Here is a 140919-nt window from a genome sequence, read left to right on the forward strand (position 1 = left end):
GACTGCAGCATTTGCATTAGTATACTATTAGAATTAAACTTCAAATAGGTAAAGTTATGCACCTTTATAAAAATCGCCTTCTTCCTGAAAGTTTCAATGATATGTTTTAACTTAACTGTGACGTACATAAACATAATACTAGAATTAAGCATTCTGTAGGACTAACTAACAATGACTGTGGGACAAATTAAGTAAGGAAATTCTCACTCCGTTTTCAAGGCCCCAAATTATTTAATTCTCTCAGCAGTGAAATTCCAAATGCCTCTGGTATTGCTGTATTCTATATTTTACTTCTTTTAGAGTGCTTGAGTGCGCTTTACTTGACTACTTTTTATCCGAAATTTTGATCATTTTGAGTTGTGAGCCGATGACAGCATTTTTAGGTTTTTTTCTGAGTTTTTGATAGGTAGTCCTTTATATATGCCTTCCTGCCTTTCTTGAGCTTCCTTGCCTTAAACCTGTATAATTTTTACCTGTCAAAATTTACGGAATATCCGTGAGTCAAAACCGATTCCTTGATTTTTCAGCATGTTAGAAGCCGCTTTTAAAAGATATATTTTGCGCTTTACGATTCTTTTTCTAAAATAAACTGATTAATTAGACCACTAAAATTTATTCGAATGAAATGACAAAATAATCTGAGAAGTTATAAATCGATGGTATCAGTCGTTGGAGGGTATTAAATCTGGCATTTTTTATCAAAAAATTGCACACAACCGTCATGTAATAGAGTTAAAACAATAAAATCAAGGTAAACATAAAACTGCTAAATTTTTCCCGAAGGTTGGCCGACTGAGGGAAAACGAAGATGTCTTGAGAAGTATTTCAGTCATCTCAGAACTCGTGGGGGACCTGCCAATCCATTTGAATGCTAGATCGATCTCTCCAAGCTTACTGGGTACGTAAAGATCATACAAAATCTCTTTTTGTTGACCGAGGAATCAATTTCTGGTCAGAAGATACTTTGGTTGTCTTACCTGTAATCAAGTTCTCCGCTTTCGATCGATATCAACGACAAAGAACGCCTGAAAAAAATGTATAGACTGTTGGGATGATAAGTCGCATTAGCTTGTGCCCACAAATGAGTCGAAATGTCAAAAAGCTCGTTTGGCGGATGAACGAATGTTGACTCTCCTTATCTAGATCAAGGTTGCATCTGTGTGAACTGAAAGCAGAGGTTTAAGTACATTCAGTGACAACTGCACCTTTCCCACACTCTTTGGCTATTCTGACTAAAACTCTAAAGACTTGTCCGACTCATTCACATATTTTTCTCTTCCGATCCATTGTCGCGGAAACTTCAAACATACATATTCACAAGAGTATAAGTAGTCTGTTCAATTGGCCTTTATCAGTAGCGCGCATTAATTAACGGGACGTAAATGGTTAAAATGAACAGACTGTCAGGAAGTTAATAGTTTCAACTGATGTCGTAAATCCGTTTACATCTAAAACAAAATGAGAACTTTACTAACGAGGTTGGTAATTATAGATAATTCATCACATTTCTCTTAATATCACTTTATCTTTAAATTTTACATATTTATATTATATTTTATATGTTGAATTCCCTTAATTTTATAAAGAGAATGACATTTGCATTTTCAAAACACGTTCAGAAAGATAACGAAGTAACTGGAAAAATCTTACGTCATCCGGATGTTAAAATCTGAAATTCACACATTCCTGCCTACCAGTTCATTATTTATAAATTACATTATGTCTGCCACAATGTCTGGTTATTGGCAGAAATTAAAATTGCTTATATGTGAGACCTTGGTGTAAAAGTCTAAAGAAATTTATTTCTCCATTTGAGCATTGAGGTTGAACACTTGCCTACTTCTTACGATGCTAAATAGGGAAGATATTTGTTTACAAAGATTGTTTTTGTTATTTAAATGTTCAAACTTTAAACAAAAGAAATATTTGTTTCACCAACCAATAGTTCTCTGGTTGGCATATTAATAACAATAGGTGACGTCACTGATATCTTTGAACTGCTATATATTTTGAGTTTTCTATAGACAAATAACGTTATCCTTGTAATACATGTAGCGTTACCAGGGTAATTATAATTCTGACTGATTACGACAAGACTAGTTAATTGGGGAGAAATAACAATGAAAAATATGATAGTAAGTCCGCTAAAACCGCTAAAGAAAAATTTAACTGTTGAAAAAGTTATCAAAATTGTTTATGATAAAATATTTCGTTTGTAAATGTGAGGTGTATCGATCGCTGGTAAGGTTTTCAAATATTAACCCGATATCGGAAGATTTTTGCTGGCTGAAATCTGTCAATTAATTGATGCGATCTTTAAAGATCAATTAAACAGACAACTTAGAGGTATGATTGGAACATAAGTGAATAAGTCGGACAACTTTCAAGTTTCAGTCGGAATAGCCAAAAGAGTGTGGGAAAAGTGCAGTTGTATCTCAGTTTGTTTCTAAAATAAGTAGCGTCAAGTCTCGTGTATCTCTAAACCAGCTTTTCGACAGTTTGAATCCTTTCTGGGCACTCGCTTAATCAATACGACATCCAGGCTTTCTACACGTTCTCTCCAGACACTCTTTATCGTTGATATCGAAGTGAGAACTACAACTTGATAGCAGGTAAAACCATCCAGCAATATATGTTTTATGAGCATAGATTTACTCCTTGTTAAATGAAGGTTTTAGTTAAAGGATCTTTAGCGTATCCAGTAAGCTCTCGGCCTTCAAGCGAATTAAAAGGCAGATCACTAGCTCTAAGATGACACACTTTTCAAGCGCCCTCGTTTTCCAATTGTCGGGCACGCTCCGGGTCAAAATTCAGTAATTTATGTTTAACTTGATCTAATTGCTATTACTGCATTAAGATCACGGTTGCATACACGGTTGTCAGCTTTCGTATCATTCAACGACAAAAACCGTCGTTTACAATTTCTCTCAATATTTATTTTACAAGTGAATATATGAAAGATAATACCTTTGAACTTCGGAGAAAAATAATGTCTTCAGTATTTATTTTGTTTTAGTATATACCACATAAGAGAATAGTGCTTTTCGCGCGCTCTGATTGGTTAACTCGGAGGTGATTAGCAAGTACTATTCACCTCCGAGCAGCCGGCGCGAGGGATTTTAAAATTTCTGACCGCTTGTCACATATAAAATAACGTTTTGGTCCGCTAATTATTCAGCTTGTGTGGTATATACTAAAACAATTATTCACCTCAGTGTCGGTGAGAGTGATGGATATTTGCCTCCACTTCGGTGAATAATTGTTAATTATTCCAGGGTATTTTAAATAGACTACTCAATGAATTTCTTTCATATATTTTGCTGATATGATTGGGCGAAAAAGAAAGATCTCCATATATCTTTGATAGATATATGTGACTTAATTAGCGGGAAAAATAAAGACACCAAGATTTAAACTCACGATGTCCGCAGATTATGACATATGGCGAGGAAACGGTTTTAGCTTTATTGATGCATGTTTTGTGGTACAGTAAACACCGACATATAACAACAAGTGGATTAAACATCAGGCTGAAAGTTGGTCAATAAAGCAGCATAGATACAAGAACCAATTCAGCCTGATAAATAACATGTTCTTATATAAAAGAAGAGGATGCTAGAACAACAAAGCACTTATATTAAACCTGCAGTACTATGAATTAATTAACTAACATATTTGAAAGTTATTTTTTAGTGTAAGTATATGAAACTTTGTATGTTAATGAAACCTTTAGTAATGTAAGGTATAGTATTTCTGAAAAAAAATTTAAACACTATAAGGACATTTTCAGGCTGATTTTTCACTAAGTACCCGGTATCGCTGGAAATATTTCCGTCCCGTTAATAATCAAAAGAACCCAGTCGCTGCAAACAAAATCAGTCTACAGCCTGCGTCTCATAACAGGTTTGGCAACACTTCCTGATGACTTAAAAGATTTCTGCAGTTACATTGTGATCTTTCAGACCGTGTTTTTCTATGCGGGTGTTTTATGTATTGACTTACTTATTCCTGAAGATGCACAGCAAACAGTGCGTCACGTCACTAACTACATCATTGTTCCTCTTGCCATGCTGGTAGCCTTTCTCTCGCTCTTGACCAATGGCCTTGTTCTCACTGCTGTGATCCGAACAAGATCTCTTCAGAATCCTCCACTGTTACTGCTGTGTAGTCTGTCAATAACTGACTTGCTGTGGGCTTTGTTTTCCATTGTCAGACACACCGTAAGATATACTAGTGAAGGTCTTTGCCCCGAAAAAAGCGAGGAGGGGTCTTGGTTTGCTTCCTTGCGTGTGACAGCAACCGTTGGTAACCTGGCCATTATTAGTAGAGATCGATATTCAGCGGTGAGCAAACCTTTGCTGTACCGCAGCAATGTGAAAAAATCACGGGTTATAAAACAAGCTTCTGTCGTTTGGCTTTACAGTTTCCTGTCATCTGGATTCGTTTACGCAAACGCGCATTCCCTTATTTCTGGTGTAGTGCCACTACTTGCGGCAAGTTTCATGTATGTTTCTTCCACAATTATTATTATTTCTTCTTATATTGGCATTTTTATGTCAAGCATACGCCGCAAGCGAACCATGCATCCGCACGTGCTAGGAGGTCGAATGCTCGCAATAATAAAAAGAGAGAAGAAATTGGCAAACACAGTTAGTTTGGTCCTGATTGTGCTCCTGTTAACTTTCTTACCAGCGATTTGTTTTCCGCCAATTCTGTTGGTTTCAGGGTTTGCAAAATCGTTTGCAAATCTCGCTGCTTGGAGACGATTTTATGGTGTCCTCATCTCGCTAAATGGATTGTTAAATCCGCTTTTAACCTATGGACGGAATGAAGACGTTCGTAAAGCAGTAGCTGGTCTTATCGGGTGTTCCCAGCAGGCTAGAAAGGTGGTTCCTCACCCTGCCGTAGCTAGGGAAACAGGCCAAGCTAGAACTCTTCCTGGAACGGCGTGTTCAGCGCTCCACTGACAATTAAATATACTGCAGTAATAGTCGCATACAGTATTTGCGTATCTTAATACGCCGACGTGAGAGACGAGAGGAAACCCCTACTCGCAACCGCTCGATCGATTGATCAGCCGCCGTCCACAATCGGGAACGAATAGTTAAACAAGGAAAAAAAAAACGGTTTTTGACATGTTTTTTAAAACCGGATAATACTGTAACTTTCGCATGACAGAAAGGATTCAAAACGCTGTTCATTGGCGAGAGTCCCGACAATGTCTGCTACCCTGTGATTGGCTACAAAATGACAGTTAGCATGGCAACACTGCTGCCTATCTTTTAGCTAAAAAATGCACAAAGAGCACTAAGCTGATAGAGTTTCAGTTTAAATTCTTACATAGACGTGTACCAACCAATAACTTCTTATTTAGAATAGGTCTACAGAGCGATGAAAAGTGCGGTTTTTGTCATACCACCTCTGAGTCAATAATTCATCTTTTTTGGTCATGCCGCCAAACATCTCACTTTTGGAATAAACTTACTGAATGGCTGAAAAACTTAAATTTACTTCCTAGAGATAATGCTTTGACAAATATTACTACTTTTGGTCTGAGGCCAGATAGCTCTCAATTTGCGCTTCTTATCAATTACTGCTTTCTCTTAGCGCGATATCACATATGGCTCGCTAAAACAAAAGATGATCATCCAAATCTTACGCATTTCATATGCACACTAAAATCACAATATGAAATAGAAACAAAAAGTGGAGACACAAAGAAATGGAAACCTCTTACAGTATACATGAGGATTTAATTATTATTTTAGATTATATTTTCTATACCTATCGGTATCTGTCTCCTACCCATTAGTCTATTTCTAATCTCCTGTCAGATGCATAACTCATTTTACCTTTAATGTACCACATGCCTTTGGTCTGTTTTTTATGTTTCTATAATACAACCTCAAGCTGTAATGATAACTATCTATTTTTCTTTTATTCTTCTTTGCCCCTTGTCGTCACTGTATTTGTTAGAAGTGTAAGTCGTTTAGATATTGTAATTTAAATGGTGTAAATAATTAGAGCAATATAATGTAACTAGAGTTAGTGTTGTAAGTAAGCATTGTTTTCCCTTTCAAATAAGCATGGTGCGAGGGTTGATATATAGGCAGGTTTTCATTTATTATTCTAATGACTTTGCGAGGCTTGCAATGAGTTTGGATTAGTTCATCGTAGAACTTCACGAGATTTCTGTAGTTTCTCTAACAAATAATCGGAAGAAAAGGTCGCAATTGAAGTAATTCGCCGAAAAATACAAAAAAAAATTGATTGGGTGCAAGCGTTTTGCATAACAAAGTACGACACATGCGACATGCTGACGTAGTTCGCGCATGCGCATGCACGATAGGAAAGCGAACAGTTGCGTTCCTTCTCGTCTCTCACCAAACAAAAAAGGGAAACTCTGTCACGCAGGGTACTCAAAAATCCCAAAGTGCCTTAAGCATCTGATGATATATACTGCGGGTCGCGCCATGGTGCCAACGATTCTAAACTATGGGATTGAAATTTCTCGAAAAGTTTAGTATAGCAACGGAGGCCGGAATATAAACAATTCTTACCCCTAGTAACTTATTGCTCAGCTGCGACTGAACAACTGTCAGATTTCATAATTAAAATTTAGCCTTTTTCATCACCCAGTAATGAATTACGCTTGTTCTCGTATTGTGTATGAATTAGGTGAAACTTGTATGCCTCCAATTCTGCACCACAGCTGAACTGTGAAACCCTTCGCGTTGCGAGACTTTCTTTGCTGCTATATTATTGCCGAAAACCTCCTTGCGTTTCGTTTACTGCTTCGCAGTGATTCATTCGCCATCAGGTTTCTTATTCGTTTTAAATTTCGTTTCATTGTCGCTCTTTCTTTTTCTTTACTTTACCGACTGAGATCATATATTGACAAGTTTCGTTAAAGTTGCCCAGTAACGGAAACCTCTTTCGGAACTATTTGTAAAATTGGCAAACTGCGCCAAATTGAATAATCAAGAGTCAATGAAATTTGGAATGATGTCCTTGAACTGTAATCTGTCTGTAAAATGAAGTTGCTTGTAACCTTGGTTTCATATACATAGCCAGTAACAATGGTTTTGGCTGTAAAGCGTCGAATGGTTATGTGTTAACACATACTGTATCAAAAAGTCTAAAATGCTCTTTCAAAATAGCCAATAAATTGCATCTGGGAAATGAATATTTAGCCATAAATTTTACAGGGCATGGTAGCTGTGTCAAATAAAGAAAGCTTAGAACGGCTCAAACAACAGCGACTAAAATATCCATCAAAGAATATTGAAAAGGTTCACAAAGAATAAACAAAGCCAACATTGCATGCAAACAAAGGGCAAAAACGTCATCCACAATATTAAAATTAAGCTGTAATGTACAGAGTAAAAATTGAACCCCCCCCCCCCCCCCCAAAAAAAAAAAGACTGTGAGCTTCGCTGCACTTCTTGAACAAGAGGAACTAATGTTCTCTGGGCATACAGTCGCGGAATGTTTTAGTGTCTTATATTATTGCTTGCATGCACGCGCTTTGAAAAAAACCTGTGACATTTTCAAGAAGGATTGCCGTCTTGCTTGAGCAGAATCTAAAATGATTGGTCTGACATGAAATTTCTTCTAGAATCTGATTGGCTCAAAATCGCTATAATTACTCGTAAAAACACCTGTCAAAAAGGCACATTTAGTCAGTCATTAATCACAACTAAGATCGAGGATTTTCACTGAGCTAACCTTCGAAATCCGGCACTCGCGACAAAACAACCCTAAAAACACTGGAATTAAATTTGAAGCTGGGATATAACCTTACAGTCTACTTATAGCAAGTCAGAATGTTATTGCTGGTGCATGCACGAACGTCAAGGCTTTTCATTGCATTGCTGATTTCTGTCATTTTCACCGTGGCAATCATCATTTCCTTTTTACAAAAGAGCGACTTGTATAATTGCGCCAGTTCACCTGGTACACCGCAAGAGTCGCTTGGCCCTGCTCCAAAAGTTCCATTCTCAACAGTTGCAGAAGGCACCCTTCCACACCGAACACATTTAACATCCCGTATGCGATGCACTCAAAAATTATTCCTTCTGATTTTGGTGGTTACAGCTCCGGACAATATTGGTAGAAGGAACGTTATTCGGAAAACTTGGGGAAGCGATCCATCAATGAACATAAGATGGAAAACAATGTTTCTTATCGGTCAAGCGAAAGACAGTACACAGGAGGAATATTTAAAAGCTGAGAACCTAATGTGCAATGACTTAATACGAGGAGCACAGAGAGACACTTATCAAAATCTAACACTGAAGACGCAAATGGGTCTGGAATGGGCGGCAAAATATTGCGACTTTCAGTTTGTAATGAAAACGGACGACGACGTTTTTGTCAATCCTTACAGACTGATGGACTATCTAGGAAACCCCGACACACCCAAAACTAAGCTGTTTCTCGGATACGTGAGGCGAAAAGTGGTACCTCTTCGGCAAGGAAGGAATGGAGTGTCCGTGGAAGAGTACAATAAAAACATATATCCTGACTTTTGTGGCGGCGTGGGCTACGTGCTATCATCAGACCTTGTCCTGAAAATGGTGCAGATTTTTGATGCCAAGAAACCTTTGAAGCTTGAAGACGTGTACATAGGTACATTAGTGGAAAGGCTGGGAGTGAAAGATGTGCGACACCATCAGGGATTTCGTCCTTGGCACTATGGACCGTGCAAATATTTCTCGAATACTATCGCCTACCACGAAGCCTCCATAGATTGCATGGAGGAACAGTTTAATTTTGCGATAAAGGAAAGACTTGAGGGTGACTTTAACAAATCCATGCCAGGAGTATGAAAAGTAAAACAAACAAACAAACAAACAAACAACTATCAATGCTGGTGAAACATGATGACACAAGATAAACTGATCAAGTTTGACTACGCGTTTTCCTTATGAGAATATTGCTTTTCTGGTCCAGGCCGAAAAATTCTTATTATTTGGCCGATTTGAAGCCGAACCCTTTCTTATGAATATTCTTAGATTATATGGCGTTTACATTACCTCTTTCGAATGTACTGGGGGAATAATACAAATGTTTGGTGTCTGATCTGGCTACATATTGCGTTGAAGTCGTTTTAGAACCAGACTGAAGGCAAGCCTGAGATGAAACATATAACTTCTTGAAGAAATGTTATTAGCATCGAACATAAGTGCTTTTTGTTGTTGTTGTTTTTTTTTCTGCTCGTTTTGCCGTTTAGGGACAGGAATAATTTTATAAGGATTAGATGTAAATACATATAATTGCATGGTTTGTACAAATATTCTACACACAAAAGTATACTCAGCCTCGGGTTTAATCTTATAATTAAATAATCTTACAATTTAGCAAATTTAAGCCTCGATGTTAAATTCTTACAGATATGTTACGTTCTTCTTAATTTCGCAGTCGTCTATAAAGAGTGGCCGCCATCTCTTCTTGACTGATGTCCGAGAGATCTTAATACTACCTAACTTATACCCATGTGACGTTATGACTTGTAATCCTGAAGCTTGATTTTGTAAGAAATTTTAAAAATCTAGCGAACGAAAGTTTAAAGACGACTACTCACATTTTAAAGTGGTGTATTGACTGTGGGAACAATTCCGACGCTTTGTTTTGCATGTAAAGATGTTGGATGCAGGGACATAGCCAGGATGTTTCAGAAGTGTCGAGTGTCACTGTGTCAAAATGAGGGTACCCTCCAGATTGTCATGTCGACCTCCTTTGATGCAAAACAAATTTTTACAAAGTGGGCTTTCATTGGCCAGGATATCGTCATGACGTTTTCGCCACGTGTTGTGGGTTGTTTACTTAGGAAAGAAAAGGCTTTAAAAAGGGGAGGGATCAAGGGCAGCCCAGGACCCATTTCCCCCCCCCCCCCCCCCCCCAGTTAGCTACTCTTTTGGGTGATGCATATACAAACTGAATCACGTGCACGTGAACGGAGGTTTTTAAAAGTTAAGAAGAGAAAGAACCTCATAGTGAGTCATAGAAAAGCTAGTAGGGAAAAATAAACTTTGGACTGTATGGATTCGAATACCGATGCCAGTGTCCACTTACTCCTGACAGTGATAGATTTCGTCACGACTTCATAAGTTAGTTCCTTAGTGAAGCGACAACGATCAAACCCCAATGTTTGAGCACACCCGCTCAATGTTCACGTCTGGTACAACTGAGGCTAATGTATGGCTTGCCTGAGCCTCCATTGCAAGCTAGTTCCAGTCCAATGCCGAGTATACGAAAATGGTGTCTTACACTGACACAAATGGTGCAAGGGACCACAAACGGAAATGCTGCTGCTATACGTAGGATCTGTAAAAGATCTGATGAGCCAAAGATAGGAGTATAACAACGAAGCACGGCTGATTACTACGTAGACAATCGATACAGAGACACTTAAGAAATGTGACATTCTGCATTTTTGAAACATGATTGTTCATTGTTCCACCATTCTAATTCCAAGGAAACGATTCGTGGGCCTCTCCGGGAGTCGAACCGGGGACCTCTCGCACCCTAAGCGAGAATCATGCCACTAGACCAACAGGCCAAACGTGGTTGAACTTCTTTTGACAAAGCTGTTAATCTTTCTCTCTCTGTTCAACTGTTATTATAACACCTGTTATGTGTTGTCTCATTGGCCAAGACAGTTACTATCCAACACCCCCGGTTTTTCGCTTTTCATGTCTTTCGAGCAAGATACACTAATGTAGCAGAAACCTTACGCAAGTTAAAATTTTATCCACACAATTCAATTCGATGAAAATCGTACAAACTCCCTCCATGGAAGTCTCCGTGGCGCAATCGATTAGCCCTTTCGGCTGTTAACCGAAAGGTTGGTGGTTCAAGCACACCGGGGACGGTTCTTTTTGTATTGATCAGCAAAAATAATCATTAAAAATATTTTTAGATAATTATTTCCTATATCAGATGTTAGTTGTTATTACAATATAACTTTTGTTCAGAATACTGGTGATCAAGGCGAAAGAGACGACAAATTTCTGCAATTATGGTTAGCGTAACTTTTAGTTGTAATGCATGTAAGTAGGTCTTCTCAAACAAACAGCCACTGCCTGGATATGAATTGAACAAACTGTTATTATCGTTATCATAATCGTTATTGCTATCGTTATCATTATCGGTCAGCGCAATAAAAAATGACAGCATTGAATTGCTACGTGCAAATCTCATGAAGAGGAGAGAAATCTAACGATGTTCACTGCGAATCAGATTGCGAACAATAGCTGCAGTGGAAATGCATATTACTCACATTAATAGATGGGCGTCTGAAAATTGAAACTTCATTATCCACTCAGGACATAAGAAGGTGACGAAAAATAACAAGGCAGTTAAAACCTCTCTTATTCCACACACACACATGACTTTCGCAAACGGTTTCCGTAGTGTAGTGGTTATCACGTCCGCTTTACACGCGGAAGGTCGCCGGTTCGAGCCCGGTCGGAAACAATTGATCTTTTTTGGATGAGACTATTTCTTGCTACCCAACCGTAGCCAGCTCTTTGAAAATTTTGAGCCATGTCAGGATCGAGCGAAAATTAACAAAACAAACAAAAATAAAACGAAAGGCATTGACGTAACTGAGCTCCCTTAATTTTTTATCGTTGAGCAACTTCATATTTAGACTGCAAAACTGTCATTTTCGGACGTTTTCGGAAGGCGCGAAGCCCCATAAGCGCGACTTTTCGCGTGTGGAGCGCTTCTCGCCTCACACGCCCTACGGGCGTGTGAGGCGAGAAAACGATGGCTTAAAGTGGGTCAAAACAGTTTCCAATACTTAGATTTGATGGGTCGTTGAAACCACTCTTAATTACTTCATGCTACAATCATGGTATCAAAAAACTGCCAAATCATTGGTGAGCACGTTGTTGTCATTTTCGTCACATAATAGGTTGCCACAGCAACAGTATGACCTGCTAAAAACACTCTTAATTGCAGCTTTTGGGGCTTACAATTCAAAAACGGCACGGTGATAATTTTTCTATTATCAACTTTTGATAAGCATCCTCTGATTAAAGGAGAATGTTAAACATCTTTCATGAGGTGCTCCAACGGAACTGTCTTACAGTTCGATCGAAAATATTCTGGGTACTTGCAGGTAAAAAAGAAAATCAACCCGTAAATAACTGTTATTTTGAGCTATCTTAGTACTGCTGGAAATTACCAAGGGTGAAAGTGGACATGTGACCAACTTAGTACTATATTTATTAACAATGTTTTTTTAAACTTTTTTTTCTTTTTTCTTTTTAAAAAAATAAATAAATAAACAATAAAACACGTTGTTACCTAATGTAGGGCGCCGTAGCTCAGTTGGTTAGAGCGCCTGTCTAGTAAACAGGAGGTCGTGGGTTCAAATCCCATCGGTGCCTTGCAGATGCCGCACTTTTTGATTCTCATTACTTTGGAAAATTGCTCATCGAAGCTTCACATGTTGTACAACTGGGATAATTTTTGGTTGTCGTCTCTTGCCATGGTTATCGTCTCTTGCTTGGCTTGCGTCATATATTATCACAAATATTCAATTGCTTTTTTTTAAACCCTATAATTTGTTTTATCTAAAATGCTTATGACTAGCTTGAGACTCGGGGAATTAGCTCAAGTGGTAGAGAGCCACTTCGGCTCGTGCAATTTCAGCTTTTTGAAAAACTCCAAAAGTGCAAATTTATTCCAAATTGAACGAGAAAAACCGTACGTATGATTACTCATTAATAATATAAACATGAAAAAATTCGCGTGGAGGAAGTGCCGAAAGATCCTTCTTGAAGCTATTTTTTCTCATTCGACAAAGCTTTTTTCAAAGTTTCCTCACAAAATTTTCTTGACCATTTTACGTGATATCATTGGCTTAGATCAGTTATTCACATGCGATAAGTCAGTGATGAAATATCCTCAAAAATTGATACTGTTACGACTCGTAAAGTATTTTGACAAAATAGTTAATATGGAGCCTGTCCGGGAGTTGAACCTGGGAAGCGAGAATCTTGCCACTATACCAACAGGCCAAACGTGGTTGAATATTGATTTAATAAAGGTCTCAACCTACTTCTCTCTTTTGAACTGGTACTATATAACACCAGTTATTTGTTGGCTTATTGGCTAAGACAGCTACTATCCAACTTCCCTGATATTCCGCTTTTCATGTCTTTCAAGCAAGATACAATAAGATAGCAGAAACCTTACGCAAGTTAAAATTTCATCCACAAAAATAAATTTGATGAAAATTTTTCAAAATCCCTTCATGGAAGTCTCCGTGGCGCAATCGGTTAGCGCTTTCGGCTGCTAACCGAAAGGTTGGTGGTTCAAGCCCATCCGGGAACGATTTTTTCTGTTTTGATAATTGTTTTCTATATAGTTAGCGTTAAGATGTCCATCCTGTTAGCGTAATTTTTAGTTGTATTGCATGTTAGTAGGTTCTCTCAAACAAACAGCCACGGCGCGGATGTGATGTGAATAAACCGTTATCGTGATGGTGATCGTTATCATTATCGGTGTTTTGACGATTGAAGCAAATTTGGCTGTAATTTTTCATAAAAGGGTACAAATTTGCCCATATTTGAATAATCCAATTAGTACTAGAATTTGTGCATTCAATATTACGTCTTTACTCTTCAAATGTTTGTCTCATTAACATAATTACCTCACCTTGTTACCGCCGCGCGCATTAATCGCCTGCTCCCGTGACTAGAAATTGAAAGACTTGATCATAAGCATACTTTTTGCGATGTATTAAAACGTTCCTTTATAAACAGCATACCTTGCCCCTAGTCAATCGTTTAGTTCTTAATTAAGGATATCTGAGACATTTGACGGCTAATATTGGCTCGCTCATTTGACGGTTGACGGTAAAAATATTGCGGTTTTGACGGTTGACGGTTAGTGTTTTAGCCATTTGATGGTTAACCCCACTGAGATCCTCTGCCTAACGCTAAAACAAGGATAGCGTTGTTTTTGAAAAACTTTAATTTTGAGCATCGTGAGAAGTAGGCAAATGTTCACCTGTTTGCTGTACTTCGTAGACTTATTTTTTCTGTCTTCCTGATCAAAAAACTAGAAACTGCCAGTTCCTGATTAGCACACCACTGAGTATGGCAGCTCTCATTCGTAACCGGTTTCCGTACTGCAGTGGTTATCACGTCCGTTTAACACGCGGAAGGTCGCCCGTTCGAGCCCGGCCGAAAACACATTTTTCTCTTTTTTCCGATGAGACTATGTCTTGCTACCCAACTCTAGCCAGCTCTTACAAAATTTTGAGTCAGCGAATACAAAACAAAAGGAAAAAACGAAAGGTGTTGACGTAACTGAACTCTATTAATCTTTTATCCTTTAGCAACTTCATATTAGGATCGATACCTTAAATAACGGTATCGAGCTATGATCTTAACAAAGCTTATGTTACTGATTGTTAGTGGGTTGGTAGCCAGAAATGTACGAGTTTTAGTCGGAGAAACCAAAAATCTATTCGCAATTAGTTGACGGTTGACTACAATTTTTGTGTTAAATGTCAATTACAACTTTCATATTCTCCAACTACAAAACCGTCGTTTTAAACTTTTCTATTCTTTTGTTGTGTTCCAAGGTATTTTAAATGGAGTAATTAATCAATTTCTTTTATACGTTTGCTGATAAGATTTGGTGAAAAATAAAGATGATGTCATCGACCATTCCATTCCAAACAATCCATAACCTTGACCCTTATTATTGTAAAGCGTGATGGGAATATCTTTGAGGGTGAAGAGTATTTTGGCAATTTGAATTGGTCAGTGGATTCACGAAAAGTGTAACAGGAAGCTAAGGAGCGAGGGAAAGATCGAGTGAAGGTCCCATCTTTGCCTACAACTGGAATTAACACTGTGTTTTTCCATGTTGAGATTTGTGTAAATGTTGTTGCACAATGTGTAAACTCATCTGAGAATAGTTGCAGGGCCCCAATAAAGAACACCTTTGATGAAGTATGCTAACTGCTAAAAAATATCATTATGATATTTTTAAAAATTACTTAAAAGGAAAAACAATTCGGGCCTCTCGCACCCAAAGCGAGAATCATGCCACTAGACCAACAGGCCAGACATGATAAACTGTTTAGACAACTTTTTTAATCTGCTACTCCCTTGACTCAGCTCGTGTTCTAATACCTGTTCTGTGTAGTCTTGTAGTTACCAGTCCAACTCCGCTGATTAATTTTCCGCGTCTCGTCAATAAAGCAAGATCAGGAGCCCATGACCCGGAGCGTCCATCTCCCACACCAACCCTAGGACTCAACCCTTTTTCGTATCTTTTTATTTTTAGAATTTGACCCCCGGAAGTTTTCGCACCCCGCCTTTCAAACGCCCAATCAAAGCCCAGGTGGTCTCCGAGGGACCCTTAAGAGGTACCAAATCTAAAACAACACATTATCTCCTGTGATATTTTTTTCGGCTCAGTGCCCTAAAAGGTACAAAAAAGCTCCCGCTGTAAATGTGGACCTTTTGAGGCTGAACACCCTAAAAGGTATTGTGCTATTTTAGTACTGCTGGAAATTACCAAGCGTGAAAGTGGACATGTGACCAACTTAGTACTACTTGACATGTAGGGCGCCGTAGCTTAGTTGGTTAGAGCGCCTGTCTTGTAAACAGGAGGTCATGGGTTCAAATCCCATCGGTGCCTCACAAATGTCGCACTTGATACTATTTTTGAAGATTGCTTCACATGTTGTACCACTGGGATTTTTTTGGTTGTGTTATCCTATGGATTTACTTTTAAGATCTACGCAAGAGTCGACTGAAAAATTTCAAGAATTGTATGGAACGTAGTTTGCCAATTAATGACCATTATAATATAGATAGGACCCTGCGCACGCTCTGATTGGTCAAAAACCCGTGTTTTATCAGGGTATAAAGCATAGAAAAAGCATGCCTGTAAAATTTATATCATAAAGCAAATGAGAAAACCTAAGCCGTGTATTACACTGTGATAAAACACTCTGGACATTTGAGACCACTCGAGAAATGTACATTTCTACATTTCCCTCGTGTTCTCAAGAGCCCATCGTGTTTTATCGCGGTGTAATACACAGCTTTGGCTTCTTTGTTTGTTAATAATAGGTTCATCGTCGTTTCCGTAGTGTAGTGGGTATCACGTCCACCTCACACGCGGAAGGTCGCTGCTTCGAGCCCGGCCGGAAACATTTCTTTCCATTCTTTATTTGACTTCTGCAGTTTTCTTTATGATTTAAAGTCTCGATTTCTTTATGGACTGTTTTATGGCAATGAAAATATACTCAAGTAATAGTAATCTTGTCAAGTAAATTAACCACAATTGAGGGATGTCAAAATAAAATAGAAGATTTCGCTGCGCCATTTCAACTATTTAGAAGTTATTTTTCTTTTGTAATCTCATGACAATAGTAATATTATGACAAAAATTCTTCCGAAACTAGTAATTTGTTAATTTAATCTGTTTTTCATGTAACAATCGGGGGATTAGCTCAAATGGTAGAGCGCCCGCTTTGCATACGGGAGGAACCGGGATCGATACCCGGATTCTCCAAAGAATGTTATTTTACTCTTCAGATCAACAGTGATTTTTCATATTATTTGGCAAGTTATTTTCTTCAAAATTTTACAAATACTTGACGAAAACTGGTAACCTGTTTTTCAAAATAGCCTCGCAGTAGCTAAGGCATCCGTACAATGGGGGATTAGCTCAAATGGTAGAGCGCCCGCTTCGCATGCGGGAAGTACCGGGATCGATGCTGTTATCATGCGCAGCTTTTTGCTTCACCAATAGGACAACCAAGTACAACTCTATCAGCATGTTTATACTACTTTTTTTTAAAAACCAGTTTAAAAACTCCGTTTTCTGTTTTGATCAGGACTGCACGCAAACAATAGGAAGCCGAATTTGTGTTTCCCTTTTTGCTTTCTTTGCGCGGGAAATGTTTCGTTGCTCATTTGAAAAAGACATTTCCAGGGCAGCAGATATTTATTAAAACATGTTCAAAGAAGGCTTTGTATATGGTAAACAAATCAAAGGGAATCATACCACTAGACCAACAGGCCGACGCTTAGGATACCAGCTTTTGTCACTTAATGATAAATATAGCCTGTAAAACCATCTTGTGGTGAGGAACTCAATATCTGAAATTTCCCTTGGTAAATGATTTAATCCAAGGACTATGATTTCCCCGACTATTGTATTAAGGCATTCTTAACGAGGTCAGTTTTGATTGACGTGCTGGTTGACAACGATCACTGCGTGGAAATTTGGTGGTAACGTTCTACACCATTTTTAAGTGCACCTTAATTCTATCCCTCCACAAGAGGTCAATGCATCTCGAGCTTCAGAAAAATAGCTCAGATGATTCTTAAGGGACATTTACTCTTGTTAATTGTTAGATTTTGCTACTTTAATTCGACAACCCTCTTTTTTAAATTGTCTAGAGTGGCAACGAAATCCAGGGTATACACTAGGTTTTGAGGCAAATCAAGAAATCGAGTCTGATTTGGAAATGTTTACATGCTATGCTTTTAAGAAAAGAAAGGGTAGGTAAGTCTCGCTCATTGTCGCTCATTCTCACTCATTTTCGCTCATTAAGTAATTTATACCTAATTGACCTCTTGCATTTGTGTCGGGTTATCCAATCATCTGGCTTACTTGCTGGAAAAGTTTTCTCGCTTTTTTTCCCATCCTCCTGTCTCTTGAAAAAGAGAGAACTTGGATTTCTAAAAGGCCAAATATTTGGTTATTCCCTAATGCTATCTCTCCGTTCTTAGCTGAAATGAAAGTTGTGTTTATGTTTTTACAATCAGTGCTTTAATGTGAACATTTCAAACTCTTCTCTGTTCAGGTGGGGAATTAGCTCAAATGGTAGAGCGCCCGCTTCGCATGCGGAAGGTACCGGGATCGATACCCGGGTTCTCCAAATTATTATTTTATGTGTTATAATCACACATGTGTTATGATTACAACTGGCTCAAGGTGCTCTTAGTTATTTCGCGTATGTTTTTTAGTTCTATTTTGATTTTGGTGTTCGGAAGAACGGCGGCCATGTAAACTCTCAAGTCTATTACCCAATCAGAAACTACGTGCAAGCGACCTGTAAGTTATGACGTCATTTAGACGCGGTCAGAAAACGGCACGTTACCTGTCATTATTTCTGCTCCAATACTGGTCCATGTCGATATTGGATTCTAACTTGGCTCCGGGCCTTGCAGAAATAAAATAAAGTGAATTAATCGCATCAAAATTGGCCTATTGATATTAAATGAAGAACGTTGAAGTTTAGACTCCAAAAGCAGACAATTTTATATATATCGTTCACCGAAATGCAGCGAGCTGGCGACAAAAAACTACGCCTTTTCAATCTGTTATTTACTTGATAAAAAGCCAAACTGCGTATTTTGTTTCGAAAATAATACACTGTTACTAGCTGAGATTACGTTAAGTTATTATCGGACGCAAAAAAGGATGGTCCGTGTGAGGGTCGAACTCACGACCTTGGCGTTATCAGCACCACGCTATGCCGACCGAGCTAACGGACCAATTGCACTTAATGGATGTTGAGTTACTTTAGAAATCAATTTTTGGAGGATTCCTTTTAATCAATCATTCAAAGTATGAAATTTGGACAATAAAAAAAAGTATTTATATTATTGTTCTAGATTTTAAATATAAACTGACTACTTTATTGTAACCCCTCAAACTTCAGCACTCCCTTGCCAGTTTTTTTTTTTTTTTTTTTTTTTTTTTTTTTTTTCCACTCACAAAAGGGCTTTTGTTAAAATTTAATCTTGGTAACAGGGAAGAAAAATCTGACTAATTTTTACTATTAATCAGTGCGGATAAAATAATATCTACAAGTATTAAAATTGTGACAAATAAATAAAAAACAATTGGAGAATCCGGGCATCGATCCCGGTACCTTCCGCATGCAAAGCGGGCGCTCTACCATTTGAGCTAATTCCCCAAAGAGTACTCAGTTGATTCAATAAACAAGTCACTAACTTAGTGAAAAATCAATGTTAGAGGCATGACCTGGTAATTAGTTTTAAGCATTTCTTTGACGAATGTACTTAGAACTTCATTTTTGAAAAACAAATATAATTAAAGAAAACATATTGCTTTTCATTGTAGTTCCTTGTTATTTAGAACATATAGCAGTACTGATATTGACGAGACATGATTAGAAAATAACTAAACGGGAAACAACTTCTAATTGCCAGATAATTATTTTAACAAAACTTTTCTCATCCTTGAGAAACCACGTTAAAAGCATGTACATACTTCTTAAAAAATAATATCACTCAGTTTGAACAGAACAGTGACTGACACCACTAGGCGGGTGTTGTAGTTCACCAGACCCAACTTATGGTAACTTACATGTATTGTAACTTACATGTACGAGGGCTTTATTTTTAACTTCATTATATTGTAAGTATTATATGTAAGTATTGTAAAAATAACGTAGATATAGTTAATTTAAAAAAATGTACGAAGGCAGTTATAATTAATAAAAGACCGCAGCGAGGTTAATGTGTCTGGTCCGTTAGCTCAGTCGGCAGAGCGTGGTGCTGATAACGCCAAGGTCGTGAGTTCGACCCTCACACGGACCAACATTTTTTTTTTTTAATTGGAACACACTATCTTAAGATTTGTCACTGATTTCCTTGCTCTCTGCTTTCAAGAATAATGAATTTTTAAATTATTTTTTCCTGCGGTTCGGTACAAAACAAAACGACTAGATCAAATTTGCCATGGTCTATTATTTTCCTAGACCTTCAAAACATGTCCAAATGTTGTTGTCTATAGCGGTCAATGCGCTTGGCTACACCAAGCTAGTTCAAAGGTATGCCACTTAAACTGAAAGAAACAAATGTATCAACTAAATATAATAGGCTAAAAAATCCCAACTGGTGGCAGACCAGTTGGCTATTCACAAGCATGACCAAGAAGTTGAACTAGGGCCTACCAAGAAGCAACTCCAACTAAGGAGTGAAATGAAGAGCGGGACTTGAACCCGCGACCTCCGCGAATTCCGGCGTTGTAACCGCTCTGCCTTCTCCGACTGGTTTGAAAAAAAAAGATGGATGCCAACAGAAACGTTTGGTTAAAGGTTATTTTTCATCCAGAGGGTTTCATAGTGGTCAGTTAGAATTGTTTACACGAACATGAAAGTAATTTTTGTTAAAGGAGGAAGGTATTCCACTGTTTCAAATGGCCGTTGTGACGTCCCAAAAACCATCGTGGGATTGTCTGTTTCGTTGTGATGCTGTCTTCATTGACAAAAGACAATTTAAAGGGGCCTGTCCGGGAGTCGAACCCGGGATCTCTCGCACCCTAAGCGAGAATCATGCCACTAGACCAACAGGCCAAACAGTTGATAAAGGTCTTAATCTACCTCTCTCTGTTGAACTGGCACTATCACACCAATTATGTATTGTCTCATTGGCTAAGACAGTTACTAGCTAACTCCCCCGGTTTTTCGCTTTTCATATCTTTGGAGCAAGGTACAATAGTGTGGCAGGGACTTTACAAAAGTTAAAATTTCATCCACATGTACACAATCTGAATTTTGATCAAAATTGTACAAACTTTCTGAAAGGAAGTCTCCGTGGCGCAATCGGTTAGCGCGTTCGGCTGTTAACCGAAAGGTTGGTGGTTCAAGCCCACCCGGGGACGGTTCTTTCTGTTTTGATAATTATTTTCTATAAAGTCAGCGTCAAGAGCCCATCCTGTTGTCGTAATTTTTAGTTGTATTGCATGTAAGTAGGTCTTCTCAAACAAACAGCCACTGCGCGGATATGATGCGAATAAACCGTTATTATCATGATCTTGATCGTTATCATTATTGGTTTTTTGACGGTTGAAGCAAATTTGGCTGCAATTTTTCATAAGAGGGTGCAAGTTTGCCCATATTTGAATAATCCGTTATCGGAGTTAGAATCGCTGGAAATATTTCAGTCTTGTTAATAATCAAGAGAACCCAGTCGCTTCAAACTGCTCAGAATTATCTATTGGCAAATCTATCGGCTGCCGATGTTACAAGTCTCCTGTTGATGGATGGAACATTTCAAACTCAAAGCATATTCAAAGCATATACAAGCAGGAGCCATAATCCCCGATTATGGCTCGTGATACAAGTTACTATAACTATTGAAAAACCAGTGTTTGAGGCATGACCTGGTAATTAGTTTTAAGCTTTTTTTCTAAACAATGTACTTAGAATTTCATTTTAGAAAAACAGATCATTTAAGAAATATGTTGCTTTTCATACTAGTTCCTTGTTATTTAGAACATAAGCTGACTTGAAGAGACATGATTAGAAAATAAATGGGCAACGACTGCTAATAAATAATTTCGGGATAACTATATTTCAACAAAAACGTCCTCATCATTTGAGAAAGCACGTTAACAATATATACATACATCTTAAAGAATAAAACCAAATCAGTTTGGACAAAGCCAATAAGCGGGTGCTCTTCCTCATTAGGTCAAACTTTTGAAAACGTTTTTTTCCAAAAGCAGTGATAGTTATGAAAAACGGCACCGAAGTTAATGAGTCTGATCCTTTAGCTCAGTCGGTAGAGCGTGGTGCTGATAACGCCAACGACCCTCACACGGACCAACTTTTCCTTTTAAGTAAACCAGCTGGAAAATGCTATTTTAAGATTTCTAACTGACTGTACTCTGATTTCTCTTTTCCTTTTTTCATTAGTTTATTCCCCCTGATTGGTTCAAAACAAGGACTCGATCAAAATTACTTTAGTTTAATATTTTCCTACAAGTCGTTTCTATGAGACTAACTTGTTACCCAACTCTAGCCAACTCTTTGAAAATTTTGAGCCATGCCAGGAGCGAAAACAAAAAACGCTGTATAACCGAGCTGCTTTAATCTTTTATCCTCCAATAACTTCATGTAAGGATCGATACCTTAAATAACGCTATCGAGCTATGATCTTAACAAAGCTTATGTTACTGATTGTTAGTGGATTGGTAGCCAGAAATTTACAAGTTTCAGACGGAGAAACCAAAAGTTTCTTCCCTATAACTTGACGGTTGAATGCAATTTTTGTGTTAAATGTCAGTTTTCAATTAACCCAACGACAAAAACCATCGTTTTAAACTTTTCTGTTCAGTTGTTTTGTTCCAGGGTATTTTAAATGGAATAATTACTAATCAATTAATTTCTTTTATACGTTTTGCTGATAAGATTTGGCAACAAAAGAAAGATGATGACATCGACCCATTCCGTTCCAAACAATCCATAACCTTAACCCCTATTATTGTAAAGCATGATGTGAACATCTTTGAGGGTGTAGAGTATTTTGGCAGGTTGCTTAAACATTTCTCCGGTATCAGGAGAGCATGAAGAGTGAGATAGTTAAACTCCCTTATGTCTCAAGGTAATTCCTCTCAAACTATTTTTAGATATAGTATCCAGTTCTCCTGCGGATAATGTTACCACGCGCGTTGCGTTGATGTTTTCTTGGAGGATGAAAATGCACGTATTGAAGCCGCTTGGGATGCTCTTGGGCTGCGACTAAAATTCGCTTAAAAGACTGGCTACCTCCAGATCCTCATGGAATTTACATTTTCAGCGGATTCACGAAAAGTCTAACAGGAAGCTAAGGAGCGAGGGAAAGATCGAGTGAATGTCCCATCGCCTGGCATATCTACAAGTTGGAAAATATTATGTTTTTCCAAGTTAGTATTCATGTAAACGTTGTTGCACCATGAGATACAGTTACAGGACCCCAATGAAGGGCCCATTCGATGAACTACGTTTCCTGCTAAAAAAAATATTATCATGATTGTTTTAATTATTACATAAAAAAAAAATACAACCTGGGCCTGTCCGGGAGTCGAACCCGGGACCTCTCGCACCCAAAGCGAGAATCATGCCACTAGACCAACAGGCCAGATGAATAATTATTTGTTTAGACAAGCGTTCTAATTTGCTACTCTCTTGATTCAGCTGGTGTTATAACACCTGTTCTGTGTTGTCTTGTAGTTACCAGTCCAACTGAACAGATTAACGGAGTTTTCCGCGTCATGTTAATCCTTGCTGATTACAACTATTGGTGGTCAAAAAATGTGGAAGCCGGTATTCCCCATCTAAAACAGCATCACGGGATCTTGAGGAAAGAGTACAAACTCAACAAGGTAGAACATTTTACAATTATTCATACAATCTGTTAAAACAGAAGCTTAATAAAAAAGTGGATGATCACAAAGACTGACCGACTTAGAATGACCTAAATTTCCCGCCAAAAGATTAAATAGTCTTTCAGCGTCCCATGACACCCCTCGAGTTCTCTATCCTGCCGTCATAATAATAGTTTCTGACTAATTCGTCCCTCAATCGTGAGAGATTATTTATTCCAAGAACGCAAATAAATATGTTGCTTTCGCGGTACAAGGTACAAGATTAAAGAAAAACATCATGCACGTCTTAATTGACAGGCGTCACATGATCATGAATATCAACAAGAGAATTGCTTAATCAAGATTTTTTCATCAACGTAAAACAGGAAAAGTTACAATTGCTAGGTCACATGTCTGTGAAAAATGAAAACAACGTTCTCTCTCCTCTGATCAGAACCCAAAAATAGCCAAACAGAAAAACAGACAAAGAAACAACAACCATTCCCCCTATACTAAAAAAAACACGTGCTTCTTTAGTTTAACAGTAAGGCAATTATGTAGCGAACACAAAAATTCTATTTCCTGGCTACCAGATATTTCTTTCTCAAATCCATGAAGTATCTCTGATTAAAGAAGAATGTTAAGCATCTTTCATGAGGTACTCTAATGGAATGGTCTTACAATAGTTCGATCAAAAATAATTCCGGTTACTTGAAGGTAAAAAAGAAAATCAACTCTAAACTAATAACTATACCATTTTGAGCTATCTTAGTACTGCTGGAACTGATTACCAAGCGTGAAAGTGGACATGTGACCAACTTAGTACTATTTGACATGTTTTGTTTTTTTGTGTTTTTTTTTAACTATTTTTTTTTTTGGTTCTTTTTTTTAAAAAATAAATAAATAAACAATAAAACACGATGATACATAATGTAGGGCGCCGTAGCTCAGTTGGTTAGAGCGCCTGTCTTGTAAACAGGAGGTCATGGGTTCAAATTCCATCGGTGCCTTACAAATGTTGCACTTATTAATTTTTTATTACTTTTGAAAGTTGCTCAACGAAGCATCACATGTTTTACCACTGGGATGTTTGTTTTGGTTGTGTTATCCGATGGATTTACTTTAAAGGTCTACGCAAGAGTCGACTGAAAGGTTTCAAGAGTTATATTGTACCTGATTGACTAAGTGAAGAATGGTCGTTTCCGTAGTGTAGTGGTTATCACATCCGCCTCACACGCGGAAGGTCGCCGGTTCGAGCCCGGCCGGAAACATGTTTTTCATTATTTTTTTTATTTTTTTTTTATTATTTGACTTCTGCAGCTTTTTTTCTGATTGCTTGTCTCGATCGATTTTTTGTGAACTGTTTGATGGTATCTCAGGGCTGTAGCCAGAAAAAAGTTATGACTGAGACAATGTCCATGGTTAAATTCTCTTCAATCTGGCTCAAGGAGTTAGGTAACAATACCCGAACCAATATACTCAATACTGGCCTTCTCAGGATATTGGAACAATGTAAATGTTGTGTTTTATAGCACTGTGATGGACCTTTGCGATGAAAACACGTCCGATTAAACAGAGCTACGTCACGGTTTGCTCATCTTGAAACATTTAGCCTGAATTTTTCGAGTTCGTTGTTTATAATCCATGTTAATCTTCTCCATCCTTGACCATCCTAATGCTCCTTGATTGTTTATTACATATTACCTCTTAAGTGTTTTTCTATTTTACTAAACTATTATTTTTCAGGGGGTTTTTTTCCATGTAAAGGTAATTTTGTGCAAGGCCAAAATACCGTGGCTGAGCTCCTTTAAGGACCGTCGTGCCCATTGTTACTGCGCATCCTTACTGCGCAAGTAATTCGTGTCGCAACATCACGCCACGTCAAGCTATTCCTAAAGTCCTTAAGGTTAAGCACATTATGCCGGCATTATTTTGAGGATAATAGTAAGGCAAAAGAATGCCGGAATAATAGTCACAAAAGCTGGCTGATTCCGGGACTTGGGCAGGTCAAGAGCAATCTGTTACTACCTGGTGGTCTAAACATAAAAGAGAGCTGTCAAATTGGGTTTCCGCATGTAAGAGGGTTTTGCCAATCTAACCCTCTTCTGTTTCAACTGAGCGATTTTTTTTGTCTACTTGAAAACTCAGTTCGTAACAGTCAAGCCAAAGCAATGGAGAATTACAATGATTCGTCACTCAAGTTTCATGCAACAGTATCTGTCCTATTGTGAGCATAATAGAGCATCGTAGTGACGCCTTTTGAGCATAACAGCGAGACGTTTTGAGCATCGAGCATTAACATAATAGTGAAAATTTGAGAATAATGTGCAAAACTCTTGAATTCCTTTGGGTAGCAGACCATTTACGTTTTGCTTCACTGAGCCACACAGTTCGGAACGCGCGCGAGGAAGAAGACAGCCCTCGCCTAATCTTTTTACTCAAACCAAGCGTTGTTCTCTTTCGCTCGTTTCAGATACAATGAATTGCTCGCAGCAGTGTTCAATGAAAGGAACCCTTGATATCTTTATACACTTGCACTTCAGGCTATATATAGTGTGTGCAAAGAAATTTTAGATAAAAGCTACAACTATCAGGGAAATTTATATCTCGTTGGAACAACATCTTCGGACCACCAGCCAATCGAGACTATCAAAAGTCCAGATAGCGTTTACTGATGGCGGAGAATTTTAAAATTACAACTTTAACTGTAGATCTGCATTATGTACTGGTAAGTAACACCCAAGCACCGCGGTCCCCATCCCTACCATCTCAAGTGAATTCATTTAGTAAATAGTATTAATAAACTTGGTCTAGCTTGTGACATTGATATTCGGCTGCAGAAAAAAAGCGGTCCTAAAAGCTTGACGTGAGGCGAGGTCCACTATTATGCCGCAAATTTTTAATCAAATAATTGAAACACAATTATATTAAAATTATATTTGTTTCAGAAATGAATTCATTAGGACTTGCTATGACCACTGGTGCAAAAACGCAGTTAAATTTTATCGTTTCATGACCAAAGCGGGCTTGTGCAAAATTATTTATTTAAAATTAATTATTTATAGTGCAGAAAACAATAACGTCGTTAGTCAAAAATAGCGCCAGGATATTGCGCGAGGCGGTTTTAGCATAGAGCAAGAGAAAACAATATAATATTCGGTAATTAAAATCATTTCTGCACATAAAAACAACCTGCGCGTTAAAAAAAAAAAAAAATTAAACCGATTAGACAAGGTGCAATGAATTTCTGCTCTGTTGTTTTTGGAATTGCTTAGTCATCAGCCGATGAAGGCTATCGAAGGCCATCGAAAATCGGAAATACTTATCAAATTATTGGTTGAAATACTAATTCGCCGACGTGATAGTGGTGTAGCGGCGATGAGAAAAAGAGACATTTCGTATACGTGTCTACTTGAAGGTTTAGGTACTCCTTTCAATCTAAGGCACAAAACTGTCATTTCTCTCCTCTAAAGAGCGCCTGCCTTAGCGATATAAAATGCCAAGCCGTTTTGGATCTACAAATTCCCTGCTGGTTTGGTTCGGTAAGTTTGTAAAAACTAAAAGCAACATCTAACCTGCACTGTGATGTGTCTGACAGGCTTAAGGTGAAAGGCACGTAAAGTTGTTGCAGTTTAGTCTTTTGAAGCTTTATTTAAAATGTGTTCATTAGATTATTTTTCATTGCCGTGGCTGAAAAGTTAGGACAAACGTTTATATTGTAAATCACAGTTTTACCTGTGCTGAGGTCGGGATTCCCCTTAATTTAGCAACTGAAAGCTGTTTTTCTACAGGTTCTTCTCTCGCTATAGATTTAACTGCTGTTAAATTAGTTTCTGTCCGTATGGCACCCACGCCATTAAGGCTCCTATATTGGTAGAGGGCGCTGATGTTGTCAAAGTAGAAAACGATCATTGACAAATTGCTCATGCAAGCCCAAAATAAACTTTGCTGCGTGCCATTTTCCACGATCGTCTTTCTTTCTGCCTTTCTCGAGACAATTGAACGTACCTCTAGTCAAAGAAGGACTGCCTCATACCGCCTTCAGAACTAACTTTCCGCAATATTCGTACGTGGATATGTCTAAATAACGTTAAAATTACCGTACAAGTAAGGAAGGCACGGTTTTAGGGAATTTGCGTCGTCAAGTGCCCTGGCGTCAAGAAACGCACCATCGCTTTATGATTCGATTACTATATTGCATGAATACAAAACAGCTCTTCCTTTTACTTGGAAAGACAAGTTTTACCGAAAATATTAATTGCGAAGAAACAGACAATAACCATCAAAATTCCACTTTCTCTCGAGCGTTTAACTTCCACACGCTTAATCTAGACCAACTGTATATGATCTGAATCATAATCTCTTGTCTAGACCTACTAGTAAATCCCAAAACAGCGGTTTCTGTAGCTTTGCTCTAGTTAATAGCTAAGTGTCTCTTTCCTAATATAGGTAAGGGGCCAAACTATATCCGCGAACACATAACCAATAATATAAACTTTCACACCAGAAAAAAAATCCCATTTCGCTGCTTTTTAGCTGGTTCTCGAGTTTGCACTCTTCTTCATGGACTGATATTCTCTTTGGCTTTCAGTACGTTTTCATTTCTCGTCCCACCCTGCCTAGATGTCTAAAATCTAAAGCATTTTACACATTACTGATCGCTTTGAAAGTAATCGAATTAAACAGTAAGATAACATTAAGATTTTAGAAGATATTTTAAAGAGTATATATCGCAGGAATTCTCTAATGTATGCGTGTGCACGCAGGTTTGATGACAACCATAGCAATAGACACAAGTAGAACTGGTGAGTGAATTCTTTTATTAGCGTAATCTTCTGCCAATTAACAGGGTCATAATAATGTAGCCTGTTCCAGGCTTTCGGTCGGTGGAGACAATCGAAAAAGCGGACGGGCGACGAGCGGGATCTAAGGGAAAAAAGCTCTCTTTTTTTCCAGACCCCGCTCGTCCTCGGCCCGCTCTTTTTGGTCGTTCCTACTGACCGAGAGCCTGGAACAGGCTATGATAAGGCGTAACCGATTTATGAGATTTGCTCAATTCAATTTGGAACTGTCAACCGGAGGGAATTGACGCATTTTTCACTGATGCTTAGGTGAGATCTGAGATGTACAAAATTTCCTGATAGCCCCTGTACTGTGATGTAGCTGAGAAATGGATGGAAACTCCGGCAATTTTACTGATAACTTAGATTTCATCATTCTTCATCTAGACCCTGGAGGGATCTAACTGATAAGGTTCATCTACGCCAGGCACTTCCCAAGTGGATTCCAGTGAACGAAGTTTTTCTCTTTTTATTTAGCTATCTGTCCAGGTGAAGGTAACATCACAGATTCACGAGGAACCTTGCAGAGTCCGGGCTACCCAAAGGCTTACCCAAAGAGCACAGTTTGTGTTTGGGTCATAACAGCTCCACGAGGCGAATACGTGAGGCTTCTGATAAAAGCAATAGACTTAGAATACTGCGTTCTGTGCCATTGTGATTATGTGGAGGTGAGAGAAGGAGCAAGCGCCGATGGTCAGCTTATTGGCAGGTTTTGCAATCAAAAGAGGACAACTGTTTATTCCGAGGGAAGACAGTTGTGGGTGAAATTTAGATCAGACATGGCGTACCAGCGAAAGGGATTCTCCGCAAGCTTCTCGAGGATAAAATTACGAAAGAGTAAGTCCATGTGAATCTTTTTTATGGTTCTGGGATGTCAAGGAAAACGTGTCAGCAAAAGGCTACTGAATATCGTTTGATGGCGGTAAGGTACGCTTAAGTCTGTATACGAGCTAAGTATTCCCTCAGGCCGGTGCTTATCCCGGTTTCTGTAGCATGACGCGACTAGGAGTATTACTACTCCCCCCTGGATGGGATGCTAGTCCATCGCAGGGTTGCCCTTAGCAGTTTGATGGCGGAATCTCCCATAATACAGAAACAGTAAGGGCTATGAGCTGCAACATCCCTATTATTTTTTCCTTTTATTGTTTTCCAGTTTTGTTGAGCAGAACCATAGAATTAGCACTTTCTCTACATTCAATTATCACTTAAGAATTTTTCGTCAATGTTCGTCACACTTTCTAACTTTGGAGAAAGGACTGAATTTTAAGATGGCGGATTTTGTGATGTCATTTGACGCCATCAGTACACATTTTGTAGAGGAAGCTCAACCTCGATCCCAAGGTCTCTCTCCTTTGTCCCCCTTCTCCCGATTAGGACATTCGCGTTCCAATAGCCCTTTTTGCTTCTCATAGCCGGCGGGGCCTTGGCAGAGAAACGAAGGGCTCCTTGTTTCTCGTACCATGGCCCCACTGGCTAAGGGAAGCGGAAAGGACAATCAGGACGAGAATGCGACCAGGGAGGCAAGGGAGACAGAGCCTGGGATCGATGTTGGAGCATTAAAATTTTAATAACCACCCCACTCCCTCGTTCCTCGGCGGGGATCTGAATTTGGAGAAAAAGTGTATGTCCAAGGGTTAAGGGAGGCTTTAAATCTTGTGTTTTTCTGTGGTCGTAGCAAGAACCAGCTCGATCGTAATAGAAAAACGCAGGACCAGGTGACAACGAGATGTTTTGTTGTTGTTATTATTGTTGCTGTTATTGGCACATTATTACCCAAGCTCGGCCTCTTTTGTCTTCTTTTCTACAGAAGAGCCAATCTTTCTTCACGCCAATGATACGTCTGGATTCATCAAAAGTTCCAATAACCCAGCCGTTTGTGGCTCCGGCAGACAGTGCACCTGGGTAATTTTCGCACATGAAGGGTACAATGTGCAGCTCGCACTGGGATTATTTGAATTTCCGTCGTGTTTTGGATCGTACATAGAAATCAGGGACGGCCCTAGATGTTCAAGCCAACTCATTGGAACGTTCTGTGGTGATGAGAGGCCTCCACCTGATCTCTGTTCTTTAGGAAACAGTTTATACATAACATTTAAATACAACTCCACAAGAGACTTACAAATGAACCGTTTTGAGCTGTTGTACAGAGAGGTCCAGTGCACTAAGCAAGCACAAAAGAACCTAATATTTACTGAGCCAGTGAACTCTGGTAAGAAACTGTAATATGGTTGAAATGCTTGTGATTAATACCCTACACTGTTTCTTTTGTTTAAACTTGATAAATTCTTTAAAAGTAAGTTTTAGCAAACACATATCGTTTTTAAACTAAAAGGTTAATTTCCTTCCTAAAGTATGATCATTAGGGGTGAAAAATGAGGTAGACTATGGCAGGCGTTATGTTGTTTTCTACGCTCTTGGTTTTATAAGAATATTTTTATAAGAATATCGAGTCCGAAATTAGCCATATTTTAAAAGCATGTTTACAACATACCCAAGGCTGAATTTTGTTAAGAAGATTTTTGTGTGTTGATGGAAAATAACTTACAATAAAATCACATGTGTTTAAATATGAACACTATTTTACCATTGAAAAGTATGGTAAATTCTTTCTTTTTCTCTAACAAAACTAGCTCACAGAAAAGATGAAAATGTTAATGAATAATTATCATTTGCTTTGCAGAACACTGGAGAAGCATGGCTGTTGGAATCGCCTGTACAAGTTTCTTTCTTTTCGTAGTTTTAGTGGGCTGTTTTCTTAAGATTGCCAGCAATCATCGCTTTGCAGGTTTAGAGCGTGCGACTTCACAGATCGAGTTGAATCCATTCGAGTCCTCCATCACCGAGGAAACTACTCTGTGCAATGACGGGGAACAATTAAGTTGACATTTAACAAAAGAAGGACAAGATACGGTAAAAAGACGAGACAGAAAAGATTATTAACTCATCTTCACTTGGCCATGTCAGGACTGTTAATGAGTCGAAGGATTGATATGACACTCCATTTGAAAGGCCGGAAGAAGGCGACAGTGAATGTATGAAACTAAATTAAGAAAGAAGTTATTTTGAAAGTGCGCGATGGAACTTTATACTGTGCTGTTGATTGCACTTTACGTTGACAGTTTGCAGCGAGAAGTGGCTTCTCTGATATGTGTATATTGTGCTCTGCTCCCCCCCCCCTACCCCGCCCTAGTCCCCAGCCCCCAAGACCCTTCCCCTAGACAAAAAAAGTTTCACGAACACTCTCGAGCCACTATCTGCATACACTAACTCACTCTTTTGTTGAAGAGCTGCATAAGATATCTAGGTTTGCACGCTAATCACATATTTATTATACCGGGAATTATGTCTTTTTTTAAGCTGGAAATTGATTGTTTCGCTGTAAAAGACAAATAAAAAAAAACTAGGTGAAAGAAAAAAAAAAACCTTATCCGTATACAAGAAGCAAAGTTAGCAACAAAGGGATGCTTTGTTTTTCCTTTAACCCACTAGCTTCGTGAAGAAAGCTAACACGGAGCTCGTGAATAACAAAGTAACGCTGACAATTGGCAACGAAGATTTGTTACAGTAATCCTTCGTACAACAATATACTTCACACACGTCGTAACCATACACTTTGCAGGCTGGCTGCTTGCATCTAGCTGCAGTCTGGCATCCTCTCTCGTATCTTGCTTCCCTTTTACTGGAGGGTTTGATATGAGTCTTGGCGCATCTGTCGAGGCCAAACTCTTCTCCACACTCAACGTATTTGATATTCTTGTCACAGTCTTCATATGAGACTCTGCTTTGGCAATAGTTGCATTTAATGGCATCTCCTAGAATCGGAAAAAAATTTTAAGAGAAAACAGTTTTATCACTGTAGCGTCTTTTAACTGAGGGCTTCAGAGTTCGCTATTGAGGCTCTATCTATTAGGTGTTTAGGAAAACGGGATATTTTATAAACGGCATAAAGGACATTTGGGGGAAAGATTAAGTAGGAAAATCAGTCGCGGGATACTGGATATCTAGGCCAAAACATTAACGGGATGTGGGATACTCGGATTCCCCTTCAACCCCCCCCCCCCCGCCGCTCCCCCCGTCCGCCGCCTAAAAAAAATTGCCATGTTAGTTGTCACTGGCGGTTTCTAAATTAGAAACACATATAATCCTTCCAGACTGTAATGTTGCGTCAGCTGTTTTATGCGTCAAGTGCAAAAGTGGGACGAGCTATCAGACGCACTAAACTCTCAGTTCGTGTTTGAAGATGTTCAATAGCAGATAGTTCTTGCTGACCAAGAGACTGTCGTAGTCCCTAATTTGTGCCGAAGAATTCTCCATCTTCTGCCAGACTTCATACTGACACGCATAGTCGCTGATCCGGGCTCATTACGCGTCACGTCGAACTTCATATGGGGAGTGGATCCAAACGGGCACAGCTCGACCGGTGGGTTAAACGTCGAACTTAACTCGAATTTAGATCGACCAACATGTTCTATTCGTGTGTAACAGACGAATAGAACATGTTGGTCGATCTAAATTCAGTCGGACGAACTCGGTTGAATCAAACGTCGAACTTACCATGAGCTTAATTCGCTCAGCTTAGTTCGTCTCATGTGAAGTTCGACGTTTAACCTGGGTTCAAGAAGAACTAAAGCAACTTCGATTTTAGTCTCTCTCTCTCCCTTGCCTCCCTTGTCCAACGACAAGGGGACAAAGGAGAGAGAGATCCTGGGATCGAAGTTAGCACCAAAGGAAATACTTCGTTCTTATGTATAACTATGACTTGGTAACCTCGTTCTTACATGCATAAAATGCTCTGGAAATAAGATGAAGATACAAAGATAAAGTGAATTGTTAAAATGTAATTTGTTATTTAGTTTTTAATGAGTTTTCCAAGACACAAGTTTGCCCGCCTTTTTCAAATAAAGATCAAAATTTCACACTTGCTTAATTAACTCATAATGAGAGGCCTATAATAATAGTCGGTGTTCTTTCTGTATCATATGACAAATCACAATCAAGGACGTTAGAGAAGATGAATTCAACTCCCAGTCTAAGTTTGGGGCTCACCTACTAGTTTTTACGAGGAAAAAAGCGCCCAGTCTGCTCCATTCACGATCAAATTTTACTGTATCAAATTGATAGCACTGAGTATATATTTCCGTTGACTTTTGGTGCTGAATGTTTACATTTTTACTTCACATGGTTTCACGGTATCACGCGTTACCAGTTGAGATAAAAGCGAACAACCGCACAGACACTCGAGACAACACGTGATGCAACTGCTGTGTCGAAACGATTTATTTACCGAGAAAAATGTAAAAGAATGATGTGATAAAGGAGATGCTTTAAACTATTATATCAAGGCTTAGTCATTATTGAAAAGATAAACGCAAGGACGAAATATAATAATATTCGCGATTGTTCTGAGCGATACCCAAGCTCCAATTTGTCGCTTTACTTTTCCTCAGTACATTTATACGACTATAATTGGAAAAATTTGTTTTTTTCAAAATCTTACCTTTGGAAGAGAAGACAAAGCCAACAGCCAAAATCAAATATAACTGTAACGGTTTCATTACAACACTAAGGGGAACAATTACAGCTTCGTGCTGGCGTTGTGCTGGCGACTCGATTGAATAATCCTGGCCCACTGTGAGTTAATGTGTAATAGTGCTAGCCGAAATGATCAGCTTTTCTCTCAAGACCACCTTCGATGTAGAGAACTTTTACAAAACTCCGGGTCACCTTGGCTAAAACGCCAAAAAAATCCTTCAATTGGAATAGGGATATTTGCATAAATTCCACAGTCGCGATGGAAATGTTTGTTTGCCTTACACAGGTGGTGTAGTCCTCAAAATTTACACAACAAATTTAAACGAGGTACAAGTTGCAAATTTTCCAACACCATTGAATGGGACTGACTGCAATGTGGCGAAGGCTGGGCAACTAAGCCTCAATAGGCTATTCCTCGGGACGGGACGGGGGGGCGTGGGATGGTCTACTCGCGGCCCAGAAAATTCGGGTAAAGGTGTGCGGCCCGCTTACCAAAAACCTTACCGACCGTACCCTATTGCAAGACCAAGATGTGCTATTTTCCCCACCCTATTTATCACCTGACCAAAAATTTAATACCTGAGCCTTTAATCAATCGACCCGTTTCAGGCCTGCCTTATCATAATTAGTTCCCTAGACCTGTGTTAATTAAAAGTAGTGCTTATATACTTTTATTAGGTATGATAACTTCTTCTAAAAAACATACCCAATTCAAGACTAGAGTGCAACACCCCTATTTGAGACCAAAATGGCCAAAATCGATACCCTATTTCTGACCACTGATGCCGGCAGAAAACCATACCCCTTAGGGCCGCACAAACCTATATAGCCCATAGAAGTAAGTACCCCCGACCCCCGACCCCACGGGGATATATTCACCTCCATATCTTCATTTTTTTCAATCATCGATGTTTGCCGATGTACAAAATTATTTTTTAAATTAAAGTAGACCTCAAAAGTAGTCTACAGAATGAAAAACATTTTAATTGCAAAACGGACGGTTTTTCTCGTATATAACAGGTCAGGCATTGAAAGAGGTTACCTCGCGTGCTTGTAGTCTAACTAACAATAGCACCCTACGAAGTCAGGAGCCCATCACTAGTAGCCTCTTCTAGGCATTCGGTGCGTACAGAACGCCTGGAAGAGGCTACATCACCAGGAGCGTGCAACTCCCATTCTAAGCCTATAGCACCATAGTCACGGCATTTTTACAGACCCGTCTATTTTTAGGCTTATTTCCCCGCGAAATGGGTCAGTTCTGGTCTACATGAGCGCGCATCGGTAAGGAAAAAAATGGCGGCCTTATTTTGATTTTATTTTTTTTATCTTCCGGTGAAATGATGACGTCAGTTGAAAATTAAGTCCATGCTTGTAATTGATCGCTGAGGTTCCTGTGGGGGTCTGAATTCGCGTTAAATTCAAACTATAAAGAATAGAGCGGTCTGTGAAAAGCCGTGACAAGAATATGGGGTGGTTGCATACTACAAGTCTGCTCCTGCGGATGGGCGCCTGCAGCCGACGAGGTGCAGATCCGGTCAACTACTCTCGCCTTGCGGACAGCCCGCTATTTCGGTCGGCTAAGAGATCGGTATGGAAGCAACTCCGGCCATAACGGTCTCCCGTTATTACAGAATAGCGGACAATTCATGTAGTTCGAAACTAATAGTTTAATTGTTTTTCTCTCGTTACAACGGACTTTTCAGATCTCTGAACTGAACTTGGACGTATTACTTGAAATAATTATTTTGCCGTCTTGGAATGTTCACCACTTCGAACACTATTTCAGCGTTGATAATTTACAGGGTTATGTGTCAAAGTAACTCTTGTACTAAAAAAAAACAAAAACAAAAAACTGAATATCATTAAACAGGATGGCAATACACGTTACATGTGACAATTCAAAAAGAAAAATTGGGTCATTTCCATCACACCCGGCTGCTTGCCGACTCACTCTTTCTCTACTACGGACATCAAACTTTTACTGTTCGGTTTCTCAACTCTGGCTGGGGCAGCGTCCGCACTCCACCGGAGAAATTTGAAAGGGCAGCTTTATTTCTACCGTTAGGCCACACTAATCCGTCACACTGATCCGGCAAGAAAGCGAAGATTTTCGAAAACGCTCTTCAAGTCGGAGGAATTTGAAAACGCCGGCTAAATTCGTTTTCGCGTCGGGACGAGAAACATTTTGAAAACGAAGCTTTTGGAAAACGATAACGTCACTGTAATCATGTACTTTTGATGCCAGAGTCTTCCTCAAACACAAATTCAAAATGACTGGTGCTTTTCCGGTGGGGGACTCCCATACAAAAAGTACCGGGGTACTCGTGGGAAATTTTGAAAAGAACCCCTAAAGAACCCCTTAAAGCCCTAAGAGATACGATAAGCCCCCTCGTTAATTTTATGTGGGATCGAGTCCTCTCGGGTCGCGTAATTTGATGCGTTTTCAGAATGAAGCCTCCGTTTTCAAATTCCTCCGGCTTTGCAATCTTGCGGATTTTTGAGCAGAACTGGGAATCCAATAGCCTGTGTGAACAAGCTCCCGGCAAGGGCGAAAAAAATTAAAAGAAGTTAGGCAAGCGCGGTGAGATGATTTGATGCCCAGATCGCTCTTGGCTTGCTTCGCTTGAGGCTGACTGGTTTATTCGTTCCCCGTAATTATTATTGATAAATTTATAAAGGAGGACTTTCTAGTTATCGGATGTTTCCGTAGTGTAGTGGTTATCACGTCCGCTTTACACGCGGAAGGTCGCCGGTTCGAGCCCGGCCGGGAACATTTTTTTTTTCTTTTTCTTTTTTTTTTTAAAAAATCTAAAATTCCTTCCTTTGAGAAATCTTCAGTTTTTTTTTCTTTTTACACAGGGTTCAATCCCTAAGCGGGAAAATCGCCAACAAGTAGGGAAAAGAGGCTTCCTGTCAGTGCAGCAGTCAGTACAAGACGAGATTCCCGCGAAATTGAAAACTATTTCTGTCACGTCTTTCACGTGTTGATTCATGTGATCACAGCACCAGATATACTTTGCTTTGATGTAAAGGATCAAAGTTCATAGAGGACTGGTATATCATGCATGGCGCTCGCGCTTCGAACCCACCGAGTCCCCGAACAACCGAGTAATATTATAAGGCAGCCCCTGGAAAAAGCAATATTTTTCTGAACTTGGAGGCTCCTTGGCATATGAAAGTCTTACAATACTTGACGCTTCCAAAATAACACATCTCTTTGCCCAAAAGGGCCTCCGAACTGTAAAACAGTGTTTTACCGGGGGTTTTAGCGCGAGTTTGTCGATGTGTGTGCAAGATGAGTTCTCGCTGAAAAATAGAAAAGCAAGACAAAACAGGATATTGTTTTGCAGTCTAGGGCACTGCTCGCGTAGCCTGCGTGCACCTCACACCTGTCCTTATTCTTTCGCTGCACTCGGAACATGAAAGGGAAGCAAAGTAACTGGGTGCAATCTGCCTGCCTCCGCGAGGAGCTTCAAAGAACAGTTCCCCCCCTCGAGCGACCTTTGAACTCATGTTTGCCGGCTAACAGACGAAAGGGACGAAAGGGGCGCTGGGATTGGAAATGGTTCAACATCACCGAAATTTTACCGATTCTTTCCGAAAATTCACGAGTGCTGCCTTCACAGCCTTTTCGTTGAATATTGGCGCACATAAACAAGGTTGATATCAGTTTGTGAATCGCTTTAGCCCGTTGGATATTCCGGCTTCTTTTCGTTCATCGACTGTGTGGAGTGTTCTGTGATGAAATGGTTTTCGTCTGAGACGAACTCTCTCTGACTGGTGGCCCTTCTAAGTTCTTTTGCTGGGTGATCGGGCCATCGACCGCCATTTTGGCAATCGATTACACTTGAATTCGTAGACGTGCCTGTGTTTACAAGTGTTTGGTTAAGATATTACGAGTTCACAAGCACATTAACTGGAGAATGGGCAGAGACCGCGATTTGCGATGAGTAATACGGCAACTTATATAAAAGAGACGACTTTGGCCGACGCGGCATGAGCGAAATAATTGGAGAGAAAGGGTGAGTGTACCATTCATAGCTTAAACATTTTGTCTTGATTACCGTGCCTGTCGCCAATGACCTCCAACCTTTGCTTTCTAAACATCGGGCAGCCGAGGATTAATTTCATTTGATGCAACAAATGACGTGACTTTCTCCAGCTATGAAACTTTTCGTTTACAAACTTCCTTGCTCCCTCAACCTTGACCTATGTCTAGGCAAGATTCCCTCATGAATTTTGTGGGGGATTATTCGATTTGTTATGTGAACATTCAATGCAGCGCAAGATACATGCAGTTTAATATTATTACTAGACAACTGGAGGTTATCTATCAACATTTACTATGCAGTTATTGGGTATTGTTTTGACAATTTTGAAATCATGTTTAGACTCATATTTTTAAAGTTAATTTTTCTCCAAAACAAGCCTTGCATTTGAACATGAGCTCAGGTCTAGAGAGGTTTTGTTTTTACCTAATCATGCATGCAACTTATTTCAGTATCCTGCACAGATGAAAGGCATTTACAAATGTAATATAGTTACAAAATAATGCTTAATTAAGTAAGCAGACAACACAATTTAACAGTAAATTTGTGGTCTAAACGCAATGTACAGAAATTTATGATTTGCATCTGTGAGCCAAGTGCAAACTATTCTGGGACCTGAGAGCGGATAGCTTGATAACAAGGTCTAGAGGACACAAACAACAGAAATGAATAAACATGTCATTCAATTTCCTTAGTTTCTGTACTCTAGACAACAATGTGATGTTTAATTTTAATGTATCAAAAACAATCTATAGTCTGAACGGCAAGTGCTCTCAAAGAGAAGGCCATGCCAGGTCAACAAGCTGATATCCTGTAGTTGCCCTTATCAAGGGTATCAATGTTCAAAGAAAAGCATTCACAGCAGTCAAGAAAAAAATGGTGGAAAAACTGCGACAGTTAAATTGAAATAACTTTAATGGGTAATTCCAGAAAAATTCCATATCCATGTGTACCACAGGCAGTATCTTTGAATTCCGAAGAAATTGGGGTGGGGGGAAGGAGTGCAAATTTATGCAGAAGGAGTGCAAATTTATGTGAATTACCATTTAATATTAAAGGTGTGTAGAAGTTAGAGAGGACTTTTGAAATAATGGCTCTGAGGGGTTTTGAATGATTACAGAATTTCAAAGTCATAGTGATGGGGGTAGAACAAGGTGGAATTCCGAGGGTGAGGGAAGGTTGAGCATTTTGGAATTTCTTAGATGGCATTGGAGGAGGTGTTAAGATCTAGATCCCGCCTGTGGTATGGATATTTTCTGGAATCACCCGCTGAGCAAATAAGTCACTGTATATACGGTAGGAGGACATGTAGCACCAAGTAGAATTTTGTTTCTTTGTTTCTCAGGTTGTAAATAAATTCATGTATAATATACATGTGCACTTGTGCCTGGATAAGAGGCTAATTAAGCTGAGTTGCACAGTTATGTGCCCATCTGGATTTCAATTAATCTCTTACATGAGGGTGGTAAAGGGTATTTTTGTTATTTGTAAATGGCCTAGTTTGTTTCTCCTGAAATATGAAATGGCTTCCTTTTTTTCTCGTGAGTCATGATTTCATTAGAAGCCATGAACCGTGATATTCCGAAATAATTCTCCGTGAAATGAAAGAGAAGTATTTTTTTTGTCGTGAACCGTGATTCTGGTCGTGTCTTCTATTAGTTTTGACAGTAATTAACAATATTGTGTGACCGTGACAGGACAATCATCCTTCTTCATGTTCTTGTTCAGATTGCTTTTTGCTGCATGTAGAACAAGAAGTGGACAGATGATAAAGACATTTAACAATTCTGTGCTTGGGCATAACTTTCAAATATCATAAGTTGGGTACGTTTGTGTCAAAAACTACATTTTTTTTTTTTCCGGGAAATGTAAAATACCGATTTTATTTCCTGTGAATTGTGAAAGGACCAATTTATTTTCTGTGAAAGGTGATCTTGATCCCCCCTTTACCACTCTCTTACATGTACATGTAGATGGTTGTAGGCTCCCTTTGAAGTCCTATGTGCCATTCTAAAGTAAATTACTGCCTATTTATTAGTGTATGATGGGCTTTATGTTTAGCACATGACACGTGATGGGTTAAGTGATGCAGGTTTTAGTGCTTGGCAAAACAATGCACATGTTCTGTAGTGTTCTATTCTTGAAAAAGACTGTTTACTCTTACTGTGCCTATTTCTATTTTCCACCTACTAATTACATCAGATGTGAATGTGATGGTAATGACATTGGTAATTGCCATCAGTAGTCTAAGGTAGTACCCTAGTGACACAAGTGAATTAATGATTGAATATTTGATTGATTAATTGATTGATTGATTGATTAGTTGATTGGTCAATCAACCAGTTAATCACACACCCATTTATCTGAATTGCATATGTTACCATTAGGTTCAGGGCAGTCGTTAAGTTTTGAGCCACCAATTGCCTTGGTCATCTGTGGGTGAATTGTATTAACAACAGGCAAGTTCACCTGTAGCATCAAGGGCTCATCAATACGGTCCCTAATGACAGCCTTGAGGCCATACATGTATGTAAGTACATAGGGCATCCCCCAAACTTACAACTGCCATTGGCTACCAGTTATCTGACATGCGCTGACATCCTTGGTTATTTTCTCATCTAGGAATGACGGCAAAGATGTCCAACTGAATTCAGGGGAAGAGAATGGACAGGCAGATAATTCAAAGAAATACAAGTGAGTTATCACATGCCAATTAACAAAATTGGTACATACATGTATTTAATGACTGAATGTTTGCCATGGCTATGCAGGAAAAGGGTTTGTTTGAGATCAAGTATGGAAGAGTCCATGCATGCATGTACACCATACACCACATGTGTACAAGAGCCAAATATTTCCTCGTATATATAGTGCAACATAACTGGAATAAATTATAAATGAGTTGAATCACTGCTATGCAGTTGTTAAAGGGACACAGTCAGCTTAATGGGACCACGCTGACCTGGACACTAGTTTCCTCTGATTGAAAAAAGTTCACCTCTACCTGAAATCAGTGCAGCTAGAAATCCGCTTCAATCTTCACAGTGTTTTGCTTGATTTTCAATCTTTTTCAATCTTTTTCTTTTTGAGTGTGCTTTTGATCAACCTATGATATTATTTTTATCATATTTGGTTAAAAACAGTATGGATTGCACCTCTGTGATATGCAAATTAGCTATGAAATAGTATCTTAATATGCACATGTGCACCAGCTGACTGTGTCCCTTTAATGTCTGCTAAACAGTCAAACAATTTATTAACTTAGTACTTACACTGAGCAATCCATTGTCGACTGATTTTGGAGTAGATGTAGCAGTATGGGGAGCCAGCTGAGAAGTCTTAATTGACTGTATTTCCACCTTAATTCCCAGTCAAATTACTGTTTGTGCAAGTTCAGGAGACTACAGGTGTAGGCCCTGCAACTTGTCCCATGAACAGATCATTTGAGGGGTTTTAAGGGCCCACTGATCTTTCTGAGCCGTTGCTAAGGAAAATTTATTCTCCTATAACCTTGTCATTTTTAGCTAGTTCGGTGTTATTTCATGTGTTTTAACTTTTTTATGATCAGTAAAACTGGTGATGATGTCATCGGGCCATGCCCATGGTCATGTGATTCATTCTGAAAAAATGTAAAGGCTCCCAAGCACATTAATTTTAATCTTATTATGCTATGCATAGATTTTGTTTTATTTCTAAAAGGTCAGATTTTGAGAAAATTTCAAAATATTGAAAAATTCGTAATTCTCTGAAAAAAGCATGATTTTACCAAAGGAATGTATAGCTATGTTTCCAACATTGAAAAGCCACATTTCTTTTAGCATTTAAAGAAACTGGAAGTGACCCTGATATATATCTATCTATGTGTGCACAGTTCAGACTACCAGCGGCACTTCGATAAGATCAAACAAAGCACACGAAAGCCACACAGAGATGTCTGTTTTTCTCTTATTTTGTTTTTGCGTGTACTTTTTTGCTTTGCATTAATTTCGTAAAACACAAAGAAAAAACATCTAAAATGTTATTGAATTTACAAGTTGTTGAATGGTTTAAATTTTCTGCGCTCAGGCTGACGAAAGTAACTGGAAATGAAATTTCACCTCCTTAGCAATATGTGTGAGCGTGCACATAAATCGGTTAATGAACCAGTCACAGGGACCTGTACCTTCAATTGAAACCAGTTTGAATTTGTCGGACAAATCACTAGGGGGAAAATTTAGTTCATGTTACGGTCAATCAACACCTGTCAAAACAAGGTTTCTGCTGACCAGTATCATGTGACCATATTGTGGGCTCAAGTTTAGAACACATTAAGGTCACTTGCTTTTTTTGAAGATGACTGCTGACCAAGTGCTGGCTTTCGATTGGATTGTGGGCTCATGTCAAGTTAACTTGTTGTAGTCAGGGCTAGGTTGTTGGGAAGCTGGTTAATACCAGTTAACCTGAGTATACAAATTCTCATATACAGATGTTTTTCACTGCTTTTGTTTCATGTACAGTAGTTTGAGATTATTCAAACTCTGAACAGAATGCCAAACAGTATCCAGAAAACCACCACACAGTAACAAAACTCAAATCAAAATTCTCGTTTGTCCTGGGTTAGTTTAATTGGGCTTTGAACAACCCAGCCCAGGAGCTCCACTTTTACGCTGGCTAAATCTATATATTATCTCATTCCAAACTATCCGCATTTTGAACATACAATGGAAGACTCAAAGAGATGGACTACTGACTATTTGATTAATAGTCATTGAGAGATACTGTATGAATGCTTTTATCTTATCTATGATTACTTTCAGTTCGTGAATGTTAACATCCTCAAGAAACTGCAATGTGTTTTTGTTTGTCTCACAGACCCTCCAGAAACCTGAGCGAGAAAAAGAGGCGCGACAAACTGAACGTTTACATCAGTGAACTCGCCGCCATGGTTCCTTTGTGTGCAAGCTCGCAGCGTAAACTGGACAAGACCACTGTGTTGAAAATGACAGTTGGTTACATGAAAGTCCATAATGGTAAGCAAAATTATAATTTTGAATAAAATTAATATATACATGACTGTTCAAACCTTGCTTGCTCATTGCATAGTTTGCACCAGGTGTACCCATGTACAGTATGCATTCATACATTCATACCTGTTTCCATTACCCCTGTCTCTCAGTGCACATAATCATATTAATAATACTTTTCTTTTATACAGATCTAACCATGTCTGTCCTTGGTAGTGAATCTGGGTTAATGTCTTCATTTCTGTCTAGTGAAGAAATCGGTGAACTTCTAGATAAGGTGCAAAATATGTTAGTGTTTACCTTTTACAAGTATGTCGACCCTGAATACTTCCCTCCTTTACCCTACTCTTTTCAGAACATATGATTGATAAACTTTACAGATACTGTGGCTATGCATGTATGTAATATAACGGATGGGGTCAACTGGTGAAAACTGTCAAAAAATGCTTATTTCACAAGTAATTAATAATGAATATATTTTTTGATCTACAATTTCTCAGGCCCTTAATGGCTTTTTACTGGTTTTATCGACCCATGGAGACTTTGTGTTTGTGTCAAAGAGCATCGAAGATCTTCTTGGCTTTAAAAAGGTAAGTGACTTTTCCATGGCTTGACATAAGTGTCAGTGGATTTTAAAGATACTTGTAGGATGTATTTTACATTAAGTGGTGTGTGATGCATTTGACTGCTGTGGAGGCTCAATCTGTATATTTTTCCTTGTGACTGTGTTGTCCTTTAGGAAGACCTGATTGGTAAGAGTATCTTTGAGGTAGTCCATCCAGATGACAAAGATGCAGTGACCAGGGAGGTTCTTCGTCAAGACAGGGAGCTTTCCAGAGGATACAACTCTTATTCTGGACAGCTGGACATAATGGGTATCTTTGTTTTCCATCAGAGACTACTTACTTTCTTCTTGAGAAGGGATCTTTTGACATCATGGTAATATTGCAGAACCAAAGCAAAATAATCATTTTTTGTTTCTTAAGGAAATGGGACTATTGTGGAGAGTGGCCCATCCCGACGTACTTTTAACTTTCGCATGTTAGTGCGAGGTAAAGATGGTGAACCTGCTGGGGATGAAGATGTTCACTGTGTTGGCTACATTGACCAGTGGATGAGAAAAGAAACTGAACACCAAAAGCAGAGTCAAACCCAAGGTCAGAGATGTAAATCACTTTACTGATTATTAAAATATTAATGGACTCTATATCCCTAATCAAATTCCAATCATAACTCCAGCCATGATGCTGAATGGGCCACCTGGCTAAATTAAGTTTTACTTACATGTAGTACTTACTCCTACTCCTGAGAAGTCCCCTCCCCCTCCCCTCCCCTCCACCATCACCACTATGCTAACCATACGTTCCCCTAAAAAAATAAGTGTCCCAAATCTTAGATGCAAAATATTTCTAGTAAATATGCACTGTCTCAGAAATAAGCCTATCACACAATGGGCTTATATTCAGTGCACTGGACACTGTGGGTAAAGAAAAAAAATTTGCACCCTCTGCAGTTGCATCGTTTTGCAGTTCATGTCTTAATTATAATACACCTCTATTTTACCCCCCTAGCCTTTTGAACAAAATGTAAGCCTAGGAATCTCTTACATGTAGTTCATTGATATGTTCTTCTTTGGTTTCTGTGTCAACATTGTATTTGTAATGATATACTGTATTATTGTAAAGAGGTGTGAAGGATGAATTACATGTATATATCTTTACATCCAAATTTTCCCCACAGAATTTCCTATTTGATAAATTCATTGAGGTCTGGATATTTTTTAAAACTGCACAGTGAAAGTCAACAAAAACAAGACATTGCACTTGGTCATTACCTTGCTCTGCTCCTTTTATTATTATTTTTGTATTTTGTCTTATCAATACAGTGTTTATTCCAGCAGGGGTGCTTGCAACAAATGAAAAGAGTACTGCACTCACCCCCATTGGAGGTGCAGTCAGTCCATTCTTCCTGGTGGGCGTGGGCCTAGTGTCTCGACCTAGCTTCACGAGAGAGGTGGAATGTGAATGTGATGAAGACGAATTTACATCACGGCACAGTCTTGATGGAAAATTTCTTTTTGTCGATCCACGGTAAGTATGAAAGGAAGAAGAACATGTTATGGGTTTGAAGCAATGTAGAGCAGTACAGGGCTGCCTTCAAGGGCCATAACCCATAACACCTGTTTTATCGCTTTATCGCTGAGTATGCTTGATTTGCCCTTGATGCTACAGGTGAAATTGCCTGTTGTTGATACAATTCACTCACAAAGTAACAAGTTTGCTATGGTGTGGAGAACAAGGCTACAAGTGAATCAAAACTTAATGACAGCCCTGCAATAAAAACAACTTCAATCTTTACTTGTTCTCTCTCTTGCCTTATAACTAATCACAGAAAATATAGATAAGAGATAACAATAATAATAAGAAGGGAAATTCTTGCAGTATTATAAGATAATATGGGTCATATTTGTTTCATCTTGTACTTATGTTGTAGATCGATCTTGATCACTGGATACCTGCCATTTGAGGTGCTCGGTACTTCAGTCTATGACTACATTCATCAGGATGACCTAACTGTTTATGCCAAGGCTCATGAGTCACGTGAGTTTATTGTCAATTGTCACATTGCTTACCTTGTTTTGATACTTTTTGTTAATTCCTGTTCACAAGTTAGCAACAAATGCCTTCTTCCTTTGTTAGGTTTCTACCAGTAGTGCATTCCTTTTCAATAACTAGTTGCCCACTTACCTATATGTTTGTAATTTACAAATTATACAGTGAACAGAGCTTCTTCCACAGTATTTGTTTGTACTGTCCCATTCTATGTAGGGTCCAACATAAACGTGTATACAAAACCACAGTATAGGATCTCTCATGATAATATTATGGTCAACATTGGGCCCTCTCATGTAAGGAGCTTCAGTATTGGACACTCTTAAGTAGCGACCCTTAGTATTCTTAGGGTCCCTACTTGAAGGGATCCAGTAAACTTAAAGCTTAAAAGCCCTCTTATTTAAGGACCCTCAGTACTGGGCTCTCTCATGTAGGGATCCTCAATAATAGGTAAGGACATTCAGTACTAGGCCCTCCCTTCAACACTGGGTGCTCTCATGCAAGGAACTTCATTCCTCAGCATTGGGCTCTCCCAACTGGGACCCTCAGTGTTGAGCCCTCATTAGATATGAGACAGAGTTTAAAAAAATTTTCTATGATTATTATGTTGTCGAAACAGTTTAAGTTTTGAAAGTTGTTGAAGGCAACCGTTGGCTCTTGATAACAGGCTTGTCTGACTCTGTTGTGGAAAGCTCACTTTATCAAGTTCTGACTGGTTGATAAGATGTTTTCCATGCAGATATTTTGTGAACTTTTTCTTGTCCAAACAAGAGAAGAAAAATAACAGTTACTGTAAATAACAATTAAAGGAGCCACGTGTATCTCACGGTTTGTGCACCTTGAAAAGTTAAGCCTGATTTTTATAATCCGTGTTAATCTTCTCCATCTTTAACCATCCTTGTTCCTTTAAGGTCGAATATTATCTCTTTGGTGCTTTTGTATCTTAGTAAACTACGATTTAAAGGTTTCCTTCAATTTAAAGGTAATTTTGTATGTGGCCAAAATAACTCAAAATGTTGTGACTGAGCTCCTTTAAGTACTCTTCCATTAGTGGATCTTATGCATGTTAGCTTGTGTCATTTAAGTGAATAATATCATTATTATTCCCCCTTTTTAGTCATGGAATACGGAGAAGGTAAAACTGGTTGTTACCGCATTCTGATCAAGGGCTATCAGTGGATCTGGGCGACAACACGGAGTTATATCTCATTCAATCACTGGAACTCCAAGCCTGAAATCTACTGCAGCACCACTAAAGTCATCAGGTTGGTTTTTGAGGAATCTTTTTCTTTGCTTTGCATCCTTGATCTAACAACCATCCTTAATTTCCCTTTAGCCCATTGCCAAGTTGCCTTTTGCCTTTTCGTCAAAACGAGTCTTCGTGCGAAACAATTCATGTGAAAATTTGTTCTGTCACCAGAAGCCATTTTCATACGAAAGTTTTTGCACGAGGGCTGGTTTTGAAACAGTGGCACAAGGTAACTCGGAAATGGCCTATTGAGCTCCCCTGTACCCTGGCTCCAAAGGTTTCCACTTTTGTTTCTCAAAAACGGGAGTTACTGAGAGTTCAAACCTTTCACTCTCATTACCCGCCATTTCTCATACACACTCGTCGATTCTCGTCAACTCTTGTCTACTACATTCACATTTGATTCTTGCAGAGTCACTCAGTGACATGAGTGCAAGATTAAATAAACAAAATTTATATACAAAAATAAATAGGGAAAGCTGCAATAAAATGGAAAAAAAATTACAAAAATTAAAGTGGTCAGAGTTGGTGGCCTTAAATGACATTTGAACCAGTGCATTTTATTTTGCGATATTGGACAAGAGCTTTCGTTCGCGCTCTGTGGGCAATCTTGTACATCATAATTCACGTTTGGCGCGTCTGATTTCTATTGGTTAAAAACCTTCTATAGGACCTTCCGGTGTCAATAAAAGCCGTACATGCGCATTATCGTAACAGACCGTTTAACCAATAATCCTTTTCTGGAAAGCCTTACGCGACAATACTTAAGGTTTCATGGCTGGCACTGGGAGTTGTTTCTCGTTGTTTGATCGAAGTTCACGCTGTTGACCACAAATGACATATTTTGTTTTTTTCCCCTCCTATCAGTCTGAAACACGTTGATCTTCGATCAACCATTGGTAAACAAATGCAACCCATAATTTCTTTGGGGATTGTGGAGTACGCTTTAAGGCTTTGGTATCGCGAAGGCCCGCGAGGGATGAACATGGATTAATACTGACTTTCGAAGTATTTAACTGACTTATTTCATGATATTATTCGTGAGGGATTATTTGTATAAAGCCCGCGAACCAGAGGGTAAAGCTGGTCATTGGTATGTTTGTCAAGCCCGAGTGTAAACAATGTAGGCTTTGTTTTATTTTGTATTGCTCTTGCGTTTCCTTTGTGTAAGGTTATGAGAAAACAAGATCGTTCGTTTTTGCCGTTTTATTGTGACTTGGCAAACTTATTTGAATAACGCAAGGTTGTTTTGATCACTTGCTTTGCTTTGCTTTGTGTGACGTTCGAAAAGAGTGGGTTGATGTTTTTTGTACAGTACACTGTTCCAGCTGCAGACAAAACCCTTCCAAGGGAAAACGGTAAGAACATTTTATGAAGCGGTAACAAGGTCCGGCGCCATAGTGAAACGTGCTCAGCGGAACCAAATTCCAGATAAGTTGTTATAAAACGGTTAAACGTACAGGTATTCCACGATTTCAAGAGTGTGAAGCGCGTTGTCGAATCCAGACTAGAGTAAATGTTGAGCAAGGATAAAATTAAGAATGCCTAACTGCAGCGGAGTTAAAATTTTATGTTGACTCGTTTTTACCCTTAATCTGAGATTTTTTAAAATGACTTTAGGAACAGAAGGCTATGTTATTTGAAAAGGGCTTCAAATTTTTGGGAAAGGAAACATTAAATACGCACGTTTGGTTGTGTTACTTTAGTAGCGATGGAGCATTGAAATGCGTCAAGATTTAGGAGAAATATTGTCGTGACTATTGGTGAAAAATATCTTACAGAGAACAATGGGTTGGAGCGTGTGAAATAATGCTTTGTTCGTTTTCATTTGCAAGACAATGTCTAGGTTTCCAGATGCGTGATGTTTTGATCGGGAATACTGAGGTGAAAGGGGTCAAGAGAATTGCACTTTCACCGCTGCGTTGTCTGCCATTTTCTTTGCTATCAAAGTTGCCTTTAGGCGCTACAGATGTTGCCTTTACGTAAGCGTTATGCTGTGTTTTTGCTTCTTAAATTTACATCGTGATGCTCAAAGGCTTATTTTGCTCATTTGCTTCATAATAATCCGACAGCTTCCGATGGAATTCAAAATCGTACACGGGGAATAGAGACGGAGATTTCAGTGGAGGTTAGAATACTGCACTGATTTTGGTGTTGATATATTTTGGGCAATGAAAAAAAAAATTTTTTTTTTTTTTCATAAAAATAAGGTCTTGCTCAGTGAAGGAGGCTGCTGTCAATTGGAATCAAGCATTCGAAACCACTGAACGCTTGTCGCAAATATGCAAAATTGTTGTTGCCACAGAAGAGAACAATGGTTACGAACAAAAGGTTTTGTAAACAGGTTTTGTCCTTGCCAAGGGAAGGACGGCGGGCCTTTTAGAGTTCTGCATGATTTGACAAAACCTATTTGTTCCAGTCCAAGTAAGATCGCTATTTTCTTTCGATTATTTTCATGAGTGAAAAGCCGTGTAGCCTTGTGCATGCACGAGGTGGACCAGTCATAGAATACGTAATAAAATCATATGAAGACTCCGGTGCGCAAGTTGATCGCCTGAAGGGCAAATGTTATTGTTGTTTGCGTCAAAAAGCTTACGTCGCTATTGTGGTCGCAACAGCTGGGCATTGGTCAACCCACAGGCGTTTCTTTTTTTGCTCCGAGTTATTTTTCTTCGGGTGCGCGAGAGCAGCCGCGAGGCGGGTGCAAAAAAAAAAATCTATTTTGTCTTTCTCCAGGGTCACACCCTTGCGTTCGGACTGTTCTCAAATCCCCTGCGGTTAATACTTTTGCTAATTGCGATCTGGACGAATTCAAGACAGAATAGAAGGTCTGGAATCTGTGGGCAGACTACTGGTGCATTGATGATGACCCTCCCGCCGGCTATGTTGATATGTACATATTGAACTTTACTGTTGAAAATTGTTATTAGTATAAAATCCAGAAACAAGGCATGTATGTGTATAAATCCTTTATGAAGAGTCATAAATCCATCAGTCTCTCTCTTCCTGCTACTTTCCCGAGGAGGGGGTACTCTACAAAATTTTTATACGGGGTGCTCCGCCCCGAGGTTCATCCCCTTACATTTTGTATACCACTTTGACAGGAAAGGCACCCCTTTTGTATGCCTTAAATTGAAAAAAAAAATGTACTCGTTTCACATGCTTTCATAACTGGCCCGTATCATGAATAAATCACCAAAACAGGAAATCTTGTCATTTTCATGTAGTGCTTAATAAATTAAATGATACAGCCATAAGGTGCTTAACTAAATGACAGATTTCCCTGCCCTTTCAGATACCTCAACTTGTGAAATCCCCACCCTTTTATAGATCTTAAGGCTTAAAAAGATACCCCCTTCGGGCTGGGCCTCCCCGTTTAGGTCATTGTAGAGAGAACCCCCCCCCCCTCCCCCGGGCTGGGGGCTACTTTAATAGCTTTACCCGGATTTTCAGTTACTTTACTTTTCATTCGGGTTTTTAACTTAAATAAAAATGGTTAATCGCAGTAGCAAGAAAAAGTCACAGAAACGCTACCAAGCCTTAACTGTACGCCGGGATAGTTTAATCGAGAAGATAACAGTGTTTGAACGTGAACGTGGAGAAGCCGTTATTTTGGGTGGTCACGCAACGCATCTCCCTGCAAGTGGGGTAAAGCGTTGCGTGACGGCCGAAATCAGTAACGGCGGCGAATGACAGTAAAATGTTGAGAAATGTGTTGGCGGCGATTTGGCGATAATTTTGTTCCCGGGGTTTGCCCCTTCCCTCGGGCGCTCATATTAGTGAGATCAGTCACCATCAGTCAACTTTCAGGCGTCAATACATTATTTCAGAAAAAATGCTGATGACCTGCAAATTCCCCGCATTGGGTTTGTAAATGTTAAGGCGCCCTTCGTTACGGTAACACTAGTTAACGTTCATTGTTAGTGTCGCTGAAGGTCTGAAGTCATTGAAGGTCAGAGAGAAGGAGCTCGAGATCTTGAGAGCAAGCGAAGAAAGTCGTCGATCGCGCTTTTCTCTTCGTAAAGCGCCTCTGGAGTGTAACAGTCAACATGAAGCCAATGCCATAGTTCTAGCAAAGTGGGCAGCGGATGAGCAACACTTCATGGCTATGCCCCTGGGGCAGTCTGACGACGGCGATAATCCCGGCGGGGACCAGAATGCAATGTCTGCAAATAACAAAGGTACGTGAACGGTTGATTAGGTTCTACTTCTGGTCTAATACCTGCAGGTGTAAAATCAAAGCTAACTAAAGCCGAATATCATTTTGATTTCTCTAGAAGCAGAATTCCGCTAGCCTGTATAGCAAGCGTTCTTGATCGAGAGCAAAAAATCGACGAAGCAGGTGAACGTTTTGCTCTCTTTCCAATTTGCACGCGGCTAGAATGCGGAAAAAGCTCTTCGTACAGAAACGCTTTCTACGCAGGTTTTAATTCTAGAGTCGGCGTGCGCCATAAATAAAAATGGTCGTATTGTAGAACCCCCATACTAACGAGAAGTTTTGATCATTGTGACCGCTAGTTTTGTTTACGTTGTTGGCAATCATTCTCTTTCCCCAAAGCCGCGGTTTTTTTTGTTCAGCAATATCGACCTCTTGCTCGTTCTGGTTTTTTGAGCATCCGTAGTGTGATTTACAATAACTACAGACATTCTCGCTTGCTCATTGGCTAATTTTCATTGTCAATAAGTGGACAGACACGTGCATTTATAATTTACGCGCTGTATCTTCTACCTTTTTGTTTTTGTGAAAAAAACAAATTGAAGTCAGCTTTTTATGCGTCTGTCCTGTTATTGACAATGAATTTCGTCATAACACTGTCAAAGTAGCTGTGGATTCACGTGGTGATAGCTGAGTGAATCCACAGCTACTCTGACCACGTTATGACGAAGTTCATTATCAATAACAGGACAGACGCTCAAAAAACTGACGTCAATGTTGTGCTTTCGTTTGTCAGCCCAGCGAGTGTTCGAGTGTTCATCGTAATCGCGCTGGCGATTCTTCATGCTTGCCTCATGGCCCATTTTGACAACACGGAATTTTTGATACGAATGGGATAAACTTTGTTTCCGTGTCCTCTTTCAGCCGCACCTGGGGTGAAGAATGACACGGATACCAATTTTATGCTAGGGTTTATCCGCGCGCACCGTAAATTCCGTGTTGTGTAAAGGGGCCATGAAAGGACTGCGGCCTTTAGGGACGAGAATTGTTTGCAATGTTTAGAGACCATTTACTTGTTGAAGACGGGTAATGCCTTTTTGGCATTCTAGTCCAACAAGTATGAGGAATAGCTAAACATGTGCCATAAGGGTCTGTAGGTGTGCATCTGCAACACACCGAGTGAGTAAAGTCATATTTGTGAATTGCGGCCTTCCTCTTGGTGTCAGAGGCAGCTGTTCTTGCGCTTTGTTAGCTCTGGTCTGTAAATATATCTTATTAGATGTTTTGGTGTGTAGTATCGCTGTATATTTTTACGAGTTGTGCCGTATATTGACGATCCCGTAGGGTGAGTCAAAATACAAACAATGAGTAAAAATATAAAGAGATACTACACACCAAAACATCTAATAAGAGATTTATTATCCAACTGCTGTAGTCAATAAAATTTATCAATGAAAGAGGGAGAGTGTGACATTTTTGCGTGCGCGCGCCGACCTGTACGGCAAACAGGGTTTCTACTGTACAAATAACAGTAGAATATCGCTGTATATTTGTACTGTTATTTGGATGGTATTCACTGCAGTTGGATAATAATATGGTGTAACTGTTTAAGAAAGCTACTTTTACCATTATTCCTCGCTTGAGAAGTGCGATTTATGGCTATCAACACAAAACTAAGCAGTTCCTTGGTTTGGTCATGCCTGGATTTTGTGTCGGGTTCGAAACATGATATGGGGAAACTTGCATATGTTGGTCTGAAATGGGACAAATGTTTCAAGAAGCGTACCGACCACCCCCACCCTAAGGTTTGGTAGTACCTCCCCCGGAGAAATAAAGTGCATCCTAGTTCAGTGATTGATGCCGTTTTCGATGTTTGGTCTGCGAGAACCTCAATGTTTCACAACAAACCGCTTGCCGGCAACTCATGTTTCGAGATTGTGCGATAATATCCTCGCCATTGTAATCTGAGGGCAAGAGGCATGATTATCCTCAGGAAACGATCGAAGTTTAGCGGCTGACCGGACGTTTTAGTCCCAGTCGCTTGTAACTTGCGACCATCATCGATGGATTAACGCTTCCAATACATCAATGAATGAAGGTGAGCTCTGATAAAGAAATACAGCTTGGTCCAGTTTGCAAGCGTGCAATGCCTACAATAGCTGTAATGGCGGACAGTTTTCGAACCTAAGTTTCGCGTTTTCTAGCTTTCAAAATTGCGGCAAGGATTAGTTCTGTAGAGCTGTCATTCTTGGACGCGTAGTCGGTCGTGTTTTGCGTTGTATCAGGGGTCAAATCCACAGTTAGATTCTGCAATGGGACATATCAAGGTGACGGTTTATTTGGGAAATGTCATTAGCTCTCGAGTGAGTTGATTGTGCATGACGTCATTTTGTTATGTTTTTGTTCGAGTATGTTCTATTTTGTGATGAGTTTTAGAAAGCTTCAGTCTAGCAGATCGTGTATAAGTTGTGGCATTTGTTACTCCATTCTGTTCAGTAGTGTTGAACAGATCAAACCCCGTCTTAAAAGCCCTCTCCGAGTGTGACAGGCTGTTGTACACGTCTTTTTTTTCAGTCCTCTTCGTGACGTGGCCTGACTAGCGATCTGATTGGTTGCCCAAAAAAATCGTCCCTTGGCAAACACGTGTAAATTCACGTGTAAGTTTGTTGTTTCACCTTCCGAGAAAAGTGCAGCGTCAAACAAGCTCACGCGCTTAACTGGTTGCGTTGAAACGTGTTATAAAAGGTTCGTGTCCTCCCTTAGTTTGTCGATCCTTTCCAGCGAGGGAAACATTTAGAAACAAGAAAAGAACGTACAGTTGGACCCGACTAATTCGAACTCGGTTATTTCGAATTACTGTTATTTCGAACTCTTAATTATTTCCCTGGGATCTGCCCTTCAGTCATTAACTATCGGTTATTTCGAGCTCCCGCTATTTCGAACTATTTTTTTGTTTCCCCTGAGGGTACGAAATAGCGAGGTTCAACTGTACTAGGTATTTTGCGTGACGAGTCTAGTGAGGTTACGTAAGAGTAGCTTTTAGGAGCTACCCGTCTTTGAAAAATATTTGGTCCACATACATGCATGAAGGCCAAACTTTTTCATGTTCGTTCTTATTCCGTAGACACGTCCTTCTTCCGTTTAGATTCGTTTCACGAAAAACAATATCGTGGCTTCACTCTGGGTGCTGTTCACCTTCAGGTTATCTGAACAGGAGCTTTTTCATCAGAAAAAAAAAGATCAAAAGCGCGCGCGCACGAATCACCATTTGTATCCCGTGTCCTCTTGTGTGGCAATTTTTGTTGTCGTTGGTATACACACGCCCAGCTGGCTGACACTGAGAAACATTAAGGATTACTCGTAATTTGTAAGCTACATGTACTGTTATTCGTTTCGTGTTGCGTGACCAACCGAACGCATTTCGACCCAAATTTGCGCTCATATCACCGTTTCAGGAGCGTGGAAGATGCATAGTTACAAAGAAAGAGGAAGAAGTCTAGACTTAATTGTCAGATTGTATCGCTAAATCGATGGTCGCTGAGGCAAAACGAATTCAAAGTGAACGATATATAGATACAGTGGAACCTCGATTTAACGAACCTCTATTTAACGAAGTCCGCAGGGACTATAATAAGTGAAGCGCTTCATAGAAATATTAAATCAATTCTGTGGTGTTTGATCGCAGGTAAAAATTACATTCAGGTATGTATCGACGGAATGGGGGCTATCCCCGGCCCGTAGCCCAGCGACATCTTGCTCTTCCCCCCTTGGGAGTACCCCTTCCCCCTAGAAAGAAAAAGCTGGAGTTGCTATCGGCAACACTTTGAGCAACTCTTAACTCTCCAAACTACATTTGATGTACTGTAAGTCATGGCTCAAAGTGTGTTCTCATTACCGACTATCTGTTGGTTTTCTTTTGGCTATCAGAAACAAATTAACTCGCATTTACTGCATTCTTAAACGGTTTTAGCTAGTTTTATTTTCTCCCCTCGTCAATCGCACTTTTCAACCGTTGCATTACATTGTAATCTAACTTGTTTGCGGGCGATTTTGTCAAGCTGTTTTCAACATGATCCTCCAATGACTTAGGAAATTACCCAAGCACTCTCCGCTTCACTGACCTACTTATTTTGCTTCGGACAATGTTGTAGTTTCTGCCCGAAATTGCCTCAAATTCACCTCGGATTTTATATGCTGTAACGCAAATGAGAAAAGCTAACCGTGAAATAGACTCTTTAAACAGACAACATCTGTTGCAATCAGAGCTTTGACTGAAACTGTAGCTTTTGTTAGCTGAGTTTGACCTCTCGAATTCCTAAGTTGTGCCAGCCCTCGCAAATCTCTACTACATTCCTTTCACGCGTGGAAGGAAACAGCTGACGATGGTTTGCATGAAAGCAAACTACAGTCTGCGAAAGAGTTTCACGAATCAGTCTCTTGATCCAACTAGTGTCACACTTTGCTAGAACTTTCCTCAGCTAGACATCCAAGGACAGCGTTTAGTTCTGATAGGATATATTGATAATTCAACAGAACATGCAAGAGTTTGTCATTTCTCGTTGGCGTTTGTCGCGGGACGGCTAGGAAATGTGCCTAGATTATAAACCACCGCGAGTACCAGTTGTTCGGGACGTTTTCTGGCATTGTTGTCGTCGCGAACGCGTAAACTTCCAATTTGAGACCATGTCCCACGTGGTGATGAACGCACGTTATCGGAAAACTCTACAACCCTTTATTGTCGCGAAATCTGGAAATCACCGTACGCCAAATCGATCCATTTTGTCGAGTATAAAAACGGAGCCGGTGAGGGATAATTTTTGTTGCGTGTTTTACTTTAAGCTTCTGTGATTGACTTTCGTGTTCTTACGATATTTGCGCACAGTAAAACCAACTGCACACTCGCGAAATACAGAAATATCTTGCTCGGGTTTAGTTTAGACGACATACGTGATCAGTTTGTTGAGTATTACATGTCTACGTTAATCCTTTCATGTTGTTCAGTTGTTCTTGAGGATTGCCGATGTGATTGAGCCACCCAAAGGACGAGAAGTCAAATTTTTATCTCCTATCCGTCTGTTTTTTGCACTCTTGGAACTTTAAGGGGCATTGTGTAGCCTACTAGACAGTGTTTAGGTCTAATTTGATTTCGTTGTCTTGAACTGTTTATCTAGCTCTTTTAGGTCTTACAGAACGAAGCCATCTCGCGATCGCACGGGCAATCCGAGCAATGGTTTTATGAATTATTTCCCCAAAAAAGAAAGTTAAGTGTGATACCTGTTTCTGGTCCCGGGAAAAATGTTCTGTAGCGCTGAGGACGTTGGCTTATACCTCAAAAATGCTCACATCCCATTGCTGTTTCCTCATCTCCAAACCGGCTCACTGCCTTTTATTCTGCACAGTCCGAAGCGATGAATTGATTGGCTCAGAAATCAATGGCTTCAAAAGTTCTTTCGATTACGCGTGCAACTTTGTTCACGAGCATAATTTGAAAACACGTGTTGCGCGTGTTAAATGGTTGTACACGTGTACACGTGTATTCAAGACGCACGGGTTGTTTTGTCTACGAGGGGTTGAGTCGAGACTCGCGTTCTGGGGGGCTCACGAGGGTGCTTCGCAAACCACCAGAGCAACGTGAACGTCACCCGCAAGCAAAACGTTCAGTTAATAAAGTAATTGTTCTGCGTTATATATAAATTTTTGTACAATTCTTGGCCGTTCTCTGAAAATTATGAAAGTCTGCGTATTTTGGAGAGACGAAGCCAGGACGTCTAATTTTTGGTGTTTTGGAAGTAAACGTTAGCTTTATTTATATAGCGTACCGTCACAACCCAAGGAACGGTGGCGAAAGAGAGAGGGATTGGAGAAGCTTCGCAGAATTGTCTGGCGAGCAGCGATGTATGTTTTTCTGACAGGATGCGGAATTTGCGAGCAGTGTGTAATCAAATCAGAGCAAAACATTTTATGAAAACAGCGGAAGTAAAATCAGATTGTTTTGACAACATGCCACTATGTGAAGCTACCTTGTGGTAGAGAAACCACAGATCATATAAACTACAGTTGACTTCCGATAACTAGAACTCTCAAGGCAAAGCCAATGACCGAAAAGTGAGAAGTGACATGGTATGCATTGGAACGAGGTAAATTACAAAGATAGACCGGGTTTATCTGAAACGATGTTTTGGCTTCATAGCTGCAAATCATAACATATCTGATGGGAATGAAATAAAAACAAAACAAAACATCGGAAGAATATAATGGCGGGTTACTGCAGTACATGGCTGCAACGAGTTCCCATTCTTCTCTGTAATCGTTTGTAAAAAGTCCCTGTGCAGCCAATCTCTGTCTGTCGTTGATTCTGGAGAGCTTTGACTCAACAGTCTGTGACAAATGTGGTTCGAGTTATCGAGGGTAAATTTATAAAGAAAACGACCTGAGTGGATTAAAGAAAAAAAAAATCACTTCGAGTTGGCGAACGGCTCGAATTATCAAGGAATCGAGTTACCGACGCTAAAATTACAAATTTGAAAGCAGCTCCAGGGGAAATCAACGCTGGTTCGAGTTCACGCAAGATTCGAGTGACCAGAGGTTATCAGGAGTTATTGTTCAATCAGTGGCATTATTATGAAAGAGTGAAGGCTGCAATATGTCAGTTTTCCAATAGTCGCTCAGAGTCTAGATATAGATATTACGGAGTTTAACAAAGCACGACGGTGACTGCAACGAGAACGTCACCAAACAAAAGGTTTATTGAGCAGAACAATGGTTCTGCACGTGCGTTTTGGATCTTTGTACATTTCTTTGCCGTCCTCTGCAAAACAACAACGTGAAATGACACAATGTCGTACGTATTTTGGAGAACGTGTACCGCAATGGCTAATTTTTCGTGAATGAAATAAAAACAAAACAAAACATCAGAAGAATATAATGGCGCGTTACTGCAGTACATAGCTGCAACGAGTTCCCATTCTACTCTCAAATAGTTTGTAAAAAGTCGCTGTACAGCCAATCTATGTCTGTCGTTGATTCTGGAGAGATTTGACTCAACAGTCTGTGACAAATGTGGTTCGAGTTATCGAGGGTAAATTTATAAAGAAAACGACCTGAGTGGTAATTCACTTCGAGTTGGCGATCGGCTCGAGTTATCAAGGAATCGAGTTACCGACGCTAAAATTACAGAAAGTGAAAGCAGCTCCAGGGGAAATCAACTCTGGTTCGAGTTCACGCAAGATTCGAGTGACCAGAGGTTATCAGGGGTTATTGTTAAATCAGTGGCATCATTATGAAAGAGTGAAGGCTGCAATATGTCAGTTTTCCAATAGTCGCTCAGAGTCTAGATATAGATATTACGGAATTTTAGCAAACCACGACGGCGACGGCAACGAGAACGTCACCAAACAAAAGGTTTATTGAGCGGAACAATGGTTCTGCACGTGCGTTTTGAATCTCTGTACATTTCTTTGCCGTCCTCTGCAAAACAACAACGTGAAATGACACAATGTCGTACGTATTTTGGAGAACGTGTACCGCAATGGCTAATTTTTCGTGTCTTCTTTGGAATTGAACGCTGTCATTACATATTAAGCCTTAGCAGGGTTTTAGACCTATAGGCGTACTGAACAGATCTACACAGTTGCGACACTCGAGGGTAAAATTTAAATCCATTTTTTACAAGGAATCGCCCTCGGCGTCGCCGTCGGCATTGCTAAAACTCCCTAATAAATTTCTAAGGCGAGGGAGTTATAATTCACTATTTCTGTGCTAACTCTAAGTTGCAGTAAAATGGACATAATTATAGTACAGATTTGAAACAGAATGGTCATTGTGGTCATCCCGACTTAAATGATAAACAGCGAAGATCTTTCCTCGCATTTATTTTTCCTATAGATCGAGAAAAGAGTATACGATTAACTTAGGGTGCTAAGCGGAAAAAAAAATCGCTTTCTTTTTGTGTGTAGGAGCAGCTCAGCCCAATCCTTCTAATAACAGTTCTGATGCGCCGGACAGAGATGGCGGGAGTGAAGGAAGAGACATGGACCAAGAATCCTTTGTATGTGTATTTGTTTTTCAATCGTTGTTGTTGTTGTTGTTGTTGTTGTTGTTGTTGTTGTTGATGATGATGATGATGATGTTGTTGTTGTTATAGATACTCCCATTCTAACCTCCTTTCTTGAACTTATATAGGAGGTACGTCACGGTTTGTGCACCGTGAAAAGTTTAGCCTAAAGTTTTCAAGTTCGTTGTTTGTAATCCGTGTTAATCTTCTCCACCCTTAAAGTGTATATGACACAATTTTTTTTTCGCTGATTCTGGTCGTTAATAATGTTAGAAAAACGGTTGTAACGTTTTTAGATCGTGAAAATATTTTGAAACCCCTTTTTTTCGTTCAAGATACGCACCACTTTTATGTTGAAATTGTCCCAGAGATCGCGCGGCCAAAATGTCACATGATTTACGTCTGTGACGTCACTGTGTTTGATAAACAAACCCATATGGCTGAAAGCGAAGGGAAACGTTTGAAGATGAGACAGGTCGAAAATTAGCGTTACTAGCTAGGAAATCACTGGCACATTTGAAGCTGTGTGCAAGAAAAATGACAAGGCGGCCTCCCGCGACAGCAATGTTATCAAACACTATGACATCACAAACATAATTCTCGTCCCCAGTTTCCCGGGACACTTATAGGGAAATTGGCTGTATTTCGGCCGCCAAAAAAACTCATCCAAATTATTTATTTATTTATTTATTTATTTATTTATTTATTTATTTATTTATTTATTATGATTATGTTTTTTTTTTTGCATTTTCAAAACATTATTCGTTTATTACATATATCAAGAAAGGAAAATACTTTTAAAAAAAAATTTTGGTCTCATATACACTTAAACCATCCTTGTTCCTGTATGGTTTATTATTATCTCTTTGGTGTTTTTCTATCTTAGTAAACTGTTAATTTCAGGTTTCCTACCATTTAAAGGTCATTTTGTATGTGGCCAAAATAACTCAAAATACCGTGACTGAGATCCTTTAAGGGACACGAAAAGTATTTGAGGATGGCGTGCGTACAAGGCAGCCGATAGTAAATAACTGCATATCCGAGAAAAAACTGATTTGAGTTTCAGATAGCCCTAGTATAATCGTCGTAACCACCACGGGAATAAGTAGCCAGAGCAAGGAAGGGTAGAGTTCAGCAGAATACAGCGTTAAGTAAAGGACAGCTTGCATGTAATTTACGGAGGCTCTTTTCTCACGCAACACGATAAATCTATACGTGTCAAATAACTTTTCCAAAATTGTAGGATATCCAGGAATAATCCTCAAGTGATTTCTCCCAGTTTTCAAAAGTTTCCTTTTACGATGGCACGTTCAGTGATTGTTAAATTGTGAAATTTTCGTCGGGCTGCCTGTTGTACAAGTTTCCCTTCTAGTGGTATTTGCATACTCTGCTTGACTTGGAAAACACAGTCAATATATCAAAGAATTTTATTTTCAACAGGACCTTCCTACGACTGTTGAAGAACTCGACGGTTTTCGCGAAGCTCAGCGTCTGCTCCAGAACCAACTTCTAGAGAAGCACGCCATGTTGTTAAAGGCTGTTACCAAACAGAAGGAACAACTGAAGGAAATCCAACAACACATGATTCTTAACCTTCAGTCGCAGCTGTTTGTAGATCCAGTTAAGCTTCAAGAGAAATGCGCTGGTTACTTTGAGAGGAACAAAGACTTGTCCGAGAGGCATGAAGAACAGGAACTTGCCCTGGAGTCCATCAGTCGTAAACTTGAAGCGCAGATCCAGACCGCCGAGCGCCGTTACCAGCGCCATTTTAAGGTGCTAATGGACAAGAGAACAGAGGAGCAGAAGGCGGGCGAAGCAAGTTCTGCCCAATCGGCGGACGATTTCATGGACACAGCGCCAGTAGAACAACACCAGGCACAGATTGAGAGCGATGAGATGGTTGTAGAAGACATTGACTCCTTAACGCAAAACCAACCAGGTGAACTGCAGGTACAGCAATCTTCATCCGCGCTTGAGTTGATAACAGTAGACGCTCAGGTGGATCTACAACAACACGCTCACATCGACGAGGTACAAAGTAGCGCATCCATGTTAAAGCGAAGCGCGGCCAGTCCCTCAAATCAGGAAAATCAAAAGATTAGACGAGTAGAGACGAACTCTAAACAAATGTGGCAGGAGCCATTCTCGACTAGCACACAACTAGATCAACATCAACAAAGGCAACAACAACAACAACAACAACAACAACAACAACAAGCTGCTATCGCAGCAGCGACACCACGATCATGGCAACCTAGTACTGCCGCTCAAACGGTGCCAAATCAAGAGTTTGTACAAGCATTCCCTGGGATAAACGATCGTCGCTCGGTTACTGCTACCACAAGCGTTACGTCCGCCCCTCTACTAGCCCCTCGGGAGGTCGGTATGCAACAGAACCAGTCCGCGCGCGGACAAGAAAGTGTTCCGTCCCTATCCACCGCCTACTCCCTTGGAGCTACCGATCTGCCCCAGGCTCTTCTACAGTCCTTTTCTGCTGCGCCACAAGTGAATGCTCTGATGTTTGGAGGAAACATGCCAACTGCTGGAGCTTTCCAAGGGTCCACCGGGCAAAACGGTCTGGGATTTGCTGCACCTCAAGTCGGGGCAGCGACTTCTAACGCTTTTCAACAGCAACAACAACTGCTGCAGGGCTCAGAAATGAACCCATCTGTTGGGCAATTTGTTGAACAGTTCTTGACAAACACTTCGCAGAACCAACAAATCATGCAGGTGTTATTGACTGTTCTCTCCGCGCTTCAGAGTCAGCCGCAAGTGGCGGCGTCATTAATAACACTGTTGAAACAGATCCAAGGAAATCAACAACAACAACAACAACAACAACAACAACCGCAGGGTGAACCTCTCCTACCTACCCAGCCCACTGCAGCACATTTCACTGTCGGCTCGAGCACTCAGGGTCAAACTACAGCACAGCTTCGCACTACTGCACCACCTCCATACTCTTACGCCAACGAGGCAGTTTACCAGCAACAGCGGCAACAGCGGCAACAGCAGCAACAGCAGCAACAGCAGCAACAGCAGCAACAGCAGCAACAGCAGCAGCAACAGCAGCAACAGCAGCAACAGCAGCAGCGGCACCAACAACAGCAGCAGCCACCTCCGCTTTCGCACAACCAGCGACAACTTCCACAACAACAGCAACTGCAAAGACCACGAGGGATGTTCCAGTCGCAACAACAGAATCGGCGTGAGGCTCCGGGTTTGGCGATGAACCGCGTGAGCTCTACCACAACAAGTTACAGCGTTGCATTACAACAGCAACAACAACATCAACAGCAGCAGCAACAGCAGCAGCAACAACAACAACAACAACAACAACAACAACAACAACAACAACAGCAGCAACAAGAGCGTCAACTTCACCTTCAGCAACAGCTTTCAAGAGGCACGCCTTTGAGCAACATGGTAGGATCTCAAATTCCGTCGTCAACGATCACATCCTCGTCTACAAGTTACATGCCTTACGAGGCCATTCCTTCGACGTCAACAGGATCTCCGTCTCCTGCACGCAATCTTGCTCTGGCGGAGAAAAAGAAAACTTCCAAGCCAAAGGGCGACTATTTCTCGAACTTTACATCAGAAGAATTACGCGCTATGTTGATGGATTCACCAGGAGAATTATCTAGCAACGAAAGCGCTTCGGACTCGTCTGCGAACAAGCAGGAGAAAAAACTGGAGGACGAGGAGCTCCTGTATAATCCACTGCTTACGCAACAGCAGCAGTTGTTAGCGCTACATCAGGTCTGATGGCTATTGTATTCCTTTCTTTGTTTTTTTCTTTTTTGGTGGTTTACTATTTGTTCATTTTTGTTTGTTTGTTTAATCTTCTGCCATTAGCTTATCATTGTTGCAGTGGACACGCTACGTGTGAATTCGGTGTGGGAGGAGGGCAGAAGGGAGTATGGGGAGAGAATACATGTTTAATTAAAAGAGAAATTTGAAATTTCCATTTTATTACTTTCATTGAAAGAACAGGACATTATGGTAAGGTTATTGCTGATAAGCCATATGATTTTTGTCCTTTTTGTTAGCGCATTTTTGCTTTTGTCTTTTGTTTTTACTGTTGTTTTTGCTTCGTGTTTTGAAACACTTGAGCGAATACTTACCCGAAAGTTGCAACCGCTAACGCAATCAGCATCTGATATTGTTTTTTAGCTCGCGATCACACTCGATTAGTTTTATAAACACTGAAATGACCCTTTTTTCCTTGCGGCTCACAGGAGCAACGGCGGCAACTTTTAGTCCAGCAACAAGAGCAGCGATTGCTGATGTACGAAGAGCAGAGGAGAAGGGAGGTGGTTGGGCAGCAGCAACAGGCAGCTGCCTCGCCAGCTTCTTCTACCTACAGCAGTGGACTCCGCGCAATGCTGTCTGATGACCCTCAGGAGGGAAGCTCACGACAAACAGGTTAGTATCAAAGCCACCCGTTACAGCTCGAGAAACTGCGGGTAATCCCAAATGGACACTGAGGCTGCCCAGTCGGGTACCCAATCACAGCAAACGATTGTGTTCATTTATCTCGCATGCAGAGCTTTCCAAAGAATAAGTTGTGGTATTGACTCCTTGTGTCTCTCCTCCAACCAGGAATTTTATTCCGAATATCAATGAAACTGGCTATTGTTTGGGGCACCTGACAAAATTGTGGGGGAGGGTGGGTTGGGTTTCGGTCAAATGTTTACATAATCGTAATCTTCTGTCAGCTACTTTCACACCCCGTGTATAAATTAAGGCTGTTATTATTATTTGCAGGTGACCAAAATGTTCAAGATGGGACAGCGTCATTTACAGGATGGTCCGATTCAAACTACGGCTTAGGCGAGGCCGATGAACAGGTATTGGGCCTGTTACTGGCCGAGTCAGCCTTCGACCCTCTGTTGGACAATATAGACTGGGGAGATGATTCCTACTCGGGTGATATCAACCTAAACCCAGATTAGGCCGTCTGCGAGAACACGCGAACTAAAGATGGCGGCGGAAAAACCGTACGAAGGACGCGGTAGGAATCATGGGACGTGATAGCTACCGGTAGACTGGGAATGAGTCAACTTGAAGAGAGGAGTCACAATCGTTTGACGTTTTACTTTTTTCGCGCGAGGTTTAATCATATTATTCGAAAATAGCTTTCTATAGAGAGAATGCGCGCGTTGCTGCTTGTGTCATAATATTTAGTTGTAGGCCTGGATAAGATCTTTTACGGAAGGTGGTTTTATACTCGGCGAATGTTGGTGAGCTGAACTTCCATCGTCATGTAGTGTTCGTGATCATTAACATAACTGAAAAAAATTTGAACTGCCACAGTTGATTGCTCCTCTCGTAGTTACAAAACTGTAGGCTTGATCTTGGCCTTCAAAGAGCAGGCTCACCTTTGAATCACTCGTGTAAGTTTCGAAGCCGCGAGATCTAGTCAGTAAGCTACGCGATCCCACATGCGGGAAATCAAGTGGGCCTGCCCGCAGTTCAACTTTTTCGTCGGGCTTAATACAGTTGAACGCCGCTATTTCGAAGTCTTAGGGCAAACGAACAAACAGTTCGAAACAGTGCGAGTTTGAAATAACCGATAGTAAATGACTGAAAGGCAAATTCCAAGGGAAATGGTTGTAAGTTCCATATAACGGGGACTTCAAAACAACCGAGTTCGAATTCGCGGGGTCCAACTGTAGCACCGAGAATACCGAGAATTGTACAAAAAGTGTGAAGTTTGTACCTTCACTGATTTCTTCTCATTTTAATTTTGATAAATGAAAGTGAACGAAACACTATTAGGAGACCTGTACCAATTGTGCTCGGCGACTTTCGAGCAACTTTTGGCTTTTGGAGCAACTAATTGCGGTTTTAGCAACCTCGAGCAAGTTTTGCCTGTCTGAGTAACTTTTAAGCAAAATATAGGTGTAGAGCACATATCAAGCCAAAAAAGTCAACGATTTCTTTAAAAAAAACTTCATTTATACGGATTTCCTGAATGTTTATCATGATCAACCCTTTTGAAGTTTGAACAACCTGTCAGTTGACAACATTCGCAGGCCTATTGTTTTGTGCCGTAGTATCCTTAATTAAATTTCGCCCTTATTTGTGAGCAACTGTTTAAAGCTAAGTTTCTTTTTTTTTTCTTGACCGATATTAGCAATTATTGTGGAGAACGAAAACTAAAGCTTTTAATTAACGTCTTTATAAAAAGGTCAAGAAATTTAGGCGGCAACTTTTGACATTTAGGTAAGATTTTTGGCAATTTTTTAACAACTTTTTGGCATTCCAGGCACTAACTTTCCAGCATTTTACGAGCACAATCGGCACAGACCTAACTACCAGAAAGCGTTCTGTGGGTTGATTTAACTCATGAAACAACAACAACAGCCTACGAAAAACCTATTATTAGTCTTAGCGAGAATAATCTATATCTCACTGGATACCGTTGCTCGATTTTTTTTCTTTACGAGAGAAAGTTAAACGCTCAGTTCAACTGCGCAGTGTTTAGGACCACATTCTTTACTGCAGTGTGACTGCACTCCAAGGAATCTGTGTCGTCATTGGTCAGAATTGATCACGTGGATAGATTTACAGTAGACTATTTTCCTATTCCCGATATTAGGCCGGAACTAGCTTGCAACTGAGGCCAATTTAAATGCCTATGACATTAAACTCTGTTTTAAAAATGATATAACCCGGATGAGCCTCCATTGCGGGCTGGTTCCAGTCCAATACCGAGAATACGAGATTGCCCACTAAGCATCCCATAATAGCTATTTTAAACAGTCAAATTCAAAATGGCCGCCGTATCGCCGAAAAGTTCCATTCACGAGAGCACTCACCGAAGGTTGTTCCTTAGAATGGCTTGAACGCGTGCATGAAAAGTGTCTTACGAGGAGTTCAGAATGCTTTAGAATGCTATTTATTATATAGAGACGAGTGTTTTACTGGAAAATACACCACTCGTAAAATTCGTACGAAACTTCATCCGGGACCCGAGTGGCGTATTTTCCATATCCGCACTAGTGAGGATGTCGATGACGTCATTTCCGCTTTTTCACGGTTGTTTGTCCAAACGGTCTATATAATAAAAAAGAAATTACACCGTGGCTTGAAGATATGAATTTTATTTTCTCGTGCTAAAACAACATTTCACTCACTCGCTATGCTCGTTCGTTAAATATTGTTTTGACCACTCGAGAATAAAATTTATATCTATACCCTCTGTAATATTCTCTACATACACTTCTGCAAGGGTGTCTTGTATACCTTCGGCGGTGTGCGGACGAGTTTGGTCGAGCCACGGGGTATTTTGGCGCGATTGCATCTCGGCGCCAAAATACCCGTGGCTCTCACCGTACGTAGCCTGATATGTTATGGAAGCGAACTAAAAAGGTACGATAAGATATTTAGCGCACGTAAATTCGGTCAATATCAAGTGAGTGACTTGATATCACTCAAACAAGACTTCTGATTGGTTAATTGCGCATTTGGCTATAACAGCGATCCAGGAGTATTCGATTCTCCCATAGCTGTTTCTGTAGTAACAGTTTTGTATAACTTGACCTATTTAAAGAAATTAAATGTACCACGTGACTGATTTTGACCAATGCGTAACATGGCATATAAACACATTATTCAAGCGAAGATTTCCTCGACAAAATACATGTGTATAAACTTAACCATAATACTATACAGAATATAGCAGCTTATGTTACGTTCGTGACACATTCGGAACAGTATAGAACTTCCCCGAAGACGTGATGATTCCCGATTGTCCCTTCCTATGGCTAAGGAGGCAAATCGTTTCAGTAAGCTCATTTCTCGTTTGTTCACATAAACGTTCACCTTACTGTCTCGTTTGAAAGCGCTTGGAAGTCAGTAAAGTAACCAAAAACGAGCTTTAGAGTGTCGAAGCAGGTAGTTTTAGAATTGGTTGACAGGACATAAACTTATGTGGTGTGTATAAACTTTGCAATTTTATAAGTCAATCAAATCGCGACGTGTCGGTAGACTTCGTCAAACTTGGTTGGCGTGCCTCACTTCCTCAGAACTTTCCTAAACTCTCTGATTGGATTTAATAAATTCGCCCAGCCTACTCAACCAATCAGCCATTCCCGACCTAGTCACGTGGTTTTTCCCGCGTGAGGCATTTATTTGCGTAGTGTTCTTACTGGCTCGCTCTTTTTAGTTTTGCTGTGATCGGCCACAGTTATGGTTTTACGACACTCAAGTGAAAAGCACATTTTCGTTTTTTAATCTAATCGATATTATATCTGTTCTGTGTTTATGCAGTGGGCTATGCCATGTTTCTTTAAAAGACAAAATATTTTAATTGAAACAAGCCGTGTCGTTTTCGACCGTTTTCGTGGGCGCCGACTCAAACGGGATATTATAAATGGCCTCTTTTACAAGTGAAAATTAGATTCGAGCGGCAGAACGTAGGTGCCGTGAAAAAGGTATTAAATGTACTCTAAGATTAAATTATTTGAATTGCTATCTTAGTAGTGGCACGTGTAATTTTTAACAAAATAAACTCGAGTTTCAAAAAAAAGAGAAGTTGAAAACTTTGATGTGGTTTGTATAAATCTTTAACTCTTGTTATCGGTTGCATAGGTTTTAAGTCATTGGCTTGACTTGTGTAAGAGACGCAAATTAACGTCCGTCTTCCTAGATGAACTAACGTTGGTAATTCGTATTTACACACAGGCTAATTATCCGCCGAACTACCGTCCTTTGCCCAAGTTCGTCCCAGACGGCTGATCCGTCTTTAGTATAAATCGAACCATTGTTATTGCCCGTGCTCGCGTAAATTATGAAAATTTATGCTGATTGAAAGCTGAAATTATTATCTTAGCCATTATCACTCCTCTGCAGTCTTACTTCCATTTGCTGGCGTGCTTTGATGGAAGCGTGAGGACTGGTAATACTTTTGACAGCCATAAATGACTAACTGAATCACATGACGTAGCACGTCCGCTTTATCTTGTCGGCGTATTGGGCTTAACTAAGCGCTTACTCTTTGAAAGATAGTAGAAAATGTCTGAGCATTAGCTTTGCGCCAGTCATTACTCTGTGCTGATTAGTTAAGTCGAAAAGAACACAATGTTATTAATCACAGCCGAGAGGAAACACCCTGGAGAATTCAATTATGATAGCACAGTATAAACGAGCAATACTGTTAGGTAAATATGATTGGATGGCTCTCGAAGTAATTTTTCATACGCCGACACCATGAGTGTTTTCTTTCTTTTTTTTTTCTTTTTTTTTGTTTTGTTTTTTTTCTTTTGGCCTTAACGTGTTATCTGTTCAATTAATGCAGTGCATGGGACAGTAAGCCCTAGTTTAAACTGGGAAAGACAACAGCAAAAGAATGTTAGAAAACCCTCCTTTCTTTGAATCGTCACCTTGAATCGTCACATATGGAATAGCGTTTGTTATTTTCCACGCAGCATCTAATCAAACCAGTCACATCTTTCATAGCGATCCAATATCTCAAGAAACACTCAGTTATTCTTTGAGATTAAAGTGCAGCTTTGATCAATCACCCCGCGCAAATGACATTTATGATGTACCGCTGCGGCATACACCGGCACAAGAAAGGAAACCACAACTAGGCTCTTTACAGACTTCAAGGCATGTTTACGATTTGGTTTTATACGAAGTATTAATTACATGGTTTATTCAAAGGTAAAATCAATGTTATTGTTAGCTTTCAACCTGTGAAACTGAGGGCTTTGGCCGAGTTAAACGCTGGTTAGCTGATAAAATCGTGACTGGGGCCGGATAGCAATATTAAATGACCAGAGGTAAATCATGTTTTTACATGTGAGATTTACATTTTGTTCGGTTTTCTTTTGCGGTCAATATTCCGACAGTGAACACCTCCTTGAATTCATTGTTCAGTATTGTTTGGCTCAGTTAATCCGGGTATGTTATTTTTCATTTAATGTAATGCTTAGTATTTTCTTTTCTTCATTGCTCAAGCATTCCTTTCCGATACAATCAGGTTTTTTTCATGCAACCTTAACTGAAATGAAAATCACTGGATATTTGCCGAACTTCACCTCAGAAATATAAAAGCACTGCTAATATAAAGGGGCAAGCGTTAATAGGCGCCATTGTGGGCCCGCTTGTAAAAGGGATTAAGATATTTCATCTCACGATTTCTTCCGGACCGCGGACAAACCCTTATCATAATTAATTAAGAGGCCTTCGGCTACATCCTGATTGAAAGGGCGCGGTTATGATTAATTAACACACACGTATTTACAAATGAAAACTATAAATAGTTTGGCTATTCTCATCTTGGCAGCCTACAACAGCTACCGAGCTATAAACAGCAATCATTATAGTGGGCTTATGAGATCAGTACTGTGTATCTGATGTAAACTGTAATTTATTCAAAGTGTTCCTATGGTGAGCTGTAAAATATATGTTTTATGTACGGAGGCAGTGACGATATTACTAAGCCTGAGAGACTCGTGAATCACAAAAAAGTCGTCATTGACAACATTTGTTTTTCTTGATACAACACCGCAGATAAGTCGAGATTCGATTTAAGGCTTGCTGACGGTACTGATCAAAGCTTGGCCGAGAGAAGACATCAGACAAATGTAACTCCGAAACACGCCCACATTCGGCCAGAAAGGAGTGTTAGTCCCCTTTATTGTTGAGACTTGAAAAAAAAAATAAAGCAGATACGGTTAGATAGATATGCGCTGATTCTGCTATTGTGACACACGGAGAAGCCGTTTTGAGGTAGGTGCCGTCAGATAAGTGAGTGGAGGGGTAGGCTGGGAGTAGTTGGTCTACACACTGTATCTCAGAGAAAAGCAGTTTTCAGTATTTTTTTAGTCTGAGACTGACATAAAGAGGACCTCACGCTCCTTCTTGCTCCGACCAAGGACCGTGTAAAACTTCTCCAGTAGTCGAGGAAGGGATAATTGATGGCTTTCCGTCAAAATTTATTCTATTTAGATCAAGACAGACCTTTAGGACTTAGGTCCTGCAAACTGAGGTAATACTAAGGCCAACTTGTTGACCCCTGAACACTTTGTTATCGTTATAGATAAACAAGCCTCTCAAATAACGAAAACTTCAAATTGGCTTTGGACCTTATCAGACCGCTGTCGTGGAATAGGCCAATTTCGATATATCAAAATTGGATGCGATTTGCTTTGTTTTATTTCCCCAAGCCTTGGAGACAAGTTAGAATTTTGATACTAGTAAATCGAAAATGCCGGCCTATTTTTGACATCGGTCATATCAACGGCGTCTCTTCATCTCTCCTGGGTAATTTAAGTATTTTCAGTGTTTTTTTTTTTACCTCTGGAATGCAAGCTATCCCACATAACACTAGTTATACGTAGATTCGAATTATTAGCAAAACCACTATTTCCTGATTTATTAATTATACTGGCTGCGGCCCTTGAAGTTTGGTCCCTCACACAAATATTTCTTTTCTTTTTCTTTTCTCTCTCCCTTTTAGCACCCACAAAAAATTTGAAAGCATGCATGAAATATGGGGCCCATGAAATATATACAGCTGTACAAATAATATACTTTTGTAATATTTAAACCATCACAGTTTTGTTAGAAAGCTGGTAAAACCCAGGCATTCTCCGACGAAAGTTCTGAGCTCGGAAACAGAATAGGTCAGAATAACTAAACTTCGTAATTAAATTATGCTAATTTAAGATAATTCACAGATGTGTCGCACATGCGCTTTTAGCATGACAACAAATAGTCGAGGTCAGGTCTTCAATTGGAAAGAATATATTTGATGTTGAACAAATGTTTTGATCACTTCTTTCTGGGGCTAACGACCAAAACAAGTGTTTTTTGTCTTTTAATAGCCGTGCAGTGAAGCAAGTGCCGGGGAACTACGATATGCTCTGTCTGTGAGGAATTCAAGCCCATTCGTCACAAATTTCTGCATGTGCGGCCATGGACGAACTCCACTTAAATGAACTTTTGGAGTGTTCTGTGTGTCTGGAACAACTTGATCAAAGTTGCAAGGTATTGCCGTGCCAACATACATTCTGTAGAAGGTGTTTGAAAGAAATCGTAGAGAGGAGAAAGGAGTTAAGATGCCCTGAATGTCGAGTTCTTGTGGAAGAAGATGTGGACGATTTACCGGCGAACATTCTGCTAGTCCGAATTCTCGAAGAGTTGAACCGACAGAAGAGAACGATAAAACCTTCGGACAGTCTGGATGCGGAATCAAACGAAAAACGTTGTGATCAGGTAAAACCGTCTTTGACACTAAATGGTTAGGACCGTAGGAAGCTGCGTGTAATTTTGAAGTGCGCGATTTCATATGCTAGATTCTCTTTTGTTGTCGTAAAAGTACATGTATCGCCATTAACCAGCTCTCATTATAAATGCCTCCCTGTTTTAAGTCCCGAAGGAGGATCAGTGGTTAGCGAAAATTGCTTCCGATCGTGCAAATTGTGGTCTGTCCGCTTGCTCAGGACTTCGTTTCCTCTTCGCGACCAGTTTCTTGGTCAACGTTGGTTTTCGTGAGATGTCGTCAGCAACATCCAATCTGGGCGTTTTGAGATTTCTCTAGTTGTTGTTGAAAATTCGGAAGACAATATCTGTAGAATTTCACGTTAAATGAATGAAAATTCAAAGAGTCCTCTGACTGCCGCGTTTTAATCAAACCTTTTGAAATATTTCCTTGTGAATTCAGATTGATACTAGCGTAGCATTACTACGCTTTTACGCTTAATTATTTGTAGAAAGGGTCGTGTTTACACCATTAATGCTAGTACGCAGCTGTGTCGCCGTCGTATTGTTTTATCAGCTTGACCGGCATTACAATAGTCGTTTTTCACATCATACATTCCATTCGCCAACATTTGCTAAGTTAGTTTCATCACATGTAAAAAGGAAATATTTTAATCATTGTCGTTTCAGCACGAGCGGAAGAACTGGACAGAAAAATGTTCTTGCGCATCCGGCCTGTAATTCATTGTGGCTGGAAAAATCATTTTAGCTTTCTTTTCCTGAAAAATCTTAGATTTGATCCATGAGTGTTCTCTTATTAAGGTTATGTTTTTGTTAGAGGCAATACCAAATAAAAATAATATGGGCTGAAGTTTCGTAACTACGTGTACATGTAATGATCACTGCATTGCTTAATTAAACATCAAATTGACTAAAATTGTGCAACTTGGATAATAGAAACTTTCCAAAAATCCTGTGAAGTTTTCTTGGGTATTTATCGTTATTTTGGTTTCATGAACAGTGTTCATACTTGTTGGCTTTTGCAGCGTCACGTTTTCATTAATTTCCTTGTATGTCATAACACTGCCAGCCACAGTCTTCATTTGTCAAGTGCTTTCAGTTTTCTCTAGATGGTTGTTTTGACAAGTGACAAACTCAGATCCCATGCTGTTTTGTTTCCCTTTGTTGTAGTTTTGTTCAATTTATTCATCTTTGTTTTCCCTTTTTAACTTACGGCCTGAACAACAAAACTCTCAATTAGCAGACAAGTCTGCGTGAGTAGTTGAGCAAACTTTGTGTCAGTTTTCATTGCTGGTAGGGCTTCAGACAGTCACCCTGTGTTTGTTCATTGTGTTTTTCTTGGCATTACTACTGTTTGAGCTTTATCACTGAAAGCTTTTCACTTACATTTAACAATTGTTTAAGGATAAAGAGAATTATATTTCAATGTCAGTCACCCCTCATTTGCGGTCTATCAATGTCATCTATAAAGTAAAAGACTATTTCTATATGGCATAATGCAATCTGCATCTCTCTGTTGAGAGGGAGGTTTTTTTTTTTCAGTTTATATCATCTTTTAATAGTAATAGACTAATACTTATTTATGATCCAATGGAACTTTTTCTGCATAATTTAATGATTTATGCGATATGTCATTTATGGCCCTGGCCAATATAATCACAGTGGGTCCGTGCCAACTGTGGTTTCAACAAGACAATGCATCTCAAGGTCTTCTTTCAAAGGCAGTCATCTGGGATGTATATTTTTAGCCTGAGGGGTGTAATGATTCTGCTCAGTCCATATGTTTTGAGTAACTTTTTCCTTTCAGTAATTTTAAGTCTGGTTTCTTGTTACCTGTAGTATGAAAACCTGAAGCACTTGTTTGGTATGAATGTATTTGTTGTTGTCATAACTGAAGCAATTTGTTGAAGCTCCTCTAAACTTTTAAAAGTATAATAAAAAATGCTTTGTGTTTTCTATTTAAATTAAAGGTATTTAATTTTCATTGATGGATTCAATATTGTACTCACTATGTAACTGCTAAAAATACACGTAGGAAGAGTAATATTTCTCAGTTTTGTTCTTAGTCTGTGACCATTGACATAGTTGGACATAATTAGTCCTTATGGGGTATCACAAGACAAACAAAACAACTTATGAGTTCTGACCCATTGATGTTTATCAATGTTAATTTGCTGTTATCTGAAAAGTATGCCTTTATATGGAAATATCATTCAGTATGGTCTGAAACATATAAACATGTTATTGTGAGTACAGTGTAAGTTATGTTATTGTTGATTTCTATTCATTGATTACCTGTTTATCAGTTGGACATAGATGTCTTTTAAAATAGAACATAACATGAAGTTATCTACCCCTAGAAGCAGTAGTTCTAATTAAGTGATACATTTAATTCTCTTTATTGGTAAATAGTATAGGTCACTTCTGAGTTGCCTTTTGCATCTTTTTCAAAATGAGTCTTCATGCAAAACTTTTCATCTGTGAACTAGTTTGATGGCATAAATTTTATAAACATGCACATAAAGTACATGAATGCACATTTTGCATGAAGACTTATTTTGACAAAGAGCAGAGATGCCAACCTAGGAACAAACTGAAATCTGGGAGACTGCCAATTTTGCCTTCTTGACCCAAGTTGTTCAAAAAAGAGCTCTGGCAATTCAACTCAAAAGTCATGGTATCAAATATCCAAAACATCGCTGCTTCCTAAAATGGCAAAAATCAGCTAAAATTAGATGGTTGAAAAACGTATAATTTATGCATTTGCCTTTGTATTGTCTTGGTGACATGTACGTGAGACCAGGAGATTCAATCTGTACCCAGGAGATTCCTAAATAATTTGAGAGAGTTGGCAAAGATGAAGGGGGCAAACGTCAACTTGGAAATATTTGTGGCTTATTTCCATTTCGATGTCTTCACCAAAAATTAGCACACTTACATGTACATATATGTACTAAATAAAGTTGCGGGAGACTGTTATATGTTTTTTTGAGCTACTATTTGGAGTTCAAAATTACTGGTATCCCATTAACCAGTGGTCAATGAATAGGTCTCAACTTCTTTCACTAAGTCCGTTGTGTGTGATGCAAAAGAAAATTATGCCACTCCAACTCTTGGGGGCAAGAAGCACACAAAAGCAGGGACTACGACAAAGCCAGAGAGTTTGACCTTCCAAAACCAAGTGATTTTTTGTTTTAAATTTTCAATCTTATTACACGTATCCAATAGGATTCGTTACATGTATCTTGAGGTCTTCTCATTATCGCCTGTTATCAATAGCCCTAAGAGATGTTTTGAATAAAATTGGTCTTCTCTTTAAGTATATCATCATTCAGTGTCAACTGGCAAAGATGTTTTGAAAAGAAGACAGCAAAGGAGGCATTTTGTAACTACGTCTGTGGGTGTCAATTTAAGAGTTTTATAAACCTGCGAGCCAGCGAGCCATGCGAGCCAAAGGGCGAACCATGCGAGCTATGCGAGCTATGCGAGCCATGCGAGCCATGCAAGCCATGCAAGCCATGCGAGCCATGCGAGCCATGCGAATCATGCAAGCCATGCGAGCCATGCGAGTCATGCGAGTCATGCAAGCCCTAGTAAAAATGTTGAGATTTTTTATTTGTTGCATTTACATTCACATGAGAACAAGAACAAGAGCAACAGAACAAGATGAATAAGATCGCAATATTAAATTCTTGCAATATTAAATTCTAAGGGAAGGGACAACCACATGCAGCAGTCAGCCAACCGACAAAGTTTTGGTAACTCTGATTCACTAAAGAGCAAACCTGTTAAAATTACGTGATTCACTCACCATTCTTGTCGCCAATACATGGAGTTGCCGTGAAGTACTGTTCTCTTTTTTCTTGAATGATTTTCAACGTGGATATCAATGAATGACAGGTGCCAGTGGATACCATTCACTTACCCATTCGAGTAGCGGTGGGGTGGTGGAGCTGTATGTTTCTCTCAGAAAATTTCTTTACTTTAGTCCTGAACCTTAATAAATTTTTGACGCATCGTTTTTATTTTTTGCGGATCCTGGGCGATTTGAATACACAAAATTTTCTCCAAACAACAAAAATATGAAACAAAGAAAAAAATTCATCACACTCAGGGTAGCCATTACTATGACGCAAGACTTGGCACGATGTGCAGATGTTTAGAGCATTTTTCATATTTGCTGCACCAGCAATAGTTCTGGTAACCGAAGCGAGATTAGGATTTTCTTTTGGGAATATTTCAATTGTAGGCACTTTTGTAGCTAAATTTTTATTTAAAATTAATTTCCCGGGCCCGGAAAGAGAGAGTACCCTAGGAGCGAGGTTGTACCGTTTATACTCGTCCCCAGGGTCATCTCCGCTTTCAAGATGGCGGGCGAGCGGTTTATAGCGATAGTTTAGTGATAGTTGGGCGCGAGATCTATGTTTCTTGGCGAAAAGTCGACGACCTCCCAGACCAGTTGAAGAAAAAAAAATACTCGCATAAATGGCTCACACCGTGGCTCGCATGGCTCGCTGGCTCGCAGATGTAGCAGACCCTCAATTTAAAAGTTATTGCAATACATTGTGTATTCAACATTGTAGATCATCCAATTGCGGTGACATGTTTGTTGATAGCAACAGAACATTGAAAGTCTGGTTCAGTCTGTCAAATGGGTGGTAGAATGGCCAAACTTAGTCAATTCATATTCACGGAATTGTTCTTCAATGATGCTGTTGACCTGGTGTTGAGTGGCGAAATCACTGACACGTCCGCATTCTGGTTCTAGGAAACGCTTTACCAGACAAAGCACTTTGATAAATTAGTAGTGCGTGCAATGATTGCCTGCGGTTTATTTACGGTCACGCTCGATGGACTAAGCAAAAGAGGGTCTACTCATAGTCTCTTTGTCTTGTTAGCCCAACAAATTATGTTCCTAAGAAAAGGAGTAATAAATTATTGTCACCATAACTTGATGTGCATCTGCCTACCTCAATCGAGAAACAAAAATTCTCCAACATCAGATTGGTGGTGCTTATAAGGTTACCAGGCACCAATTTTTCTATAACAGATACATATACAATTTTCCAAACAGTTTAAATTTTCAGCACAGTTGACAGATTTTGCACTGTGATATTGGTCATTCTCTGACTCAGGGCTGGATTTTATTAGCTTAAATTTTAATTGCTGCCATCTGGTATAGCTGAAAAGGCAGAAGTTAATAAAAGTTGCTCTGCAGAGAAAAAGTGCATTTAGCGAGAATTGCTGTCAGTATAATTATTCTCATACAAAGAAACGCTATCTCAGATCAATAATTAATTTCGTCGCTAAATAAAATAATTTAATACTGTTCGCTCTGTTCTTGTTGAAGGTTCTTCCATGTGCTAGGACTTTGTATGACTATGAACCAAAAGAAGCTGGGTGAGTGCAAATATCTAATTTACCCTAAAGTTTTTGTTATTTTTATATCATGTTGCAAAGTTGCAAATTACATGTACTAACCAACAGCCTGTAATCAAAAAATTGTGGTTAATTTGTTGTGTTTTCATCAGTGAGAGCTTGGTTTGGCCTGACAAATTGAAACTTGTTAGGTAATTGGCTAGTCACTGGTGGCATGAATTGAATTGTATTGTAAAGTGAAGTATATAATTTCAAACAAAGTGTTAAATTTTGCTCTGTGAGACATTAAAAAGACTCAGACAAGTACTCTGATCAGTGGTCACAGGCCACATAGAGAACATACTTGCATGTGGTACCTTTTGTTACTGTACCTTAGTTTCCATGATAAAATGTGGGGAGAAAATTTGTTTGACGAGACTGCCTTCTTATTACAGTAGATCAAAATAATTACTTTTGGGCTGAGAAATGCTGGCCTGGGTTGGATCTAGGGGGAGGGTGCAAGGGGTGTGCACCCCCTGAGATGAAGCCTTCTTCTTAGTATTTGCTTTCATAATGTGTTTACCTCACCAGTCAGTTACATGTGTACCATTCCTTTATAGTGTTATTGAAAAATAAAAAGATATTTGCAGGCTTGCTATAGCTAATCTCTAGAGCTTACTGTAAGTTCAGACACAAAACAACAAAAAATTATTTAAGAAGACATCACTCCTTAGTAACTAATTTTCTCCCCCCTTTATTCCCATTTTTAGTGATTTAACATTGCATAAAGGTGAAGTTATAACATTATTAAAACAAGTGGATGAGAACTGGTACGAAGGCCTCTGTAATGACCGCCAAGGATTCCTTCCAGCAAACTATGTCGAGGTAATTATGACCCTAATAACCCTAAAGGCACTGTAGAAATCAGTGGGAAAGCCTTCCTGCTTATAGACGTCAGGTTCAAAAGTTTTGGACCTATGGCACTAGCCGGAACTCTGCACACGTACACGTAGGTTTAATATATATTATGCACACATCAAGGGATGAATGGAAGGAGAGACCGACAGAGAGACAGACACACAGACACACAGACTTGTAGACAAATGTTTTTTTTTTTTTAGAAATATGTGCTGATTGATATTCAAAATTAGTATATTAAATTAATTTGTGCTCAACTTTTTTTAAATGAATTTGCTATTAATTTTGGGTTGTTTCAAAATTTGGTATTGATCACTTGAAATGGTTTGAAAAGGTTTCTAACCAACAATAATGTAACATGCTGTATATAACTCTGACACTTCCCTTGTCGTGTATCTTAATTCTTTAATTCTCATTTTCCAATTCAAAAATCTCTGTCAGGTGATCAATCCTCTACCAAGGCTAGATGATTCATGTGACAGACCTATAGCTAAAGCTTTATTTGACTTTGAAGATGAGCAGGAGCAAGACTTGCTTTCCTTTAAGCAGGTAAATTCATGCATGTGCAATTCTGTAGAACTGCATAAAGTTTAGTACTTGGTAAACTAAGAATTTACATGTGAGTGTAAACACAGGACTCATATTTCTGAAGTCTTTGTGAAGTGGTTTTATATAGACCCACTATTGCACTCTGTGCATATATAGTTTTCCTTATGTTCTGTTCGCAAAAAAACAGTTTGAAGTTGGGCTGAAAATACTCCCTCAAGCGGATTAGATGTCGTGTAAGCAGACACAAATGACGATTCAGTTGTTTGTATCTATTTTAACTAATCGCTCTGTATGTTACTTATTATAATGGATATACAAGTATTAATCAGTATGGTATGTGGCAATTAGTCCCTGTCATTTAACTCATTGCAATTTTTTTTCTCGTTAAGGGCGACATAATAAGTGTCATGCGTCGCGTCGATGAAAACTGGTGTGAGGGAAAGCTAAATGGCAAGCTGGGGATTTTCCCAATAACATTTGTCGAGGTGAGGTGAAAGGTTTGACAACCTTGCTAGGGGATGAAGGAAAAGGAGAAATAGGCTGACATTACAGGTTTTAAAAAAACTTTCCTTGCCTTTGATGTAAGCATCATACATGTAATATGAATTATGGCATTGTATGCCTTGACACAAGTGTACTGTAGTCAGATCACAAACAATTGAAACAGTTTTTTTAAAAAATGTGCTTGAACAACTTCTGTTAATGTTTATGTATGTGTATGGAGTCAGGGAAAGGGAATTAATATGAAGTATGTCACTGTTTATGTGGAGGTGCAGTGGCCTCTTGGTTAGTGCACTCTTCTCCCGATTAAGCAGTCTGGGTTTGAGCCCTGGCCAGGGACATTGTGTTGTGTTCTTGGGCATGGCACTTTACTCTCACAGTGCCTCTCTCCATCAAGGTATCTAAATTGGTACTGGTGAATTTAATGCTAGGGGGTAACCCTGCGATGGACTAGCATCCCATCCAGGGAGGAGTAGAAATACTCCAAGTCGCTTTATGCTACAGAAACCAGGGTAAGCTTGTGCCTGGTGGGCCACTTGGCTCGTATGCAGACTTTACCTACCTACCTACATGTATGTCACTGTTTTGTTCACAGCTCAACGTAGCAGCCAGGAACCTGACGGAGGGAATTGAAAATGGATCAGATCAACCTTCAGGTGTGGCAAAACCAGCAAGAAAATCTCTGACAGGAGAAACAAGTAAAGGTGAACCCAAGAGACATACCATGCATTTTGTTGGGCAGCGGGATGGAGAAAGCCAACCAGTTGGTCTTCAGAGACGCTCACTTGATATTTCATCTTCTGAAAGGCTTGCGGACGACAACACCAGACAGGTGGGTGTGCAACTGGAAATGGAAACTCAAGCTTGAGGCTGGGTTTTTTCTCTGGCTCCTGCTTTCTCTATTAATAGTGGTTAGGTGTAGTAACATCTCTGTCATTCAAATAATATACATTTTAGAAGGTATAGGAATCTTGCTAATCAGAGGTACATCGGTTAGTTTTGTTTTTTCAGGTTATTTGATTTAGCATGGTGATTGAACAATACTGTGACTTGAGTTTGAAATTTCTAAATTTTAGAAATAGTTCTTTGTTCATGATATACTACTGATCATCATGAAAATAAACTAGTAGCCTGCTAACTAAATTCTGTGCTCACAGTGGGACTCATTTTGAAGTTCTTTCATGATTGCCCAGTACTTATATGTTATTATCCATGTTGTTTTCAAAGGCGACACCTCCCCCAAGTTCAACATCCAGTAGTACGGACACAGCACAATCATTAAACTCAAGGCGAAGTTCATCACCGTCTTCAGGCAGCCCAGCTCGTTCAGCTACGGGGAAGCAAGGGTCACCTTCAGAATCCAGCACTGGCGGCGGGTCACGACCAGTGTCTGCGGAACTGGGAAAAGAATTGTAAGTACATGTACACGGCACTATACATTAATGTGTTGTGTTCTTTGGCGAGTTACTTTGCTGTAACAGTTCCTCTCTCAGTGTATGTTTGTAGGCAGAATTTTGAGTTACTGAGAAAGATCTTTGTTTATTGGTTTGTCTCATTATCAACACAGTGTGTCTGTCATGAGACAAACAAAAATATTAAGTATTCATGAATTTCCATTTTGCTTTGAACAATAATTACTATGTCTGGAGTTCTGTGTAGTCATGGAAATAGTGTGTTGTCATGGGGTAAATATGTGCAAAGCGAGTATTGTGACGCTTTACCTACAGGCTTGTCAGAATACAGCAAAGTTTTTAAAAAAAGGTGCAGCGATACTTCACTCTAGCAAGTAATCACACAATCTACATGTATTTTTGGCTTGTTTGTGTGTAAAGATCTTGTAACCTTTGAGATACTGTTGTGCGTTAATCCCTCACTAAGTAGTTATTGTTTGTCAATTTTCTATGAATAGGTATGTGGCTCTGTATACTTACAAGCCAGCAAAAGACGATGAGTTAGAACTTGTCCGAAATGAAAACTACTGTGTGACAGAAAAGTGCAAAGATGGCTGGTTCAAAGGTTACTCTGTGTCTACTCAAAAGAGAGGAGTCTTCCCTGGAAATTATGTTCGTCTAGCCAGGTGTGTTAACAATTACTGGAACAAACTGTAACCAGAAAGTAGTCTACGAGCAGGCCCACCGTAGTAACCAAAAATGATAAAGCAGTACAAGTCTCCCCTCCCCCTCCCCCTCTGAGATTGAACCTGAGCTCTGTTTGTGTGTACATGTATGTCTAGTGTCTTAGATTGGTCGTAGCTTGCACACAAATTACAAAATACGACCTTGAAATGAAAACCTTAGGATAGAACCTTGCTACTTTTCAAACGTAAATTATCCTGTTATTATGCTAGCTAGTTTCTAGTCTCTGTCATCATAAGGTCGTCCATAATCTCGTTTTCATGCAGAGGCTCGGCTACCTATACATTTCACAGAACTGTGAAATGGTCCTTCCTGGTGTGGTTGGCAAAGAATTATGTTAACTGATATTTACCTGTGTTTTTGTAGTTTACACAATTTGCTAACACGATCGAGGAGTAGCAGTACAGACCAGGACAGCAGCATAACTGCTGCATCTCAGAGTAACGCTCAACCCAAGCCCCCGCCTCACCAGAGGCCACCGCCACCGAGACATGCAATGTCTGAGGGAGGGTCCCACGGGAGATTTTACCGGTCAGATTCTGCCCCACCCCAAAGGTCACCGCCAGTTATGCCAATGGAGAGCTTAGTGGTTAATTTAAATCAAGGAAGGAATCTTGCAGCAAACAGACACGTCGCCGAGGGACCCTCTGAGAGGAGCAGATTTGTACCCACGTCACCCCTTCCCCCTCCTCCAGCGCCCAAATCGGTATGATCAACGTTTGGTTCCGTTAATAAATGAGAGATGAGAAAGTTTTCAAGCAAAACAGTCATGAGAATAAACAAAATTATCCACTAGACAAGCAGATACTGTATTTAGTAACCTGAGTATAAACTGCAATATAACATTAAAACTAATGCTAGACAATATTTTACGGTAGGACGAAATTAGTATTTTACATGTGATACCAATCTTATTTTACATGTCATATCAGTTTTATTTCACATCTGATAGCAATTTTACTGTTAATTTTATAATAGGGATAAAACCATAAAACAAACTATTAGCTATCGATTTACCATATTTAGATTGGGAACGGGTGCTTCACTTAAAATGTGTTGTTGTATTTCCTTGTTACAAACGTCATGTAAAGTTAATAATACCCTCCTTGACAAGTTTTTCTTGTACTTGAATTTTCAGAGTAGTTTCTGGAAAAAGCTTACAGGCAAGAAGAAAGACAAGACAAGACCAAGTCCGCCCCCTCCGCCACCCCCTCCGTATCAAAGGTACTTCTCACAGATACTAATTAATTTTAACGGTCAAGTAATAAATACACTACTGCAAAGCATACAGGAATACCCTCGTAAACAGCATTAATATCTGTCGAAATCAATTCAGTGTAACGTTGGTCTGGACGCCTCTGAGATCGGCCTCACCCCAAGAGGAGTGAGTATGGTTGCTAAGTGATCTGGTAACCATGTTGGCAAAGCAACGTTAGGAGTATTCGTGGTTTTGTGCAATAATTTATGATAAAACAAAAAAAATTGACACACAAGCCGTGCTGTGCACAGGTTTCCCTGTCTGAAGTAACAATGCAACGTTACGTTCTTTTCAGGAGTATTCCTGCCGGACATAGCGCACTATCTCCTCCTCCTTATGATTTTGGAGGGCTGCTGACGTTGTATACACAGGTCAGTGACTGTTGGTAGTGTAAATATATGTGGTCCTTTGTTTTAACCTGTGGTCTTCATCAATCATGTGGTAGTCTTTCTAAAACTCCCGAAAAAGCCTTAATAAAACCATGGGTTTTCAGGAGAAATTTGATTTAAATTGATCTTCGCTGAAACACGGTTGCGCTTACTTTAATATTTATACCTTTCCTTCATAGTACGTACCGGAGTCAAACAAAGGGGTTTGGGAACAAGGGAACAATATCATTTAGGGATATTTTATGGCTTGGTTTGAGGAATCAAGGGATATCTCTACTTTTAAAAGATGACCAAAAATTTTACGGAACAATGGAAGAAAAAGTGAAATTTTCAAGGGATCAAGGGAACATGCCATTCCTATACTACCCCCCCCCCCTCCCTCCCCTCCCGTCCCAGAGGCCCTCATGTCTCTGTTGTCAATATGGTGGAAAGATTTCACTTTTGATTGGTATATGTTTTTTTCCTTAGGTTCCAAGAGAAGAAGCTCCCGGACCCCAGTCGAGGATCCATCACAGAGTTGAAAACCCCCCTGTTCGAGAGAGGTTCGTGCAAAAATATAGCTCGTCAACTATCGTTATAAATCGCCCCTAGTGAGCAAGTCGCTCAACTTCGCATACGTAAAATGAAACTTACGTTGAAAGAGATTTCTCCGTAATGCTAGGGAAACACAAAGAATCATAGCCTAGGATATTTGAAGGTAATTACATAAATGAGCATCGCATCTTGACTCAGCTCTTTAAGCTCTTCCCTCTCCACTCTTCGCTCTCCAGTCGTGAATTTTTTTGCAAATGTGGTTGTAATTTTTTGCATACTCAACCAAATTCAAAACGAGCAAAGTACTGTTCTATGGCTATGGTCATGTTTCCCAAAGCGAGCATTAAAGAAAATTTGTCAAATGGTAACTGCTTTGGAATTAACTGGTTAATGTAGAGTGTATCTTTTGTTTTGGTTGTCAGGTATCGTGTTATCTCAGCTTATCCACCCCAACATGAGGCCGAGTTGGAACTTCGTGTTGGCGATGTTGTGTATGTAACGAAAAAACGACAAGATGGCTGGTACAAAGGGACAATGGAACGAAACGGGAAAACGGGGTTATTTCCTGGGAGCTTTGTGGACAACTTTTGATGTCAAACCGGAAAAAAGTAGCACATACATAGGTTGCAATCAGACAATGCCTTTACCTGGGTGTAGGAAAAACTTGGAATAGTTGAAGCAACTGACAACAGATATGAATTAACGGCTTTGGCCATCGGGAAAGATCGCTCATTGACTATCATAAAGACAGAGAGAGCCTGAGTGAATACTTTACATGGCCTGCAAGAGCCAGTGAACAGATGCTCTGATGGGGCGAATAACGAAAAGGACGATGGGCGAGTTTTCACAGATATCGGACAAATTTGCCCCATAACTCCCTAGGAGCGGCAATCCGTGCTCTCTCTGTTTTTATTTTTTTTATATTTTGGTCTGATTCGGGCGAGTAAAGAACCCCATCAGTGGCTGTTGTCGTTTACAAAGCTAAGTTTAGTGTAGTAGGTTGCAATGGTAGTAAACGAATCTTTGAATTTTTACATACTCATAGATAGGAGTTTATAACAATTTTATGCCGGGAAACAAAAACCGTTCAATTCGCATACCTCGTCGAGAAATAATGTTCATTAGACTGACAAGGATAGAAATCGAACGCAAACACTGTACAAAGAATAATGATATTGATCTGCTGCTTTTCGAATGACGCTTTGCTGTAAATGTTACCAATCACAATTCTACGCCTTTTGTACTTTTTGCTAGCGATTCATATTCCTACATATGTACAATATTTCCCAGTGAAACTTAACTAAGACTAAATTGTCTTACACAAGATGTTGGGTGGCGCTTCAAATGACTAAGAATTCTTAGTTAGTTTTAATAAATTCAAATAAAAGTTACATGACTGTAAATCAAAATAAAAATTTTATATTAAGTTCGTGTACATTACACTTGTGCGTTTTAAGGGTGTACATTTTAAGACTGAATAATTGGTGGAACTTGAAATAAAAAAGGTGTCAATTGTAAACATGAATTTTTTTGCACTGGTTTGTTGTGGAATTTGGTATTACCCGCTATAAGATGTAAGTACCGCAGTGCGAATCGAACCCCGCCATCGCCTCGATGGTTGAGCGTTACAAGGCGTAGTTATGACCGTAATGGCAAGTGAAGGGCTGTGTTCCATGGTGCAATGCGGCCTTAATGTCAGATTTCTCATGGTTCAACGATGCAATTAACTAGCCGAAGACTGCCTCATCGACAGACTTTCCTTTTCTTTTGTTTTCTTTTTTCTTTTTTTTTTTGTTAGCGCAAAGAGCGTTCGGGAGATTGGGAGGGAACCAGAAAGCGCGAGCGGGAGTTGGTAATGAGCGAGGAAGCGAGCTCGGGAGAAGCTTGGGAACGATTATTATATTTTTTTACTATCACGCGTGCGACTGGGTAGGAGGCAGAGCTGAATATACATTTTTTGGGGGAAATTCCACATTATTTGGAACTCACTTATTTCGACGCATAAACCACTTTGTACGATCGATGGCGCCTTTCTTTTGTCATAAACGAAGCAATTCATCTTGCTAGTCGCTCTTTACGCTAAAACCTACATTTTCCTTTCTTAAAATTAAGCTTTCCTTTTTGGGCATTTTTATCCATTAGTATGTTTTAGGCTTGTATTTTTTTCCATTTTGTCCAATGAATTTCCCGAAACTGATAAATCATGGCATAAAATTGTCAAAAAATTTGGCATTTTTTTCGTTGGCACCTGTTTGGCGATCAAATAAGACGCACTAAATGTAAGCAAAGAAAACATTGCCATTAACGCTGAATTGATCGAAAGCTTTAGAAAAACCGATGAATCAAATCCCATAGATTATCAATATTGCCTCTCATTTTGAGCCGCATACTAGAATTACTGCAGAGCTTAACCTTAAGGGCGCATTAAGACATAGCGTTTTAAGAGGTGGAAAGCTTGAAAGTCGTAAACACTTGTCTTTAAAGTAATTATTTAGCTTATCCTGTTACCATATTCAAATATTTTTCAGTTCTTTTATCGCTTCTTCTCATTAGATATTTTCGGTTTGTCCTTAAATTAATGGGCATTTTTCTATTCTATGTCGCAGCCAGACGGTACTAAGATTTACTTACATTTTCAATAAAGAGAAAATTTTGAACAACAAAATAGTGCTGCGAGAGGTTTCATTCACAGTTGTCTTGGTTCCGATTGATTCGATGGTAAACTATTAATTCAATAGTTTGAAAGCGAAGCACGTTAATTATAGATATTTTTCTGGCAAATGGAATAAAGATGATATATTGGGCTGCAACCACAGTGGTTAAAAGGTGAAGATTTCTAAAGACGAAATTTTAATTTAAAACTAGTTTGTCTTGCTCTCTGCTCGCAGCAAGATCTTCGCCTTTTCCTGGAAGTTTCGAAAGAGGTTCCCACCAGAAAGATAAATTTGAGCAGGTTTTGGCTAATATTTTGACAATGTAACTTATTTCACCGAGATCCGAGAAAGTCGCCATGGCAAATTGTATAACCGGCGGCCATATATTAATAGTGAGACGCCAAAGCTATATTCCAAGTTACTTTTCTGTTTATGAATCTCAATTACCAACCGACAATGAATATTCTGAATATAAATTGGGAACAGCTGAATCTGAGGTTGAAAGCTCGAGCTTTTATCTGCTGTATTCCAGAAACTCTGCGGCTGAAAGCGACTATTTCACTTTTCCAACGAGAAGATCGCCGGAAAATCTCATGGATTCTGGCATGCACACGACTAGGCTACTGAGCTCAGGTTTAGCGAAGAGATTTTCTTGCAATGTGAGCAAAATGGCGTATCGTATGAGGAATCGCATGGTTTGTGATGGATATTTCGGCTGCCCTGATGAACACATTTCTACAGAAAAAGGAAATGGTAAGATTTAAGCTATTTTAGCTATAAAGTATAAATATAAAAGAAAATAATGCAAGGTCAATTTCTAAAGAAAAAAAACGTAATGCAAAATTATTTTTGTGCCGTGTTAAAGTTGCTTTAATATATAATTCATATCCGATTGTTTGGATTAACCATTTCGGAGCAAAGCCTGATGAAGTTGACAAGTTCACGAACCAACTGTAGCAGGAAAGATTGACTGATTTTTTCAGATTTTTCACCAGTAAAGATACTTAAATTCAATGCAAAAGAACATGGGAAGAATGTTTCAGGCTCAACCCTGCTGCTTTTTGTTCAAATCAAAACAAAGCCACAACCAATTCACGCTAGGATATGATATTGCGCTTGGTAGTATTAACCAATTTTGTGTTCAACTGCTCTGAAGTTATTTGTGCCTTTCTATACGATTTATCGATCGAAGGCTTGCTAAATTTGGAATTTAAGTTTGGATTTATTTTTTTTATTTCCTTTATGCTACAAGCAGAAAAGAATTGATTGAAACGTGGTAGGAGGTGACGGTTGGTGGCTTGTTGATCAATCTTTAACCTAAATGAAGCGAAAATTGTAAAGAAAGCGACAGACATGATCAAAGTTTTATTTCACTCGTTCCCAGGATTGCGCACAGAAAGAATTTTCAAAATTGCAAAAGCGCTGGCTCGATTAAATTTCGTCGAAACAACTGACTCCGAATGGCTTCAGATTGAATTGTATGCTATTCTGAATATAGAAATGACTGGGTTGTCGTTTTCTTTGTAATTCGCAAAAATTTCATACAGTTCCGAAGGTGGCGGGGATATTTAAGTTTAATTTGCCCCGATCAGTTCTTAAGTCTCTTTCTGTATTGCTTAGCTTACTAGTTGCAGCACTGAAAAGTATTTTCTTTTTTTTTTTTTCTGCCTTCTTTAGTCGCATCCTTAAAAAGAGGGAAACCGGTTTGCATTCTTCCCTGGAAGAAACGACAAAGATGCGCCAAAGCGAAGAAAAAGCATGCGGGCAAAAGCGTCAAAACTGAAGTGCAAACATCTAAAGTGGACTGCGTGATCTCATCCTTGGAACGCACAAAAGTGTCAGGCATCAAGACAAAGGGTCACGTGACCAGAAACCAGCACAGTAGTGGAACTAAGTCCCACCCTGCCATGTTCTACAGTTATTACATTGCCAAGGGTAACGCCCTTCAATATCGCAAAATTTGCGCGCCAAAACGGCGACCGTGTGATGGTTTCTTCGGCTGCTACGACGAAGGGAGCATCCGAGGAAAGAAAGCAGGAACAGGTAGATTTAACTGCGCCATTATCGGTATGAATTTGATTTAAGAACGAACGTGGTAGATAGTAAATTTGAAAGGTGTCTTTTGTTATCACCAGGCTCCCATATGATCAGTGTTAAGTAATTCTGCGTACTGTATCTCAGAAAACGTTTGTCAACTACTATGAAATCCTGTTGAAGTTGCCCGTTTGGCCTTGGGAAACTTCTCAGAAACTGTTTATAGTTTATCTTGATTTTAGTGGATATGATAAAGGGCCTCTCTTGCTCGATCTTCAGATGAAGACCCAGTATTGACCATCATGCTTTTCGTGTGTCTGTTATTACTTTAGTCTACATGATAGCGAGGTTTCTATTATTTTCCAATGCTCAACAGCGCGTAATGCATCTTGGAAAAAAACTTGGTCTTTAAGAAAGATCATGCCTTGTTCGCTGGAGTTAAGACCGAAGTTCTAAGACGAAACTTTATTGCACATTAACTCTACCGGTTCTCCACCTTCCGTAAGGGAAGATAATCCTGGGAGACACTCTGTGTTTGCACCTATCCCCAGTCTATGAACAAATCAACATGCGAGAGCCAATTTGTTATACGGACTTCAGCTTGAATATTTTATGATCAACAATGCAAGTCGTAAGCTATGCTGTTTAATATTCTGTTTGTTTTCAGTTTCAGGAAAAAGAAAGCCCATTCCAAAATACTAATTGGAAACGATAATTAACGTTACAGTTGTCCTTACACAGTGGTCAGTCTCGTTTTGTTATGAAAGACTCAGTCCACAGAAATGCGAAGGACAGAAAAGCTAACGGAGTGGGACTTGATTGGTTTTATGCACGGTAACAGAACAGTATCAGGATGGGACCTTACAGAAGAGCTCTTTTTCTAAGGTTGAAATAACGGTGAACCTTAGTCATTTTTACATGATGATATGAATTTTATCGTTTAGTCGCTTCATAAAAGCGCTCCTTAAATATATGCAGAACAACAATAAAATTTTGGAATTAATATAACATATTGACAACATAACTCGTTGACAAATAAACACAGTGTATATATATGAAATGGATAATAAATCAAACTATGTGCTAGATGCTTAAATCTAAAAAGCAAAACTAACTTTTCCATCAGTGGACAAAAGTTATATTCTATATCAAAACCGAGAACAACAACCAGAAAGTCAGTAGAAAATCGCCGCTGGTTTTAACAGTAAGAAAAGATGGATTCTCCTATGTTAAACTACATAGCTCTCAAGACGGTCTCGAGTAAGCTTGATTAATGAGAGATACCGACATAAGAGCTTCAACCTGCTGTCCACATGTCTTCAAGGGCTGTTTAACCGCCAATAACGCACTGTGATTGGTTAATGAATTCTTAATTGTTGGTCCCTTCAGCTGTTCCATCAGTCGCTTTCAACCTTTTATTTTTCAGCGCTAGATTCCTTTTTTCTATTTAACAAGGTCCTTTTACCTTTGATAATTTGCATTGATCGCCGACATGGAGATGTTCATAGTGGTTATACGTACCGCACTAAAATCCCAAGAAATATTGAATTTTTCAATTTTAAAACCCAGTAAGAGTAAGTCATCTTAGTGATTATCAATCCAAGAATTATTCATGAATGTTTTTGCGAATAGCAGACTAGGAATAATGAATAGCCGTGGATAAAATATTCCTCTTCAAACTCCGAATTTATTAACACGCTTTTTTTAAATTTCTGAAATCTTGTGAGTAAGTTTCTGTGGGGTTATAGTTCTAATTGTCCCCGCGCTTTCTCCTGGTTACTCCAATTCTTCGATGATCTGCAAGGGGACACCTCGAGAAATGCCCAGATAAGAACTTACAGCGTTTTCGGCAGGTAAAACCCGATTTGGTGCCTCTGATCTCTTCAATATCGACAAAAACTTTTTGCGAAAAGATGGATTCATAGCGCCGTAAATCCACGGGTTCACAGCACTGTTGGCGAGCAAGCCGTACGGAATGGCAAGGGCAAGCTGCCGAGGCAGAGTTTTTCGGAGCACACCACGAAATAAAATAACGACAACAAACGTTGGCAACCACAGAACGATAAAGGAAACAACTAAGACGAAGAAAGTCTTCGTGAGATTGATCTCCTGTGCACTCAAACCACTGTTGTTGGACAAATGATCCCTGTGTTGGCGGAGAGACTTTGAGACAAAGTAGTAAGAAAGCGCCACGATGACAAAACTGGTAACTACGAATGACACCATGACAAAAACGGTAAATCCAGTCTCAGAGGTCAAAGAGTTAAAATGCAAACTGCACGAGGCCATTTGGGAACTAAAGTCCATACTGGCCCAACCTAAAATTAACGGAAATAAAATAACCATTGCTATAAATATCCACAACGAAGCCAGGAAGATCGCGGAGCGTTTGCTTGTGAAGATTCTTTTGTAGATGTTTGGCTTTACTACACAGAAGTAGCGATTGACAGCGATTAAGTCCATGGTACTAACCGAAGCCAAGGTCAAGAACTGCATGAAAAACCCACTGATGGCGCAGCCTGTAGAACTGTATGGCATCTTCCCGGTGATAAGAGAAGACAAGAACAGTGGCCCAGGAACGAGAGCATTTATTAAATCTGTTGTCGCCAAAGCGGCGATGAACAAGCTAGTTGTGGTGCTTAGGCGGGGCTTTTTGAATACTACAGTAATGACCATCGCATTGCCAACGAACGACAGAATAAGAAGTAAAATGCATATCAATGATTCCAGGACAACAAGTTCACTTCGTCTAAAGGGAATCTGGTTTGTCATTTCTCTCAAGAACTTCAAGAGGACCAGGATTAACTGCAGAGAAGTAATGTTTTCCGCGACAACTTGCTTTCGATTTACCAGTTTGCAAATTGTCAGAGGCTGCTTACTTCTCTGTAAATAAAAACAAGGTGACGAGTCCGTAAATCTTCATAATCCTTTTAATTGAAGCATCTATTAGCTCCGAGTTCTTTGAATTAATCTTTGAAGATGAAATATTTTCAACTGCGTGTTGCCTCATCTAAGCTTCACACGATCTCTTGTGTGAGTGGCTCATAAAAGAGTCCAATAACTGTAAAACCATACATACAGAAACCAAAAAAGTTATGTCAAAACTAGGAAATGAAGGACGTTTGATGAAGGGAAAAGAAACTATGCCTTTTTGTTTTTTTTTTTGGTTCGATCGTTTGTCAATCTGAGTTTCAATAACTGATGCTACAATTGAAAGCTACTAATCCATGTTTTTGCAATCTACAGTTACATCTCCGATATTTTTTTAATTTGAGCCACGATGTAGGAACAAAACAAACGCGATTGTTCAAAGTAATCCGAGATTAACATTGATGAAATTTGATTTTTTTAACTACTATACAAGACATATTAGAAACTGAAAAACTTTCTGTTTCTGATAAGCGTTTGTCAGTCTGAGTTTGAATAACTAATGCTACAACTGAAAATTGCTAATCCGTGTTTTTACAATCTACTATTACATCTGCGACTTTTTTCTTAATTGAAGTTGCTATGCAGGAACAAAACAAACACGGTTGTCCAGAGTAATCCTGGATTATCACCAACAAATTTTGATTTCTTTTTAACTTTTAGTTGCCACTTTCCACAAAAAATAGCAGAACCAAAATGAGGAAACTATTTTTAAATTCAACCCATCCCAGGGTAAAAAAAAGTGCCAAAGCAAAAACCCTTTCCTTCAACTTTTATGTTCCCAACCATTTGATTAATTTTACAAAGTATCGATCGATCTATTACTTGTCGATAAAATCAGCGGTTTAAAGGTTCTTAATGGATTTGACGTCACTCCGTCATATTATTACTGCACGGATATGACCACATCAAGCCGAAAACAACCAGCAAAAATTCTGTTGTTCATGTTTGTGCTCCAAACGCTCGAACTTTGTGTGATCATATCAATATTTCCTTAATGCAAGTACAAACAAATACCCATCTTGACCATACCAAGCCATGCCAGGTTTCATCTCGATTTGTTTTTTTAAACAAACCACAATCTGGGCTTGAACAATTAAAGAACAATTTATTAGCTCTCTTAGACAGTTGGTGAGCTATTTGAAGAAAAGGTTAGGCTACGCTGCAGGAAACAAGACCAAAAGAGTAGTACAGAGCACGAGAAATTCAAGGGAAACAGTGAGTTTTGTTTCCCCTCGACCTCAATGTTCCCCGAGGCTTCTCGGGGAACATTGAGGGTCTCCGGGAAACAATACTCACTGTTTCCCTTGGCGCCAGTCATTAAGTGTTTTGTTATACTCCCAACTCAAAACTAGAAAAAAGAAAAAAAAAATCCAAGAAATCGTTTGCTTGACGCCGGCTGGCTTACAAATTTGCCGCGGTTTCAAGGAGCACGACCTGATCACGTGTGAGTCGAAGGTTCAAGTTGCTGTTTCCCTGGGAGTTAGTGAGTTTTGTTCGCCCTGGGAGTTAGTAGTTTTGACCCACGACACGTGACACGTTCTCCTCCAATCGGAAAACGTATTTGAGTTCGGAGGTATAAGTATCACCCAACTAGTGGACTAATGCAAATCCTGCATTTTGATTGGCTACGCTACTAGGGGACTATTAGTAATAGTCCTCGAGTAGCGAAATTGGCGCCATCGAGCGTGACGATTTCTTTCGCTTTATTTCCAAATAAATATTTCTTCAACTTGCATTTGCTAACTTTATCATTACCGTTTCTGTCCGACTAGTTGGTTGATACTAAAACAATTAGACCCTTCGCCCTCAAGGGCCACGGGTCAATAGCCCATTCGGCTTCGCCTCATGGGCTATTGACCCGTAGCCCTTGCGGGCTACTGGTCTAATTGTTAATTGGTTGAGATTATTAGTGTGGTAGCGGTAATTATTATGATAAAAAATAGTGACATATGATGTCAAGTTGTTATACGGCGGCAAATTTGTGTGCCAGCTGGCGTCAAACAAATCATTTTTTCGCACGTTTTTTTTGAGCTGGGAGGTAAAACAAAACACTTTATGACTGGCCCCACGCAAAAATTGAGTTTCGTTTTTCCTCGACCCTCAACATTTTCCTTAGCTCTGCCTCGAGGAACATTGAGGAACAAGAGGAGACAAAACTGACAGTTTCCCTTGGGGTCAGTCATTAAGTGCTTTTATTATACGGCCATAGCTCCGTGAGCAGGCAAGATGAACCAAAACCTGCGCTATGATTGGCTAACCTAGCGGGCATGATGGTTGTATCTTGTCCGCTCTGAACCAGCCGCTGTGTCCCGCAAAAAAACTTTCCCTGAAAGCCATATAATAAATCCTTGTCGTTGACCAAGCGTGAGGTCAACATGGCTGGATATTGGCTTTGTCCCTTTTTTGCATGTTTATGGACCTCGACTCCGACTCGGTCCATAAACATCCGAAAAAGAACTTTGCAAATATCCAGCCATCTTGACCTCACGCTTGGTCAATAAGCCATATATTGCCCTCCACCGCCACCTTTATCTCTGGAGGAAAAATGAGTGACAGCTTTCTGGCGGAGGGTATTATTTGATTCATAAAAGTATAAATTATACTTACAAGACCAGGAGCCATAATTACGGCTCCTGACACGAATTCATTTTGATTATTTGATTTTTGAATCAGCTTGTGCCAGGATCTCACCATTAATACTAGAAAGAGAAAAAGCGTGTGTAACCTTTTGTTTGATACCACCAGTTTTTTGGAGCCTGGGTAAAACCTGTTGTTCTAATGAAGCTGTCAACGGAACTGACAAGAAAATAACTCTACCATTTACCCAATAATCATCCAAAAGGGATCAAATTAAAAATATCGGCTTTTCAGCAGCTGCTAGAAATTTCCAGCTAATTTGTTTCAAAACAGTTGCAATCTGTCCAGCTTTCTGTTTCAGGCTGATTATTTTGTTGTTGCTGAGGAAGAGGAAACAATACTGTTTTTAGCTGAAGACAAACGCAGTCCTGGATTGTCATCCACAAGGTAATTTAAAACAATGATTCATCTTTTTTTACTTAAAGCTTCCATCCATAGCATTCATAGTTGCCGAGATGCTAAACGTTTGGCTATCTAATCGTAGAATGAAAATAAAGGGATGTTTTTCTTCAAGATAAAGCGCTTGCGCTTACCTTTAGTTTTTGAAAGATCTAATTAACATTCGTGCTTTGAACGTTACGTTACGGTACGTTTCCTTGTCTGAAAGAAAAAAAGACCACTCATAACGTGGAACTGAAAACAATTTGCCTGCAAAGAAACATTCTTTTGATTCACTTCTTCCAAGTTAGTGCTTTTACCTCTCTGAAGACGGGAAATAATCCAAACGAGAAGAGACACACAATGAAGTAATCTATTCCGCACCTGCCTTGCTACAAAGCAACTGAGTTCCAGTCCGAGAAAAGCGCAAAAGAAGCAATGGTAAACCAAAAAAGACAGAGTAAAATATAGTAAAGATTGGGCAAGATTAAACCAAAAGTTAAACAAAGCAATTGTAAAATAAATGTATCAGTAAGCATTTCAAAATTACCAACTTTGGCTTGACCATGCATCCGGCACTTTCTATAACCACGCTTGTAACACATCAAATTGGAATCCTGCCAAAAGCTAGAGAATATTTTAAGTTTCGTTTCAGAACTTAGTGAGCTTAAAGAAACACCTGCTTTTGAAATTTTTGAATGAAAGTGTGATAGGGACGTTAGCTCTCTTGCTGCATAGTAAGTCCCTGTTTATTTCAAACAACCTGAAAGCTTTTCTCATCGTTTCATAGGAATGATGGCTCTTTAGGAAATACAACCTTTACGTGGTTAAGGACAAAATGTTTTTATCCATATTGGAAATGCTTGCCCAGCTGTTCCTGTTAATGTGGATTGGACACAATGGCGCTCAGGCGGTACCTGGTGGGTCAATAAAGGCTGTTTGTGTTTTTTTCTTGAAGGATAAGAGCTTAGATTTGTTAAAACTAAGTGGCATGCCTGTGAACTACCTAGGTGTAGCTAAGCGCATTGACCACTATAAACAACAGCATTTGAACATATTTTTTTTTGAACATGCCAACTTGCTTATGAGGAGTTCCATAAACATACTTGGCTTATTTTTGTCCGGTTTAATATTATCATTACTAGTGAGTTGTGGTCATAATTGATTGTATTCGCTGCACTGCACTTACTCTGAACCAATAAGATGAATAATAGCAAGGTTATAACGCTCAAATACAGTTTGTTTAAGCTCCATATTTAGTGCTTGACCACTATTTATATGTTCGTAGTATTGTTATTTTCTTTTGGTAATTGCTCCCGCTTTGAATACGGTATCAGTGTTACCTGCGGAAAGAAAGCGCATTTATTCTTCACATGTATAATAACTATGCTAATGGCAAGTAAAGGTTGTTGTTGTTGTTTGATCCAGTTTTGCATACAAGATGGGCCAATGTTAACAACAGAAAGGTTAGAGGGCCATGGGTCCTAACGCTTTCGCTGAAACGGTGCTCAGCCCGGCCCCGCCATCGTTGAATTATTTTTCCTTGTCTTGAAGAGGAATAAAAAAAAAATGCAAACAAGCAAGCAAGCAAACACTGAAACAAACAAACAAACAAACAAATGTTTTCTTTGATAGATTGTGGCTCAGTAGTAAACAATACCATTAAAAGTCCTGGATATCCAAGCTACTACCCTAACAGCATGGACTGCAATTATTCGATTCCAATTCCAAACGGTCTGGTTATGGAAATTAATTTTCACGACTTTGTCGTTGAAGATCATCGACATTGTGGGTAAGTGACAACGCAAACACATGTCACTGTATCGCTATCATTGTAAAAGCTGTTTGTAGAAAATGTAGCTCAAACTTTGGTTAGGTCCATGGAGAATAAATTTTTTGTTAACTTACTAGCTAATTTAATAGAAGAAGCTTTTAAACCTCCAGACTCTTATACACTTTTTTTGATGAAAGCATGATCATGGAAATAAAGAGGCTGATATAGTACTAATTATTTATAGATACGACTATTTGATAATCAGCAATGAAGATGGCCACACATTTGGAGTGTACTGTGGTGATAGAACCGGCAAAAAAGTTCTTGTGACCGGAGACCTCGTCGTAATAAAATTCCACTCTGACCGTTCTGCCCCAAGACGAGGATTCGTCATGGTGTTTACTGCCGTTTCACTAGGTAAGCTAGCCTGCTATGCAGGCATTTTCCGTGTGTTCACGAATTACAGCGGTATTAGCTCGCGATCGAGTAGATTCGCGGCCATGTTGGTTGAGAAAAAGTGGGCGGGAAGGGAGTGGGGAAGAAGAGGAAGAAAAATCTCCACACTGCACCAATCAGAGACTCCATTCGTGGACGAACGGCGTTTCTCGAAAAAACAGTGACATCCGGCAGGTGTTTTTTTCCTTCCCCTCCCCTTTTCCGTTACTCCTCTTTCAGCCTAACACCCACTCCCTAGGATACCTTTTCGTCTCTCCCCGAGTCTCTTCCGAGTTTAAATCCAAAGATGGCGCTCTCTTGGTCAAAATGCGCTCGATCGATCGCCAAAATACGCCTGCATTGTAGGCTATAGGTAAGTATAAAATAAAACATAGTTTTCAGCTTTTTATCTTTGCCCTATCAATACAGGTGGAATCTGCATGCAGAAACTTTTCACATTCACCCAAATGCCACCTAGATTTGTGGCCTTGTCTGAAATATATACCTGGAGACAACTCGATATGAACGTCGGTCATCATGATGGTAGCCACAATACGACGGGCATTTTTTTTTTTGTAAATTTTTAATTTTGCATTTTCCTGATTTTTTTTTTTAATTGAAATAAACTTCCTTTTACATTCTTTTACATTTATTTTTTCACTGTTTTGTTAGTTTTAATTAGTTCTAAACCACCTTGAGTGGTGTCTAACGCCGTAGAGAAATCAGACAATCTAAATTGGGGAATCAGAATGCCATGCACTTTTATAAAAATTTAAAAATAATATATCTATAAGCGTAAAATGTATCGCTCACAATTGCCTTTCATCCTCACAGGGAATGGTACACAATCATTGCCTTTGAAAGGTAAGCAATGTTGAGAAGTGATAGTTAAACTTAAACGCCTTCTTTAACTCGGGGATAAGGGATATGGCCAAAAATTATCAAATTTCTGGTCCAGCAACAGAATGCATGAGAATATTTTCTGGCTAGAGGTCCAATGACGCAAGACTGATTAGATTACTTGGTGCGCAAGATGCAGCGTACGTAATTAAAAAAGTAGAAATTTTCAAGTTAAAATTTGATATTATTAGTAAAGCTAGAAATCTTCGATCTTTCTCGATGAAGTACCCTAGACAGAAGCAACAAATAGTACCAATAAAAAAAATATAGTTACCTTACTCCAAGGGCGGTGTAGCGAACTGAGTGCTGTGCAACGCTGTCAATTTACATGTAGAAAGCTGATTCCCTCCAAACACGTGCACTTTGCTCCAACAGAGTGTGGATCAGTGGTAAACAACTCACTGGAAAGTCCCGGATATCCAAACAACTATCCAGACAATACACACTGTGTTTACGAGGTTCCTATTCCACAAAACATGGAGATTAACATTTACTTCAGCGACTTTGAAGTGGAGCAGGGTCCAGTTTGCAGGTAATAAATAAGTGATGAATTAATCAGCTATAAAGCGGTTTTCAGAGAGTAATCAGGCAATTACTTTGGTTCTGGTTTGGTTTTACTATGGTTTGAGATTTGGTAAGTGGTCTAATTGGTAAGTAATTGATTTGGTTTTGGTTTTAGGACAACCGCTCTGGCATGGTTACGCAATTCGGAAAGCTTATTACCCAACTGCACTCGGTTGAATGCAGTTTATTGTTATAAAATAAATTAAAACCTATGTACTTGTACTTAAGCGCAATGAGGCCCTTTGTCTGGTTCCTGTAGACTACGTATTCCTTATTATCTCGAAAGAACAACACAATCCTCGTATTACAAATTTTAGTGTGTTATAACATTTACAGATTTTTACCCGTCGTTGTAAAAACATGTGAAACCACACCACGCGTCAAAAGTGTCGTACACTGAATATAATTGACTTTAGCGAGGTGTTATTGATGTAACTATACCATAGCTACCCATGACGCGCTCATGATCTGTATCATGCTGTAAACAAAGATTTCGTATGTTTCATAATAAATTATTTTGGGTCGGCCTTCTAAGCTTGCGAAGAATTCAATGCAGAAAAGTGGGTTTATAGACCCTTTTCATAAATGGCTGCCAATTATAAATTCTTTTGTAAGTATTAAAATTCGCCCGACTGACCTCGTTTTTGAGTTGACAATTCAAAAGAATTGTTACTCCCAAACGAGTTTAGTGAGGCTAATTTAAATGAATACAAAAGAATTCTAAATTAGCAGCCATTTATGAAAAGGGTCTATTAGCTTCTCGCAGGGCGTGTATAGGAGGTCAGTGGGCGCCTTTGGGTGTGTTTTCCAATGATATCTTGCTCGCAAAATATTTCATGTCACATTGTGTCATTGTAGCTACGACTATGTGCAGATTATCAATGACAAAAATGAGACAATTGGAGTGTATTGTGGCTCGCATACGGGACAGGACCTCCGTTTAAATGGTCGCCACGTGGTTCTAATATTCCATTCAGACTACAGCCTGCAGGAAAGAGGATTTCTGATAGCACTTAGATTTAGTCCAATCTGTAAGTAAAATAAAAAATGCAGCTTGTTCCTCCTCTGTAGAGATTTTGATTTGTTGTTTACGAAGCATGCTTTGCTATCCAGTGACATTCAGAAAGCAGAAATCGAATGCGGAATGAAATTTGCAGTGATTAGTAGTTGTTTAGCACCCGAAGTCTCAATATACTCAATATTCTAGACGATCGCTTGGGGATTTTAAAACTGTGACCAAATAGAGAGGTCCATACATCGTAGACTTTCACACACTAACAAAGGCCGCTAATAAGTGGCATCTCAGCCAAAAGTGAAGCAACTGTGCAAGGGCGGGGGAGTGCTCCCTCATATGGGCTATATAGGTATGTACGGCCCCAAAGGGGATAGATTTTCAGCCGTTTTGGTCAGAAAAAGGGTTTCGATTTATTTTCTGAATAGGGTATGGGTTTTACACTCTTGTCGTGAATTGGGTGTGTTTTTTTTAGAAGAAGCTACTTTTTTCATCATTATCGATAAGACCATCATCAAAAGCTCTTCATAAATTATGTTTAGGGCAACTGTGCCAGCTGCAACGGCTATAAATAGGGCATTGAATTTTTGGTCAGGTCATCAATAGGGAAGGGAAAATCGCAGATTTTGGTCATAGATAGGATGAGGGTTTGGGACGCGGGCCGCACACCCCTATCCAATTTTTCTAGGAGTACCCCTCTGAGCAAGGATGATCCTTTTCAGTGACCCACCGACTAGATCTCAGGAACGAAATGTTATCAGTTGTAATTTAACTAATCTGACTTGTTTCTTTAGTTCCTCCTAAGGTTATGGTAGCAGATCCTGTCGTGAAAGCTTTATCTGGCTACAAAGTGTCTCCATGCTCAGTCAATGGGACTTTTCCCATAAACACACAACTGATAAAGAACTCTAAAACACTGGCGAACTCAGACACCAGCATAATAACCATGACGTTGAACGAGGAAGGAAACTACACTTGTCTGGCCAAAAGCAAGTATGGAACTGATGCAAAAAACTTCACAGTTGTTTTAAACGGTGAGTCCACTCCGACAGAAAAGTGTATTGTTTTCGTTTTCATTTAGGTGTCCATATTGGATCATTTACTCTAAATGGAGCGGGTTGCTTGTAATGACCGAAGTATTTTACAGATCTAGTGAAGGAAATTTAAAATTAATTACAGTTAGCTTAATTGAAAGGGAAATGACAGAGTTTTGGTCGCTCTTTAATTATCCAGCTCAATATAGGTTTATATCATTTTCTGCCTTCGTCGTTAGATTGTGGACCGCGATGTTCTCATTACTGGTCCAAGTACTCGGGAAATACTCTGAGGTGCAGAGAAGCCACTTCTAACTTGAACATCATTAAATGTACTCCCATAACAACTAAGAAACTGTAAGATTGTCTAATTAAATATTTATTGTTTTAATTTAACTTTTATCTTCAGTTTTAATTTTAGTCTTTTGCAGCAGTGGTGCTGGAGAGGATCGAGGGCGCACTGAAACACCCACGGCTGGAGACTGAACCCATGTGACCATTCATATGTTTATTGGGTGTTGGATAAGAAACGTCGCAGATTCTTGTGATATTTCATGCACGTAGTTGTATAAAAATTAATACTGAAAAATTCGCATTTTCTTGCAGGTTAGTAACTTCGAGCAACTTTTCTCATTCTTCTGTTGGAAGCTTTTCTAGCCTAAAAAATATACTGTGGCTGTAAGTTTATATAGTTGGTTTTGTAAGTTGAAATCTTCTCATTCTTTTTGGCCCTTTTTCTCTGTCCATCAATGTTGTTTATCACACTATGCTTCCCTATCTGTCCACATGTTTCGGGATTCCATCATCTCCATGTCATCGTGTTTGTACCAACGTACAAAACGTAGGGGAAACTTAGCAAGTGTGCTTAAATGTTAGCAGATTGAGTACATTATTCTTCAAAGATTGTAAAGTGCTGACATTTTTCTTAGATGTCTTATGGATATAGATTGATGTATAGCTTTATTTAATTCCTGCCTAGCCTATTTTTAGTAGTCCAACTCGATTTCCGCAGTAATTCTGTCACAACAGCTGTTTCAAAAAAAACGGCAAAGTGCAACGAACACCATTTTATGTTTTTCCTCGACGTTCCAGGCGTTACTCCAAATTGCATGATTGCTAAATAAGTGTACTTTCCTTGGTCTTCACCAATGCCATCACAGAGGCTCGCGATTGGCTAGGGAAAAAAGGAACATTGAAATTATTTCACTGCTTGGGGTTATTATATTTTACCAATATCTAATAGTTTTCTTAAGTTTTATTGTTTACGTATATTGCATGATTCCTTTAATAAGATTAATAATAGTAATTGAAAATATTTATACAGAGACTACTACAGAAACGGCATTACATTTCTTCCCGGAGACGTGTTCGCCAACATGACGAATTTGGAAATCGTGTAAGTAAATTGTCGTGGAATACCCGATATTTAGAAAATAGCCCAAAGAAAAATAAGGCGCTGATTGGTTTCGAATCGTGTTTTTGTTTAACATTTAGATGATGAGCTCGAGATTTCTATTTAAACAGTAGAGTGTTTCTGTCGAGGAACTATCGGCTGATAGTGCCCCGGGGAAATTTGACTTCTTAAAGCTGAGGAAACACTCACCTAACGGCTCGTGTTCCTACAGCATTTCTCATTCTCCCGAACTTACACTCGTGTTTCTTTAACTCTCTATAAACACAGTACTTGTTTTCTATTTCTTAATTGTTGCCTACAAATGGACACTCTGTTATCATTTGTAGGAACGGTCTTTGATCACTAACATCATATCATCATTGTAAGATTGTGGTAAAAAGGTCTTTGTGGTAGCTGATTCATATGCATCATGGCTCAGATTATGTTTACTATTATTATACAGAGACTTCTCTTCAAACGCTATCACATCCCTACCTGAGGGAATTTTTGCTACGCTGACAAATCTGAAGGAGCTGTAAGTGCATGAAACTTCGTTTATAACAACTGCCTTGTTGCTCAGCATTGAAGCATTTCATTAATTAAAGAACATTATTTTATAAAACATTGCGAAAAAATGTTGAGAAAAGTAAAACCAGTTTAAAAAAGTTGAAAATAGTGTGACGAAGTTACGACGTTCCCTTAACGTCACTATCAAGTCAGAGATGAGTGCAAATGAGTGCAAATGTAGAAGAAAATTAAAATAATTCTTAAGAGATTCGAAATAATAAAATAAAAATGCGATGGTCATACAATCATGTGTTAGCACGCAGAGTCACAAAAAATGTTTGGCGCGAATATTCTTTCACTCAAATAGAGTATTTCGCTCAAAAAGACTCTTTTCGCGCCAATTTTTTATAGTTAGATTATAAAGCAAACCTCTTTTTTCTACGGATATTTTTATTATTCTAATTGGGTAAATGAGAAGCTAAAAAGAACAGCTATTTATTCAACAGAGATTTCTCTTCAAATGACATTACAATTCTTCCCGAGAGAATTTTTGACGAACTGACAAATCTGAGAGAGCTGTGAGTTAACTTTTCTTTATAAACAATGCATTAGTTCGTGTGTTTATCTGCTCGAAAAGTATTTTATTCTTACCCATAAAGTAAAGTAGGAAAAATTGTTTCATAGAATACACGACTTATGTTTGTGACGATTGTTTCACAGAGATTTCTCTTCAAACGACATCACATTTCTTCCAGAGAGAATTTTTGCCAAATTGGCGAATCTGAGAGAGTTGTGAGTTAACTTTTCTTTACAAACAATGCATACGTGCGCATGTTTTTTTTGCTCAAAAATTAATTTATTCTTATCCATAATGTAAATTAGAACAGTTTTTACAGAGGATGCACGACTTATACTTATGACTATTGTTTCACAGAGATTTCGCTTCAAACGTCATTAAATCTCTACCCGAGGGAATTTTTTCCACGCTGACCAGTTTAACCGAGCTGTGAGTGATTTTTTTTTTCCTGTTAACGCTGCATTGATAAGGATGACTAAGTCCAACGTAACTCCCTCACGACTAACAGAACCACAATGTTCAAACCTCAGTTAGAATCGTAAACTATTGCTTTTTGTAGAGAGAGATTAAAATCGGATCGGAGAACCTGCAAAAAAAAAAAACCCTTAGAACCTTGCCTCGATGCGTCATTCCTGCTCTCCGTAATAGGCTAATCTTTTCTGACGTCATTGTTTACATTTTTCCTCATTAACATACGACTTTGCGCAGAGAAGACATAACACTAGACACATATTGACTAAAAAAATTAAAGAGCTTGTGAAACGTAGTAATTGGGGAAATATTTGGCTATTTAGGTGTAAGATTCAAGAAGAAATTAGCTTTCAAAAACTGCAAAATTTCTGAATGGGAAAAGCACTTATGAGTTCATACAATCTTTGTAAAATTTTGAGTTTTTAATCATTTCAGAATTCAGAACCGATAATTTTGTAGCTTGATCAGAGGCTGTATCGCTTATGCAATGAGGCAAATATCGCAAACAATGATTCCCATACATTATGCATGGGCAAAAAAAATAAATAAATAAATAAATAAATAAATAAAATAAAACCTAGCCAATATATACCTTTTAATCATATTTCCTTTATTACCACGTTAAAATTGTTATATTTTCCCTGTCTGCAGAGATTTTTCTTCAAACGCTATTGCATTCTTACATGGCAAACTTTTTGCGCAGCTAAGAAATCTGAAAGACTTGTAAGTATACGACCCCTGATTCAGAAAGTTATCTGTGTTCCCATTCAACGTCTAATTTTGTGTTTAAAAGGAAATCGACTTTTTCTGGATATTTATTCATTTATTTGTATTACTGAAAGTTAAAACCATACAAGAAACTTGCTTTCCCTACAGGAATTTTGCCTCAAACAATATTTCAGTCCTGCCCGATGGAGTGTTTAACAACCTGACAAGTCTGGCTAACCTGTAAGCTTAGTAAAAGACAACAATTGCAAACTCAGAACACACACCGCGAGTAGTTTAATATCTGCATAGATTTGTTCGCATATTGACTGATATTTTTGGAACTTCGAAGAAATGTTACATTTAACCTGTCCAGCTACGTGACGATAGTTAATTTTTTTTTTCCAGCGATATATATTCAAATCCGATCACAGTTTTACCCGAGGAAATATTTTCGCCACTAAAACGTCTGAGGAATCTGTAAGACACTGAAATCCTGGGATGAGAACTGAAGTTTCAACAATTGAAACAATGTGATAAACCATCGTTTCTTTTTCTTGATGATTCATTTCTCTAGGGATTTCTCCAAGGCTGCTTTTACAGAGCTACCTGACAAAATATTTGCTCACCTTACGACGCTACAGGAGTTGTAAGTAAAATGATAATGAATCTTAAAGGAGCTACGTCACAATTTGCCCATCGTGAAAAGTTTAGCCTAAATTCATCAAGTTCGTCATTTGTAATCCGTGTTCATGATCTTCTCTGCTTTTGACAATCTTTGATCCTTTGTGATTTATTATTACCTCTTTGGTTTTTTTTTTTTTCTTTTTTTTTTTTTTTTTTTTTCATCTATGTAAACTTTTATTTTCAGGCTTCCTTCAATTTTAAGGTAATTTTGTACGCGGCCAAAATAAATCAAAATGTCGTGACTGAGCTCCGCTAACACTGCAACAAAGTAGTCCATAACAAATGCATAAAGAAATTGAGCAATACTCGTGAGATACGATTGTCATTGAGCTAGGCGATCAAACACGTTTTGTTGTCGTTAAATGAAAGTGTTGTTTACATACAAAATCTTAGATTGGAATCTTTGCAGGCTTAGAGCTCTTGGATTTCTGATTAGGCGAGTAAAAACTTCCACAGGAAAAAAGGCTTTTTTGAAGATTGAAATGACGAAGCATGGGAAGCTCATGAATGTTCGTCCGATTTACTTCAATATTGAACAAGGCAGAGGCTCGATTTCACTTCATGCACTACAGCTGCAGGAGCCAAGGTCTCCATGGAGAACCCAAAGTTTCGGTGGAACTTAATGACAAGCTAGGCCTGAACTATGTCTTGTTTTCTCAAACAGGTATTTCTCTTCAAAATTTCTTACTGTTTTACCCGACAGAATACTTGGCAATCTGAGGAATCTGATATGGCTGTAAGAGAAACGGGAAGCTAAAACATAACTCGTTAGATGATTTACGTGCTATGAACGGCACAAGAGGAAATGTAATTCCTGCTGTAAAATTGTAATCATATATAGGCACGCGCCCTATAGGTTGCGTGGTCATCTTACACCATCTTGTGACGATTATGACATATCACTAGATCAGTTCTTCACTTTATACAAGAAATGAGATATGAGCCCATCCTTTACATAGTTAACATAGTTTTGATTTAAATGCTGGGAAAGTTAGAGGAATTTAGATAGTATTCATGAATTTTCTAACTTGCTGCCAGCATAGCAGCCTACAAACAACTCAAATTTAAATTTTTCCAAACTCAAATTCTCTTAAGGTGATTCCTTAGTATTACATTGCGCATCCCTACTGCGCACGATTTTCGGGTCATTAGCGCGCGCACATAAGCGCGTGCACGTACAAACCGGAAGAGATTTCCCTCAAACTAAGCTCGATAGCGAAATAAATGCTCCTTTTCTCTTAAATGAGCACGGTGATCCCAACTTTTTATTCAATAATTTCAATGAGAACAATATCCTCAATAACTCAGAAAAAAACTAGCAGAAGTCTATGGCTACTTTTTTGGCAAATGAAATAAATACTACAGAGGGAGACATAACAGGCCCAACAGCGCATGTCCAAATTATGTTTCCTTTAAAGGATAAAAAATGTAGGGTATTGGAAAACATTTTTTCTGGGACGTAGATGAATAAACAATTAAGGAAAGTCAAATTCTGTGTGATATAACACCCTCCATTGAAAAATCATCGAGCTTATTTGTTGCGCAGGGAGATTACCAAAAGTCACCTAAATAATCGTATTTGTCAGCATCGTGGCGTGAAAACAAGCACGGTGACCCCCTCTTTTTACTACGTTTTTAATATCTCCTTGTCCTGTAACAACAGCATACCAAGTTTCATCGGGAATCTATAGCGGATTCTTTTGCTAGGGAATCACCTTAAATTTTCTCGGCCGTTGAATTTTAAGTTTCTTACTGATTGACCCGTGTCAAATGCTAACCTTTAAGGTCGCCGCACATGAGCCGATTTTTGGTCGGCTGAAAAAAAACCTTCACTTGTCGGCTAGTTTGCGGTGAATTCAGGCAAGTCTGTGACAAGATCGGGGCTTGTCGGGCGATATCTGATAGTGCTAGATTTCAAAACGTCTGTCGGTTAGTGTGCGGTGGACAAGGACAATTTGTCAGGGCTTGCGCGCATCAGTCAATTAGAAAATGTCGTGAGAGTCGCGTCTGTGGAAAGTAGGCGCCATCTTGATTTTGGATGACTCGGCCCCAAGCCTCAACGCAGTTAGTCGCGACAAAAAGTCGGCCAGTGTGCGGCACGCTGATGGCCAAAAAAATTTTAACCTGATTTGACCCCGACAAAAAATCTGCAGTTCTACGACAAAAAATCGGCTAGTGTGCGGCAGCCTTTAACAAATTGTAAGTAGCTTCATTAGGCTTCTAAATATAATATAAAATAATTCCATACCTCAACAAGAGATATCAGAGAAATAAGACTTCATTAAGTAGGTTTTATGGCTCATAGAAAATTGGTTAAATGTATTTATCTTGTTAAGGTTATTGCTCATCTGATTACAATTTTTTCGATTTGTCAGACATATCACTTCAAATTACGCTCTTACATCATTACCTGACCAAATATTTGCTAACCTCACAAGTCTGGAATTTCTGTAAGTTATTATACCTTAGTAGGCGAAAGCTTCAACCCTGGGACATGCAGGCTAACTCATACTCCATCTGGGTACAGGGAGGAGGGGGTGGATGGAAATCATCCCCTGGGGTTTCGTTCTGTTAAGGCACATCGAGATAAATTTACATTGATTAGATAGCCCTGAGCTTGCTCTACAAAATGATACCATTTTTGTTGGTTATAACGTCATATGACGTCAAATGACTTCAATTGACCCGCCATCTTGGATTTCGCTATTTTCTTAACAAGCTAAGACATAACGGAAATAAATACAAAATCAAGCCAGAATGCTTATAAAATGTAAAAATTGGTCGATTTCTGAAATTTCATGAAGACAACTGAAAAAAATATAGAATTATGTCAAAAAAGTCGATTTTTGGCCAGGCCTACATGATATTTGCGCCCCCCAAGGCTTCGCCCCTCTTGTTCGTCCGAGGGTTAATGGATACTAGCATGAATGACTCCAGTTACAAATATTTCTCGCACCCATAAATTTTGTACATGTAAAGAAATGTAATCCCCAACCCTAACCAAACTTTTCCTTTAGTTCTGGGTCAGTTGCAATTGCTAACCTTTTTCTTTACACAGGTATATTTATTCAAACTCAATTACATCTTTATCTGAAGGAGTGTTTGCGAACCTCCAAAAACTGGAATTTCTGTGAGTAAAACAGAGTTGCATGAGGCTGTTAGTGTATTCTATCTATTCGTTCGTTTCTACTGTGGCGATCTGTAAGATATCCTACCAGGCTGATTACAACCTAATGAACAACTGGGTTGGGTTGGGCGTGCTTTCTATCTCTGTTATTAGCACTTTTTTAGTTTGGAATTTCTGCGAAGAGTGTTAAAACCTTTCGTTGACTGTTCGAAAAAAAAAACACGTTTATGATAGGCCACGTTCGATATAGCAATATTATAACATGGCTCCGAGCTTTCGTGTCAAAATTGTAAAATTTTAAAGTTTCTTTTGTCTCTTAATTCCCAAAAGAGACTTGAATACAAAGAAAACAACACCAAATATAGAAGTTTGTCCTGAAAGCCTCGGAGCCATGTTAGAATATTGATATATCGAACATGGCCTATTATGAGAACTGTTTGTCCACTAACGTTATTTTCTTGATCATTGTTACCACCGCAGCTGTGTTTTGACATGCACAGCCCGGGGATGGGGGGACTCCCAGATAAAAAGGGCGGTGTGCTCGTCGTACCTGTTAGGGGTTGAAAAAAGCGGTAATAGTACCTCTTAGGGTGTTCAGCCTCAAAATGTCCTTAGCAGAAGATTTCGCGGTGCCTTTTACAGGGATTGACCCGAAAAAATATGACAGGACATAATGGAAGTGTTGTTTTAGAATTGGTACCTCTTAGGGGTGAAAATACTCCGAGCTAAGCCCTCTAAATAGGATCTTGTTACCTTTTAGGGGTTCTTTTCCAAATTTCCCACGAGCAACCTCCGTCCTTTGTATTTGGAAGTTCCTCCCCCCCTTCCCCCCGGGATGCACACGACTCAAATTTGGAAATTTGAAAGACCAGTCTTTATTGCTGTAATATTTCCTTTCATGATTTGTAAAGGACCTCGCATTGTTAGTGCATTTATAAATTAAATATTTATCATATATCAAATTTTATTAAAGTATGACTTTCCTTTGATGTCCAAGTAAAGGTAAAGTTAAAGGTAAACTTTATTTAGCCAGGGTGGTCCATTCAGCGACGGAGCTGATATCCAGAGGGGCACTGGACTAAAAATATAATAATTAAAAATAAAAAACATCGTGATAATTTAAAAATACAAGATAAAATTTAAGAAATACAAGATAGTGTCAATTGCCATCGTAATTTTGCATTTGTTTGGTTTTTTAAAGGGTATCTTTATTTCCTCACTTTGTGTTTACGTTTCTTCTTAAAAGGGATTTCTCCTCGAACGCTATTGCAGTTTTACCTGATGGACTGTTTGCTAACCTAACAGACCTGCGAGTACTGTAAGATAGTGCAGCCTGTAGGCAAGACGAAACAAAGACGATATACTTGTTTGCATTTTTGTTTATCGAATACAAATGTGGTGGAACTACATGAAAAAAGATGTTGCAAAAATGTATCGACAACACGTTTGTCCGAGTTACGACATGTCATCGCTGAAACGTCATGTATTTAATTCGTTACTGTTTATTCTAACATGTGTACTAAGTAAATCATAATGGTTAGTACTCAGAACGTCGGATCGAGAGGTCCTAGTTCGATTCCTTTGTAGAAAAGTTATGCCCTTTTTTGTTTTCCTCTTTGCAGTCATTTTCATTATAACGCCATAAAATTTCTTCCTGATGGAATATTCTCCACACTGGAAAACTTAGATCAGCTGTAAGCTAAGTCAATATTTTATAAGATACCAGTGCAATCTGACGCAACTCTATCCGTGTGTAACGATGAAAAGCCAACATGAAGTAATATCAATCTCAACGCTCGATAACGTTTATTATTGTATAGCTAGCTCATTGAGCGGGCAAGATGAACCGAACCCTGCAATGTGATTGGCTACCCCAGCGGGCAAGATGGCGCTATCTTGCCCGCTCGAGATTACCCGCTGTGTCCCGCAGGAAAATAGTTTTCTTTTCTATATAATAAATCTTTTGTTGACCGAGCTTGTTCGGTCAAGATACCTGGATATTGGCCTTGTTCTTTTTTTGCATGTTTATGGACCTCGACTCTATCTCGTTCCCGAAACACGCAGTAAAGAATTTGGCCAATATCCAGCCATCTTGACCACACGCTTGGTCAATAACCCATATATTCTAACAAATTCACTTAATCAATGATTCGTTTCCGCAGGGTTTTTTCTTCAAACTTAATTACAACTCTGCCAAGCAGAATATTCTCGACGATGACAGATATATTTTGGCTGTAAGTTACAAGTTGCGTCAACACACATGACTACTGGAGATTAGTTCGTCATTCGTGGATTACGGTTATCCTCTTTGTCTACATATATAATACATGAAGCCACGAAACTTTCATCTTAGGTTAGAGTTGTATTATATACACATGAAACATTCAACCATTAGCACTAAATTCGTCTCATTTGTTGCATACCTCGTGTTAATTTACTTCTTTGAAATGTTGGACGGTTCACAGGGAGTTCTCATCAAACGCCATCACAGTTCTACCAGAAGGCGTATTCTCCAATTTGAAGAACCTTGGAGTACTGTGAGTAAATGATATCGTAACCAGCACTGTACATGCAGTGCAAAGAAGCTATAGGCACTTAATTAATACACTTAATGCATTCTACTTCAATGCATACGAACAAAAGCATTAAAATGGAGTTGGCATGGTCATTTTCAGACATTTCTTTTATCTTTCCACCTGGTCGGCGCCATAGTTTTTAGAGTGAAATGGTTATGAACCCCGACAAACGTCAAAGAAGCAAACAAAGATGCCAAGATTTATGTTGGAAGGTCCACGACCGTGCACAATCTTTTCTTTTTCGCTCATACACTATGCATGAGTTACGTAACCAAAACGTTTCTACTGATTAGTTCCTCGGCACGGAGTAAACAACTATTGTGTTTCGTGCACGGTCAAGGCAAAAAAAAAAGAGAGAACAAAAACATACAACAAAGAAATTTGTCGGGCTTCATAATCATTCCCCTCTATTAACTGCGTCGGCGCCATTAACATTGTTGTTCGTTGGATTCTGCAAAGGATCTATCTGGCGTAAACTTTATCTGCGTCACGGTCAGTAACAAGGAAGGGAAGCAAATTAAAACTTGTACCTGATGTTTATTCCGAATTTAAAAGTGAGACACGGTTGATCATTGGCTAACGTTGAATCGAAAACGTATTTGAGTGTTCCTTTCCTGGAACACTTTCTTTTCTATTACACACATATATATTTTTTTAAATGACCGAGAAAATTATTTCATTGCGGTTGGTTGAGAGCAGGCCAATCTATCGTTGCAATTCTTAATTTGCACTGCAGTGCAAATGAACGCGCGCGCCCTTGCATAATTTCCTCAGTCATATAATGAAACAGGCTCGTGCAATTTTGAGAGAATTTTAAAATACCACTCGTAGTGAAAAGTACAGCCCAAAAATAATGCACAGGCAAGAACATTTTTTGCGTCCGCAAGCCGGCAACTTTAATGGCAATTGCATCTATACGATTACTTCTACTTATTTTGCAATTAATGACTATTATGAGAGTCTAATCAAACATAATTAGCACTTACTCGTCAAATAACACACTTAGTACTTTTTATCGTTTCATTTCAATGGCACCATTCCACAGGGATATCTCTTCTAACGCTATCACTTCTCTGCCTCCTGGAGTGTTTTCTAATCAGAAACAAATGACATGGCTGTAAGTAAACAGTCTCACACCCACTACAACAAGTTTTCTACATGGTTTACATTTACTTTCCAATATCTACCAGGAAATAAAACCTTGTGGATCTAAGCACGTTTTTGTCTTTTATGATTTCTCATTCCAGGGATTTTTCTTCAAACGCTGTTAAATTCCTGCCTGACGGAGTTTTTTCCACACAAACGTCATTACGCTGGCTGTAAGTGAAACTTCGCATGCTTGAAAAACGCCACCAGCCTCATTTTCTTTCTACCTTTCCGACTCAAATTGTCTTAGAAACATCTAACATGGTTCCTTACTATTTAAGTCATCGTTATCCTACCTCTGGCATTTGCTTACAAATTACCCCGTTTACAAAGACCAATAACCTTGAACATTATCACTCAATAATGATCGACTACGTTGATATATTCATGAACTGCAACTGCGAGGATCAAACAAAAGAACGCCATTTGAAGGGTGTATTTCGATTTCTTTTGCGCATCAGTGAAACCTTACATTTCAATAATCTAAGACGGTTCTGAAACGTATGGATGCAGTTTTCTGAAGAATTATAGCTTCTTTGTGCGAAGACAAAACAAAACCCTCTCATTTCTCCTATTAGCTATCATAAATGACGTTAGCCTTGCGTCATGTTATAGGATTGTTGCAGAGGTTTTTTTTTCGTGAATGGGCAAGTTCCGTCACAAGAATGGTTTATTATCTTTGTTTTAATTTTTTGCACAGAGATTTTTCTTCAAACGCTATTTTAGTTTTACCAGAAGGATTGTTTGCCAACCTGACAAGCCTGCAGGACTTGTGAGTGACACGTAAATTAAGGCGCAACTCATTTGGGCATTTCTTTGTAAGACCAACACATATTCGAGTCCTCGCACGAATGAGAAAGAAACAAAATTTATCTACTTCTTAGCACTCATTTATTTGTATGTTTTTATTTGCTTTTAAGAAACCTGGCTTTCAACAATGCTCAAAACCTTAGAGAGGATGTATTCTCCAGTCTTACAAACGTAGAAGAACTGTACGTCAGAGAAAATCACGTGAAACGTTTATAGCTCTTTTAATTCGCAGTACTTGGTGGCATCAGTTTTCCGTGCTGTTTGTTTTTGTTTTTTGTTTTTGTTTTTTGCTTTTGTTTTTGTTTTTCGTGCTGTTGCTGTTCGTGATGTGTTTGTGCTGAGAAATTTAATAAATATTGTATAAGTATTATTTCGGGCCGGGTTGTTCAAAGCCCGATTAAGCTAACCCAGGATTAGCGAGAAAATTGATTTAAATTTTGTAACGTATTGTGGAGGTTTTCTGTTTATATTGTTTGTCCTTCAGTTTTGAGTTTGAATGATATCAAACTACACAAAACATAAGCCGTGAGAAACATTTTTATACAACAAAAAATTCATACTTAGGTCAACTTTTAATCCTGGGTTAGCGTTAACGGCTTCCGAACAACCTGGCGTACTGTTTCTATTCTCTGGTTACTTCTTCATATACGAAATTTGTCAAAGCTATGTGATGCCGAAAAGCTTGATATTTCTCAACGCGCAGCATTGCCGTTCTAGTATCTGATAGCATACCAAGAAGTTCAGGAAATCAAATCACCACTTTTGCATTAAAATACTACCAAAAATACCAATAGCATTAGTCGACTTGATATATCATAAGTATCTCCTTTGCAGGAACTTGACGTCCAATTCCATCACAAATCTCTCCCAGAGTATATTTGTTCGTCAGAAAAATTTACGCATCCTGTAAGCATTATATCAATATATGTATGTCATTGTGTGTTCCACAAGTATGTGATCTATACTTGTTGCGATTGAGTGATTCGATATTTGATCTAACAATCAATACTTGCAGAGACCTTTCTTACAATGGAATGAAACACTTACCTAGGGAATTATTCTGCTGTATGACAAAGCTAACATCTCTGTAAGTTTCAATTTAAGGTTTTCTTATCTAAGTAGAACTTTCAAGCAAGAAACACGCAGAAAAGAAATAATTATATCTTTTGACGCAATTGATGCTTCCCCTCAGTTACATTTCCCTCGGCATTGTCATCCTTTGGCGTAAACTATACACACTTTAAGAATGTTGACGTTATTATCAAGTTGCTCTTGCAAAGATAACCCTTTGTAAATAAGCGACACATTTGCATTCTTGTTTTCGTCTTCCTTTTTAGATGCCTATACGAAATTTGTTTAATTTTTTTTTCACTTCTGTAAAGTGCTAGTGTGAAAGCAAAGAGCTGTGAAAAAATTATGTAACAATTATGTGTAATGTTAAGTACATAAAATTCAACCTTGTTCCCAGGAAGTTTCCCAGGAAAAAGCCCTGTAACCAAGGTTAACATAAAATTGATCATCTTCAGTGGTATACTCCCTGACTGTTTTATAGACTGCTGCAGAACAACATTATAGCCTTTATATCAAACACAACTTTTGCTAACTTCCCGGACATGGAATATCTGTATGTATTATCATTTATGACTGGGATAAACATTCTTACAAGTACGTCAGAGAAAATAATGATTTACGTTGTTGACAGCTTAAGACGTAATCCGATAGGAGATCGAGCAATTGCAGTTTTTAGTAGAGAAAACCTTGTACCAGAATAATTTTAGGTATTTCACAGTCCTTTCTACCTTCTATTAAAGCTAAAGATATAAACAGTTTCCTGAAGTAACGCTTTGGGAACTCGAGAAAATAAATTTCAAAGTACAGAGAAATTGTGCAAACATAGATGAAATTTTATCATTAGTTTCATTTCATCAGTACTTTCAAGTGTTCTCTACATGAGAAACAATACAAAATTTTGCAATAACTGTTAATTTTCTTACGCGCTGATTGGCTCATTTTTATCATCAATAAGAGTACAGAGGGATAAAATTGTAATTTATGCGAGGTTTCAAGTTCAACTTTCAGCTGTGTCAAACTGTCAACTTTTTGACCAATGAGATTTTATGGACATTTTTAAGTAGCCAATCAAAAAGTCGGAAAAGCTATTGACCATGTTCGCGTCATTTTGAATAAAATTCACTTGTCTTTGTTTACGGCAAGTTTACGGCACCTTTTCCCCTCTTTTGTTCCCGGCATTTGACCATTTTGGGCATGACGGGCCGCACGGGGCTTCTACTGTAAGTACCGCAGAGATATGGTAGGAAATTTTCCTAGCATTCCTTACATACTCTCACTAGGGTTCTTCGTCTTGCCGTCAGGGAAGGCGTCACAATCTGTTTCTCTAAAACCGGGAACGGGGAATCGGAGAATAGGAATAAGCAACGAGGAATGGTGAACGGGGAATCTTTAAAATGGGCAATCTTTAAAAGCGGGAATCTTTAAAATGGGGAATCTTTAAAGGCGGAAATCTTTAAAACGGGGAATCTTTAAAATGGGGAATCGTTAAAAGCGGGAATCTTTAAGATGGGGAATCTTTAAAACGGGGAATCTTTAAAATGCAGAATCTTTAAAAGCGGGAATCTTTAAAACGGGGAATCTTTACAAGCGGGAATCTTTAAAATAGGGAATCTTTAAAAGCGAGAATCTTTAAAATGTGCAATCTTTAAAAGCGGGAATCTTTAAAATGGGCAATCTTTAAAAGCGGGAATCTTCAAAATGGGCAATCTTTAAAAGCGGGAATCTTTAAAATGGGGGATCTTTAAAAGCGGGAATCTTAAAACGGGGAATCTTTAAAACGGGGAATCTTTAAAACGGGGAATCTTTAAAAAGGGAATCTTTAAAATGGGGAATCTTTAAAAGCGTGGATCTTAAAAATGGGCAATCTTTAAAAGCGGGAATCTTTAAAATGGGCAATCTTTAAAAGGGGGAATCTTAAAACGGGGAATCTTTAAAAGCGGGAATCTTTAAAACGGGGAATCTTTAATCTTTAATCTTTAGCGTTAATCTTTATTGAAAAGTGAGCGAGAATCTCTCCGTTTCCCACCGGAAGCTATTTATTCTGTCAAATGTATCAACTCAAAAGATACAGAGACAGTTGTGGAATTTATTCATTGTAATTATACTGCACGCTATTAAAGCACATCGGTTTAGCGGAATAGTGGAGCGGTTCAAATCTCGATTCTCAGTCTTTGAGATCCGCTAGACCCACCAAAGAATCGAACCGCCTGGATTTATCTTAACTCCGGACTGTGACGTTTTTAAATCGAGTTTCGCAGCGATGGATATTTGTCCTAGCTTTATCATGTGCTAATGGAAGGACTCACGACCTAACGACAAATATATGGCAAGGAAAACACGTTTTTGGTTATTTAATCGATAACTCAACAGTTCCCTAAATCTGGTTTTCGCATGACGTCGCTAAAATTCAAACTACAAAACTATTGATCCTCCTGAGATGTTACTTTCATGATGTATAAGAGCAGCTGAAAACTAATATTCATACAAATTTTCGCTCCAAGTGGGTTCTTGGTCTTGTAATAGACTACGCTTGAATTTTTAAGCTTTTGCGTGACGCGGCATTTACATGACGGGGAAGAAACTGTCATGTTGGTTAAAAGAGTGACTTATTTCGGGGAATATGGCTATCTGAACAGTTCATGTATTAGAAAAAAGTATTATTTTTAAAATGTTTTGAGTTCCTGGAGAGATAAATTCACGCTTTTGTAGCAAAACTCAGTGACAGATGTTTCTGATGGTTTCCGGCCGCCATCCGGATGGGCGCCAGCATTGCGTCTCCATCAAAATCTCTATAAATTTAGGTAAAAAATTTCTCCGCATATCTTGCGTAAGAAACATTGCTGTGACCTGAATCTTGGCGAAAGTCTTTGCATATTTACTTTCTTTCTCTTCAAGATTCTGGAATTTTGATCATTTGAACTGTTTTGATTTTTATTTTGATATATTTTGAACGGCGTGACACTGAAAACCAGCAATAAAGTAATTCGATGCTCGATGCCCGAACGATGTGGCGGCGAATTTCGCGTATAATCCGTCATTGTGTACTTCATGATACCTCTTTCTACGCCATGCAGTTATGCGAAGACAATTTCAAAGTGTCCATTGCATTCACTTTAAAGAAGTAAGAATCGGTCGCTTTGAAGGTCTTCCACAATTTAAGTGGAATGATCTCGGCGAACAAGATGTGATAGGGGAAGGGTCGTTTGGAGCAGTTTTTATCACAAAAACCAGCAACAAGGACGGAAAGTCAAAACAGTGGTTGACAAGAAATCACCCGCTTTTAAAGATTCCCGCTTAAAAAAGATTCCCCATTTAAAACATTCCCGCTTTAAAAGATTCCCCGCCTTTAAAAATTCCCCATTTTCAAGATTCCTCATTTTAAAGATTCCTAGTTTTTTAAAAAGATTCCCCATTTTAAAGATTCCCCGTTTTAAAGATTCCCCATTTTAAACATTCCCGTTTTTAAAGATTCCTCATTTTAAAGATTCCCGCTTTTAAAGATTCCCCATTTTAATGATTTCCGCTTTTAAAGATTCCCCATTTTAAAGATTCCCGCTTTTAAATATTCTCCATTTTAAAGATTCCCACTTTTAAAGATTCTCCATTTTAAAGATTCCCCATTTTGAAGATTCCCGCTTTTAAAGATTCCCGCTTTTAAAGATTCCTCATTTTAAAGATTCCCCGTTCCCCGTTCCCCGCTCACCATTCCCATTCTCCGATTCTTCATTCCGCGTTTTAGAGATAGCCGTTTCAGTGACAGGAAAAAAACGTGAGCGGACAAAACCGGGAAAGGCCGATAAATCAAGTAATCCCGGAATGATAAACTAATTACACATCATGAACCTTCCTCTGCTTCTCCCCCTGAACCAAGTCCTGATCTACGAACTGAACTTAAAGATACTAAAGTGCCTACGAATGGATGTTGAGCGCGGCGAGCAGACGTAAATGTCTTGTTTACCCAATGAAAGCCAGTCCGGGTGTAAAGGCGCGCTTGATTAATCAATCTAAAACAGATCTTAAGGAATAGAAACCCAGATGATCTGGAATACTTGTCTGAGTATGTCGTTGGCAGTGGGAGCCACGTGCAGTGTTATCATGCTCGGCAATTGAAGTTATTGTGTAGAAAATATCGCACAATTACACAGCCAAGGGCCAAAAAAACAAACAAACAAAGGCGCGAGAACACGCACCTAAAACGCGAGTGTGGCGGATCTCTAAACGCGCGAAAACTTACGAGAGAAAAGAAAGTTGATAGGGGTGAAAATCTGTCACCCAAACACTGTCCAAATCGATAGTTTTCCACAATTAAAATACACGTGTGTAGATTTGGGGGAGGGCTAAAAGGAGCATCTTTAAAAAGTTAGGTAAACATTGGTAGGGATTCCTGCACCTAAAACGCGAGTGTGGCGTATTTCTAAACGCGCGAGAACTTACGAGAGAAAAGAAAGTTGATATGGGCGAGAATCTCCAACCCAAACACTGTACAAATCGACAGTTTTCCACAATTGAAATACACGTGTGTGGATTTGGGGGAGGGCTAAAAACAGCATCTTTAAAAAGTTAGGTAAGCATTGGTTGGGAGCCCTGCATCTAAAACGCGAGTGTGGCGTATTTCTAAACGCGCGAGAACTTACAAGAGAAAAGAAAATTGATATGGGCCAGAATCTCTCACTTTATGAAGGGACGGAAATAACTTCTACTGTAAGTATCCCTTCCTGGTTTTTTTTTTTTTTTAATTGTATGAGAACAGGGCTGTATTCCTCCAAGGCTGTGGGTGTAATTCGTAAAAACACCGAGTTCTTATAAATCATTTAGAATATTCTTCGTTCCAGTTCAAATTTATGTTGCTGGCACATGGGTGGGCACTTTATATGTAGACCGTGATGTAAGATACCTTAAACTATTTTTATTGTTCATGATGCACTGCTACGTTAGTCTGCTTTATAAATATTTAACTGCTCTGGTCGAGTTTTTAATTTCAATATGATTAAACGTTCTTTTTATGCGTTCCTATTAAAAATGATGCAAAGTTGTCAATTTTGGTAGTTTCAATTTGAAGAGAGGGTCCTGTTAGTACCTTCATGCTACTTGATGAAAATTTTGCGGGTTTTGTTTTACCAGGGCGCTTCATGACGCTTCCTGGAATAAGGTAAACCTTCCCTAGTTGAATCGTCATCAGTTTATCGTACATTATTCAGGTTATTGATTGGAAAAATAATTATACTTTTGAACCTTAGTTCCTCTATTCTCAGGGGATGGAGGGTGGGCTCACTTCTTTCGGAGGTCGTTACTTACGGACTTTTACGATTCGTTGCGTGTACGAGCCATTGGCCAAGCGATTGCCCAAGCCATTGGTAGCCGTGCATGATCACCTAAAGCACTGACAATCTATCTTAGCTCCATGTACTAAGTTTCTCCTCGCGCTTTTTTTTGTTTTGCCCTCGGCTGTGTAATTGTGCGATATTTTCTACACAATAACTTCAATTGCCGTGCATGATAATACTGTACGTGGCTCCCACTGCCAACGACATTGTCAGGCAAGTATTCCAGATCATCTGGGTTTTTTATTCCTTAAGATCTGTTTTAGATTGATTAATGAAATGCTCCTTTACGCCCGGACAAGCATCTCGATGGAAGCTCAGAGTTTATTGTGATGGCTTTTATTGGGTAAACAAGACATTTACGTCTGCTCGCCGCGCTCAACATCCATTCGTAGGCACTTTGGTATCTTTAAGTTCAGTTCGTAGATCAGGACTTGGTTCAGGGGGAGAAGCAGAGGAAGGTTCATGTTGTGTACATGTAATTCGTTCATTATTGCGAGATTACTTGATTTATCAGCCTTTCCCGGTTTTATCCGCTCACGTTTTTTTCCTGCCCAAGTCTTTCTTCACGTGTGTTTAGACGTGATCCGATATATAATGACCTTGTTTTGTTCCAGATTATTGGCGTCGGTGGAGTCCGCCATCATTTTTAAGGCACTGTTAATATCGTGACTTCATTTTAAAGCTTGTCTCATATTCTATCAGCCGTTTCTGGTTTATTTTTTATTTAATATCATCGACATGTCACTGAAACAGATTTTGACGCCTTTCCTGGCCGCAAGACAAAGGAACCCTAGTGAGAGTATGTAAGGAATGCTGGGAAAATTTCCTACCATATCTCTGCGGTACTTACAGTAGAAGCCCCGTGCGTCCCGTCATGTCTTGTTATTGTAAAAGAAAAATTGAGGTCAGTTTGTTAAATACAGACATCAAGCAAAAATTGTATTTTTCATTAACCTTTTATTTATTCCCCCGTTTAGGTTTCTGAGCGCCAACCAATTGCAGGTTGTTCCATATCGAGCCTTCTACAATATGCATCTCCTGCAGATATTGTAAGTATTGACGAGCAAACAGAACAGCTATCTGATTAAACCGGACTTACTTCCTATTTACCTTGTGTGTTATTTCACTGTTGTTAGAATGATATCAGATAATCCGTTAAAGACGATCGAGCCAGAGGCATTTAGGCTTGGCAGTGCAAGTTTAAATATGTAAGTTCTCATAAAATATATGTTATGTCAGGGCTGCAGCAGGAAAAAATTTGACTGAGGCAATGTCCATTAATTGTCACTGGGACATTATCCATGGTTAAATTCTCCTTCTAGGTATTTAGGGTGTTTGTGATGAATATAAACAACAAAAACGAACACAAAATGACTGAGGCAAGTGCCTCAGTTTGCCTGTTTCCAGCTACAGCCCTGTATATGTGAGTATTTTACATCTTTTCATATGGGAAAGGTTCTCTTTTTTTCGGGAAAATGTAATGAACAAAAAAACATTCGACGATGATGAACTACCTTTATTTCAATACAGCGATGGAATAGGTATCGTTTAGGAAATATCGCTTTGTAATCATTTAAAGCAGTATCTAGTGTCTGTTTTTTTCGGCAGATATCTGTTGCGGACGAATCTGAAGATATTCAGCCTTGAGTTCTTCAAAGGACTACATGGTCTAGATTCGAAAATGTAATGTATATCGAGAAGCATTTACGAATAAGATTTCATTCCGGATTACTTACGCCAGTGCCTAACTACACGTAACCAAACGTATATGCCCTTGAATTTTATACGCAGGCCAAATGCATACCTGCGCAACGCAGTGATTTTCTTCGTGATCAATCGTGCACAGTATTTCCATATGCGGATCCACTGAGGTCATAACGTAACAAGCCATTTCCAAGTTGCTCTTGCCTCCGCTTCAAAACGAGTCTTGGTGCATAACCTTTCATATGGACATATGAAATGGCTTATTAATTTTCCTACTTTAGTTTGTTTAATAAAGAAACGTCGAAAGATTGTTTCGCAGAGACTGATCTTTTGTTGTTATTGTCCTTGTTACTATTAATGTCATTGTCGGTGTTGTGGTCATTGTCATTGTCATTGTTATTGTTGCCGTTGTTGTTGTACACGGATGCATTCATAGTTGAGTCAATAAGTAAACCATGGCAAGAGCGAAAAATTACCTGCGTTTTACTGTCACTGACATTAATGAATATAGTAGACAAGACTTCGGGTACAGCTTTTCCTATCAGACCTGCCGTCCATTAAACGACAACTATTCCTTTTCAGGGTGATGCAGAATAGACAAATTGGAACAATGAGATATTACAATCAAGGAACAAGACGCTGCGCAATATATTTGTCAGTACATTTAGTATCAATCGTGAACACTACTTTCTACTAGAATACTCACAGCTAGGTATAGTCAATCGAGGATCTCGGCGGCGAATGAAAAGTAGAATAGCTTGTGACATTTCTTTGCCGTCCTCTGCAAAAAAAAAAACAACAATAACAGCGTGAAAGGACAAAGTCGTACCTATTTTGGAGAACGGGTACCGCAATGGCTAATTTTTGTGTCTTCCTTTGGAATTGAACGCTGTCATTGCGTATTTAGCCTGAGCAAGTTTTTAGACCGATAGGCGTACTGAAAAGACCTACACAGTTGTTGGGAATTGCCAGCAATTGATTGATTGATTTGTGCCCATATTGTGAAATACGTTTTGTTCTTTGCCCTTTTGATTTTCGGGTAAGCCGTTTTCAAAATGGCTTGGGATTCAGAACTCGAAATATTCCAACAAAACGTCATCAACATCGGCTAACACTAAGCCAGGAACTGGGAATCATAGAAACCATTCGTGATAACTTATTTTTGCTGGTAATCATAGAAACCTTTCGCTCCTAGGAATCCTCTTGATTCCGATACAGAATACGTGAGAGTCGAGGATCCCCTCACAGCTGTGGGTAGAACCTTTATTGCCGCTCTCTTGGCTTCGGGATTCAGAGAGGTTTACGATGACAACCGATTTAACGCCGAGTTTCTACCATGTCCTCTGGGAACGTTTTACAATTCAACCTCCAGAGGAGAACAGGGTTGTATACAATGTCCTCCAGGTAAGGAAAAGACCTCCCAGCAGCCGTTGAGAAGTGACTAGGGAGTTTTAGCAAACCACAACGGCGACGCCAACAAGAACGTCACCAAATGAAAGGTTTAATGAGCAGAACAATGGTTCTGCACGATCGTTTTGAATCTTAGTACATTTCTTTGCCGTCCTCTGCAAAAAAACAACGTGAAAAGACAAAGTCATACGTATTTTGAAGAACGCGTGCCGCAGTGGCTAGTTTTCTGGGACTTCATTTGTAAGTTGAGCTGTCATTGCATATTTAATTAGCCTTAGCAAGTTTTAGATCGATAAGCTTCCTGAAAAGATCTACACAGTTGAGACATTCGAAGGTAAAATAAAAATCCATTTTTTACAAGACGTCGTCCTCGGCGTCGCCGTCGACATTGCTAAAACTCCCTAATGTATGCTGAGAAAGAAAAGGAATTCTTTCCTTGCGTCCTTTTGGGGTTTATAGTTGGCCTTTTACAGGCTTTCGTGTGTGCTGGAAAAGTCAGTTTCTCTTGAAAGACCTGGAAGGGGTAAATTTGTAGCATAAAAAGTAGAAATTCGCAGGTGGAATCATTACATCTCTGGCCAAAATCAATCACATTGTGCTCATTAAGGCATGCTTTGTAAGCCGCTTTTTCAGCAGACTGCGATAATCATCTTCAGTCTTGAAAAGTAATGATTTAAAGTGAACAAATTATTGTGAAAAATATCTCACCATTTTGGAGTTGAACTGTGCTGGGACCCCTATAACCACTTGTGCTAACGCTCATCAAATCCTTGTTATTCTTACTTTCAGGAGGCTTTTACTCTGATAGCGTAGGTCATGTGGCCAGAAGCTGTAAGAAGTGTCCCAATGGTTCTTTTGTGTTGTTCGACAAAGCTCCAGGAAAACGGCCTCAAGATTGCAAGTCTTGCCCAGAAGGTAAATAATGATAACTAAGTCCTCCCACCCGATCCTGCCTGATCTAAATGAGCTAGCGAAGATGTCAATGTTAAAAATATTTAAAGGGCAAGTGTCAATAATACACTCATAAGCAGTGGTTTTTGCCCTTGTCTGTTTAGAATGCGCATTATTTTTCTGAAACCGGATGCCTTTTCATTAACCTCAGAAGACACCTTTTTAACGTAATTACCACATTATTACATCGTTCCAGTTTCAAAACTAGTCCCCTGTGCCTCCTACAAGGCTGTAGAAAATGATTATTCCCTATCAGCAAACGTGCAAGTTAAATTTAAATTACGCTAAAAGCTAAACTTTATGATTCTATGAAAAATAATGGTAAAAAAAACATCTACGTCTTTTAAATCTTTTATAGGAACAGAAACTGATTTCTTTGCTGGATTACGTGCTTGTCAATGCTTGAACGGATTTCATCGCACCCACATGTTCAAGGAATGCCACAAATGTGAACATGGTCTCGAATGCAAGGATGATTATGCAACTTTAAAACCCGGTTATTGGTGGAAATGGCGAAACGATAGCTACAAGGATCGCTACACAGAGTTTCTTACAAATTTGTTGGCCTCTTCACCAGTACTCGACGCTACCAGTGTACAATATCCACATCCTATGCCAAAGCCTTATAAATGTCCTATAGAAGAGTCTTGCAAGGGAGGTTTAGATTCTCCATGTAGGAATGGGTACGAAGGTCCACTATGTGGTGTTTGCAGCTCAGGGTACCACAGGCAATTGCAAATCTGCGAACCATGTCCCTCTAAAAAGTGGATTGTTGGACAGTTGTCAATAATTACGGCCGTTGTACTGATAATCTTTGCTGGTTTGGCCTGGAATAGTAGAAGAAAGACAAAGACTGCTCGAGCGCGCCCTTTCGTAGATATGTTTTTGTCCAAACTCAAGATCGTCATTGGCTTTTACCAGGTCACTTACGGGTTACTGCAAACGTTCTCGTACATAAAATGGCCGGAATCTCTGGAAGTCATTGGCAAGTATTCCGGAATACTCCAGATGGATCTTCTTCAAATAGCACCCATTCAGTGCCTTTTTCCTGGATTACACGTGGACGCCTTTGGAAACTTGTTTGCTACGATGGCAATGAATGGTGCTGTCATTGGCTTGAGTTGCCTTGCTTACGTTGTGCGGAAAGTGCACATAACAAGAAATCAAACCCTGACGAATAAAGAAAGGTCAACAAAGCTTTCAGAGACCAAAGAGTTTGTTTACAGAAACGCATTTTTCTTCCTGTACATAATGTATCTCGGCATGTGTTCCAAGACAGCCAGTGTGTTACCACTAGTTTGCCGAAAGCTTTGTCGAGACGATAAAGACGAGTCGTGTGATATATACCTAAAAACTGATTACAGCATACAATGCCATGTTTCCATGTACAACCAGTTGTTGGTCTTGGCGTTCATTTCTATTGCCTATGTCTTCGCTCTCCCTATTGCTTCATTCATCGCCCTTTGGAGACATCGGAGGGTTCTATTAGCAACAAGAGACACTAAAACATTTCAGAGTGCTGGCGGTAGTAGTGAAATAATCTCAGGGTTGCGATTTCTCTTTGAAAATTACAATCCTCGGACCTGGTACTGGGAACTGGTTGAAATGTCTCGTAAAGTCATCCTTACGTCTGGTCTGATTCTTGTAGGACAAGAGAGCAGGTCCTACATTGGATTGGCATGGGTTATGGCGGGAATCTACGGCATGCTTTTCTCCTGGATGAGACCCATAGGAGACTTGACCGAGAATAGATTAATGACCGTGTCCCTAGCTGTTACTGTTGTTAACTTGGGCATTGGAGCCGTGAGTAGAATTCCTGCTGAAAACATTCCATCCTCCATTGACCCTTACTTGGACGAGGTCATAATTAAAGGATTGATAATTGGGGCAAATACTTTGGTTATTGCCCTACCTGTCGGTAAGATAAATTTAAATTTATAATTTATTGTTTTACCGCTATCAATAAATCCTTGGTAGTAAGAGCTCTGAGTTGAATTGCTCTAAATGCGAACAAACCATTCCTTTACCCAGGGTGAATGATCGACCTGCCAAGGGAACCGTTCTTAGTTACAGTAATTTTCATAACTAATTTGCTTAGTCTTAATGTCCCGCTCATATCTTCCACCCACAAGAAAGAAAACATGGTGTTATTTAAGGTCTGTGTAAGTTTCTCTTGTTTTGAAAGTGCACTTGTGGTAGCCTTGTGACGCTTTGATCAGTAAAATCAAAATGGGTGAAAGTATCACATGCCAACTGAAAAAAAATAATAAGCAAACAAAACCTAACAAAGGAGCGACAAAAGAAACGAGGCAAAAACATAATGAAATGTACATTAATGACTTTATTCCGATTTAATGTCAGAGCCAAAATATTCTCAACTGTTCAAAGTCCACCTTGCTTCATCTGACATTTCCAAAATCATTGCAGACATGCGCATATCAATGAGCAGTACGTTAAGCAAAAATTAAATTATGTTATTATTTCTCGTTTGCTTTTAGTTCAGTATGCAATCCATTCATTTCGCTACCTCAATAAATGGTGCAGGGATCCGCAGTTGTCGTTTGTTTGCTGTCTGGCTTTGCTTCTCCCCCTCAGCGATATTCAGGAAGAAATTGGTGGTTTGGAAGAAACAGTTCGACAAACAGAGGAAATTGAAATGCCCAGCATTTTGGCTGCCGTGAGAGACTATGGACCTATTGATGCCCCTGTTGATGCAGATGCAAAAAGTGACATTGGCACAACGAAGTTGAAGGATGGTTATTACAAACATCTCTCGCACGACAAGACTCAACGCCATCAAGGGACACAAACTGAGCCATTTACATCTTCAGCTGCTCATGTGGATATCTGTGAGTCCGGTTTTCTAAAATAAACAGATTGCTAATGATTGATGTTTGAAGGATTATGGAATTACCTGCAAAACCAAATATAATTCGTAATATATAATTTTTAAAGTGGTATAAATTGATATATAATTTTCTCATAGTATCTGTAAATATGAGCACTGCATACTTCCTTATTCATCTCCATTTTTTACAACTCCACTTCTTTATTAAGTATAAATTTTAATTTCTTAATCGTCAGAGATATTCTGGTACGTTTTAGTGTACTGAGAGAGGGAAAATGACAAGAATTGCTTTTAACTTTAGAATTGGTTCCAATAAATTTGGGTTACGACCACAAAGCGAGAATCTGGTAACATAAGAGGTTCTTTTAACATCAAATTTCCAAATAAAATTTTCCACCACAATCAATTGTATGTGAGAGTTCACTGGGAGGTGGCCGTCAGTTTTACACACGCCTCGGTAATACTTTAGCAACATAAGTCTCTGTGAAAATAACCAAGTTTGCTTTTTTTTTGTCTTTCAGGACTCGATTTCGCCCGTCACCCTGGTACTCATAACACGTGCGAGTATCTGAAGTTGCATATCAAGAATTACACAGAATTTTGGAAATTGATGTAATATCCCGTTGTTATCCAGTTATTCAGCAACAAGTCCGCCAAATGTTTTTGTTGCCACCAAACAAGTCGTTAACCGAAACATATACATGTATAGGCAGAAGTTTCTAATATAAACTCATGATATTACTTATGGCTAGAATAAATACGATTAGAAGTTATATGTTTCCACATCACGCATAATGTAGGATACTTGTACTAAAAGAAAACCTCATAACAGTTTGCAAGCTTTTGCGATAGTATATCAAACACGAAAGACCGTGTTTGGCCACATTTCCAAACAACGTAAAGAGAGTTGATAATACATTACACAAAGTTAAAACAATCAATCAACAATATACGATCAATGTAGCGCATAAAATCCCAAACTAGGGTTCCTGTCACTAAAAACACGAATAAAATCGCTCACAAAAATTATGCCTTGTCATGCTTTTATTGATTGCCATGTCGTTTGCCTGCTTAAATACAGCAATATATAAAAAATTAGCTTGACGGTATACAGCTGTTTCGAGAAAGGCTGTCTGTGTAAAGCGCAACAGTGCAGGCGACAATCACGAGAGATAGCGACAACATTGCAAACGTCATTTCGTCAAAAAGTGAATGTAACAGTGAAAGAAAATCTACAGAAAAATTGTCTTATGAGTGGAAATATAATGTATCCTTGCTAATACTTCACGTGCAAGAGTACAAATTTTAGATTTCCTCTGCATCGATATGCAAAATTCCAATGAATACCTAGACTACCATTCGGTCTTGACGCGTAGGCTTAACACTTTATCCGACGTTTCTTGAAACAGCTGTATCATCTTGATCGATATCTTTCGTTACCATGGTAACAATATAACATATTCTGGAGGATTTATTCTTCGGTAGCCATTTCAAAACACCTCTTGTTACGAATGAAGCAGCACATTTCTCCTACACAGCTTGGGCTTTGCTTTCTGCACGGATAAAACAGCGCTACACAGCCTTTCTGCAAATAGAACAGACACAGATATGATGCTCACCGTTATGTATTTTATGGGATAGATTTTGCCTTGTGTAGGGCGTAGAATTCCTTGCAAAGAGGCTTATACTGAAAAGACTAATTTCCCTATGTTAAAATTCAGCTTGGCAGTGAGGCCTAGAGGACACAAACAAAGGAAATTGAATGACCATGTTTATTCGTTTCTTTTGTTTGTGCCTCTAGCCCTCACTATCAAGCTGAATTTTGAAATATCGCAAAGTTTTAGTCGAATTTCACGGGTCTCGCAGTCTCGTTTTCTTAGCGGTTATGTGCGTCTCGCAGTCTCGATTTTTGTACGAAGCTCAACTTTTTGCAAGGTTAAGGGTTTCGAAGTTCCGATTCGCTTGTTTGTTTTAATAAATGACGTCTTCTCGTCACTTGATATTGAATTTCATTAAAGCAACTTTCAAATTTCCGAGAAAAAGTTAATCCTAACTTCTGCCAAATTGTCTGAATTCCACAAAAAGCTATAAAATTTACCCCAACGTCATTTTGGCGCCAAAAAACAGTTATTTTGTGCTAGGATATCCTAACGTAGTGTGTTATAGTCGAATTTCCAGTTTCAGCATGTTCGCAAAGGCTGGCTAAAAGACTAAAAGGGGAATCAAGAAGCCACACACTCACACAACCCACGATAGCTCATGATGAAACCCACGAAGTCGAAGAACTTATCTGTTGTCTCCTGTGGAAATGTGTAAAGGCACAAGTATTTACATTCTCGCTCATTCTTATAGCTCTCAACTAAATCTGGGGCTCGAATCTCTGAGCCCCTCGCGCTCGCACTCAAAACACTTTGAAGTCTCGGTCTCGCAATCTAAAAAGTCAATATCTCTCGGGCTCGCAAAGAAAGCGCTTGTCTCGCCGTCTCGCAAAGTCTCGCACTTACCATTCACCACCCCTAATATGATATTGATATCAGCGTCGAGAAAAACAAACAAACAATCAGCCAAGCAACCAAACAGCAGAAGAAACAAACAAACAGCCAAATAAAAACGACCAACCAAAGAAACAAACAAACAACCTAACCATCAACAGTTATAGGAATGTTAGTGATTTGTAACAGCATATGTTCAGACCAAGCGCCGTGACTCATTTTCTATTCTATTATCATTTTCTTTAATTTTTTTCTGGGCAAAGGCTGCAGATCACGGCGACAAACTGGCAGTGTTTCGATACAGTTTTTGTTTTTTTCTGAACCATACCAAGCATTTTTAATTAGCTGCTATACCATGCCATAGAAGAGAGAGCGAATCAGACGACAGGAAAGCTGTTGTATACACCCAACCTTCCCACCATGCGCTGCAATCATCAAGTTTGCCACGGTATTTTCTGTAGCATGGAATGAAATAGTTGTGCAATACTTTCTCCTGGTACACCATTAAGAATCCCACTTGTCACTGGCACTTTCTTGGTATACACAAGACCCTTTTTATACCGTGAATATACAAGTGACTCGTAAAATATTTCATGGTTTACCACTCGAATGCGTTACTTATTAACAAGTATTTACCAGTCTTACCTTAATCAGATCAATGTGAAAATTTCACTAGTTATATAAGAAATATATAGAAATTTGGTAGAAATTATTTTTTAGGGCAATTAATATTTCCATGGAATTGACAAACAAAAACACTGAAATCAATAAAACGTGAATTTTGCGCCAACCAGATGTGATGTAAAAAGCGCTAATACTAATATCTTATACTATGGAATATGGCAAGTGGAATATTAATCCTGTAGGTTCGATTTCTTGTAAATTTCAAAAACATGTCAAATCGTAAATTAACACCATTTTCTTCAAATAACATCAAGCTGGGTCATGGAGTTGTGTTTTGAAGCCATGAAAGGTTTGTTAGTTTTTTTTTTTCCCATGATCTTCGAGTTGTTCATGATTTAAGTGCTTTGTTCGGTTCACCCAGTTGAAACCAGTTCATATATTTGAAACAGAAACACTTAATGAAACCAACGATTCTGATTTGATGACCTTTAACTTCCTCGAAGCGATGTAAATAGTTTTCTTGTTGAAAAAGTAGAACTCCATTCAAATATAAGTCCATGTTGTGTTTTTAAATAATAGACGCTAATTGATGAATAAAGGAGACTAATTGGAAATTTAAACATCTTTTTGAAATAGCTCTGCAAATTACATGCTAAACCCGTCGGCTTTGTTTAACCTGAGCTAACCAAGAGAATAAATCCTCACATTGTTCAGTTACGCGAGAAATGATGCTAGGATACTGCATGATCAAAAAGTTTTAACAAAACCTTGCTTCTTGAATTGAAGATTGCCTGGAGTTCAAAATTGCCTCTCATGATCTAGGCTAAAAGAAAAACAACATAAGATTTTACACTTTCCTTATTCATATCAGCATAGGTTGAGTCAGTACAATAGCAAGCGGTCAACACAAGGACTGTCGAACTGTAAAAGAAAAATTGACCCTAAAAGGATTACGGCAGATTAAATTTGAAAGAAGTTAAGGAACTCGAGAGGACTATTTCACCGTGAGGCAGGGCAATTCCAGTCGGTGATAGTTCCTGGAAAAAATGAACACTTAGAAACGTCCTTCTTAAAGTAAGGGATTCTTAACTTTGGTAGCTACTTCTTGTGGAGTCATCAGGTGGGATGGATCAAGAGTTCTTAACAGTCTGTATAAACCAAATCGTGGCTTAATTTGTACTTGAACGTCGGTCTAGTCTTTCTTTTTCTAATTTCCAGTGCATCCCACCCAGAATCTTTCATCAAATCCGTGACTATCACACATCTGTTGTAGTCCCTTCTGATTACTATTCTTTTCTTCTTAGGAAAGCAAACACATTTAAGCCCCAAGCATGCTTTTTTACCGGTTTTATCTCATTCTTAACCTCGCTTCCAGTTGCCCAACATGGCTTGGAGATATGAAGACGCATCGGATATAACCATGAGAAGTCGGATGAGTCAAGAGTTGAATGCAAAAAATGACCGAAAAAAATCTGTTTTTATTTTTCGAGCCTAAGATTCGCCCAATCTGCAGCAAAAAAACTTCGAAAAAGAAATTTCTGGGCAATTTCTAGGCAAACTTCAGATGGTAAACTTTAGTTAGTTAGTTAGTTAGTTAGTTAGTTAGTTAGTTAGTTAGTTAGTTAGTTAGTTAGTTAGTTAGTTAGTTAGTTAGTTAGTTAGTTAGTTTGGGAGCACAAAGAAGTGTATTTAAGCAGACGAGAACATGAAGAAAGGAAACACAAGAACAAAAGCTAACGCTTGGGCTGATGACAAATTAACTTTAAAAATTTAGCTCATCACGGTACTTTGTAAACAGATAACAAGCGGGCAATGTACCTGGAAACTGTTTAAACTTCTATGGTATGATTTACAGTAGTTTTATATCGATATCAAGTTGTTATGAATGGGCAAATGTAAAATTAAAGAGCCTGATTGCCATAATCAAACCTGCGTTTTACTTTTCCACTTAAGCTAACGTTCTTATTGGCCGGGGAGTAATAGGCCCTTTGCACGATCCGGTCACATGGTACGGAATTAATCACGCTGGAACGCAAGTTACACAGTGAGATTTCCAAACCAAAGGAACTCGCACCAGTCCAGCCCGACTTTCCTTTGTTTTGAATGTCCCACTGTGTAACTTGCGTCCCAGCATAATTAATTCTGTACCATGTGATCGGATCGTGCAAAGAGCCTATTCTTTGTGCACAAGCACCAGAAGAAATCAGTGGCACACACGATATCTCGCAACATACACGGTTGTCCTTAGACATGAAATCGATCGAAATGACTTTCCAGTGAGGTAAAAACTAAATTTGTTACATGGAGCAGAATTTGCTCGTTGAAAATTTTTGTATAAGATAGTGTTTACAGTGAATGTATGTAATTTATTCGGCTTAACCCCTGGCGAAATTAGGAATATCGATATATATCGTTAACTGAGACATCAAAAGAAAATATTTTCTAAAAGATCACAATCCGAATTGTCACGCGCCTTCTTCAGGAACTTAAATCCTCTTCCATGCCATCCATTCTCCCCTCATCCTCCCTAGCTAGGTAATCCACCCCGCTCTCAAAAAAATCAAATGCTTTCAAGCCAACTCGCGATATTTGGAACGGACATTCAAGGGTGATCAAAATGATTTTGAGGAGGCTGTACGATGCGTTACACAGCATAAATGTTACAAAAATCATGAATTTACGAATAATCAGTAAGCCTATTTAGGTGGAACACTAAATGAGCTGTTTTGATTGTTACTACTGATAACAATTTGAATCCGAGCTACCTCTAATAATACTAGTGAAATAAACAGAACGCAAAAATTATCCTGGACCTTCAAGTGGTCATGCAGCTGAAATAACCCTCTTCTGCATAATAGAAACTGGCCATAACTTTCCAGCTGATGAGCTTAGCGCAGTGAATCGAAGTCAGTAATATCTTGGTGCATCCTAGAAGACTGAGCCAGTCTGAAATCATTTAAAACTGGATGATCCCATGATGTTTTAAAAAAACCTTTTCCTCGCATATCATCATTTCTTTCCTCCTCGATATCAGTTACTGACAAAGAATTTAGAAATCTCAAAATATCTCTCGTGGCAGACAAAAATCAGATGCGTTTTCTGAAAAAAATGGGGGACAAACGGCTGATTCAAATTTGCAGATTTGATAACATTAACTGAATCTTGTCGCAGGGATCAAGTTAAGAAATGCATTCCAAGGGTCCTAACAAAAGAGCCACAAATAAAATCACTCAAGAAAAGTCATGGACTTTTTGTTTAATAGCGACTACAACAAGCCTGCTTAAATACATTAATATAATATATGAAGAAAAATAAGGAGCCTGATTGCACATCATCTTGATCGATATCTCACTATTTGTTGTCATAGAAACAAAGTAACATTTTCCTTAGGATTCAGCGGCGATAGCCTTCTTCGGGTTCGTCAGGCTTTCCCTTGTCTGCATCGAAGCACCTCTTGATTCGAACAAAGCAGCACATTTCCCCTGCACATGTTGGACTGTGTTTTCTGCACAGATGAAGCAGCACCACACAGGCTTTCTACATGAGGAAGAAACACAGATACTGTATATAACTAATTTCATTCAAATAGACCGAAAAAATTTATTCACCTGGTTCTTTGTCTGCTCTTTGTGCCTGACTGTCTGTCTGTCTGTCTGTCTAAATCTTTCTGTCTGTCTGTCTGTCTAAATCTTTCTTCTGTCTTTCTGTTTTGCTGGTCAGTTTCCGCTGATTGTACCTCTGATTTGCTTTAACTTGGCTCACTCATGTGTGCTTTTTGGATTGCCTTGCTCAAATGTTTCGATGGCGTTTGTACCTACAGAACATTCTGGCTGCAATTACACGAGTCAACCTTTGTGAAACGTTTCTTGCGGATGCGCCAGTCATTCGTCACAAGCTTATATTTGCTTATATTTGCTTATATTTGCAGACACTTCGAGAAGCGGAAAAACCATCCTTAAGATGTTGCCCTAAACTACTTATGGGGAAACTTATTCCTCACCTGATGCAGCAGCGCAAGACCCCAAGGAAAGGGTATAAAACAATTTACTAAATCAGCTACAAAGTTGTACAATTATTTACCAATAGCATCTAAACAAAACCTTAATCAAAATGTGGACTAATAATTTTGAAGACGGAGGGAGGTAAAACAAACAAAATCTCAAACAAAAAAAGAATTCCACGGCAACCCGCAATTCTCTTCATCGGTTTTCATCGTGTCTTCTAAATATTATATTTCTGACATACTTGTCATGTCACTCAATCGTCAGTAATTAGATTTTACGTTACATTACGTACCGTTAGGTTTTTTTTTACGTGTTTACCTGAACAGGAGAAAGTTCGGGCAGTGGACCGGGATGGCTTTCGAGGGTGCAGAAAATGAATCTGTCAATACAGCACAGCTTTGAACAGACGTTATGTTCGGCTTGAGTCCAGCACTGTTTTCCTTTAGCAATGCAAGGTTTCTGCAGAATAAAAGTGTTCATTCAGGTTGGCAGAGTAAAAGAAATTCTCATACCTATTGAATAACGACGGCTAGTTTCAAGTATTAACTGGGCATTTCAATGTAGTAGAAGGCAAGTAGTCTAACTTCCTTAATTGCGTTTGCGTTTGCAGAAAAGTTTTATTCATCCCTCCATTGCTAAGACCCGTCCCAACCGAATTTTAATGTATTACACTGGAGCCGAGAAACAGGTTTGAAAACCTGAGACGCGGCGTGGCTTGAAGGAGAATACACGGTTCGTTCTCGCAGTTGAAGGTTTAGTTTGAAGCTTGTAAAGTATTTTCAAAATGCGTTCAAACCAAGATGTTTAGAGTAGAATCTGAGGGCTATTAAGTCACGTGATTGACTATCGGCTTTCCTGCAGATGACCAAGAAGGAAATCTTTGACTCTGATCAGTTGGAACACTCTACACAATTGACTTCGTGAACTTGATCAATCAATAACTCAGAAAGATCATTCGCTAATAAAAATCAAACTCATGCATTACTTTAGTGTGAGAAACAAAAAAAGGAAAAAAAAAGAAGAAGAAAAAGAATAAGCCCAGGAGAATCAGAGACAAAAGTCAACCTATCCACTTACAATCCACTCTGGTGGTTCTTTGTGTTCACGGGCAACCAGAGTGTTTTTCGGTAAGCCTTGATCTCTCACAACCTGAGCCATTCTCTCGTCATGTCGCTCGTCCAAGAAATCAAACACGGCTGTGTGGAATGGCCTTTCAAAGGCAGACACATAAGCTGCCAAGGCAAAGACGAGGAGAAGAGTTGCGAAAGTCTTCATTTTGGTTTCAAGATTTGTGCAACTGACACCGTTATGTTGAGAAAATGAGTGCGTCTTAAATAGAATCCACGTCCTTACTTGACATGACCGAAAACAAAAGTATTTGGACAGCTTCAGGCAAATTTATGAGGGCAGAACAATGGAATTTGCACAGATGTCGAAGAAACACAAAAGACGCAGGAAAATCTCGGTCGTTTCAATTTCAGCAATTTCACGTTGTTCAACGGTTTCAAGTGATATTAAAATTCATTGGAATTTTTTAAAAGAACTGTTATACTTCCCACTGTTAAGGAAATAGGTTATTTTATAACTTACGGATAAGTTTTTGCAAATTTCGCTGTGTTTAATTTGATACAAAAGAGAGCGGGAGAAAATAATTTGAGTGCCTCGTTTGAATTATCATCTTCAAATTTTTAATGACTATGCTAAAAATAGAAGTATCAATCTTAAGCAAAATTAACCTCCAGACTTTGATTTTTTTTATCTTGATTTTTCCATCAAACTGCTTTGCATCCTTGCATGTCAGATATGAATTAAAAACAGTTTTTCTCTTAACGAGAGAACGCAACAAAACTAATTTTAAATATCATTGGAACGGACGGGACGTTCCTCAAGATATCTAACACCCTGGCCGGTGAAAACGGTTTCTTTGTCCATCATAACCCGTCCTAAGTTTTTCCTAGCATACCTCCCTTCTCTCGGCCATCTGTTTCTAAGTGATTGTTTTTGTTCTATAAAATTAGGCAGAGAAACCTAAGAACAGAGGAACACTAACTTTTTTTCATAGTCTGCACTTTCCTCACCTTGTACTTGTCTTAGAAGCTCGCTTGTATTCATTCTCAAGTTTATATTGCCCGTGATGATAACAATTTCAGATTCATTACTTGCCAAAATATTCGGACGTTAAAATCTCGGACGTTTTATTTCGGGCGCCTAAATTTTGGACACTTTTTTTCTCTTTTCGGACAAATTTCGGAGAAATATTTCGGACACTTCGCTAAAACAAAGCTAAAGTAAATTTACGCCTTCAATTAGACTGAAACATTATCTGTAAAAATGATAGTTTTACTACACTCTCAAGGTGTTACTGACACATGTACACCGAATAGAAATAGCACAAACTCTGTCAAGCCGTTTGTGAACTAGAATTCGCTCCATAAAGGAAACTAAGAGCTTTGGAGGGTCAAACTGACTTAATGATTTGTGAGTACTGTACTGCAAACTGATTTTGGAAGCTTAAACATTTCGGACGATTTTAATTTCGGACATTCACTTGTCGGAAATTAAATTACTCCGAAACATTTTGCAATAATTGTAGACGTTTCTACTCAGATTCCAAAAAAAGTTCATGATGATTTTGTTTTTAAAATGTTGTATCAGATTTAGTTCACCTACTACACGGAGGTGCGAACAAATTTTCGTTTCGCGCGGGAGATTAGTCTGATTGTATACTCGAGGTACATGCAGTTATTGAAGTCCTTTATTTCTGTGAGTGATTCAGTCCATCTGTTACACGGCTCGGGAGCCACGTGGTATAACAGCTGCAGCTCAATTTATCTTACCTCCCTGCAACTAAAGAAGTTCAGTGTACCATACCCAGTGGTCTACCTCGCTTTGTTCTAAAAGCAGGTAAAGGTTGTTCCTGTGTTCGTGATATTTTTGTTAAATTTTGCTTTGAATATAATCCACTTGAGTTATAAATCAATCAAATAAGGCTGTCGAAATTGAAAAAGGCCGGACTTCAATGTATGTAAGAAGGCAAGTTTTAAATAAACACCGCATGGTTTGATGGACAACATAAGGCAAATCCGTCAGAATAATATCTTCTCTTTTATAAATCATGCATTTTTTAAAGAATTATAGGGGGAATTTACAGAGGAAGAGTGCTCCTAAAATTCCCCAACGTTACACAAATAAGTTGTATTTCTAAAAAGAATATTGGGCTTTTCGAAGAAAGAATTTTTTGCAGAAAACACAGGTTGACTTTAAGATATCACAGCTGGTTAGCAGAGACACGTAAATACTGAAATCTACGTTAAGCGGTTCTTTTCTTGACCGTAAAGGTACTTCTTTCATGTATTTAGCCTGAACTGCTATTGACATTTCTCAGTTTAGTCATCTTTCTTGTCATAAAGTTTGATTACTAGAGTCTCAAAATATTTGGGCTTTTCTCCTTCCTACCTCGTTTGCCACATGTTAAGTATGTTTTGTGAAAAATTGAGCAGCGTTGTAGGAAACTTATCTTGCACTATCTGGCCTGCTTACTTACATCTGCTAAATACCAAACACCGGAATTAGATCATGTCTGAGGAAAAAAACTCAAAAAAATATGCACTTCTCATCAAACTAGGTTGTCTTTTTGTTTCGAGGAGGTTTTTTGTTGACCTAAAATTTTTGCAAATACTATAATTTTTATATCATTATTATGCAATTTTTGCTTTGAATTTTGGAAGCCATGGTATTAAAATACTTATGGTTTAATTATTCGATAAAAAACAGTCAACGAAGAGAAACGAGTGCACACGTGATATACAATCTTAAGATCTCTATAAGAAAGAAATTAAATAACATTTCGAACAAAATGTTACATCGTTTACGGCTTTAGCGTCAAAGAAGAGTCAGATTACTGGTTACAGTTGTTTTGTTTCGAAATACTGTAAAACATACTGTAAGCTTTCAGGTCGCAAAGAGTGCTCCCGCATTGCTCACCAAAAATTAAAACTGCCATACACGGCGAAAGTACTTTCCACTCTTTACGTTTGGTTTGGCTTTGTTTAAGGGACAAAAACATCAATCAGTATTAGCAAAACCAGAGACCCATTAAGCTCTAAGTCAAAATATACAAAGGTATGCAAATGATAGGGTAAATTACTACAAAGCAAGGGACAAAAACGTGTTTCTATGATACTGTGGACAGGTCTGAAGAACTTGAGTGAAGTTAAGTTACTCTTTGTCTTGAGAAGGCTCTGAAACGGTTCTTTGTTACACATAAGTTGTTTGTCAAAAAATAATTATTTAAGGCTTTCACATGACATAAACACAATAACTAACTTTCGTTTTCGTAACGGCACAAAGCTCCAAGCAAATTAAAAACGTACACAGCTTTTAGCGGTTAGGGAGGTAAGTGTAAATAAAAGCAAAACACCAGAGGTGCTGTTTTCTCAGCCAGCTGAAAGCGTGCTCCGAGCCAGAAGAGAAAAATAACAACACGGATGTTAATATTTCATGTCCATAAAAAAAAGGTAAACATAATTAGCAGTAAAGTGTTGAAAACTCAATATTTATCTTACGTTCTCACCGAGTTAGAAAATAAAACAAAACTTTTCTAACAAAAACAATGACTTAGTTTTCCCGATAAAAAATAGTTTTGCCCGCAGCAATTAAAATTTTTAAGCAACTTGCTCTTTTCGAGACGGGTATTTGTTATCCTTAAGTTTAAATGTTTTCATTACATATTTATCCTGGTTTCAAACACTTTAAATAACAAAAAGGCACAAAGTATATATTTTGTTTTCAAACACTAAATGTAAACACCAAGAGAAAAAAATTAAAAATTTGAAACCTTGATCAGTCGTGAAACATGTTCCTGGCTTAGTAACCTGTATGGTTAATTGTTGGACATATTTTAAGACATATTTAAAGTTCGCTTTGGAGAACTGTCGTGTTTCTTACCGAAAATAAAAATATAAAGGGAGGGTAAAACGGAAGACAGATAACTCAGTGTGAACAAAACTAATAGTTTTCGATCCCGTCATTCAGTGTTTATTTTAACTGAAGAATCTTGTGCTAACTTCTAAGCTGGCCCAACTGACATTTAAGACTGTTTGCAGTACACCCGACCTTTCTTCAGTGCTGTAGTGTCTACAAACGTGAAAACTGAAATTAATAGCCCAAGACTTTAACTTTGTACTATGTACTTCTTTAAATATGTATTTAAAAGATCACAATTTCAGTTTCTTCAAACAAAAGCAAGGAAAGTAGGTCCGGGATACTTGAGCGAATTGAAGTCAGTTTTCTGTGACATGGGAAATCCAATTTTCCTCACCGAAAATTTAAAAAAAAAAAAAAGTAACCAGATTTAAAATTAGGTTGTGGCTTAATGCAAACACTATTAGTGGATTATCGAGGCAGTTCTTTGTTCAGCTAAAGTTGTTTGTCTCAAAATATTTATCTTACCTTTAAAATAATAAATAAACTTGTGACCATGGGTTTAGCTAAGGTATCGAAAAAACGAGACACAAAGTCATTAGCAGAGCAAACTTTAAACAGGCCGCACGTGTTGTTTTGCCAGCTTATGCGCTCTAATCTGGAAAGAAAATTGAAAAAATAATAAAATGTACGACATGCAGACACACAAACATGTCACTCTTAGCAACAACTAAAGCCATCGCAAAATTTCCATGTTGAAGGTGAACATATCATACCTTATCATAATTTGCCTTCAGGTTTGATCCCAACAATCACACCAGTATCTTGAACACAAATGCGTAGCCACATTAGTCCTACCTTAAAAATTTTAATTTGTAATTTTGCCATTTGTTCTTGTACATGTCCTAAAACTGAATCACATGTCTAGTTAGCAAGATCGACATTTGTAACTTGACACTTTATCCAGCGGGATGAACAAGTTACATTTCCCCTCTTTGCACGGCTTGAAGGGCCCTAGTCAGCCACACCTTTGTTTTTGTCTACATGTGAGAGTTTGGCTGTTATACTTTATTCCGAGCATGTCGAAACGAAGGAAATCACTGTGAAACTACTAACGATAATAAACATACTTACAGGAACACAACTTTCAGTAAAGCGATAAGATTTTGCTTCACCATGCAATTATATCAATGATTTCGACGGCATCAAAAATGTTGGAGGTTGACTAAGGTCCTTTAAAAAGGCAAATACCTTTTGAATCACACTAACCCAGTTCAGAGGTGTGCCGTCGTTGATCCCGTTAAGATGATTTTTCGTTTTTTAGTAGTTTCTGGCCCGTTAGGTGAAGCCTAATTAAATGACTACGCGATATTATATCACAGTCTGGTGATTAATTCAATGACCTCAAGCTTCTCGCTGGTTGCATTTTTTAGTATCGAAAACATCACTAACATCACTAAGGGTTTTGCTTTGTTTTCAAGAGAACTAGAAAGTGTGTCGCAGGAAGTACTAAAGTAAAAAAAGTTCTCAGATATCTACTCTACGTACTGACTGGATGATTTTAATTTGCTTGGGAAACTTTAATTGCACCTGGCACTCAATAATATCCTAACACAAAGCCTCCTTATAAATGCGGTTTCGGTTACAACATGCTGACTTGCTAGGTTTAATTTTAAAACAATTTAATCTATTTTCGGTAACCCACTAAACCGGCGTTAAGTGGGAGTTAAGTAGTTTTAAAGCTGTTTAAATATCACCTCGAGGACTTTTGTCTCCATAGAGTTACTAGGCATGCGCAAAACGATCTCCAGGATCCCCCAGTCTCTATATAACCAAGGGTACTTATCTCTTTGCACATCGTGTTTTCCAGAGCACAGATTAGACGCGTCAACATGAAGTCAATGTTAGCTTTGCTGTGTCTCGCGGCGGTGGCTGCCTGCGCTTGGGCGGAGTTGGAATATCATCCTCAAGCCGTGTTGCATTACCTGGAGATGGAAGATCGTGAAATGGCGAAGAAAGTTCGCAGTATAGTCAAAGCGAGGGGGTTGCCGAGCGGTAAGCCAACCTTTTCACCAAGCTTTAAGCCAAGCGGTTTTCCTACTGGAATTCCCCTAAAAGTGGTAAGTATTCAGTACAATGATCTGTCTGAGCAAAAGTTAATGTTTTTTTCCCTGGAAATACTCACACTCACATATTTTCGGGAAATTTTAAGCTTTTGAAATATCCGTATGTTGAAATTAAATACTTAGCGCTTTCACTGCAAAAGCCTACCAGAAACGTTTCTGGGAAAGCTAAGGCATTAAAAACAAAGGATTTAAATGAAATCCTGGGGTTAAACATTTCGATCGAACTCCTCCTACAGGAACTAAAATTTGGGAATGTTCTTAATTTTCGTTTGTTTAATTTTAGTTTAAGTCAGCCACCAAAAATTAAAGGCTACAGTTTTTATTAGAGCGATTGATGTGGGCTTCAAAATGCATTTTAAGAATAAATGTCTACTTTCTCGCGCGCTGACTAACTCCTTTTTGTCATCAATAAGAGCACAGACGGATAAAATTTTAATTTATGCAAACTTTCAAGTTCAACTTTCAGCTGTCAAACTGTCAACTTTTTAACCAATGAGACTGTATGGACTTTTTCAAGTAGCCAATCAAAAAGCGAGAATAGCTATTGACAATGTGCGCACCATTTTGAATAAAATTCACTTATCTTTGTTTACGGCAAGTTTATGGCGTCTTTTCCCTTCATTTATTCCCGGCATTTGACCATACTGGGGTTTTGTTTTTGTAAAAAACAAATTGACACCAGTTTTTTTATGCGTCTGTCCTCTTATTGATGATAAATTTCGTCATAACATTGTCATAGTTTACTGCGGAACCACTCGCCTACGGCTCTTTAACAATGTTATGACGCAATTTATTATCAATGAGAGGACAGAAGCATAAAAAACTGACGTCAATTTGTTAAATAGTTCATAAAAAAAAAGGCTAGGTACGTCTCATGAAAGGGCAAAAAAAATATTTATTATATCAGTGAGACCTTAGAATTATTACTTAAGTACTCTTTTTTAAAAAATCACGTTTTTGCAATGCAATTTCTCAACAGAAATTTTGCCTTGTTGGGGCAATTATGTGTCACAAGAAAGCTGGGGATGATGCCTGTGCACATTTGGAGTGCATCAAGAAAACTGGAAAGTGCCTGCACGAAGCAGGCCTTCGTTTACATCACCTGCCCGATTTTGTGGTAAGTTCTGAGTTATATCAGTTGTTGTCAGATCATCCCTCCCTTTATGAATGTAAGCTATTACAGAAATTATTTCTGCTTTCTTGTTTTCTTTTCTTTTCTTTTATTGACCCTATTTGGACCGGAACTTTTTACTTTCTGTTACGAATATGCAAGCAATGATTTTGAAACTTACTACTTATAATTATAGTAGGTGCAAAATACTATTTCTTTTGAAAAAAACAGCAAGGAAACGTGAGATGAAGACATAATAATCATTAACAATTTAACTACTGTCATATTTGAACTGTTCTGAAGCAAAAACTGATTTTTGCGAACGATATTTTAAACCAATTTTAATAGTATCGATGAAAAGCGACATACAAAAAACCGAGAAGAGAGTTGAAAATACGACCGTAGCGGAGTATTTTTGACAAACTTCGAGGTTCGTCAATCGAAACTAAAACTAAAGAGAAAACGGAGAATTAAAAGCATAAAAACCTATGCTAATTAAGATCAGATATCCAAACACCATCACGGTCATGATTTGCTTTGTTTCAACTTGATGAATTATTAATGAGTCTGAGAAATCCATATCCTTAATTCTGCCTTTCTTGTTATCTCATTTTAGCAAAAGTGTCTTCCGATTATCCCTTGCTGCTTGTTGGCTAGTGAGACATGTGAGGAGAAGCTGTGTTGCTTTGTGAGGTTTGGAGAATGTGCCAAAACGCTTGGAGATAAAAAAGACGCCGAATAACTTACCCATCATGATCACCGAAGCCGCAAAGAAGAAATAAAGCCTGCATTTTAGTTTTATATCGATATCAAGTTGTCATAAGTGAACAAATGTAACATTAAAGAGCCTGATTGTTATAAAGCTGTGTTTTACTTTGATTTTTCTGCTACTCTTAAACAAGTGACTGTGTGCGGTGTTGGGTGTACGTGCTCATGCATTTGCAGGGGGGTGGGGAGGGTGGGGACTGGGGCTAGTTTCAGGGTGGGGCAAGGTAATGCGAACTTTGCTATCTCAGTGTTCACACTTGAACAGCAATAAAAATAAACTAGGAAAGTATAAATATCATTTTCTGTTGACTGTCACTTTCACTTAACCGTTTTTGTGACGAGCCTACACGGAAACGGTGTTTCGTTTTTGTCATGAATTTTGTTTTTGTTCGTTTGTGTTTTTTTTTGGGGGGGGGGGGTCGTCTTTTTGATAAATCGCACCACACGTGAGATGTTGTTAATTTGCTACTTGTATTTTAGTAAGATATGAAATACATTTCTTGTTGTTATAAATTACTAGTCTACGGAAGGAAACCCTAGGTTAGAAAAGGCTTCGGAAAGCCCATATGTGTAGCTAATGGAGTGTAGCTAATGGTAGATTTGCACGATAGCGTCATTTGACTAAAACTACCAGAATTAATTTCTTTTTTTCTTTATTATTTAAATTTTGAGGTTGAAAT

The 140919-nt window shown here is 38.9% G+C and overlaps 11 protein-coding genes, 1 long non-coding RNA gene and 12 other non-coding genes across 25 annotated transcripts; 18 read left to right on the forward strand and 6 right to left on the reverse strand.

The window, feature by feature from the left end:
• The first annotated feature begins 7676 nt into the window (after positions 1-7676).
• LOC110044124 (beta-1,3-galactosyltransferase 5-like) lies at positions 7677-9367 on the forward strand. Its single transcript, XM_089274373.1, has one exon. The coding sequence runs from the start codon at positions 7827-7829 to the stop codon at positions 8829-8831; it is 1005 nt and encodes a 334-aa protein (XP_089130499.1). The 5' UTR covers positions 7677-7826; the 3' UTR covers positions 8832-9367.
• A 2041-nt stretch (positions 9368-11408) lies between these two features.
• Trnav-uac (transfer RNA valine (anticodon UAC)) lies at positions 11409-11481 on the forward strand. Its single transcript has one exon. It is a non-coding gene; the product is annotated as a tRNA-Val (tRNA).
• Positions 11482-12327: 846 nt separating this feature from the next.
• Trnat-cgu (transfer RNA threonine (anticodon CGU)) lies at positions 12328-12401 on the forward strand. Its single transcript has one exon. It is a non-coding gene; the product is annotated as a tRNA-Thr (tRNA).
• Positions 12402-13276: 875 nt separating this feature from the next.
• Trnas-gcu (transfer RNA serine (anticodon GCU)) lies at positions 13277-13350 on the forward strand. The gene has a single exon. It is a non-coding gene; the product is annotated as a tRNA-Ser (tRNA).
• Positions 13351-15601: 2251 nt separating this feature from the next.
• On the forward strand, positions 15602-15675 carry Trnat-ugu (transfer RNA threonine (anticodon UGU)). The gene has a single exon. It is a non-coding gene; the product is annotated as a tRNA-Thr (tRNA).
• A 447-nt stretch (positions 15676-16122) lies between these two features.
• Positions 16123-16195, forward strand: Trnav-cac (transfer RNA valine (anticodon CAC)). Its single transcript has one exon. It is a non-coding gene; the product is annotated as a tRNA-Val (tRNA).
• Positions 16196-19549: 3354 nt separating this feature from the next.
• On the forward strand, positions 19550-19622 carry Trnai-gau (transfer RNA isoleucine (anticodon GAU)). Its single transcript has one exon. It is a non-coding gene; the product is annotated as a tRNA-Ile (tRNA).
• Positions 19623-20308: 686 nt separating this feature from the next.
• Positions 20309-20380, reverse strand: Trnap-agg (transfer RNA proline (anticodon AGG)). The gene has a single exon. It is a non-coding gene; the product is annotated as a tRNA-Pro (tRNA).
• A 234-nt stretch (positions 20381-20614) lies between these two features.
• On the forward strand, positions 20615-20688 carry Trnan-guu (transfer RNA asparagine (anticodon GUU)). The gene has a single exon. It is a non-coding gene; the product is annotated as a tRNA-Asn (tRNA).
• A 2168-nt stretch (positions 20689-22856) lies between these two features.
• Trnap-ugg (transfer RNA proline (anticodon UGG)) lies at positions 22857-22928 on the reverse strand. The gene has a single exon. It is a non-coding gene; the product is annotated as a tRNA-Pro (tRNA).
• Positions 22929-24090: 1162 nt separating this feature from the next.
• Trnat-ugu (transfer RNA threonine (anticodon UGU)) lies at positions 24091-24164 on the forward strand. Its single transcript has one exon. It is a non-coding gene; the product is annotated as a tRNA-Thr (tRNA).
• A 188-nt stretch (positions 24165-24352) lies between these two features.
• Positions 24353-24425, forward strand: Trnav-cac (transfer RNA valine (anticodon CAC)). The gene has a single exon. It is a non-coding gene; the product is annotated as a tRNA-Val (tRNA).
• Positions 24426-25990: 1565 nt separating this feature from the next.
• LOC110044135 (dorsal-ventral patterning tolloid-like protein 1) lies at positions 25991-31066 on the forward strand. The gene is made up of 5 exons (XM_020749655.2): positions 25991-26696; positions 27921-27959; positions 28473-28832; positions 29803-30204; positions 30676-31066. The coding sequence occupies exons 1-5, from the start codon at positions 26651-26653 to the stop codon at positions 30876-30878; spliced, it is 1050 nt and encodes a 349-aa protein (XP_020605314.1). The 5' UTR covers positions 25991-26650; the 3' UTR covers positions 30879-31066.
• Positions 31067-31250: 184 nt separating this feature from the next.
• LOC110044164 (uncharacterized) lies at positions 31251-33849 on the reverse strand. The gene is made up of 2 exons (XM_020749687.2): positions 33493-33849; positions 31251-31807 (listed from the first exon to the last, which is right to left on the reverse strand). Exons 1-2 carry the CDS (start codon positions 33548-33550, stop codon positions 31473-31475), a joined length of 393 nt encoding a protein of 130 aa, XP_020605346.2. The 5' UTR covers positions 33551-33849; the 3' UTR covers positions 31251-31472.
• A 2378-nt stretch (positions 33850-36227) lies between these two features.
• Trnav-uac (transfer RNA valine (anticodon UAC)) lies at positions 36228-36300 on the forward strand. The gene has a single exon. It is a non-coding gene; the product is annotated as a tRNA-Val (tRNA).
• A 771-nt stretch (positions 36301-37071) lies between these two features.
• On the forward strand, positions 37072-67193 carry LOC110044161 (uncharacterized). Its single transcript, XM_089273898.1, has 15 exons — positions 37072-37549; positions 40199-40270; positions 42428-42585; positions 42771-42856; positions 43080-43169; positions 43319-43454; positions 43566-43736; positions 44480-44669; positions 45073-45179; positions 46309-46456; positions 50365-50621; positions 58552-58643; positions 60090-62411; positions 62891-63077; positions 63420-67193. Exons 1-15 carry the CDS (start codon positions 37524-37526, stop codon positions 63605-63607), a joined length of 4230 nt encoding a protein of 1409 aa, XP_089130024.1. The 5' UTR covers positions 37072-37523; the 3' UTR covers positions 63608-67193.
• On the reverse strand, positions 49395-56170 carry LOC149102562 (uncharacterized). Its single transcript, XR_016202113.1, has 2 exons — positions 55871-56170; positions 49395-50606 (listed from the first exon to the last, which is right to left on the reverse strand). It is a non-coding gene; the product is annotated as an uncharacterized LOC149102562 (long non-coding RNA).
• A 3147-nt stretch (positions 67194-70340) lies between the features above and the next one.
• Positions 70341-84056, forward strand: LOC110044158 (E3 ubiquitin-protein ligase SH3RF1-like). Its single transcript, XM_020749682.2, has 13 exons — positions 70341-70883; positions 76240-76289; positions 77018-77132; positions 77607-77714; positions 78104-78199; positions 78811-79047; positions 79443-79627; positions 80125-80292; positions 80717-81056; positions 81489-81574; positions 81904-81979; positions 82466-82539; positions 82954-84056. Exons 1-13 carry the CDS (start codon positions 70584-70586, stop codon positions 83120-83122), a joined length of 2004 nt encoding a protein of 667 aa, XP_020605341.2. The 5' UTR covers positions 70341-70583; the 3' UTR covers positions 83123-84056.
• A 1233-nt stretch (positions 84057-85289) lies between these two features.
• LOC110044160 (uncharacterized) lies at positions 85290-88329 on the forward strand. The gene is made up of 3 exons (XM_020749685.2): positions 85290-85938; positions 86863-87228; positions 87887-88329. The coding sequence occupies exons 1-3, from the start codon at positions 85542-85544 to the stop codon at positions 87919-87921; spliced, it is 798 nt and encodes a 265-aa protein (XP_020605344.1). The 5' UTR covers positions 85290-85541; the 3' UTR covers positions 87922-88329.
• Positions 88330-88886: 557 nt separating this feature from the next.
• On the reverse strand, positions 88887-90012 carry LOC110044122 (melatonin receptor type 1A-like). Its single transcript, XM_020749642.2, has one exon. The coding sequence runs from the start codon at positions 89989-89991 to the stop codon at positions 88996-88998; it is 996 nt and encodes a 331-aa protein (XP_020605301.1). The 5' UTR covers positions 89992-90012; the 3' UTR covers positions 88887-88995.
• A 6677-nt stretch (positions 90013-96689) lies between these two features.
• LOC110044123 (CUB and peptidase domain-containing protein 1-like) lies at positions 96690-97886 on the forward strand. The gene is made up of 2 exons (XM_089273413.1): positions 96690-96806; positions 97697-97886. The coding sequence occupies exons 1-2, from the start codon at positions 96751-96753 to the stop codon at positions 97875-97877; spliced, it is 237 nt and encodes a 78-aa protein (XP_089129539.1). The 5' UTR covers positions 96690-96750; the 3' UTR covers positions 97878-97886.
• Positions 97887-108425: 10539 nt separating this feature from the next.
• Positions 108426-125220, forward strand: LOC149102563 (uncharacterized). The gene is made up of 12 exons (XM_089273414.1): positions 108426-108704; positions 108817-108888; positions 110175-110246; positions 118256-118327; positions 118415-118486; positions 118887-118961; positions 119565-119636; positions 120178-120386; positions 121182-121307; positions 121702-123261; positions 123842-124192; positions 124713-125220. Coding segments are annotated over exons 1-12 (2709 nt in total). The 5' UTR covers positions 108426-108678; the 3' UTR covers positions 124715-125220.
• Positions 125221-125662: 442 nt separating this feature from the next.
• LOC110044144 (uncharacterized) lies at positions 125663-132644 on the reverse strand. 2 transcript variants are annotated; one of them, XM_089274050.1, is made up of 3 exons: positions 132389-132644; positions 131630-131770; positions 125663-125776 (listed from the first exon to the last, which is right to left on the reverse strand). In XM_089274050.1, the coding sequence occupies exons 1-3, from the start codon at positions 132584-132586 to the stop codon at positions 125663-125665; spliced, it is 453 nt and encodes a 150-aa protein (XP_089130176.1). In that variant the 5' UTR covers positions 132587-132644. The 2 variants fall into 2 exon arrangements, with proteins under 2 accessions (XP_089130176.1, XP_020605328.1); XM_020749669.2 differs by lacking the exon at positions 125663-125776 and adding an exon at positions 130534-130844 and having other exon boundaries at positions 132389-132634.
• A 5437-nt stretch (positions 132645-138081) lies between these two features.
• Positions 138082-140333, forward strand: LOC110044147 (uncharacterized). Its single transcript, XM_020749671.2, has 3 exons — positions 138082-138354; positions 139340-139477; positions 140088-140333. The coding sequence occupies exons 1-3, from the start codon at positions 138127-138129 to the stop codon at positions 140211-140213; spliced, it is 492 nt and encodes a 163-aa protein (XP_020605330.1). The 5' UTR covers positions 138082-138126; the 3' UTR covers positions 140214-140333.
• Positions 140334-140919: the final 586 nt, after the last annotated feature.

Source organism: Orbicella faveolata, unplaced genomic scaffold (genome assembly GCF_042242905.1).
Source record: "Orbicella faveolata isolate gen_17 unplaced genomic scaffold, um_ofav_v1 contig_35, whole genome shotgun sequence".
Lineage (NCBI taxonomy): Eukaryota > Metazoa > Cnidaria > Anthozoa > Scleractinia > Merulinidae > Orbicella > Orbicella faveolata.

Bases quoted from the DNA above. Each gene is read 5' to 3' on its own strand.
- LOC110044124 (XM_089274373.1), top strand. From the start codon at position 7,827: ATGTTATTGCTGGTGCATGCACGAACGTCAAGGCTTTTCATTGCATTG.
- LOC110044135 (XM_020749655.2), top strand. From the start codon at position 26,651: ATGCCAAGCCGTTTTGGATCTACAAATTCCCTGCTGGTTTGGTTCG. The intron at 26,697-27,920 runs GTAAGTTTGTAA...GTGTGCACGCAG, and splicing joins TTCCCTGCTGGTTTGGTTCG to GTTTGATGACAACCATAGCA. The intron at 27,960-28,472 runs GTGAGTGAATTC...CTTTTTATTTAG, and splicing joins AATAGACACAAGTAGAACTG to CTATCTGTCCAGGTGAAGGT.
- LOC110044164 (XM_020749687.2), bottom strand. From the start codon at position 33,550: ATGAAACCGTTACAGTTATATTTGATTTTGGCTGTTGGCTTTGTCTTC. The intron at 31,808-33,492 runs GTAAGATTTTGA...TTCCGATTCTAG, and splicing joins CTTTGTCTTCTCTTCCAAAG to GAGATGCCATTAAATGCAAC.
- LOC110044161 (XM_089273898.1), top strand. From the start codon at position 37,524: ATGAGCGAAATAATTGGAGAGAAAGG. The intron at 37,550-40,198 runs GTGAGTGTACCA...TTTCTCATCTAG, and splicing joins GAAATAATTGGAGAGAAAGG to GAATGACGGCAAAGATGTCC. The intron at 50,622-58,551 runs GTACGTGAACGG...TTTTGTGTGTAG, and splicing joins AATGTCTGCAAATAACAAAG to GAGCAGCTCAGCCCAATCCT.
- LOC110044158 (XM_020749682.2), top strand. From the start codon at position 70,584: ATGGACGAACTCCACTTAAATGAACTTTTGGAGTGTTCTGTGTGTCTG. The intron at 77,133-77,606 runs GTAATTATGACC...AATCTCTGTCAG, and splicing joins TTCCAGCAAACTATGTCGAG to GTGATCAATCCTCTACCAAG. The intron at 79,048-79,442 runs GTGGGTGTGCAA...TTGTTTTCAAAG, and splicing joins CGGACGACAACACCAGACAG to GCGACACCTCCCCCAAGTTC.
- LOC110044160 (XM_020749685.2), top strand. From the start codon at position 85,542: ATGGCAAATTGTATAACCGGCGGCCATATATTAATAGTGAGACGCCAA. The intron at 85,939-86,862 runs GTAAGATTTAAG...TGCCTTCTTTAG, and splicing joins TTCTACAGAAAAAGGAAATG to TCGCATCCTTAAAAAGAGGG. The intron at 87,229-87,886 runs GTAGATTTAACT...GTTTGTTTTCAG, and splicing joins AGGAAAGAAAGCAGGAACAG to TTTCAGGAAAAAGAAAGCCC.
- LOC110044122 (XM_020749642.2), bottom strand. From the start codon at position 89,991: ATGACAAACCAGATTCCCTTTAGACGAAGTGAACTTGTTGTCCTGGAA.
- LOC110044123 (XM_089273413.1), top strand. From the start codon at position 96,751: ATGGAGATTAACATTTACTTCAGCGACTTTGAAGTGGAGCAGGGTCCA. The intron at 96,807-97,696 runs GTAATAAATAAG...GTGTCATTGTAG, and splicing joins GAGCAGGGTCCAGTTTGCAG to CTACGACTATGTGCAGATTA.
- LOC149102563 (XM_089273414.1), top strand. From the start codon at position 108,679: ATGAAGCCACGAAACTTTCATCTTAG. The intron at 119,637-120,177 runs GTCAGTACATTT...TTTCGCTCCTAG, and splicing joins AGACGCTGCGCAATATATTT to GAATCCTCTTGATTCCGATA. The intron at 123,262-123,841 runs GTAAGATAAATT...GTTTGCTTTTAG, and splicing joins GGTTATTGCCCTACCTGTCG to TTCAGTATGCAATCCATTCA.
- LOC110044144 (XM_020749669.2), bottom strand. From the start codon at position 132,586: ATGAAGACTTTCGCAACTCTTCTCCTCGTCTTTGCCTTGGCAGCTTAT. The intron at 131,771-132,388 runs GTAAGTGGATAG...TTTATTCTGCAG, and splicing joins AAGAACCACCAGAGTGGATT to AAACCTTGCATTGCTAAAGG. The intron at 130,845-131,629 runs GTAAACACGTAA...TTCCTCATGTAG, and splicing joins CCGAACTTTCTCCTGTTCAG to AAAGCCTGTGTGGTGCTGCT.
- LOC110044147 (XM_020749671.2), top strand. From the start codon at position 138,127: ATGAAGTCAATGTTAGCTTTGCTGTGTCTCGCGGCGGTGGCTGCCTGC. The intron at 138,355-139,339 runs GTAAGTATTCAG...ATTTCTCAACAG, and splicing joins CTGGAATTCCCCTAAAAGTG to AAATTTTGCCTTGTTGGGGC. The intron at 139,478-140,087 runs GTAAGTTCTGAG...ATCTCATTTTAG, and splicing joins ATCACCTGCCCGATTTTGTG to CAAAAGTGTCTTCCGATTAT.